The sequence below is a fragment of the Calliphora vicina genome, chromosome 2, assembly GCF_958450345.1.
Source record: "Calliphora vicina chromosome 2, idCalVici1.1, whole genome shotgun sequence".
Taxonomy (NCBI): domain Eukaryota; kingdom Metazoa; phylum Arthropoda; class Insecta; order Diptera; family Calliphoridae; genus Calliphora; species Calliphora vicina.
The window spans coordinates 16,386,926-16,531,104 of record NC_088781.1 but is presented as its reverse complement, the minus strand read 5'-3'; the positions used below and the strand labels follow the sequence as shown (position 1 = coordinate 16,531,104).

The window sequence follows — 144,179 nt, the reverse complement described above, 5'->3', positions numbered from 1 at the left end:
AACCACTAAATTAACCGAAACATGCATATTTTGCACAAACGAAAAATATATTTTTTTATTTTTTTTGACATTAAATTTTTGGGTGTTGAAATTAAAACTGAAAAAAACACATTTGCAAAATTTAGTATTGAAAATTAATACAAAATTCAAATGAGTTTAATTATTGCAGAAATTATTGAATAAAAAGATAAAAAACCTATTAATAAAACCTTTCTAGGTCAAATATAAAATAAATAATTTGATAATTGTTCGAATTTTTAAATTTAATTGTAATAAAATTTTGTTATAATTTTTAAGGTCGCTTTTTTACAACTATGTGTGTTTGAGGAGTGTGGTGAAAGTGGTTTGATCACCAATACATATAAACAATACCTTACCAATACATTCATATAGTTAGGTTTTTTTTTGACAACCGACTTAGGTTTTTTTGACAGCGTTTCACTTCTTGTTATTATTCTTTGGCCCTAACTATGAAAGTCGACTTTATTTTAAAATAGAACTTTTGTTTTTATTTGAAAAAAACTTTTTTTTCCAAAATTTACATTCAAATAATTGAAAATATTTTTCAATGAATGTAAATAAAAAGAAGAAATTTCAAAAAATTATAAAAACAAATTGTACATAAAAGTTCAAAACAAAACGCTTTTTTTTGAAATAATAAAACAACAATTTTAAATTATATTTGAAATTTGTTCTATGGTACGAAATTTAAATTTTTAGAAACTGTGATTATTTATCACTATAATTCATACCAAATAAATAATAAAACTGGATAAACAGATTCCAAAAACAGTTTTTTAAAACAAAGGATGTATGGAAGTTTTTTTCGTGTCTTCTGTAAATTTTTCATAAAGGGACACTAAGCTCAAGATTTTTTAAGCTCTTCTTTATAAATTTAAATTTATTTCACTTTAAAGTTGGTGAAATTTTTAATTTTATTAGGAGTTTTAATAAAATATGCCTTAATTAATATTAATCATACGTACCCCATTGCAAGTAAGAGATAAATGATAAAAAACATAGTAATTTTATTGCGATTGAGTTAAAATTTTATATTTTGATAGAAGAGAGGGTTACAATTTAACCAGCTGGACTTAAACATATTTAGATCAAGCTCAGAATAAACTGGAATAACAAAAATTACACCACCTAATTTAGCTTAATGTACTTGAAATTTTAAAGACATTCAGAAGCATTAATCAATATTTAATTATCGTTCCCAAAAATTAAACAAATTGTGAGTTAAAATATCAAATTGGACGCATGAACATAAAAAAAAACTTTTTGTCCTTTGAACCAAGTTATTTTAAAATGAAGTAAATTTTATTTTTTAGATGAAAAAACATGTATTTTGGTGCTACCCTAGTATATGTAACTAATGTAGGAGATTTTTTGTTGGTGTTGAAAGAATATTGTAAATTCCTTATTTAATTTTTTTAATTTTTCGAAGAGAATATGGGATCCTCAGTTATCTGTAGAAAAATCTATGATAAATGCATTTTGTGTTCTAACTTAAAAGTCTATAGTTTGAGAAGATTCAGATTTAAAAGGCCTATTCATTTTGCTTTAATAATGACGGTATAAATGGAAAAACTAAAAATGATTTTATTTTGCTAAAGCGTACATAGACTAAAGTAAACTTGAATTTTAGCAGTTGTATTGCAAGAAGTTTTCATCTAAACACAATGAGTAAATTATCTTCGAGTATGAAGAAATAATGCAAGTACGAGTATGTACTTTTATGTTCATTTTGCACTCATTCTAGATACACTAAGGCTGTAGTAACATTGCATAACATTATAAGTCGACGTAGCTAATTTAATTTCAAAAAAAGAACCTTCCAATCGAAATTATATTGTTACGAATTAACATTAGCTATTTGAATTTAACGGCCATGTCCATCATTAGAAGTTTCTACTTATCAACAATGTGGATAGCATGGAGTATCAGTATTGTTTGTAAGTATGTTTATACTAAATGTTTAAGCTGCTAACATTGAAAGCTCTAGAATTCGAGTATTCTAGTTTTGTCCGTTAAGAACAATCGATGCTACTTGAATGAAGATGGCAGTGTGCCTGCAATTTGTGACTACTAAACTGCTTTTATTTGCAATCAAAAGCATCCGGTTTATTTAAAAGAAATAAGCCACCGTTTTTAAAAGGTAAAAACGTAACAATATTTTAAAACAAAAGTTGTAAAGACTTTTCAAATACTTGAATTATAATTCGCATTAATTTAAACAAATACTTAATCTCTTACTTTTTTTACAATTAACAGCGCTAATTGTAAACATATTTTAATATTTGATTAATGTCCCGAAATTATGACTTTAGACTTATGCTATTTTAATATGTTGCCACACAGAAATATGTGTGTAAATGATAGTAAGTGAGTGAGTAAGTGCTTAGTCCATTTTAAAGCATATGGGTGTCATTGGTTTTCATTTACTTTGAAAGAATCGTATAGTTTTTTTCTTTTTTTAACCAACGGTTGTTGCTGAGGCTGAATGCTGCAGGATGCATGAGAGAGGGACGGATAGAGGGAAGGTGTGAGGAATAAAATCAATGTAAAAATGTGGATTTAGCAGTTGCAATTTTTGTTTACAAACTTATGTTTTAAGTACATAGAGCTAGTTCTCTTACATAATACCATTAGATGCTTAACTTTGCTTTTAACTAGTAATACATACAGGCATTGTACTTCAAACTAAGTTTTGAAAATACAGTGCAACATAAAAGTAAACATACAGTAAAGAATCAAAATAATTTATAGTTTATAAGATTAATATTGCATTTACTTATTGCTTTCATTCAGTATGCAGTTTAAATGGATTTTACTTGAATTTTTAGAGGTTCTGCCGTTTCTTTAGTAAAATTTTGTATTATAGTGTACATTAGTACTAAAAAGTATGCTGAGCAGTACACAAAGTTCAATTATAATTGGTACTGCATGCTTTATAACCGCAAAACGATTTCACAAAGTTTAACAATGCAGAAAATGCTAAATAATTTAATGAGTGTTAGAAATGGAACAAATGATGTCATTAATAGGCTTGCTTTTAAATTGGGATCAAAATAAATGAACTTGTTATATTTTTCTGAGAAAATGGCTCAAGTTTTAGTCAAGAGTTTTCCAATGTTGACAGTGTGTGGAGATCACATTGTTTGGGGGGTGGCTATGTCAAATATATTTGAGGGATTCAAACGGTCTGCTATTATGTCGTATTGTCATAATGTCGTAAAATATTTTTTTAGTTTAAACAAATTCTCGTTGTGCTGCAAACAAAAAAAGGGTTATTTTATGACAAACCAATAAACATAGTTCAAAAAGTCTTATTAGTTTATAACTTTTTTGTTTGAAACCCAACAAAAATTTGTTTAAACTAAAAAAATATTTTATGACATTATGACAATACGACCTAATTGTATTTTATTCAGTTATGGATTCCAAATGTTCATGACAAGTTACGTGATTGAGCAGTAAGTGCAAATGTGACCCTATGCGGCACAGGGTATTAACCCATCTTGTACCACTACCCGAAATCGTTTACATTTCTTTACATATTTTGGTATGCTGGTTCCTATTAACCTCCTGATATATCATCGGATCGGAATAGTAAACTAAGGATATAAAGCTAAATGATTCAAATCGAAGGTTTAAAACCAATTTTATTTGCATTTAAAGATAGTGTTGCGGACAGATGAAGTAATGCTAATGTCATCATCATCATCACCTTTATCCTTATCATATTTTGTGATTATATTATGTCAAAATTATCGTACAACGCCAATTCACACAATATACACCAGTTGGCAATGAATCCACAAAAACTTGCTGGTTATTGGGGATTTAGGTATACGGCATCAATAGCTTGTATAGCTTTGAAAAGAACATTGATTATACTAGCTACAGATCAATGTAAGTCTGAATGTTTTAACTTGAAATTAACGATATGGCCGTGGACGAAATGTGGCTCCAGCAAAACGATTTGAGGGTATGGTAACCTGCACTGGTCAAAAAGTTCATGTGATTCGACACCGCTACATGTTTTTGTTCTGGGTTTTGAGATGTCGCTGGTCTTTTCCTTAATTTACCAATGATCTCAAAGGCAACATAACTCAGAACATATCTCAAATTCAATATAATAGGCAGAGCCAATGATAATTTTACCTTTCGAATCCTTAATATAATGTGTCTAAGATTTATGTGGTTTCCTGCCATGAAGACTGAATGCCAAAGTGGTCTGAACATCGACATCCACAGCTACTTAATCAGCAAAGTCCAGGACAATTATGATAACAGCAGCCTGCTAATCTAGTCCTACATATGGTCTCTAACTTCAAAAACCCACAGCCGATATAAGTAAAAGTGTGTAGTTTCACGATACACACATAATTGACCTCGAACGAGATCCATGCTCAACAAGCATTATGTCACGAATACCACCACTCCAATATATTTCCTAAGCAATGAGCCAAATGTATTGTGCTATTAAGACCCCTTTCACACTAGGTCTTCCTTTTAGGAAAATGTATCTGCTGGGTATTTTACACCTATTTATTGAAGTTACGGGCATTAATCAAGACTTTCAAATAAACATAATTAATGAAATGTATGCGTAGGCGAAATATTATTATTTTTTCATTCCACACACATTTAAAATTGGAAGCCAAATGCCTGCGTTAAGATTTCTTAAATCAGAGAAGTCACTATATATTCTATATTGTTATCAATTCGTGGAAATCTTACTTATGCAGTTCATACTGCCAACTTGTTTAAACGTTTCTATAAATAAAAGTATAAATAATCAATTTATGCCACAATTAATATTAATCATACGCACTGTTACTCGATTTTGAGGTAATTGGTAATAAATGTGGAAATTTAACAGCAATTGATTTAAATTTATTTGAAATTTTAATTTGAAATTTGGGGTGAGTAGGAGTTAAAATACTATTCTATAGTCTAAATAAATATTTGGTCCAAAAGGCTAATCAGGGAATGACTAATTTCACTGCTGATTGCTTGGATGACATTAACCCTCTAACCCGCAAACTTTAAAAAGCTAAAAAAAATTTCCAATAAATTTTTTTATTGGAAAAAATAAACTCAGAACAGCCATCCGAATCTAATTTGCAAATTAAGTTTAGGAACCAGGTGTAAAAATGTAAAGAGTGCCTAGGGGCAAAACAAAACTTAAAACTTGCTGTTGAACACGCCACTCAAATAACCCAACAAATAAGATACAATAGACTCTATTCTGCAGACATTGAACAGTTATTAGCTGAAAAAAGAAGAGTTCGTCGAGAGTGGCAACTCTATAGATCCCCTCAACTTAAAACGGAACTTAGAAAATGTCGCAAACGCCTCAGTATGCTTCTTCACAAACGCAAAACTGAATCGATTAATAAATATCTGGAGAACTTAGATGCCACCCAGTACTCAAACTACTCTCTATGGCGAGCTACAAAAAAATTAAAAAGACCTGTTACGAGCAGACCTCCTCTACGTAATTCTAGTGGAGGCTGGGCGAGAAACGATACTGAAAAAGGAAATCTGTTTGTTAGTCATCTGAAGAATGTATTTTCCCCAAACGAGTCAAACGACATAATAGAGTTACCACCTACTTTACCCCATATTACTGCAGCTGAACCACTTCGTTTTGAGATTTCAGAGATTGTCAAGATTGTAACAAGATGCTCCTCGAGCTACCCCAAATTGCATTAAGAATAATCCTATTTATTTTTAATGCTATATTACGCCTTGAATATTATCCACCAGAATGGAAGATTTCTTTACCTAAGCCGGGAAAAGATCACAGTAAAGTAGAATCATATAGACCCATTAGCCTATTGTCAAATATATCAAAGCTATTCGAAAAACTGTTAATGCACAAGTTAAAGCCGATAGTGAATCATTTTGATTGTATTCCAACTCATCAATTCGGATTTCGAGAAAAACATAACACCATAGAACAAACTCACAGGTTGATAGAAATCATATCCAAGACATTTGAAGAAAAAAAATATTGTTCTGCACTCTCCATCGACGTTTCGCAATCCTTCGATTATAGATAAAAATAAAACAATATTTACCAGTGAACACACACAAGCTTCTAGAAAGTTATTTAAGTCATCGAAAGTTCGTTCTTAAAGAGGGAGACTTCATAAGTTCACCACAGCCTATTGAAGCAGGCGTAACCCAAGGAAGTATACTGGGTCCCTTCCTATATTTGCTATATACTTGTGATATGCCTACAAACAGTCGAACCCACATATCTACTTTTGCTGATGACACAGCTATACTAGCAATTCATGAAAACCCCCAAGAAGCATCTGTACTGTTACAAGACCATATACTTGACATAGAAAGGTGGTTAAAACAATGGAGAATAAAAGTAAACGAGCAAAAATGTATACATCTTACATTCACATTGCGTAGAGAATCGTGCCCTCCAATCCTAATAAATAATCATATAATACCTCAACAAACTGAAGTTAAATATCTAGGTCTGCATCTAGACCGACGTCTTACCTGGAAAAAGCATATAGATACGAAATTGACTCAAATGAAGTTAAAATTACTACAAATTTACTGGCTAATTGGTAAAAACTCGAGATTGAGTTTAGATTGCAAACTTTTGCTGTACAGCTCAATAATAAAACCCATATGGTGCTATGGAATTCAATTATGGGGCACGTCCTCAGCTTCTAATATTGAAAAAATTCAAAGATTCCAAAATAAAATATTACGAATGATAACAGCAGCGCCTTGGTATGTGAGAAATATTAACATTCATAAGGACCTAGGTGTCTCCCTGGTGAAAAATTAAATAAAAAACAAGCGGAGTCATATTTTAAAAAGTTAGAAGTTCACCCAAATCCACTTGCACGAACATTAATAAGAAGTAATGGACCTGCGCTAATGATAGGATTTATAAATTAAACAAAATTTTTCGTCCAACTGTGGTGGGACGTAAATAAAAAATAATATTTAGATTTAAGATTTGAACAAATTATTGATAGTTCACATTATTTTGTGAAGATACAATAAATAAAATATGAAATAAAAAAAGTAGAAAGTGTTAAAAACAATAATTATGATACGATTTTATTGAAAAACTAATTAAAAAAAATATTTCGAATAGATCGGGCGACAAAAAGTTAGAAATACTTTGATTTTAAAAAAAAATAACACCCAAATTTCCCGTGCTAAAATTATGACATCACTCACAAAACAGCTGATAGAACAAAAACTAAAAGTCAGAATGCATTTCGACCTTCGAGGGAAATGTTAACAAATCTGTAACTAAAGTCACAGTTAAATTTGAAAGAAAAATTATAATTACTTTTTGAGATAATTGGTGTTTTGTAATGCATGTCTTGAGGCACTTGCAATTTGGCAATTGTTAATAAATTTCATTTCCTAAAACGAAAACTATCAACATAAATTTTGTCTATATGAAAACTTTTCTTGCTATCGATTGCCAAGATCCGCAGTTTGATATTTGTTAGCAACCTTAAATTTTGTATTTTAATTTTTCTTTTCTCAGTTTGTTTAGAATTAGATTTTGGTAAGTTGTGGTAATCTTTCATATTTATTTTTTTAAAAATAATACTAACACACATATGTTAAATTAATTTCTTTTTTACTAAATTTTAACAACTAGATATTGCCTAATTTTCGGGTTGACCCTCGTATTTATTTAAAGTTTTTGGAAGCAATTCATATTTCTTAAAAAGTTTTTTTATAATTTCCTATTTATTTCATGTTTAAATTGCTGGTATTATGAAAGTTACAAAGATTTAAAATAATTTCTAAAATAATTAATATTAATCATACGCAACGTAATACTACTTAGAGATAAATGACGATAACTAGAGTATTTGTACAGTGATTGTTATAAAATTTATAATATAAATAGGGCAAGAGTTAGTATTTTAACAATAAAATCTGTAAATATCTGTAAAAACTGTTTAAATCAAGGTCTGTGTTAAACACAAATAGGCAAACATGACCAAACCAGATGAAAATATGGAAAAATTGACAATGTATTTATTCTTATAAAGAAACATATTAGAATCCCTGCCAGCAAAAAACGATATCACAAACATCAAACTTTTGTACTAACAAAGACACAATGATGCATTTTTAGTTACGAACTACTATTGTCATTTAGTAATCTTAAATTAATTTTCAGTTAATAAATCTAACAGCAGTTCAAACCTGTGTCATTGAATACTTAAACTTAAAAAGAGTATCTAACTTAAACTTAGTTTAAGTTAGTAGTAGTGTTTTATACTACCAAAAACTGGCCCCTAAAGTATGTATTCTAAAACCTTAAAAAATCCTAATAATACACATTTCATTAGAGCTTTTAATGCGGATTTCTAAGCACTTAGAAATTTTGTAAATCTTGCAATTTCCTTTGTTTTGGCCAACTTACAGTTTTATCGTACAGAAAGCTAGTGATAGAGAGAGAGAAAAAACAAAAAGAACTACAATTTTCATTTCTGTGGATTTTGTGATTATTTTTTTGTTTGTTTCAGTTTTTGGTAAATCTTTTTGCAACTTTTTGCTCTACAAGAAAAAAACTTTTCAATTGATAAATGCAATTTTCTTAAAACTTTTTGCTTTTTGGTTGTTTCTCTACCCCCTTATATATGAGAGCTCCTTTGGAAAGAAAAAAAGTTGGTTATTTTGGATTTTAGTTTTTGCTGTATTTTTTTTGTTTTGTTATATTGTGGCTAAAATGTTATTGTCATTATAGTTGTAAGTTGTATAATGTTGGTTTTTGCTGTTCAAATGTAAGTGGGTTTGTACGTTCCTAGTGCTGATGGCGACTTATTGATACTAACGGTTATTTAAAGAGCGGATATTAAGTACTATTTATAAAAGTTTGGCCAAAAGGAAGTTGCCAATATAATACTTTTAATGAAAAAAAATATTGTTTAAAGGATAAACAAAAGGAAAAGAAAAAATGCACTCTGAGTTTTTGCACAATATTTATTGATAAATGCAAAAGAAATTGGTTGAAAATTAGGAAGTATTGAAAAACAAAGTATAACACAATATGGGTTATTTAAAGATCAATTTTATATGATTAATCTTTAGTAATGAAAGTGAATGAAAGTAATATTGGTCATAAAACAAAACTGGAAAGTGAATATAGTTCAAACTTACAATAAGTAAAAGCAGCATATTACGCTGTGTTGTATCTTCAATTACACACATTAAACTCGTTTCAACATTGATACCCATTCACACACACTAAACGTAAATAACATAAATATACAACAACAATAAGAACTTACTCCATTACTACAAAACATTTAAATAAAAGTTATATCCAACTACAACATACTTAAATTTAATATTTCCTCTATCAAGAATTAACATTAAAAATCATATAAAATATTTCCTTAAATATCATAACTTTACCCACAAATCCATTTAATAGCAAAATGCAATTTTTAACCTTTACATATGTCATTTTTCAAATAAAAAACAACACGAAGTGAAAGAAAATGCTAATAGCAGTAATAAAACAGAGAGAGAGAAAATAAACATTGAAATAAATTTATTTGTTTTTTATGTATTTTCAAGGTAATTTTTCAAAACATTGCAATAACGATTTGTATTCAGAACAGAAAAAAAAACTAAATAAAAAACCACTAGAGAGCTAGCAATGGTCTCCTTGCATTTTAGAGTTTTCATATTGTATATTTCTCAAAAAAAAACAAAAAAAAACTATGGAATATGAAATATGAATATTTTAAACAAACCGCGAAATATGTGGCAATAAGCCATTTAGTTGAACTTCAACATAAAACAAATGTTGTTACGGGAAAATAGAAAATTTCTTTACTTTACTCGACAAGAAATACATACATATATGTAAATAAAAGTAAGTATATTTTCTTTTTTTTAGAAAAAAATAAAAAAAATTTTTATAAATGTAACTAGAATGCATTGCTATTTTGTGGAAATACATTTTGACTCATATGCGTCCTTTAAGGAAAGTGTATATGCGAGTGATGGAAAAAAAATATTGTATTTTTTCATATTTCTTTTTTAGTTTTCTCTATATGTTTAAGGGAAAATATTATAAAATATTTATGAAGTTATAAAAGGAAAATATTATGCACGTATTACACATTTCACTTGGTAAATATTAGTTCATATTGTTACACATATGAACAGACATTCATAAAATGATGTAAATATGTGGATGTAAAAAAACCCAGCAAAATTATATTTTGCTATTCCTTACCCTTCCCATGAATGGCATTCCGTTTGTAATTTCCACATTTTTCATTTGCTATCCCACAAATTATATATATTCTGGATCAATATAGACAGCTGCGTCTTTATAGTCCTGCCCATTTGTCTGTTGAAATCAGCAACTTAGGTTGCTATTGAAAATCGATCCAAAAATGGCTGAAATATAGGAAAAAAACACGACTACATCGATTTGTTATTGTAGTCGTAGATACGTCACAGCAAACACATTGTAATTCTCAAAAGGATTATAAAATAATACTTTTTCCAAAAACCAGTGGTTTAGAAACTTTTTTTTTCGGAAATAATTCGGTATCTCGGAAACTTTTTTCGAGTTGACACACAGCTGCTTAGCTTCCAAAGGGTAATGTGGGCCAGTGCGTGGCCCCTCAAAGTTGTTCACCTTGGAATATATGAAAAAACGTTAACATTTTTGAAAGGGGCAAGGTTTGTGGAGCCTCTGAAGAGTAAGTATAAGATTTTTGTAAAAGTGTTTGGTATTGGTAAAAACCTAAGGACTTGAAAATTAATATTTGGGTAAAATTAAGTAATTTTATGAATTTTTCAGACTCAAGTTACCATAAAAACTAAAGAAATTATAATATGGTGATTTTCCATGAATTAAAATATATAATTTTAATTAATGTAAAATTTTAACATTTAAAGATATCATATCAAAATTTAGAAATAATATAGATCCAAATGTCCTTAAATCAATGGCATTATAATATTTTACATTTTTTATTTTCAAATACCAAAATTCTTAAAAGGGTGAAAATGTGTTCCAAAAACTGAGTGTTTCTAGAAAAGTTCCTAGTGTGACGTTATTTACAGTGTGATAGTAAGACAATTTTGTATGTATTTAAGAAACATATAGGGTTAACCAAATATGGAGCTTCTTCGGAAATCGGTGCTTTGCTTTTTTAGAATTTTTCACTCAAAGCTAAAATTTATTTTTTTAAATTTGCCAAGTTTGTATAATTTCTCATTTCTGATCATATACAAATTTTATTTTTACAAAAGAATATTGAGACTTTTTTGGCAAAAAACGTAAAAAATACGGCCCTTTTTACATTTTCCAACTTTGGATGCGTGTAATTTTTTATAGGGGCGAGATAACTGTTAGGAAGTTGTTTTATTTTAATGGGTGATTCAAGTAGAGATACTTTTTTCAATAGCCTTTTTTTGACAGATCACATGAGAGTCGTGTCATGCTGTCATGTTATTTTTGTTTAGTATTGTTTGGCATTTCATAATGGAAAGATTTACGCCTGAAGAACGTTTACAAATCGTTCAAGTTTATTATGAAAATTTACGTTCTGTGAGGAATGTGTTTCATACACTTCGTGTATGTAACAAACAAGATTGCCGCATTTGGGACGAAGAGCAACCTGAAGAGATTCAAGAACTGCCAATTCATCCAGATAAAACAACGGTTTGGTGTGGTTTGTGGGCCGGTGGAATCACCGTCAGTGACGACCGTTATCGTGCCATGATAACCGACTATTTGATGCCTGAAATTGAAGCTCGTGATCTCGGCGACATTTGGTTTCAGCAAGATCGTGTGATATCACACCGTTAGACTTTTTCCTGTGGGGATATGTAAAGTATAATGTTTATGCGGACAAACCTGCTTCAATTCAGGCCTTGGAAGCTGATCAATTGCAAATTAACTACGATACACATCAGCTCCAGCCATGCGAAATTTCTACAATAGTTCCCGTGATACCGAGTTATTTAAAAAAAAAACGTTTCTAAACCACTGTGCATTGTTAGCTATTACATTTTCCCATCCTTCTGGCAAAATATGGATTCCGAGCCAAAAGAACTGCTCATCTTTTGAGGTCAAGCATGAATCCAGCCAATTTCGGATATTCTGTTCCAAAGTAAAGCGTATCTCAGAGAGAGCTTCGACCGATAGTTGCAACATGTGGCCGAGAGTAGTCATGATGGAATATTACTTTTTCACGTCTGGCTTCTGGACGTTTTTCGGCAAATGATCGCGCCGCGTCAGTTGCGTTCAGTACATTTTCCCTGTGATGGTCTGTCCAGATTTCAGCAGCTCATAATAGATATGACCCTTTTGCTTACACCAAATACAGAAAATTACCTTAGCTCCATGGATATTTGGTTTTGGTGTCGATTCGGCTGGTTCGCCAGGCTTCACATACGATCTCTTACGCTTCGGATTATTGTAATGGATGCATTTTCATCGCAAGTAATGATGCGGTGCATCGTTTCGGACATTAAAAATCTTCTTTTAATGTCTCTCTGCTTTAATTCGTATGGAACCCAATTTCCTTGACTTTGCATGAATCCTGCTGCTCACGTTTTGAATTGCTGTTTGAGTAGCTCCCAATGATTTTGCAAGCTCTTGTTGTATTTTACAATAATCCTCGATTCTTCAAATTTTTTGGCTTTTCTGGGCGATCTTTGTCTTCCGTGTCAAAATCGCCACTTCTGAACCGAAAAAACCATCTCGGGCACGTTGAAACTGATGGAACACATTACATTTGGTGAGCAATCGTGCTCAGCGGCACTTTTTATACCCTACACCACCATAGTGGGGAGGGTATAATGCGTTTGTGCAGATGTTTGTAACGTCCAAAAATATTAGTCTTTTGAGCAATCGTGCTCAGCGGCACTTTTTATACCGTACACCACCATAGTGGGGAGGGTATAATGCGTTTGTGCAGATGTTTGTAACGCTCAAAAATATTAGTCTAACAGTCTAACTTAGAATCACTATCTGAGTCGATTAAACGATGTCCGTCCGTCCGTCTGGTCGGCTGGCTGGCTGTCCATGTAAACCTTGTGCGCAGATTACAGGTCGCAATTTTGAAGATATTTCGATGAAATTTGGCTCAAGAACCAAGCCTATTGAAACTGGCTGAAATCGGTCCATTATTTCACCTAGCCCCCATACAAATGTCCTTCCAAAATTGGACTTTATCGGTCATAAATGTTTTATTTATATATGTATCTCCACAAATTCCTCTCCAAATATGTTTTATATACACAAAATTCATGTCACCAAATTTTGTTACGATCGGTCCATAATTAGTCATAGCTCCCATATAGACACGCTTCCGAAAATCACTTTTACGTGCATAAATCGCTTAAAAATGTTGGTATACACACAAAATTCAACATAGTTAACTTTAATTTAGTCATAAATCACACGAACTAATTTCATGGTGATCGGTCCATAATTGGTCATAGCCCCCATATAAGGCCCACTTCCGAAACTCACTCAAAAATATAAATTATTGAAATTTTTAAAACAAAAATGTTTTTGCTCTTTTACTTAGTGTAGGGTATTATATGGTCGGACTTGACCGATCATTCTTTCTTACTTGTTTAAATTAAGGAAGTAAAGCAAAAATTCCCTCATATGACGCTTTGGTGATACAAAATTCAAAATTTTTGATGCAAAAAAAAACTTTGTTTCCACTATAATGTTTTATCCTTCCAAATGACATAAAACCTATTAAAAACCGCGTTATATTGTAATTCATTCTTTCTCTGCTGCAATATAACAAGTAATTGCCTACTGGCGCTGAGGCACTAATATTTTATTTTTGTATAATTTTGTATTTGAATTATATTTTTAATAAAAACAATAAAAAAAATTGATTATGATTTTTAATTATTATTTCAAAATTGGGCTAAATCTTTGTTGCTTATAGGTAAATTACTGATCATGTTCGGCCCCTGGTGGTTATTTTTCTCAATTGTGCACTGCTTTAGACACATCTTTTCAGCACTTTCAAACAATAATTTATATTCGCTCCTTTGGAAGTTTATTTTTGCTGGGTTGTAAAGTTCTAAGCTCAATTTTCTATGTACATGTTCGAAGTAATCGCATAAGTTTGATCTAAAACCTTACAGAGTTTTCAATCTTTAAAAGATTTTAAATTAAATTTTATCAAACTTTAATGTTTCATAAAACAATTTTTTTTTAAATAAACTTTCCATTTGTCTCTTAACAAATTTATTTTATCTCAATATCTTCAAGGTTTCAAAAAATTATTTTCATCTCGTTTAAACACATTATGAATTAACTTTTTATGTGTAAAACTCTATTAAATATTTTTTTATTATTAATAACTCTCCTAGTAAATATAGTAAATAAGTACAGGGTAGTAAGTGTGTGGTTTTGTGCATAAAATATGATATAATATTTAGTTATGTTTTCATTCATGCTGTAGGTATGACTGAGATGTTTGTACTCACTCACTCATATTAAATACGCTCAATTTACTTTAATGCAGTTTTATACGTTTCATTTTTTTTTTATTTGTTTATACATTTTGCTGCTTTTTGGTGTATAAATATTTTCTGTTCTGTTTGAAAAATACTTTATCATGACATGGGTGTTGTTTATGCATAATGTGGAAATGTATATTATATACAGTTAAGTATTAATAAAATTGATTAGTTTTATTTATATAAAGACGATTGCCAAAATTGACCCTTCATCCACTTAGAAAAATATAAGATAAAAATTGTGCATAGGCACTTTTCTGACATGGTTGTGGTAATTATGAATATGTTTGTGACATGGTGAATAATTATATAATAATAAATTGCTCTCAGATTATGGTTATCATAATTTTAGAGAAATATATTATGATGTAATACTTCATAATGGACATGATTACTACAAACATATAACCAATGGTTATTAACCATGTTAGTGATTAGTCGTGTGAATGATAACTTTAACATATTATGGTTGCCGCAATTATAGAATATAAGTAAAGATTAAATTATCTTTGCTACTAATATTTCCTAAACTTTTTTAATAATATTTAAGCTTTATATCATTTATATCACAATTTGGTCTTTGTTTTTTTTTTGCATAAATTTGTTTGCTATATTATTTGTTAAACTGTTTTGTATTATTTTATGCTTGGTTGCAACATTTGAGTGATGGTTGTTAACTTTGTTAAGCGTAACATGACCGTCACTCAAAATAGAAAGAGAAAAGCAGCAACAAAAATAAAAAAAATTAAACAACGAGGAGAAAAGCTCAAGCGCCAACTGATAGTGATACTACACTGTTTCTATTCAGGCAGTTCATTCTCTACTATTTATATTTACATTACTCGTGTATTTCTAACATTTCACGGACAAAGGGCCGTTGTCTATTTTATACGATTCGGTTTTGATGATATTTGTTTTACTTCTCTCTAGCTTAGATCACTACGGCTGACTTCGACGTTCAGTTCAGTCTTCTGAATGTCTGCGCAGCTTGTAACCAATGTAGCATCATTTGTGGTTCAAGATATCAATATACAAAGAAGACATCAGAGAATATTAAGAGTAATTGGTACGTTAGAAATTGTAGCAACCGTAGAAATCTCAATGTTCCTACAATACGCGAGGAGATCAAAAACTCTAATTCGAACTACAAGAAAAACTTACTGGAACATCCAAATCTCCTTTCAAGGGAATTGCTGTTTGTTGAGTGCAACAGACGCCTTAGAAGAATGGAAACCTTAGACTTAGCCAGATTATTATTGATGAATTCTTTTGTTGGATATTGCAGTGCCAATAACAATTTTATATATAACTTCGCCACCCCAATTAGAAGAAAGAAATAGTACTATTAAGTCTCCCGCTCACTCGGGTCCATATAATCTTTATTTCATGTTTCTAAATTCATTGGTGAAGAAATTACTAAAAGTACCATTCGAATAAATAAATAGTACCAAAAAGTCTACCCCTAGAATTCTCACTCACTTAAGACCATATATGCTTAATTTCATGTTTCTAAGTCCATTGTAATAGAAAATTCAAAAAGTACCATTAGAAGAATGAAAAAGTACCTAAAGTTTAGTTCTCACATTTTGGTACCTAAATATAATCCCTTATTTCTAACACTAACTTCACTCAGATACATATCAGCTAACTTTAATGTCGATAAGTGAAATAATTTAAAATATTAAAAAGGTACCATTAGGAGAAAAGTACCAATTTCCCTTTTCCTCCTTGAACACCCCACAAGTTTGAAATTTAAAAATATTCCATTTTGCAAAAGTTGTTTATGCTACAGACATGTCTCAATCGATTAAAATCTGTGTTAATGTGCCCAACAATAAATATGTTTTAAAAAAAGTACCAAACTGTTTACCCGGATTTGGCCTAAAATACACCATGGCACTCGAGTTCCAAATAACAACCTGTTAGTTAATTTTTGTATGAATCCAGGAACCAATGTTAAAAAAATTCAGCTTAATAATTTGCAATAAAATGTATTTTCCCGATTTTATCCCCTTTTTGGTACCTTTTTTATCCCCATTACGGTGGTAAAATATTATTAAAATAATTTTCTGTATCGTGGTGGGAGCTCATAGTAAAATATTCGAATATCTATGTCAAATTATAGAAAAACATATTTTATGAAAAAGTACCAAAAATAAACACAATTTTTATCCCTTAAGGGTTCGAATTTTCAAAAAGTAGCAAACTTATGTTTTTTATTTTTTGATAAGTAAAGAATACGATTTAAATCTTGTTTCTATGTTTATTGGTTTAAAAGATACATAGGGTGCCAAAAAAGTACCAAAATACAGTTTTTACCCGTTTTCTCCCCTAAAAGGTTCGAATTTCGAAAAAGTACGAAACACCTCTCAGCTTATTTTTTAAATGGAGTAATATGCAATTTCAAGTTTTTTTGTATCTTTATTAGTTTTGAAGATATAAGATTACCGGATTTACCCGTTTTACCCTTTTTTACCCCCTAAACGTTCGAATTTCCAAAAATCCCTTCTTAATGAATCGTTTTGGGGAGGGAGGAAACCACGGTTAAAATTTCATGATTTTAGCTTCAGTCGTTTGGGCTGTGGGATGATGAATCAGTCAGTCAGTCAGTAAAGTTACTCTTTTATATATATATATATATATATATGGGGGATTTCATGTCAAGTGAACCAACTTTTGAAATCGATGTCTTCCGATCGGGATGAAATTTGCACCAAGGTTAGCTCTATTGGATAGTAACTCAGACACAATTTTTCAACAACATCGGTCGAGAACTCTCTGAGTTATAGGGGGTAAAATTTTGACAATTTGGTCAAACAGGGGTTTTTTCTTATCCATGTAACTTATTACCTATTGTTCTTAGCAAAATGTGTTCCAAATAGTATAGATAGCTATTTCTTCGATCTTTCGAAAAAAAATATTTAAAAAAAAAAATAAAAAATTTTTAATATTTTTTTTCCGAAATCAAAAACTTTTTTGACTTTTTTTTAAAATACGCTATTTTTTTTTATTTTTTTTTTTTTTCTTAAAATAAAGTTTAGATATTTTCCTTGAACACCTACTTGGTCGCTTAGTGGGATGCGAGTGGGATATCTATCAAAATAAATATTTTGTAACTCAAAACATAAAATTTTTGACTTTTTTTGCAAAATCAAAAACTTTGTTGACTTTTTTTTTTCAAAATGGACCCTTTTTTAATCTTTTTTTTTTAGGTCAAACAAAAGCTTAGATATTATCCTTGAAGACCCTTTTGGTCGCTTAGTGGGATGCGAGTGGGATATCTATCAAAATAAATATTTTTTAACTCAAGACTTACAATTTTTGACTTTTTTTTTTGCAAATACGATTTTTTTTCCAAATGGGCCCTTTTTTTAAAATTTTTTTTGTAGTCAAAAGAAAGCTTAGGTCCATTCCTTTAAGATATTTTTAGTCCCTTAGTGGGATGCGAGTAGGATATCTATCAAAATAAATATTTTGTAACGCAAGACATACAATTTTTTAATTTTTTTTTGCAAAATCAAAATTTTTTTCCAATATGAGCCCTTTTTTAATTTTTTTTTTTTGCTCAAAAGAAAGCCTAGGTCCATTCCTTTAAGATATTTTTAGTCCCTTAGTGGGATGCGAGTGGGATATCTATCAAAATAAATATTTTGTAACGCAAGACATACAATTTTTTAATTTTTTTTTGCAAAATCGAAATTTTTTTCCAATATGGGACTTTTTTTTAAAAATTTTTTTTGCTCAAAAGAAAGCTTAGGTCTTTTCCTTTAAGACCTATTTTGTCACTTAGGAAGATGTGAGTAGGATATCTATTAAAATAAAAATGTTGTAACTCAAGACATTCAATTATTGACTTTTTTTTTGCAAATTCGAATTTTTTTTCAAAATGGGCCCTTTTTTAAAAATTTTTTTTTAGTCAAAAGAAAGCTTAGGTCCATTCCTTTAAGATATTTTAGGTCCCTTAGTGGGATACGAGTGGGATATCTATCAAAATAAATATTTTGTAACTCAAGATATACAATTTTTGATTTTTTGGCAAAATCAAAAACTTTTTTGACTTTTTTTTAAAATGGGCCCTTTTTGTAATTTTTTTTTTTGCTATAAAGAAAGCTTAGGCCTATTCCTTTAAGATGGTTTTGATCGCTTAGTGGGATGCGAGTGGGATATATATCAAAATAAATGTTTTGTAACTCAAGACATACAATTTTTGTGTTAAAACATTTATTTTGATAGATATCCCACTCGCATCCCACTAAGGGACTAAAAATATCTTAAAGGAATGGACCTAGGCTTTCTTTTGAGCAAAAAAAAAAAATTAAAAAAGGGCCCATATTGGAAAAAAATTTTGATTTTGCAAAAAAAAATTAAAAAATTGTATGTCTTGCGTTACAAAATATTTATTTTGATAGATATCCCACTCGCATCCCACTAAGGGACTAAAAATATCTTAAAGGAATGGACCTAAGCTTTCTTTTGACTACAAAAAAAATTTTAAAAAAAGGGCCCATTTGGAAAAAAAATCGTATTTGCAAAAAAAAAAGTCAAAAATTGTAAGTCTTGAGTTAAAAAATATTTATTTTGATAGATATCCCACTCGCATCCCACTAAGCGACCAAAAGGGTCTTCAAGGATAATATCTAAGCTTTTGTTTGACCTAAAAAAAAAGATTAAAAAAGGGTCCATTTTGAAAAAAAAAGACAACAAAGTTTTTGATTTTGCAAAAAAAGTCAAAAATTTTATGTTTTGAGTTACAAAATATTTATTTTGATAGATATCCCACTCGCATCCCACTAAGCGACCAAGTAGGTGTTCAAGGAAAATATCTAAACTTTATTTTAAGAAAAAAAAAAATAAAAAAAATAGCGTATTTTAAAAAAAAGTCAAAAAAGTTTTTGATTTCGGAAAAAAAATATTAAAAATTTTTTATTTTTTTTTTTAAATATTTTTTTTCGAAAGATCGAAGAAATAGCTATCTATACTATTTGGAACACATTTTGCTAAGAACAATAGGTAATAAGTTACATGGATAAGAAAAAACCCCTGTTTGACCAAATTGTCAAAATTTTACCCCCTATAACTCAGAGAGTTCTCGACCGATGTTGTTGAAAAATTGTGTCTGAGTTACTATCCAATAGAGCTAACCTTGGTGCAAATTTCATCCCGATCGGAAGACATCGATTTCAAAAGTTGGTTCACTTGACATGAAATCCCCCATATATATATAGATTTTAACATAATTTAGGTTAAGATTAAAAAAAAAAAAAATTGTAATGTCTACGAATTAGTAATAACCGTGTAGTTAGCCACTGAGAACTACTACTAGTGAATTTTCAACCCACGCGCAATGTTAATGACTGGTGAATTTAACATGGGGATGTCACTCCAGGTGACCAATTGGCACACGTCACTATTAAATTCAATAGTACTAATTCTATATGAGAAAAAATTTAAAAATACAATTATCAGAGAGCGGGTTCTAGTCAAATGCTCTAACCACAGTGCTCTTATTTGTACTGCTCTCTATTTTTTTATTAAGAATTGCATGTGAATCTTCTCTATATTTTTGCATTTCCTGCATCATCAGTGACAACGAAAACATGAACGTCTACATTCAGCATTACATCAAATTTATTTTTTTAAAATTTATTTTCAAAAACTTAAGACGAATATCTGACTATTGTTTATTACTGAACATGTTAGCGATATGTAGTGCAAATGGTAACTACCACTTTAGCAGACACTTCGAACTAGTTAGCTGTACAAGCTATTTTAAGGATTCCACTTGGCACTTTTCAAACTGCTGTACATTCACGGAATAGGGTATTCATTCGACTAATGATCGTTCGATTAATCGAATATTATTCGAACAATATAAAAATGGCTATTTTCGAATAACGAATAATTCGAAAAATTTTATGTAGAATAATCGAATAAAACGAATAATATTTAAATTTATTAAATTGCTTAAAATGTTTCATAATTTCAAATTTAAATAAGTAATAATGACTCACAAAAATTGTATTGTTTCTGAAATTCGACAAATAACTAAAGACAAAGGGACATTCGATCACTGTAGATGAGTGTTCCGATAGCTCCATCTATAAATATATAAATATTACTACAAGAAGTTACAATTCTAAAAACAAATCTTTCAAAATTTTTAAATTTAGGACTTGAACCAATGAAAATAAAAAGTACGGAATAAAATTTTTGTTATTTAGCTGGCGAAATATTAAAAGAATCGCAATTAATAATCAAAATATTAACTTAGATTAAAGTGGAGTTGAATGTGATGGAGAATGTGATTTTGAAACGATCGTCGAAAGTGATATTGAGGATGACATTTATAATGATAACCTTGAAATATATAAAGGCCATGATCTTAAAATATATCTACATAAGTGATGTTATTATCGCGTACGTAAGTGCGGTAAAATATTTAATAAATCGAATGATAAACAAAAATCTTGCAAACTAACGTTTTGTTGCATGGAAAGCATGGAGTTCGTCTTATACATGATTTTGAACATCTTTGTCTAACATGGTAAATATTTTGCGTATTTGTAAATGAGTCTATCATGCACTGCCTGACTTCAAATTAGCCACATTCACTGACAATGATATCAAACTTTGGACAGATTCCCTTTATTGTGTAATTCCCCAAGACCACTTTATTAAGCAAAGATTCGGCAACGTTGATAGACCTTGATGTATAATACAATTTGTTATAAATAATGCAGAAATAGTGAATAATTAATTTACTAAAGAATTAGTTACTCAATTTAAAAGCCGAATTAATGAACGACATACAAAAGTTCTTAATACGTTTATATTGTATTTGAATTCAGGATCATGTCCAATTAGCTAAAATTTTTTAAAGCATAGCTCCAAAACCGAAACCAAAGGGTTTGCTAGTCAATTGTTTTGTAGATTGTTCGGGAGTTAATCTGATCAGAATATTTCTGTTGAAAATTTAATGATGGACTTTGTTTTCGAATGATTTTTAACATTATCAATACTTGAATTGTTAACTTTAACTTTAACGTTACTTTTTGTTTTTCTTTAACAATAAAATACTAAAAAACCGACATCAAAACTTCACTTTACTTTTTTAAAAACATTTAAATTATTCGAATAATTCGATTAATTTTAAACGTGTGATCGAATTATTCGAACAAGTTAAAATCTCTTATTCGAATTATTCGTTTTATTCGAACAAGAGAAAAATCGAATAATTCGAATACCCTAATACCGAAGTACATCAACAAAATATAATATTGCATATCTTTGGGTGTTCTAGTGATCACATATCTCCTTAGTTTTAGCATTTTTTAGTTTTTATACCCACCACCATACCCATACATAAATTGATTGATATCAAAGTATTGCTCGAAGACCCACAAAAATATATACATTCTGGATCCATTAAAAATTCCCGTCTGTCATATGGTCATGTCATCTAATACATAGATTTAAAATAATCATACTTTGATTGAGCAGGAATCATTATACGGTTAGGATAAACCATAATACAATTGTGCTACAACCATAATATGATTATATCAGCTTTCATGTTTTTACATAACCATTAATGCTATTATGGTTGTGGTTTTATTATAATATCTGATTATTACTAAATATGTTATAGTAAAATTGTGAATGAAACTTTCTTAAAAACATTTTATTAGTTGGAAATGGTGTAACAAGACTAAATACTTGATTTTATGTATTTGTGTTGTACACATTTTAAACAAGAACATAAACGGTAGTAGATTAATATGTCAGACATATCTGACCGCATACTTCAAGGGGATATTTTAAACAACAACAGTAGCAACAGAAATAACACTAGCAACAAAAACAACAACGATATAACACTTGCATAAAATAATAGTTAATACTTCTGCGTGATGTATAAATTTTGTAGCAAAATTTTATAATAATAAATTTAACTCAATTTTGGAATTATAATAAAGTTAGAAGAAATAAAATTATGTTATATTTTATATTTTTGATTTTAAATAGAAAATTTAAAGGGTTATACAAAAAGCAAGTACTTATACGACTGCTTATAAAGAAGTCATTACTTTAAATCATTAAAACTAATTAAAAATAATGACTTAAGCAACTAAACCACAATATGCTCATGTAAACAACTAGAAAATAAGCTGTTATATAAGAGATAATAAATATGTCATTATTCAATTACTTCTAAGTAATGCAGACGACATGTAGTAGTTATTGAAATTTATCATTTGCTAATTTTAAATTTTAAAATCTCTACACATCACTCGATGGTTGTAAAACATTACTTTCCCCTACTTGAATGGTTTTATTGAAACATTAAACTGTGTCAATATGTTGAAGATTTTTCTTTATAATCATAAAATAATACTATGATTCTGTGTAAAATAAAACATCTCTTTAAAACTTTTTTAAATCCCAGTTAAAATACAAAACAAAAAAAAAGAAACAATTTATCATATTTTTTATTTGTTTTGCAAAGTCTCAAATAAACAAAATAAAAATTGTATACAAATACGTTTTCAATATTTTTTATTTTTATATTGTTTCATTTGTTGTTGTTGTTCTTTTGTATAAAAAATATACCACTCGTACTGTCATAATGCGTTAAATAAATACAATTTATCACTGACTCGAATACGAACTCAAGCACACAAACACATACTTTACTTGAATGTGTTAATGTAGTGGATATTGGGTTAAAGGAAAAGTAAATTCTAGAGAGGAATTTTACAGAATTTCGAAATTCAAAGTTCAGATGCGTGTTAAATTCATAAAGTAAAACTGTTAATAATGTTAGAACATTAAGTAAATTTTGCAATTTTTTCTCATATTAAATATAATTTAAATAGATTTAAATTTTGTATAGCATAGAAAATCGTCCTTGAACAATGGATATCTCAAAAGAGATATCTTCCATTTTCTAAAGATTTTCCTTAATTATTATCTCTCGTGAGGGGTTCTCGAGATAATTGAAATTAAGGGGTAAAATTTATTTACGTATTTCTACATTTTTCATTTGCCACCAAATATATATGTATATTTTGGATCTGTTGAAATTATCTTTCCGAAGCACCCAAATAACTTTCATACATGACTGATACATAAATATATCGTTCATTTGCTGCAACAACGTCATAATTAAAAAAAAGTAGTTTCGAGAAAAACGGCTTTTATGACATGATATTTTTTATGACATTTAAATATTTCTTAAATAAATTTTCAAGAAATCGTACGATTTCAGAAATAAAACTTGATTTAAATAATAGATGTTAATATCTTTCTAATCTGTATTTAACCCAAATTTGTACTGTCAAATGTACGAAAAAATATGAATTTTAATTTCAATGTTTACAACCAAAAAATACTCTTATACTTAAAATAATTTACTTTTTAAAAAACTGATAAAACTATATGAAAGATTATAGAAGGGCGCATATTTTGTATTACTCAGTATAAAATACACGGATTTTAAGTTATGACGTTGTTGCAGCAAATGAGCGATATAAGGCCCCTTTCACACTAGGCAATTTAGATGCGCAAGTCTCTTGCTCAACAACAAAACATCATGCAAAATTTCCTTCTCCTCAACCCGACATTACCTCTGGTATCTACAAACACAAGAGACTTGCGCAACTAAATTGCCTAGTGTGAAAGGGGTCTAAGCTATAGTCCTACTTAGGTTTCTATTTAAAATCGAGGAAATTGGCCTACAAATGTCTGAGATATAAGCAGAAAACCGCGTTTACCACGATTTTTCACCAGTTTTTTTTTTCGACAAATATATTTTTTAATATTAATCTCAAAGTAAACCTTGGTGGAGGGTATGTAAGATTCGGCACAGCCGAATATAACACTCCAAGTGGGAGTATATCACCCAATATGAAAAACTAGAAATATAAAATCTAAAAAAATAAGGTAAATAATATTGTTTCCATAAAGAAAATTCATTTATGTTTTAAGTTACAAATTCGCTTGAGTGAAATGACAGTTAAACCAAAGGATATTTTAATTTTTTATAGAAAATATAATTAAAAATCTATATAGACAATCAAACTAATACGATATTTTGATGGTATCAATTTAGATGGAGTATCTTTTTGTTTTTAATAACTTAAATGTCATTTTGAAGGTAACATATCTGTCATTTATTCTCACTTAGTTACACAGTGCAACACGAAAAAATATATCCATATACGGACACCACTACGTGATAAAACACCAAAAATTTGGAGCCTCGGTGTTAATTTTGCAAAAAAGAATTTTTTACCTTTAAAATTCAAGGGAACAATCAACTACCAAAATGTACCTAAGATCGCAATAAATAACTTTTCAGAACATATGACCTTAATAGAAATGATTCTTAACACTATTAAGGTAGGTCAATATAAATTAGTAAAAAAAACTAAAGGAACATTATAAACTAAAGCATACTTTTAGGCAGCTTTAAAAGAATTTATTTATTTATTTAATGTTTTTTGTGATTTTTATAAATTTTTGTTCTTTATATCAAGGGCTATAACTTTGTCTCAGAGAGTAAATCAAAGTTCCTGTTTGCAAGATATAAGCCTGAGAATATGTCACGTACTGGTGTCCGTATATGTTTATATTTCCATGACTTAAAAAATTACACACAGTTTTATTGAACAATGTGTGCAATTTCAAACCATTTGTGAGCAGCAGGATTTATTCAAAAGCAGGGATATTGGGTGACATATGAATTGAAGCCGAGAGACCTTGATAGGCGATTTTGCATGTCCAAAATGAAAGAAATAATTTTTTTTTAAAAATTTTGTTCAACAAAATTCTGAATTTGTTGATCATCACATTAAAATTTATTGAGATTATAATAGGGAAGAAAAATATGAAAATATTATGTTAATACCTCTTACAGTTTTTCCGTACCTGCGATTTAACTTTTACGATTTTCAATAAAAACTAATTTTTTGTCCATATTTTGGCGAATGAGACCAATTTCCTTCTGTTATGAATTTTAAGATACAGAACTTTATAGTTCAGATAATTCTAAATATATTCTGATAGTTTTACTAAAAACGGACAACTTGAACCCTTAAATGATGAAAGTCAAAAGTAAAATTTTGCAATATTTAGAATTTCTAAATGAAAGATTTCGAAATATTATATATTTTTGGGCCGATTTTAATGAAATCTGTTAATTGTTCAAGTTCTTCATTATTAGTAGCCATTTAAAACGCAACATCCCTTTAAGAGTTTCTGCTGTTTTCAGAATTAATTTCTTCATTGAGCCAATATTTTAGTAGATTCCATCACATCAGATTACAATAAAATAAAATATTTATTTAACTACCAAAAATTTGTTACCAAAACAGGAATATCTACATATATATGAACTACAACATGGATAGCTTCCAATTCATTCATTTATTTTACTCACTGGTAAGTTGAGCTGTACTTGTATGAATGTAAAAATGCTTTTGTTGAATCCTGAAAATCTGGCCGAAAGATACTCTGTGTGTGTTTGGGCATATGATGGGATACTTTATGAGGCCATCACATAAAATATGAAGCAATAAAGTGTTGAGAATACAAATTATGGTAAATGGAGTACATTCATTTTTTTTTATAGACAAATATACTTAACAGCCATTCAAACAAAATATATATTTTTATTTAAAAAAATGAAAATGAAAATCCACAGCGGTAACACACACATACACGTAATGTAGCCACCAAAGTGAAAGCAAAGAACTGAATGCATGATGAAACATGTTTGCTATGCAGAGAATTTATTTGTTTAACACATACAGCCATTCAAAGGAAACGGTAAAAAAGATTTGAGTGGTATGCAAAAGGAACCTTTTCCTTTCTTGTGGTCGTCCTGAAGCGAAAGCGAAAGAAGAAAAAACAACAGAAAATCTATTTTCAAACAATGCCATAGGCAACCAACGCGTACAAAAACCATAAAGAACCAAAAATGAAGAAAAAACAAAACCCAAAACACGAATATCACGAATGTAACAGTATTGGGTCAGTCAGCCACTTACTTTGAAAATCCCTGCATCACCCAAAACCTGCTCAATTGAAAAAGGCATCAAAATTGTATGTTTCATTGTTTGTTTTAACTTGAAACAAATATTGCTTAGAAGATTTTTTAATGCATTCATCTTGAGCAGTAAGAAAGTTAGAAAGAGAAACGTAAATTTCAGCAATTTACACCCAAAACACTTGCAGGCATTTATTTATATTTATTTGTTTGAATTTATGTCTTTATTTTTGATTTATATTTATTGTATTATGAATTCCAAAAAAATGTAAATAAAAAAAAACAAGAAAATATTTTTATTTTTGAACATACAATAGAAGCCCGAAAACATAATTTACATAATAATTTATACAAGGGGAAAACATACAGTCACAGAAAAGAAGCTAAAATAGAAAAAACTGACAAAAAAGATGACAAAAAAAGCTTCCTATATAAAAAGCTTTATCTAGCAAAAGTCTCCATATGCAGAATTTTAGCAGTTTTTGGTCTCCGTTATCTAGAAACCAAATATAGAAAAGTTGAGCAAAATAGAATAAAGTTTAAAGGTTGCACATTTTACAATATTTTACAAAAAAAATATGAAAAGTAAATATTAAAAAAATGTTTAAATATAAAAATTTCCTTACATCGAATACCCACTTTAAATTTATACCAAAAATAAATCAAAAATTACATGAACAAATCCCAAATTTTACATTTTAAACATTCTTTTTAAAGAAATTTATAAAAATTACTGCAATTTTTTTCGTTTCAAATATGTTCTAAATGGGGATAAAAAATACAAATTTTAGATTTTAGGGTTAGCGTAGGGACTAATTTGAAATTGAAATATTTCGAGGAAATTTTGGTTTTGAACGAAAATTTTTTAAAATTTTTTACAAAAAAACATTTCTTATATTTAATTTCTCATATTTAATTTCAGATTGCTTCTTTGGATTGCTAATTTATGATTTTCTAATTTTAAATTTCTAGGACATTGTTAACAGTTTTATATCTAGGGTCAAAATAGTTCAAGGAAGTAAAGTTATACCCGATAGAAAACAATCATGTTCGACAAAGCATCGGGACTTACCTGTTCCAAATTTGTTAAAACTTTGAATATAGGTTTCAGGTCATACAAAATTTGAAGTTGTTCAAAAATTTTAAATTCGCTTTGATTTTTCTATTATCGAGCTTCAAATTTTATACAAGAATGGTGTGAAATCGCTCAATTTATTTATTCGACTAATGATCGTTCGATTAATTGAATAATTTCTTACGAATAGTTATTCGAACAGTATGAAAATGGCCATTTTCGAATAACGAATAATTCGAACAATTTTATGTAGAATAAACGAATAAAACGAATAAATGTTCATATATATATATATAATATATATATTTAAATTAAATTGCTTAAAATTGTTCATAATTCCAAATTTAAATAAGAAATAATGACTCACAAAAATTGTATTGTTTCTGAAATTCTACAAATAACTAAAGACAAAGTAAAAATATTTTTCTTAAGTTTAATCAAAATCGGCCCAAAAATATATAAATTCGCTATTTTTCCATGAGAAATTCCAAATATTGAAAAATTTGACCTTTGACCTTCTCAATTTAAGGGTTGGCGTTTTCCGATTTTAGTAAAAGTTTCAGACTATATTTAGAATTTTAGGGACTATAATATTCTGAAAAGCTTTTACTTAAAGTTTATAACAGTAAGGAAATTCGGCACATTCGCACCTGCGAAAATCGCAAAATTTAAATCGCAGGTACGGAAAATTTGTAGAGGTATTGACATAATTGTTTCATATTTTTATTCTCTATTATGTTCTCAATAAATCCCAACGTGAAGATTAAAAATTTCTGAAATTTGTTTAACAAAATTTTTAAAAATTTAAAAATGGAGTTTTGAAACTGCCGTTAAAAAATATTTTTTTTTGGTCATACTTGCGAATAGGTTAACGGTATCGTACGAAGGCAAAAACTCATATACAAGTAAATATGGATATATTTTAAGTAAAAATAAGCTTTTATTTTAATATTTCTTAAAATATGTTAATTTTGTTCCTACATTTCTTGTTCTATTGGACTGAGAAACGTAATGGCCAGGCGATTTTTTAATAACTTTAACATTTTTAACTAATTTTTGTGTTTTATATATTATTAGAACGAAAATTATGTACACATTTCGATTCTTTTAAATTAAATTGCAAAAGTAATTATTTAATTATTTAAGTGCACCATAGAGCTAAATCGCAAGTCGGCACGGGTTGCAATCATGATAGAAAGACAAAATTTCATATTTAACTATAGTTTTATATATATATAAAAATAGAGGGTATGCGTTCCAAAATTCCAAAAAAAAAAAAAAAAATTGGGACACTCCTTCTATAAATATATAAATATTACTGCAAGAAGTTACAATTCTAAAAACAAATCTTTGTCTGCTTTTACACACAGCAAGTTTACTTGAAGCAAGTCTCTTCGATTCCCTTTTAAACTTGCTCGACTGTTTACACACAGCAAGTCTGTGTTCAATTTTGTATGTCAAAACCTAATAGACGCCATAGTGAAAATGAGAAAACAAAAGAGAATTGAAGAGACTTGCCAGTACAAGCAAGTGTGTACCCCTCTTCTTTCTTCTTGCCTGTCTCTCCTATAAACTCTAGACTTGCGCAAGAAAACTTGCCCTGTGTAAAAGCAGACTTTCAAAATTTTTCACTTAGGACTTAGGACCAATGAAATCAAAAGATAAGGATTAAGATATTTGTTATTTAGCTGGCGAAATATTAGAAGAATCGCAATTAATAATCAAAATATTAACCTAGATTAAAGTGGAGTTGTATCTGATGGAGAATGTGATTTTGAAACGGTCGTCGAAAGTGATATTGAGGATGACATTTATAATGATAACGTTGAAATAGACAAAGGCCATGATGTTAATATATATTTAAGTGATGTTATTAACCGCGTACGTAAGTGTTGCAAAATATTTAATAAATTGAATGATAAACACAAATATTGCAAACTGACGTTTTGCTGTATGAAAAGCATGGTGTTCATCTTATACATGATTTTTAAAATCGTTGAACATCTTTGTCTAACATGCTAATACATTTTTGCGTATTTATAAATGAGTCAATCGTGCACTGTCTGACTTCAAATTAGCCACGTTCACTGACAATGATATCAAACTTTGGACAGATTCCCTTTATTGTGTAATTCCCCAAGACCACTTTATTAAGCAAAGATTCGGTAACGTTGATAGAGCTTGATGTATAATACAATTTGTTAAAGAATTAGTTACTCTATTTAAAACCCGAATTAATGAACGACATAAAAAAAGTTCTGAATACGTTTATATTGTACCTGAATTCAGGATCATGTCCAACTAGATCAAATTTTTTAAAGCATAGCTCCAAAACGGAACCAACGGGTTTTCTAGGCAATTGTGTTGTAGATTGTTCGGGAGTTAATCTGATCAGAATATTTCTGTTGAAAATTTAATGATGGACTTTGTTTTCGAATATTTTTTAACATTATCAATACTTGAATTGTTAACTTTAACGTTATTTTTTTGTTTTTCTTTAACAATAAAATATTAAAAAACCTACATCAAAACTTCATTCTTTAATTTTTTAAACATAATTTAAATTATTCGAATAATTCGATTAATTTTAAACATGTGATCGAATTATTCGAACAAGTTAAAATCTCTTATTCGAATTATTCGTTTTATTCGAATACCCTAGAGTAGAAATTCGGGATTTCTTAAAATTTTTAGCTTTTATTTTGAAACACTTGGGCACTAGGGATATAACTTTTGACTTTTTTGCAAATGTGCAAATTGGCAGAGCATATTTGAATAGAACATTAAAATATATGAAAAACCACGGTTTTATTTTTTCGCGGTTGTTAAAAAAGTTCACGCACCAAATAAAGTTTTTCATTCAATTTTTTCAATTATTTTGAAAAACAATATAAATAACGAGTCAAACCAATATCGGATACTCTGTTTCAAAGTGAAGCGTATCCTGGAGAGAGTTCTGCATGGATAGAAACAAATAATAATCGAATGAAGCACGGTTTGAACTATATGGTGGGTGAGACAAAACTTCCCGTGACTTGTTCCATTTTATTTTAGACTTGTAAATGTTGTAAGAAAAGCGCTTGAGGAAAACAAAATATTGTTCTGCTCTCTTCATCGACATTTCTCAAGCGTTTCATAAAGTATGGCATGATTAAAGACTTGATTTTCGGGTTATCCTTTATCAAATGACCCTTATAATACACATTAATATATTAGAATAAAAAAATTGAAATTTTCTTTGGAGAATTGAACGTAGCTTCTTAGAGATGTCATATGTTCTAAAGCTTTCCTATACAAAACTTAAACAAAAAGCTTTTCTCTAAAAATCTCAAGCTAGCTATAGCTTTTCTTTAGAAATCATATCTTATGTGCTGTTTTTCTATAGCGAACGAGTACTTTGAGTGGAAATTTAACATGTGTTTTGTTATTGTAACAAAAACAAAATACATGTAAAACGTCCACTCATAGCACTCGTTCGCTATAGAAAACAGCTCATTAATTTCGTTGAGTGTCCTTTTATGTACTAAATGCAAATAAACCTACAACATACACTTACTAAAACAACTTAGAGTTAGAAGCTTTAATACATTAATAGAATTGTAATAAAATCTTCTTACAAAGTATTCAAATTTCACTTTTTTTTGTATTAAAAATATATACAATTTTGCTATGGAAATCATTGTTGTAGTTGTTGTGAGACAAGATGACCTGACAAAAATTTATTCAAAATTGTATTCATTTAAAAAAAAAAAAACCTAAATTTTCAAACTTATAGGACTTACATACCAACACAGATCCATTTACATAGATATTGTTCAACCACTTTGTTTATTTTAGATTTGTTGTTGTTGAGGGTTTTTGTCCAATTCTAATGAAATCGAATTTTATGTTTTATCATGTAACAAAAACATTTATTTATTTATTTTTATGTCCCCTTACTCTTAACCATCAAATCGTATCAAGTTTTTTTATTTTTGTTGAATTTTATTTAACGAGTATTGTATTCGAGTGGTTATAGCCATTTTCAATAGGTGTGTATTTTTGTTGTTGCTATTTGAAAACTAAAATTTGTTTTGTTATGGGGGAAGAGGAGGCGGGGAAAACCATTTATTACCGGTGTAAAACATGTTAAGAATTTGAAATTTTTGTATTTAAATGAGAATTGTTCTCGTGTTAAAAGTATTTTAAGGGAATGCTGAAAATGTTTCTATTTTAAATACAGATAGAGATGTTTTAATATAATTTTTTGAAGTAATAATAAATGCAATTATTTTATACAATACAAAAGGAAAAATTATATGCCTTAGTGTTCTATTAGTATTAAATTGATTTATGCCAAAATATATGTACCTTTCATAAAATATTATCATTTCACATGAAAAATAAAGTGTATTAAAAAAAACCATTAATGATTTAATAATGGATTTTTTTAATATTTTCTATTTTTGCTTAAATAAATTTAATAATTTAGCTGTTGCAATTTTTAGTATTCTACTCTTTAACAATTTTTGAAGTTTATTTAATTAGTAGTGATCTTTAATTAATGTTAAAAAATAATATGTAATTGGCATTTGTCTACCTCATTTAATTTTGTATATCCTTACATTTTCATAGATACAAACAAATTAACGGATACATCAATGTGATGGACACACCAACATAAATACATAAACAAACACATAGATATTTCTCATGTGTTATTATCACAGAACAACTTAAGTTCATTTAAGTTTATTTACTCCTTAGTTATAACATTATCTAATCAGAGTTTCGAAATTTAATTTCTAGCAAAACTAATTATTTCGAAGATTAGCTCAAGCTTTCTATACATCATCTAAGCTCTCAACTGAAGTGTGATCAGTAAGTTATTGGGTGACTCTTAGTTTGCACCAAATGCTGCATACACCACCATAGCACAGTGGGGGAAATGAAAAATAAAGTGGAAATAAATCTTTAACTTCTAAACCGATAGTCCGATTTTAATAAAATTTCCCAGGGCTATAGAAAAGGTGTAGCTCAGTTTAATTGAATTTGGATTTAAAATACTAAAGCTGAGTTTCCGCAAACACCGTAATCGGCGCCGATAACGAAAACTGAAACTGAAAAACGTTGGTGTTTGTCACCTTCTCGTTTCTGAATTGTTTTCGTTTTCAGTTGGGTGCGTTGCGGCATAAAACAGAAACGAAATTATTTTTTAATTTTTTTTTTTAAAAAATTATTTTTTTAATTTATTTTAATTTTCTTCAAATTTGAAATAAAAAAATAATTAAAATAATATCGTTCCTACAGCACCGAAAACAACCTACTTGAAGTTGTTTTCGTTCCGGCCCCAAATGATAGGTTTTTCGTCACTGATCGGTGCCGTTTCGTTCCCAATTTTCGTTGCCGATTTCGTTTTTAGCGGAAACGAAGCTTAAGGTGAGGCGGAGCCTCAAGGCCCCCAAGAGGGATATCTTTTTTAAAAAATTATGCCAAATGTTTGTTCTCCATCCTCCATATATGTATTCGTAGAATCTACAAGAAGAAAATATTTGAAAATTATAATTTCAGGTCTGGATTTTAGCTAATAGCGGATCCAAATCTCCCCCAATTTTTTTCAAGTATATATTATATTTTTAGTTTTTCCGCGAATTTTTATTCGAAAAAGGTATTTACGTTAATCTTTTGTTATACAGAAAATAAAAACAACAATAAATAATTTTTTTATATTTTATTGAAAGGAAAGTACTATAGAAGAAAATTAATTTCAAAATTTGTATTACTGAGAGGGGCAAGCCTTCCGAATTAGACCAATTTTTTATGTAAATTTAAAATTTATGTCAAATTTTCTCTAATCGCATAGCTGTTTTCAAACAATTGAAACCTCTTTTGTATGACCCAATAAGTTAAATACCTTGCAAAGGGAATTTATAGCCTTAGGCTAGGTACCGTCAACAGAGTTAAAATTGGAAAACTACCATTTTTGGGGATTTCGGGTTTATCAAAAACAGTTCATTAATTTCTTTTTCACTTTTGAATTTTGATCAAAAATTTCGATATAGGATTAAAATTTCATAAACCAAACTTTTATTGCTTTTTAAAAATTAAAATTTTCTAACAAAAATCAGCTAGATTTTTTATTCCCATATTTTTGAAAAAAGTATTCTATCAATTTTTTAATTCTTAAAAATTTTATTTAAAATCTGGCTATCCGTTTAGAAGTTACAGATTTATTGCCATTTTTTCAGCAAAAGGGTTTTATCTATTAAGAGCTTCTGAATTCTGACCAGACCATTGCGTTCGCGCAACTTATTAGTAGCGAGTATTGGCTCAAAAATGCCCAGAATATGCGGCCAGATATGTAACAGTAATATTCCATCATGACAACGTTCTGACACATGTTTCAATACCTGTTTAAAAGTATTTAGAATGAAGTGGTTTTGCTCCATCCGCTTTGTAGTCCAGACCATGCACCATTTGACTACTATTTGTTTCGATTGATGCAAAACGCTCTCTCTGGGATACGCGTTGGAAAATTATCCGATTTTGTCTTGAATCCATATGTTGCTAGAAAGATGGAAAAAGTTTATAGCTAGCAATGGCCAATACTTTGAATAAATTTATATTGTTAAAATGTTTCAAAATAAAAGCCAAAGATTTGAAAAAATACCGCATTTTAGGTCATACATCAAATTTTTTTTAATTACATTGTAACATGTAGAGAATTTTTAATTGGAACAGAATATCGACCCTATATTTCAGAAAAGGTATGAATGGATTTTTGGAGATTTTTTAAAAAAATGTGAAAACTCAAGGTGGCGTGTAATTTTGACAATTAAGCGTAAAGAGCATTATTAACAACTATGGAGACCCTCACTGGAATTTTCCAGCAAAAATTTTCGTAGAATACTTTAATTCTTAGATGTCCTTTTTGGGGTCAAATTAACTACTAAAGAGAGGGACTAGATGGTTATGATCTTCCAAAAAAGTGATACCCATAAAATTCCATGATAATACGAATTCTCTCAGAAAATATCTTACAATTTTTTTCATTTAGTTAAATGCACCCTTCGATCAAAAAATTAAAACTTTGACCCACTGTAAGATCAGCTGGACTAAAGTTTATTCTACAAAAATATCTACTCAACATGCCCATTTAGAATTTTAGGGTGGCTATTATGTTCTAAAAATGCAATGTTATTAGACATCATGTATGTATGTTAAGCAATAAGTAAGAAAACCAGTATTAAATATTTTACATTTTCGAAAGGTTTCAAAAACCAAATGAAAACGAATTGCAAAACTTCTTTGTGAAATTTTAGATCTCCAACGAACATGCCAAGGTATAATATCTATAATATTTTTGTTAATATACTTGTTTAAGATAATGAGGAATGTCTAATACAACTCAAATCGAAAAGAGGATCAGATCAATAATATATAAACATTGTCCCTCATAGTATACATTTTGAAAGTATTCATAGATGTAGAGTAAAGGAAAATATATTTAATTAAATAGCTTTTTTCGACTTAAGTTGCTTTAATGTACTGCCACAGATAGCAGATACATAGATACATATTTATATGGCTCACACGTGGTATTATTTTTCATTTGGAATTGTAAAACAATGTCATTAATACATATCAAACAGTAGCAACAATAACAGCAACAACAAAATACATAAATTTCATATTGATAGCAATCAATAACGATAAAATTTAATTAACAACAACGGAATAATAATAATTTATCAAAGTAGCAAACATACAAAAACACATATACACACACACACACAAACACCTACACAGATACATACATCTATACAACAAACAAACAGACAACATTAAATGAAATTACATTACAATACTACAGCAACAACATTATTATTAAACAAAAGCAAAAAATAAAAAATAGAGAAAAAAATAAAATACAGCTAAAGCAACAGCCAATGCAAACAAACTCAAACATCCCCTTTCTCAAAAATTCTACACAAATACCTTTAAACATACCAGTCATAGAGAATAGACATAGAGTGGAAACTCTACTGTCGAAGACCTAACTCAGTTTTCAGAAACCTAAGTGCTGATAATGTATTAGTACTTAGAAAAAACTATGTACAAACAAAAACAACACAACACGTATGTGTGATTATTTTAAATAAATTTGTTGTTTGAGTTTTTTTCTAGTTTCCGCTTTATGTTTCTCTATGATTCTAGCATAGAGAAGTATTTGTGTGTGTCTGTGAGAGTATAAACAAAATTTTATTTATATAAATGTTGGCATAGAATTGATAATGACTAAATAAATGAGTTGTTTGGGGGAGTAAAAGGAATGAATTATAAACATTCTCTAGTATCCAGGACTATTACGGTAGTTAAAATTTATGTTTAAAAATAACTAACCAATTACAGCAGCAACATCGAGAATAACAAATAGTAATTTTCACACTTTCTGGTGTAAAAATGTAAGTTGAAATATTAAACTTTCAGCAATATACATACATAAATGTATAGTAGTTATAAATTTCTTTTAGAAAACTGTTTGTGACTAAGCAATTTTTTTAATTGATATAAAAATGAAACAAATTTTAAAATTACAGTTTGATGTAAATATGTAGAAATATTGTATTGACAAAATTAAGTAGTTTTTTCTTGAAAATACTTTTTTTTGCTTTCCTTAAAAGCTGCATAATTGTACAGTGATACAAAAGTGAACGAAAATACATAATATGCAGGGGTTCTCATATATCAATTATGTTTTTTTGTTATCCATAGAGTACGGAAATACTTATAGTTTTTCTCGATCAGTTCTCCCCAACTAAAGAAAATACTGCCAGTACATAAAATATTTTGTACATAAAAGGAATGAACTGCTACTGTATTTTTAATTTGAAAAAATCAAGAAGGCTTTTTGAAAACTATTAGAATTTTCATTGTTATGCTAGGTATAGATGTACAAGTAGGAAATAAGTAAAATTAAAATTTCTTGCGTCATACTATAAAATTTAATTTTTCAACAAGTTATTCATATACACTGGTGCATATTCCTATAAACGCACTTAATTTGTTTCTGTATTTTTGTTATATCTTTGTTGTTCTCATCCAAAAGCAAAATTTAACTTTTTTAATGAGAGACAACTTAACGGTACTTTTTGAAAGTAAACAAGTTTTTTTCTTATTCTTGTTGTTTGCCTTAATTATGCGATCAAATGTTCTTGGTGCTTTTTTAAGTGGAAGATTCGTATAAACGCAGACGTGAAATTTGTTTTTAAAAAAGTTACCAAAAATAAAATATTATCAATTTTAGTTTTTTTTTTTCAACCAAAGGCACGTTTCTAATGGTAACATCTCAATTTACTGCAACCTTTTCTATTTGAATCAATAAATTTCATCACTTTTAAAGATGCCCAAGGGAACTTTTTTGTCCGATCAAGAAAAGATTCAAATTAAATTTTTTTCACGAACAAGGATGTTCCAATAGAGAAATTGGACGTAAAATCGATTGTTCGGTGGTGTGTTGCGAAATTTCTTGAAGAAATGTCAAAATTATGGAGTTCGCAAACCTACAAAGGGAAATACAAAACTAACAAGAAGACAACTTAATCTAATAAAACAAGTAGCAAGCCGCAACAAATTGAATTCCACACAAATAAAGAATAAATTGAATCTTCCAGTGACTTCCAAACACGTTGCACACATTTTACGAAACGATGAAAACATAAAATGGAAAAAGTCGAAATGGAAACCAATGCTAAAAAAGCATCATAAAGAAACCCGTCTAAAATTCGCCAGAAAATATATGAAATGGACAGATGAGTGGAAAAAAGTAATTTTCTCTGACGAAAAAAAATTTAATTTAAAACTCATGCTATTGGCACGATTTGAGATCAAACGATGTTCGGATGTCAAAACGTAGTTTCGGTGGTTGCAGTGTTATGATTTGGGCAGCGTTTTCGGCAGTTGGCAAGTCGAAAATATGTTTTGTTCCGACAAAAAAGAATAGTGCAATTTATAACGAATTGTTGGAAGATGCTCTTTTCTCATTTATGGATGAAGATTGCATATTCCAACAAGATAATGCTGCAATCCATGTTTCTAAGCAATCGAAATCTTGATCTAATGAACATAGCATTCCTCTATTGGACTGGCCGGCTTGTAGTTCGAACTTAAACCCAATGGAGAACTTGTGGGGATACATGGCCCGTAAAGTTTATGCAAATAAGGCCTAGAATGAAAGCATAATGACTGTGACAGAGCTGAAGCTAAGAATTAAACAAGTTTGGGAGGAAATTGATTACGATCTGCTTAAAAATTAGTGGAATCAATGCCAGACCATATTTTTGAAACAATCGATAACAAAGGATCATCCACATTATTAATAATGCTACAGTGGCCCATAAATTAAAGTGCGTTTATAGGAAAATACCTTTAAAAATGGCTGATAATCTCGAAAGTTAAGTAAATTTTTTTTGTAAACAATATTTTAAGTGAAGTCTTAACTAATTTGTTTAATATTTTTTAGTAACGTCTATCACAAAATCGTACTTCAACTCCTAGGGTACTTCTACACGTTCAATATATATTCCGATATTTGGATCAATAAATATCGCGAAACTGGATCGCGTTCAATATATATTGAATTAGTATCGTCTATATCCAGCATTATGTTTGGGTTCATGAAAAATAATTGAAATGAAAAAAATGAAGAAAAGTATAAAGAACGCTGTTGGTAGACAATGAACGAAACCAGTAAGAGAGCTATATTCGGCTATTCGAAATTTATATACTAGCCTTCATCTTCACAATTTTGAAAAAACAAAACTTTCAAAATTGTTTTTCAAATTTTTTTTTAAAAAAAAATTTGTTTAAATTTTTAATTTATTTTAAAAAAGTTTTTCCAAATTTTTTAAAATTTTTTTTAATTTTATTTTAAAAATATTTATGAAAAAATTTTTTTTTGGTGAAAAAAAATGTATACAAGGCTACTATATAGCCTTGTATATATCGTTGCAATGGACTTTGAAATATCTATCATTGAATATCCATATTGTCTATATTAATACTTATTAATCCAAATGTGGATCAAAAATAGGCCAAAAATCGAGGTTATCCCGGTTTTTCCTTATATCTCAGCCATTTGTGGCCCATTTTCGTCGATTTTAAATAGCAACCATGCCAAAAGAATGACCAATATATTGATATTTTAATCATGTATGTAAGTTATTTGGGAGCTATGGAAAGTTGATTTCAACATACAGACTGACATGGCTATTTCGACTTCGTTATCAATAACGATCCATAATGTATATACCTTATTGGGTCGCAAATGAAACCACTCATTGTGAAGGGTATAATAAACAACGATTCACAATATGCAACCAACATCAATGCAATCAAAAAATATTTTGATATTTTAGAAACCTTGAAAACACACAATGCAACCTACAATGAAACATGCCATGTTGCATAAACATGTTGCAAAGTATGTAGCTACCATTCGAATTTTCATTATTATGTTTGTGTTCCTGAAAAACAATTGAAACAAAGTCCTATTTCGGGAGGAAAAGAAAGGAATACATGTCTGGTACATTGCAAATATTCATATCGTTTCAAATGAATATTCAAGCCGGTTCATCATTTGCGAGTAACGGAGGGTTAATTAATTACATGGTAAATAAGTTTTGTTTAGATTTGTGTGCTGGTGGTGTATACGTAATATTTTTCAACTTTAATTAGTTCAATAGGTAATATTACTCATACGTACTGTCAGTCGTAGTTCATTGTTATGAACATTTGTAGTATAAATAAATACATAAACTGCTTTATGTTATTCGTAGCAGTTTTTGTGCTTTATTTGTAAAGAATGTGGCTATAAAAAACACATTTTGCAAAGAAAGAGAAATTGTTTTGGTTAAATTTAAAAAAAAAACTAAAAAAGATTTTTTGGTTTTCAAATGTATTTAGTTTGTAATTAAAGGATCTGATGAAATCAGTTATATGTACTAGAAAAAACTAACGATTTGTATTTCATAATTAGTTAAGAATTAAAAAGAAAACTAAGTACTTTATATTTGAAAATATGATAAGGAAGTCTTTACATTCTGTTACGTTCCGAATCAGCTGTTTCTCTTTTGAACGTGAAAAACGTGTACATATAAATTGTTAGTTTTTCTGTGCTATTCCGGAACAAAAATTGTGTACGTTATTGTAAGTGACAACGGCTTTTCAAATAAAGAAAAAGAATTTTGTGAAGTTTAACCCGCCAGTTGTGATACAAATTTTACTTTACATGGTGACCCCGGTCTAACGCTCTAACAATTAACTTTTTTTTTTAAATTTATGCAAAGATATTTAATCAATATAAGTTTTTCCTTCATTTTTAAAATTCATAAAATTTTTTAAAAATAATAACAGAGAATAAAATTATTGGATTTTTTTAACACACCCGTCTCATAACTATAAAACAAATTTTAAAGTTAATTTTTGTTAAAGTCGACCCTAACTATGAAAGATCTTTTAAAGTTAATTTTTGTTAAAGTCGACTTTATTTTAAAATAGAACTTTTGTTTTTATTTTAAAAAAGCTTTAAAACTTTTTCCAACATATACATACATTCAAATAATTGAAAATATTTTTCAATGAATGTAAATAATAAAAAGAAATTTAAATAAAATTAAAAAAACAAAATGTACATAAAAGTTTAAAACAAAAATCTTTTTTTTAAATAATAAAACAACATTTTAAATTATATTTCAAATTTGTTTTATGGTACGAAATTTAAAGTAATAGTCAACTTTATTGACTTAAAATCGACTTTAAGGCTTTTGTGGTTAGGCTGAAAATGTACATAAAAGTTCAAAACAAAAAGCTAATTTTAGAATAATAAAACAAAATTTTAAATTATATTTGAGATTTATTTTAAGGTATGAATTTTAAAATAATAGTAAACTTTATGGACTTAAAATCAACTTTAAGGCTTTTGTGGTTAGGCTGTATTAATTTAAGTTTTATCGACTCGTGATATCCGAATTTCCGTATTTAACGATTCTATGTTTTACTGCTCTTTCTGTAATTCTTGATAAAAAATATCACCTGTATTTACTTCTATAGGTATTCAAATTTAAATGTCAGTACCTGTTGCTATCTTTAATCAAAAACTTTAATTTGAGCTATTTTCTTTAACAAAACAGAAAAAACAAATCTGCCATATCTCACAAATCATTTAGAAATGCGATTATGTATTTAACACAAATTCTATAGACTATTACCAGTATAACTAATATTTTAAACTTATTGTTTTTTTTCCTTCTTTTTGCCAATAATAGTTTCTGGACGATTTGCTAAAGTTCTATTTAAGAAAGTACAACAACAAAAAAATAAATAAATACCAAGAATAACAAAAAAATAAGTAATAAATTACTTGCAATAAATCTACAGTCTATAATCTCTATAGCAATTTTCTTGCATTTGACACGCTAAAGAGAAAAAAAACAGAAAACTAAGAAACATGACTTACAAAGTAGGGGAAGGTGTCCTTAGGATTAAGTCAATGGCAAGAAAACATGATTTATTTCAAAACTTCTTTAATACTTGCTTGATTTATAGGATATTTAATATAAACCTAGCTTTACTTCCCTGATGCTGCTGCAATATACTTGTTTGAAGAAGTCTTAAAAAGACTAATACTAATAACACGCAATATTTTCAGATGAAGATGAAGAAAGTTTTCTAATATACAAAATAAATATACCAATACACACCTGGGATTATAACTTTAAACACAATATTTTCACCTAAGTATAAACATACAAACACATTGCAGGCAAATGTTTCGAAGGGATCAAACAAAAAAAAAATAAGAATTTGAAAGAAAATTTTGCCATTAAGACAGACAGACTTATTGGTATAATGAAATATACTTTTTTGAAACATTAACAAAAAACATAAATGAAGGAAAAGGTAAAAAATTTAAGACAAATTACTTAAGTCAAAACAAAAATACTAAGCAGCAGCATGAAAATATTAAGAAAATATATTGTTGGGTTAGTGTGCAAATGAGCTAAGTCCTCTTTTTTATGAAAATTTACATTTTAGTAAATTAAATAAGAGAAATAAGTAATAAAACTGCATTGAAAGATTTTTGTGTTTCCTAAAAAAATTTGTAAAAAGGGAATTAGCTTATTTCCATACTAAGCTAACGATATAGATACTACAAACTAAAAAAAGGTGGTAAACAGTTAAAGGCAAAAGTTATGAATCTACATTATTGTTCGTAGACTATTTACAGCCATGAATACTTTCAACAGCCACTGTTTATCCTTTAAACAAATTAAAAAATTAAAAGGTAAAAAAATTATGATTGATAGTTGCAACTTCTTAAGCAGAAAAACTCTGCCTACCAAATAAACTCTAAGACAACCCATGTAGAATAAAAACCTTTTTTTTATTCAAACAACCAAAAAAATGCACAACAAAAAAGTAAAAAATAAAAAAAAGGTGTACATAAATGTAAATTACAGTTTAATGGATGACTTTTCAACCGCAATTGATTAATACCTTTTTGTAAAGGATAATAAGTAATCATCGTCATCATCATCCGCATCCACAACCCACATTATCATCATTATAAATGATTAAAATACAATACAAGCCAACAATGCTACAAGTATCCATCATGACATTTTGGCTTTTTAACTCATCATTTATCATTAACAACTCAACGCCATTAATTTGAGATGACATTATCATTACCACCTCATCGCATCGCAAAACATCCTTACTCTTTACTTTTATTTTCAATTTCAATTTCTCGCAGCTCTCAGCCACACGACCACCCACCTTTACCGCCCTCAACCGTGACATCCTCATCAAAAACCAGCGACAGGAAACACCAATATCAACAGCAACAACTACAACAACATTATTGTTGTCAAGCAACATTCAAAAAAACAATAGCAACCAAATGGCAAAGGCAGGAACTGTAGCAAAAACAGCAGTCAGTAAGAAAGAACATCTCTCAAATTGTAACTGAAAATATTCTTATTTAATTACAAACCTTAACTTTCAAGTGCAACCATGCGTATTTATTCATTATTATTTTTTATTTGAATGTTGTTACAACCTGCTCTTCCTTTTTTCACTCCTCTGCATCTTTTACCCGCCTCTTCATTGTCACTTTTGTTTTAACCAAACAACAAAAATTCTTGTTAATTTTATGAACAACCTGTAGACGGATTTATTTTCATGTTATTTGATACAAATTTTATTTTTATCGCTGAGTTAAAATCAATCGAATTCTCGAGAAATTGTGTAGCAAAACGTGTGATATATATAAAATAATTTTGAATAATATTATTTTCGAATAGTAATTTATATAAAAATAGTTTTAAATTGTAGTAAATCTATCTATATATATAAAAATGAAATGGTCCATGTATATAATGTCATCACGTGAGAACGGCTGGAGCGATTTGGCTGATTTTTTTCTATTTGATTCGAAATTTTCAGGAGATGGTTTGTAAAGAAAAAAAAATAAAAAAATCCGGCTAAATCCGGCTTTTTTGATTCCAGTCAACTGTAATAAAAAAAGCCCCCTAAAGTATGTAGTACAAATTTAGATATTTTATTTGCATATAAATAAATATGTGGATTTTGATACATCTTACTCTATATATCTTCTATATATATAAAAATGTAATGGTCCATGTATGTAATGGCATCCCGTGAGAACGGCTGGAGCGATTTGGCTAATTTTTATTCGATTCTAAATTTTCAGCAGATGGTTTGTAAAGAAATTCGGCGTAAAACTCGGAATTTTTTTCAGTCCAGTCAACTGTAATAAAATATGCAGTACAAATTTATATATTTTATTTACAAATAAATAAGAACAGGCAGGTGTATGTGGGTGGGACAAACTTGAAGAACTAACATTAGTAAATGGCACCGGGCGAAGACGGGGTGGTCAACTAGTATATAATACTTATTACGGACATAGTTTATCTTTCAGTGCGTAGGTACTTTATTTGTAATTAGCGGGCAATGCAATAAATATATTTTTCTGTACTTCGTAGACACATTTTAGTTAGATATTTATGTGTTTCACACAATTCTATGAAATTTGTCATCGATTTTTAGTGCATATTTTGTTCTTTACAGCCTATTTCTGCATATTTAGCTTTTTATAGCTTATTTTACTCATAACTGCATATTTGTGTTGCATAATTTCTATTTTGAAATTGATTTTTATTCTTAATAGAATTTTATTGTTTATATTGTAATTTTTTTTCCATATTTGACCATTTTTCCATTTTGTTATATTTTAATATTATTAGAATGATAGAAGCATCGTATTTTAAGTCTCTCTTAAATTATCCAATGGTTAATTAGATTTTAATACTTTTAAAATTTGTAAATAACTGAGTTGTAAATTAATCATTCATTAAGTTGTGAATCATTCATACAAAAAAAAAAAATAATTGAATGAAATTTGAGTCAATTCAAATGAATTTGGTAAACATGAATTGCAATTCGTTTCCAATTCAAATGAATTTGTAGAATTCGTTTCTAATTCAAATGAATTTGTCAAAGTGAATTGCAATTCATTTCCAATTCATTTGAATTGATTTTGAATTAATGCAAATGAATTAGAAAAAAGAATTAGCAATTCATTTACAATTCATTTGAATTGATTTTGTAAGTAAATCTACAGTAAGCTTTACTGTCGTTTTGTTATTCAACTATTTTTTTATGTAAAAGACAGCAAGCAATACATACATTGTTATTTTTCCTGTTTTTTGATTATTTGTGGAAGATAATTTTATTTTTTTTTGAAATAAATATAACATAAATATTAGCAAAAAGTTTGTCGTTTTGTGGTCGTGGATAACAAAATTTCAAAAATTATTAATTGCTTCTTGAATATTAAATGTGTTTTGTCGTTCAGCGTATTTCAAAATTAAAATCAGTTTTTCTTGAAGAAACAAACTCTACACATCATGTTTACTTTGATCAGGCGGGGATCCAGGACAAGGCTTTTAAATTTTTGTACTGAATATTATAATTTTGGTAAGAGAAATTTTTCATTCCCCCTAGAGATCTGCTCTTGAATTTGACTTGAACTAATTTTTGATTTCATTCGTTTGAATTCCTAATTCTTTTTTCTAATTCATTTGAATTAATTCAAAACAAAAATCCAAATTTAATCCTATCTTAACCAACTTTTATTTATGAGTTCAGAATTTTAATTACGTTTTATTAATTCTTTAATAAAACTTTGAATTTCACGTAAAAACAAGTAAGATAATCTTATATACCCCTCACCAAATTATACTTCAAAATATAAATATTTTTAAGTAAACTAAATTTTTTTTTTTAATTTTTTAAAAATAAATTTTTTTAATTTTTTTTTTTAAATTTAAAAAAAAATTTAGTTTTTTAATTTTTTTTGGGTGAAAAAAAATTCGGGTTAAAAAATATTTTTTCCGATTTTGACCCATTGTATGTCCAACTTACTATGGTCTTATATACGTCGTTGCAAAGGTCTTTGAAATATCTCTCATTAGATATCCATATTGTCTATATTAATGATCCAGATATAGGCCAAAAATCGAGGTTGTTCCAGTTTCTGGAAGGTTTGTGTGACAGAATTATTGAAGATTTGGATCCCGAAGATATCTGGGGTCTTTAGAAAATTGATTTCAACAGACAGACAGATGGACAGACAGACAGACGGACATGGCTTAATCGGCTCCTCTATCTATAAGGATCCAGAATGTATGTACTTTCTAGGGTCTAAAATTATATTGTGGAAATTACAAACGGAATGACAAACTGTGAGAAGTCTCTCAGCCCATGAAAAGAATTATGGTGTTAAATCACACTACTATTTTACTATTTTACTATTTTACTATTTTACTATTTTACTATTTTACTATTTTACTATTTTACTATTTTACTATTTTACTATTTTACTATTTTACTATTTTACTATTTTACTATTTTACTATTTTACTATTTTACTATTTTACTATTTTACTATTTTACTATTTTACTATTTTACTATTTTACTATTTTACTATTTTACTATTTTACTATTTTACTATTTTACTATTTTACTATTTTACTATGTTTAAGATGCTGTTATATAAATAAATTTTTAGTGGCAAAATATTTGAATTTTAAAAATTGGGTTACAGTGGAAGTAAATAAGTAACATTCAGTCCTGCCACAGAATTCCATTCCGATCGAAAGTGGAATTAATTAACTCCTTATTTTGCTTCTTCAGAAAGTAAAACGATATTTTTTCGGAATGAAACCCTTTCAGTTTTGAAAGTGGAATTGATATTTCTTTGTCAATTTCTGAACCAAAAGCTTCCCTTTCGTGTTCCAAAAATGTGGACGCCATGTTAAATTGACAAGTTCCTTTCAGTTAAAGTCTTATCGATCCCTATAACCTATGTAACAGTCAGTAAGCAATTTACAAATTAATACTTAGTAAAACAAATTTAGTTTTGATTTATAGAACCTTCAGATAAATGTATAGTTAAAGTTTCATTCAACAGATATAAAAAACAAATCTGCAACCTAGCAAAAACATAATTACTGTTCACTACATATACATTGGCTTTATTTTTTATTATTTGTATACAGTTATGTCATAAGTACTTACCACAAAAGCTTACAAGGTGGAAGCTGTCATTACCACGTTCGCTTACTAATAGGGACCTAAATAATCTATTACAATTTGTTTTCAACAAATTATTATTATTCATTTATTTTCTAAGGGACTTAAGTGAAGAAAAAATATTTTAAATCAATTTGAATTAAGTAAATTTTAATTAACAAAACTGTATTTATTCAAAGGTTTAACACATCTTATTATGATCTATTTCTAAATTTCGTAAACTACTTCTACGTAATGTAGATGGTATGAAGTAGTCATTGAAAATTAAGTTGTTCAGTTTTGTTCAAGTTTTTGCTGAGAAGCTATTGTATGCATTAAAAATACCTCTCCCACTTCCCATCACAATGTTTGATTTCTTCTTAGAAGAAACCAAAAACGAATAAATATGATTTTCAAGCATAAAAAACTACTTCCTTATATGCATAAGTAATTGTAAATTTCCACTTTTATTGGTTTATCTTTTCTGCATGCCATTGTAATCATAATTACTAAAAAAAACCCAACTAAAGTCGATGGAAGATCTACTGGTACGAGTGTAAGGAAAACAGAATCAAATGAATAAAATTGACTACACAAGAGGAAAATGATGAAGATGTTGGGGCCCGTTGTTATGTCCTCTCTTAACTTTATGTAAAAGCAAATAAAGTTAACATTTTAACTTAATAATACAGCACTTAAGTGGCTACAAATCTACAATATTATGTGGCATATTTTTTATGTTGCTTTTTCTCATACTTAAACTGAAAAAAAACACTTGCACACATACTACATGCAAACTGCAAAGCCATACTGTTTGTCGGCAAACACTATCTCATCTGAAATTATAAAAGGAAGGAATGAACAAAACTTAAAAAAAATAAGATGAACTATACATAGGAGAAGTTCAAAGTTAAGGCGAACTGTATAGCACGCTTTTAGAAGACAAATAAGAATCACATTTTGGAAGTTGTGTCTAAAAACTTCTAAATAATTCTAAAAGTTCCAAATTCTACAACAATATTGAATTACAAAATTTTAGTATCGATTACATGTTATTTTTCACTAATACCGAACCGCAACTCTACTTCTTTTTCACTTCTTTGGAAGTTATTTTTCCACAAAGTAATTTCAATTAATGTCATCATATGTTACAATCAAATTTTGATTTAAATTACCCAAATACCACTAAAACTATGTTTGTTTAACACAAACCTTTTTAAATAATTTTTCGAATATCACTACTTATTTGCATTAATGTAGGGTGCTGAAAAAAAAACCAAATAAAATTACTCTTACAAATAACAACTAACAACAAAACGGTAATAAAGCATAAAGTTTATACTGTTTTTTAGAAGGGGCCAACATTAAAATATGTTAAAGCAAGATATTAAACGAATGTGAAAATGTGAGGCAATAATAAGTATTTGTAGATACAACAAACAAACCAAATGATACTGACAACAATAAACAACAAAAAGCAAATGTTCCTGCAACAAAAAATTATATTATTTGTAGTATTTTCTTTTTTTTAACAACTTTAAAGTTTTATTTGATAAAATAAACTCATTGTACAAAAGACAGAAATAAAGAAATAAGAAATAAAGCAAGCTTAATGTAATTTTCAGTTTGTATTTCAGTTTGTTTGCATGTGGGTGTAGAAGATATACTGTAAGAAAAGATTTTATTAATATAAAGTAATCCAGATTAAACCTATCCGATTTCCTAGCTCTAGGGCATATTAGTGCAAAATTTGTCCAGGGCTCTAGTGACTCTATTTTAGACCTCCCATTCAAAGACTGAAAATAAATGGCTAATTTTACGATCAGAATTGAGAACGAGTTCTTTAAAATATTTTTTTGTTTGGAATTTCATCTAAAATGCGTAGTATTTTTTTTGAAAAATTTCTAATGTCTTTTTGTCATTTGACCTTAAAAGTGTAATTTTTAAATTTATAGATTAGATTATGAAAATGTAAAAAAAGTAAAATAGTAAATTGGAAAATAGTAAAATAGTGTTGGGTGTATGACTTAAAAATGTGGGATTTACAATGGATGGCGTATCTTTTGAATATGATTTTTGTTTTTGAAGGGTACATCTCTGTCGTTTATTCTCACTTTGTTATTTTTATACCCTACACCACCATAGTGGGCAGGGTATAATGCGTTTGTGCAGATGTTTGTAACGCCCAAAAATATTAGTCTAACGCCCACCTTAAAGTATACCGATCGACTTATAACCACTTTCTGAGTCGATTAAACGATGTCCGTCCGTCTGGCTGACTGGTTGTCTGTCCATGTAAAACTTGTGCGCAAAGTACAGGTCGCAATTTTGAAGTTATTTCGATCAAATTTGGTGTATATAATTTTTTCGGTCTAAGGACCAAGCCTATGAAAATTGACTGAAATCGGTCCATTATTTCACCTAGCCCCCATACAAATGTCCTCCCGAAATTGAACTTTATCGGTCATAAATGTTTAATTTATGTATGTATCTAAACAAATTTCTCTCCAAATAAGATTTATACATACGAAATTCATGTCACCAAATTTTGTTAGGATCGGTCCATAATTAGTCATAGCTCCCATATAGACCCGCTTCCAAAAATCACTTTAACGTACATAAATCTTTTCAAAATGTTGGCAAACACACAAAATTCAACATAAATAACTTTCATATAGACATAAATCACACGACTTAATTTCATGGCGATCGTTCCATAATTGGTCATAGCTCCCATTTAAGACCCACTTCCGAAAATCACTCACGAATATAAATTATTGATATTTTAAAAGAAAAATGTTTTTGCTCTTTTACTTAGTGTAGGGTATTATATGGTCGGGCTTGACCGACCATACTTCCTTACTTGTTTTTTTTTTAATTTTTACCTAAAAATATTTAAAATTTGTATTTTCGATGGCCACATGTAATGCTGAATATGGCGGTTGGTATTTTGGGACTCACTGATGATACAAAAATGTACTCAGTGGCTAACTTATTCGACGTAGCTGAACTAATTCAATGAACTGCAGGGAGAATAGTGAGGTAATGAAAAATATTATAATAAAAAACTACAGACGATCACTATGTGAAAACTGAGTATGCAGGAGACAAAACAGTAGCCTTACCCCCTGTCTATACCTGATAAATTTTTATCATGATAAACGTCAAAATCGTTGTCATGATAAAAAATTATCCAGTATAGTCTCCATTTATTAATATTATTGCTTCGTTATGACTAGTGCTTTTGCACAGACAACTTTGTCTTGGCAACAAACGTCATTAATTGTTATGATAATTATTTGTCTGGTATTGTCAGGGGGTTAAACCGAAACCGATCGGTTATCAATTTGTTCGGGTTTTCGGAAACTATAGTTAAAACAGAGCTGTAATTGCCCTCCTACTCAACATTTTTCCCAGTGCACTTAGCTTTGGGTGAAAAGAGATCATGGAGAAGAAAATTATTTGTTTAATATGTGTTAGTGTGTCATTTTACTCGTACTTGTACATACATATACATTGTCATTTTAAGCTTTAGATGCTGCTAATGTTTGTGTTGTTATTATTGTTATTTTTTTCGTTGGTTATTCATTTTTTATGTATGTTTTATATTGTTTCAAAAAGATATAGAATTTTTAAACAAATAAAAGAAAGAATGAAAAAAAACGAACGCCAAAAACAAGATGGAGAAAAGTTAAATCTAACACTCTCAACCACAACTCAATTATAAAAGTTTAACAAAGATTTATTTATGTACAACGACAAAGATGAAACCAGCTAAACAATGGCCATAAGGAACTTTTTTCTTCTTATCCTGCTGCTGCTACTCAGAAACGACCTTACAACAATAATAAACAAATATTTTTGTTATTGTAGTTATGGTTGTTGCTGTTATTTTTTTCACAGTTTAACAAAAGATGTGTTAAGAGAAATCGTATGTTTTGTTTATTGTAATAAAATGAAATAAAAAATAATAATAAAACAAAGTAAAATAAAGTGTACTTGTATAAATAAACAAAGTTTTTGCTTGTTGTTTTTTTTATTATTCATTATTACATTTATAAGATTATTTAGGACATACTATACACAGAGATTCATGGTTTATGTGTTTATGTATGTATAAATATGTGTGTGAGTGAGTTCTTGCCCATGTCCTTGTAAATGTTACAAGTTTGAGGTTTAATTTTAACGTTAACACGAAAATTAAGGCACTTTAGGTGACAAAAGATCTAAAAGACAGACACATGTTTCTTGTTACTATGTACCCAAGATGTTGGCTTATGTTTGGGGCGTTGGAGGGTGATTGGTCTTGAACAATAACTAAGAAAACATTGTTTTATCTGTGTTTGATATGAAAAAGCATTAAGGATGTTATAATTTACCTATAAAACAAACTAATCTCTGTTTTATTACCTGACCAGTGTAAATATTACCCAGTAAGTTACACGTGTATGGAAAATTCATCATGTTTAATGTAATGGTTTTCTCTTGTTAACGAGGGTGAATGTCCTTTTACTTTAAAAAAATATTGTCTTTTACTTTAAAAAAAGTTTTTTTAAAAGAAGACTTAAAAATTCGGTATTTTTTAAAATTTTTAGATTTTATTTTGAAACATTTGTACAATTTGTACAATAGCTATGACTTTTTCCCATCTTTCTGGTAACATATGGATCCGAGCCAAAAGAACTGCTCAACTTTTGAGGCCAAGAACGAATAAAGCTAATATCGTGTAATCTGTTCCAAAGTAAAGCGTATCTTAGAGGGAGCATTCTGCATCGATTGAAACAATTATAAGTCGGTCAGTACACGGATGGACTATAAAGCAGGTGAAGCTAAACTTTCCAACCACTTCATTCTAAATACTTTTTAACAGTAGCTCTTAATAGACCCTTTTGCTTCCTCCAATACAGATAATTACCTTAGCGCCATTGATATTTGGCTTTGATGTCGATTCGGCTGGCTGGCCGTGCTTCACTTCGTATGGTACTCAATTTCCCTACTTTTGGATGAATCTTGCTGCTCGAAAACGTTTTGAAATTGCTGATTGAGTAGATTCCAATGATTTTGCAAGCTCTTGTTGAGTTTTACAACAATCTTCATGAAGTTATGCCTCCAATTCTTGATCTTCAAACTTGTTTGGCTGGCATGGGCGGTCTTTTGAAAGCAATCGGTGTGCATTAGGGTATTCATTCGACTAATGATCGTTCGAGTAATCGAATAATTTCTTACGAATAATTATTCGAACAATTTAAAAATGGCCATTTTCGAATAACGAATAATTCGAACAATTTTATGTAGAATAATCGAATAAAACGAATAAATGCTCATATATATTTAAATTTATTAAATTGCTTAAAATTTTTCATAATTTCAAATTTAAATATGTAATAATGACTCACAAGAATTGTATTGTTTATGAAATTCGACAAATAACTAAAGACAAAGGGACTTTCGATCACTGGAGATGAGTGTTCCGATAGCTCCTTCTATAAATATATAAATATTATTGCAAGAAGTTACAATTCTAAAAAAAGTCTTTCAAAAGGTTTAATTTAGAACTTGAACCAATGAAAATAAAAGGTACGGAATAAAATATTTGTTATTTAGCTGGCGAAATATTATAAGAATAGCAACTAATAATCAAAATATGTGATTTTGAAACGGTCGTCGAAAGTGTTATTGAGGATAACATTTATAATGATTACATTGAAATAGATGAATGCCATGATCTTAAAATATATGTAATTAAGTGATGTTATTAACCGCGTACGTAAGTGTTGCAAAATATTTAATAAATCGAATGATAAACACTAGTTTTGCAAACTAACGTTTTGTTGCATGAAAAGCATGGAGTTCGTCTTATATATGATTTTGAACATCGTTGAACATCTTTGTCTAACAGGGTAATCAACTTTTTGCGTATTTGTAAATACGTCAATCATGCACTGCCTGACTTCAAATTAGCCACCTTCACTGACAATGATATCAAACTTTGGACAGATTCCCTTTATTGTGTAATTCCCCAAGACCACTTTATTAAGCAAAGATTCGGAAACGTTGATAGAGCTTGATGTAGAATACAATTTGTTATAAATAATTTAGAAAAAGTGAATTAGTTACTCAATTTAAAAAACGAATTAATGAACGACATAAAAAACTTCCTAGTGCGTTTATATTGTATTTGAATTCAGGATCATGTCCAAATAGCTCCAAAACGGAAACTAATGGGTTTGCTTGTCAATTGTTTTGTAGATTGTTCGGGAGTTAATCTGATCAGAATATTTCTATTGAAAATTTAATGATGGACTTTTTTTCGAATGTTTTTTAACATTATCAATACTTGAATTGTTAACTTTAACGTTATTTTTTGTTATTCTTTAACAATAAAATATTAAAAAACCGTCACCAAAACTTCATTCTTTACTTTTGAAAAAAAATTTAATTATTCGAATAATTCGATTAATTTTAAACGTGTGATCGAATTATTCGAACAAGTTAAAATCTCTTATTCGAATTATTCATTTTATTCGAACAAGAGAAAAATCGAATAATTCGAATACCCTAGTGTGCATAAAATTTTTATTGTAGCAAATGTGTTACAATAATTTAGAAGTTATTTATAAATGGTCGTTCATTAAAAGTTTCCTATATTTTAATTTAAATAAAACCAATTGTTTTATTCGCTTGAAAAGCCATTATGTTTGGAATATAACATCGTTCAAATTTACGTCGTGGTTCGCTGGGTGGCTCCCATCCGAAATGTAAATTTTTCGACGACTAGTGCATAAATCAGTCTGAATTTGACCGATGGCGTGGGTTATGCTGGTTTTAAGGGCCACTGTAGTTTGTGGCTTATTCGCATAGACATGCGACTTAAGAAAACCTCAAAAGAAAAATTCGAACAGGGTCAAATCGCACAATCTTATTGGCTAGTTCACACCACCTCCACGTGAGTTGGCCATGCGTCCAAATCGCTCAAGCAGAACTTCCAATTGTTGAAAACACATATCATTTGTCTCATTCAATTCAGCTCAAAAGAAGTTGGTAATCTTCGATCTATAGCGCTCGCCGTTGATGGTGGTGGCAAAGCCAACATTGTTCTCTACGAAATCATGGTTACTCTTGGATCTCATATGGATTGGTATCGTCCAAAATTTTAAAATTTTGTTTGTTGAGCTACCCATTCATCCAGAAATTTTGATAAAATAATTTTATCATTTGCACGTGTTACTGGATGCTATATTCGTCCATGGTGATATTGCAAATTTAGCAGTCAATTCGACACAAGTAGCTTCAACATTATGTCCGCTATCAACAGTTAATGTTCGGAATTTCCTGTTGGAAGATCCTAATTACAAAGATATGCCTAAAAATATATTTTAAGTATTTTTTGAATATTTTTAGAAATATAAGGAAATTTTTACTAAATGTTTGTTATCTCGAAATACCCTCATGGTTTCACTCCGAATAACAACGCATATAATATATTATAATTGAGGAAGATCTTTAGAAAATGGAAGATATCTTTTATGAGATATCCTTTGTTTAAAGACAATTTTGTGGTTTAATATTCTGTTTTCGAAAGAAAGGAATTTTTAGAAAACATTGTTATGAAATTGTACTTGAATTCAAATATAACGATTTAAAGTTGCATAATGCTTTCAAACAGCAGTGCCTCTCAAACTGTAACATATCTGTGGGCATTATTAACATTGAATAAAAGCTTTGAGTTGATCATTGATCGTAGGTATGACAACTTGTATATTCGAACTCTAATATACGAGCTTTGACAGTTAAAGAACATTGTAGAAAGTTTACCAGAGATGGCGTGTGTGTTCGAAAGAATATACGAGCTTTGACAGTTAAAGAACAATCTAGAGTGCAGATGGCAGTGTTATAAATAGATAAGCAGTTGAAAAGTTATTTGCAATTGAAATGGAACGATTTTGCAACATTCTTATATAAAATTTTAACTCGATTTTTTTTTGTATAAATAAAGTTATGAGATGGGTGAAAGAGGGAGTAGTATTTGTGGACGTTTGACTTGAATTGATAAATATTATATTTAGCCGGAAAAATGTTGGATTCCACATACGTATGGTTCGACCAAAAAATAATTTTAATAAGTCGTGCGGTCGATACATAAATTTATAGCAAATGGATGCGATCTGCGTGATAGTAGAGTGTTTTAGGTATAAGACTACACAGAGAAAATAGATTCGTAGTAGCAACCAAATTTGTTGCCAATCGAAAGTCAGTTAATAAAGAAGAATTTCGCTTGAAGCTACCTAACTTTAAAATTCGTAAAATTCGGTGACTTAGGTAGAATCATTCGATTGGCAAAAAATTAGGTTGCTATCACGAATCTGTTTTCTCTGTATACTTATGTCTGCAGAACAACAGCAGTGGCAATATTTGTAAAATAAGGATAAGTATTCCACATTCCAACTATGTTCTAAAGTATCAATGAACTGGCTAACGGTTTCATTCTCTGTTAGATCCAATGCCCTTCTTTGAATCGGTCCAGCAGCTGTAGACTTGACCTTGCAGCTCCTTCCTATATGTAGGAATATATAATATTTTTGGACGAATAAAGCTGGTGTATATGTAGGTCGGAAGGGGTTTCCTTCGAAACATCAAATATATGTATGACGATTTCAAGGGATGTCACACTGTATTCTCGTACCTAGAATCAAAAGGTTATCTGAAACTCCAACAGTTTCTTTAGCCATATGAAAACATGATAGACAATATTGAGTTTTGAGTGCTTTGAAATTAATTCGGTTGAATTCACCCCATCTGGAGATTATTGTAGGGTCATGATATATCGAGACATACATATTCATTCTTAAGAGCTTAATCTCAGAAAGAGTTGATCTATGATCAAATGAATATGAGTGACAGATAGTACTATCATCCGCGAAAGAGTAAATTGGATTTTAAGGATGGTTAGTAAATCATTCATGAAAACTAAAAAAGGGAAGGAGAAAGAACAGAACCCTGGGGCACTTCAGAGTTCCATAAGAAATTCTTGGAACAAACAAATTTGGAACGGTTAGGGTGCGATGCCTTGTGTAAAATTTGTGTTCCCTATTATAATATTTTGATAAACACTAGGGAATATGGGAATAAACTAGAATTTGACTGCTCAATTAAATGCATAAAAAAGTTTATCAAATCCTGGAATTGGTTTAAATATATTGATCTTTTAAATTTTTTTACTTTATTGCCTTTAAATACCGAAATATTTACTTCTACATCCTTTTCTACCGCTATTAATTAAACAAATACGAAACCCCCCTGATCCATCAACACTCGTAAAATGATATTTGTTTAAATTAAATGTTGATACATATCTACTCCAGCCTTTGTATATAATGTATACTTACTTATATTGTATTACAACGAAACAAATTTTCTTAAATTATATTTATCTAAGAACATCCTCCAAGTCAAGCCCCTAACAACAAAAAAAAACTTTACAAATAAAGGCATGAGAAATAAGCAAAACAGAACTCAAACAAACAACAGTCACCACTTTTTTTCTCATCTTTTCATCACTCATTCAATTTTGGATTTTTCTCATGCCATTGTCACAGCTTGTTTGAGTTGTTTTGCGATTAAATTGTAATTAAATTATTTACGTTATATCGCGTTTTCTAACACACACACACAATCAAACAAACAAACAAATATTTATATAAATAAAATAAACTCTATAAAAGTTACAAATATTCAAAGCAGCAGGCTGTTTGACAGTTAGGCGGCAGTGACGACACCAATTTAACATCCTCAACAACAAAATTTGAAAATTTTTTGTCTAAAATTTATCAACAAAAAGTTAAGCAAATGTTGTTGTTAGTACAAGAGAAGAGAGAAGAGTTATGAAGAGAGAGATGGAGTGTTTAACTTTGTAAACATTTTTGTACGAGTGTATTTCGTTTCTTTAACATCCTTTTATTTTTGATGCTGCTGCTGTTTTTCCTCCTTTTCATTTGCTACTTCCTCCTTCAAATATTATTCGACAATTTTTGCATATTTGTTATTGCTGTTTTAGTTCATGTTGCCGTTGTTGTTGATATTTGTTTGCTGTATGCTTGTTTGACTATGAAATTGCAAGGGGGAAAGGCTGGTAAAAAAAGAAGAACAAATAATCGAAATAAAACAAGTTAAGATGTTATAAGTCGGTGGGGATGGCCTTGAAATTGAGCTACATATGTATATTGAATGATGTCAGTGATCTCATTGGTTCTAACACCCTATTTGCATCTAAAGAGTAATTTACTTAAATGAAAAACATTCCTAATGTAATTAAACCTTGGGTTGCTATAAAATCAAAAAAAAAAATACAATTGATAATTACACTGTCCAACAGCACTTTTGAAACAGAATAGCGACCCTATAATTCTGAAAGGGAATGATGAGTAGATCATTTTTGTAGAATAAACTAATTTTTTTTACAGTGGGTCAAATTTTTCATTTTTTGGTCGAAGGGAGCATGATACTAAATAAAAAAACTGTTGTAAGTTAATGTCTAAGAGAATTCTTATTGTCAGAGTTATAAGGTGGAATTTTATGGGGATCATTTTCGTGGAAGATCTTAACCCTCTAGCACCTTTCTTTAGGGGCCAATTTGACCTCCTTTGCGAGAAAATCAAAAAAAGTCCTTTCAAAGAGGACATTTCAGGATTCAAATGGATTCACGCTATCTTGGGTCTCACATTTTATAAAAAATCTCCAAAAATCCATTTATTATCCGAATGAACTGAAATTTTAAATATAAAAAGTTCCGAAGAAGATATACAAAAAACATGCGTATATATGTAAGATATCTCTTGATTCAAGAGATATTTAGGATTATTTATTTATTTTTTAATTCTACTCCATCTTTTTTTGTTTTTTTAAAAAATATTTTTTTAAAATTTTATAAAATCAAAACAACTTGTTAACAGTTATCTCGTACCTATAAAATGTTACATGTATTAAAAGTTGGAAAATGTAAAACGGCAGTATTTTTTTAAATTTTCCCAAAAAAGTACCAATATTTGTTCTTTTGTAGAAAAAAATTTTCTTCGGGACAGACCAGCCAGTTTATTCTACAAAAATGATCTACTCAACATGCGCTTTCAGAATTATAGGGTCGCTATTCTGTTCAAATCAAAAAGACTCAATTTGTTGGACAGTGTTTTTATGGGGGAATTTGCGCAGAATACTTTGTAAGAAAGTACCAATGTGGAAGCTGAACCACAGAAACGAGTTACTATGAAATTTTGAAGGGAAGAGAGTCCACTCGGTATTAGTCACTAGAAATAAATTAAAAAGTTTTGTTCTACATATAAATTTGAAAAAAATAAAATGTTTTCTTTAAGATTACAGCTATAGAAAATCCGTTACAAAGTACTTATCAAACAATTTGTGTATAAAATAGTCAAGTGACAAGAGACATGAGTGAAACAAATCTGTAAAAATATTAAACATGAATTTAATTTGCTTTTCCCCTGATCTAAAATGATTTTATTTGTTTCTTATTTTTTGTATCCAACTTGGCAAATACTGCACAAGTGGCATATGAGAATATTTATACAAATACAAACATATTTACTTATAAAGTACTTTCAGTTCTTTTGGGGTGTTGCAAGTAAAACGAAAAGTCGTTTTTATTTTGCCAACTTGTTATTAAAATTACTTTTTTTTTTAAATTGTGTTTTGTATCGTGTCGTTATGAAATGACATAAAGAAATAGAGTGACACTTGAAAACAACTTAATTTGTATTTAAAAGATTTGCTCATAAGTGGATTTGTGTATTTATTTTGTTGAGATTCGTAGGAATGAAGAAATTATTAAAAGCAATAGGAGAGAGAATGCTATTTGCGGGAAACAAATAAATATTTATGGTAAAGATTTTTGAGGAAAGTTTTAAGGATATTGAGGAATACTATTACAATGAAAAGTAAGTAATATATAAAATAAATCGTCCTTAAATTTCCAATTTGAAACCTAATTTTACTATATGATCTTGATTTCGATCAAAAAACTTAAATTTAATGGTTTAGAAGACACAAAACCCCAATTTTAAATCGTTTTCTCCACTTAAACTTTATAATTTCCAAAGAGTACCAATTTATAATTTCCAAAGAGTACCAAGCTTCCGTCAGCTCCTATTTTGATTACATGAAGATATATTTTAAATGTTATATCACTCTTCATTAGTTTAGATAAGAATACAGTTTTATAATTTTTCTCTGCAAAATATTTATCACCTTCCCATTGTAATTATTTAGCGAGAGGAATTAATACAGTCCCAATTTCATGTCTTAAATTCTTAAAATAGTTTTATTTTCCTTTCTTAATATGAAACACCAAAGAAATCACCCTTCATTTATTTCAAATTCTAAATTAGAAATAAATTCGAATTAAAAATAAAATAAGACTGTAATTAGAAACATAAATAAAACTATTTGACCTTAAATGTGAAAATCAAATAGAGACACACTTGTATTGCTTTTGGACAAAAAAAAAACAACTTCCAGTTTAAAAGTACGCACAGGATGGTAATTTATTGTACTTGCGTTGCGTTTCCTTGAACAAAGACAATGAGGATGAAGTTAACCAGTGAACAATTTGAAAACTTAATTATATTAAAATAACAACGATTCATTAAAAGTTTGAATATTAATAGAATAAGGATTCATTAACAGTTTGAATATTGAAAGAAGAACGATTCAGGAACTGTTTGAATATTGAAATAACAACGGTTCAGTAACAGTTTGAATATGGAAAAAATAACTATTCAGGATCACTTTGAATATTAAAAGAACAATGATTAAGGAACAGTTTGAATACTAAAAGAACCACGATTGAGGAACAGTTTGAATATTAAAAGAACAACGATTTAGGAATAGTTTGAATATTGAAAGAACAACAATTTAGGAGCAGTTTAAATACTAAAAGAACAACGATTCAGGAGCAGTTTGAATAATAAAAGAACCAAGATTCAGGAGCAGTTTGAATATTAAAAGAACCACGATTGAGGAACAGTTTGAATACTAAAAGAACAACGATTCAGGAGCAGTTTGAATAATAAAAGAACCAAGATTCAGGAACAGTTTGAATATTAAAAGATACACGATTGAGGAACAGTTTGAATACTAAAAGAACAACGATTCAGGAACAGTTTGAATATTAATAGAACCACGATTGAGGAACAGTTTGAATATTAAAAGAACAACGATTCATGAGCAGTTTGAATATTAAAAGAACCACGATTGAGGAACAGTTTGAATATTAAAAGAACAACGACTCAGGAATAGTTTGAATATTAAAAGAACAACGATTCAGGAAGAGTTTGAATATTAAAAGACCAACGATTCAGGAGCAGTTTGAATATTAAAAGAACCACGATTGAGGAACAGTTTGAATATAACAAGAAGAATGATTCAGGAACTGTTCGAATATTAAAAGAACAACGATTCAGGAACAGTATGAATAATAAAAGAATCACGATTCGGGACAAGTTTGACTATGAAAATAACCATTATTAAGTACAATATTTACGATTTATGACAAGTTTGACTATTTAAAGATCTACGATTTGGGACAACTTTACTATTTAAAGCACCACGTTCCAGAACAAGTTCTACTATTAAAATAATCACGATTTAGGATAAGTTTACTTCTGAATGATCTACTATGTAGGAGATATTTAGCTATTAAAATATCCATGCTTTACGATAAGTTTGACTATTAATCGAACCACGATTTTGGGACTAAATTTATCATAAAAAGTTTCACGATTCTATGACAAAATTTACGGTTGTATGACAAGTTTGACTATTAAAAGAATCACTAATCTAGGATACAATTTAGTATTGCAAAACACGATTCTAAGATCAAATGGGTTTTAAAAGTATAAAGATGATAACATCAAAGATTTTCCACAATCTAGACAAAGAAAACCTTAAAAGTTTGCTGGGTTGAGATTCATATTATTAAAGGAAAATAAAACTAAACCAATAAATATCACAACTATATAACAACACAATGGAAGTTGCTATAAAATAATGATAATACGATAACTATGCCACCAACACCATGCCACCATCAGCAGACTACAAAAAAAAAAATCCAAAGGAACTTCAACCAAACTTAACAATGCGGAGAGCAATGCAAAATGCAATCCAATCCACAATGCATTTCTACATAATAAAAGTATGCATTCTATTTAAGAAGAACAAATTTATTAGAATTTATTGTATGCGAAAGCAAAGTAAAAGAACACTCAAGTTTAACAACACGGCTACACACTGTGAGTGCCTTCCCAGCGTATGAATATTGCAATAATAGCAACAATGCAAGAGCAACAGAAAAAAAGCGATTAACTTGAATTTGTAATTTGCAAGTAGTTTGTTCATTTACGACTGCACGAGAATATGTACATGCAAAAAGTGTGTATGTAACTAAAAATAGAGTTCCAAGAAAAGGGTTATTTTTCTCCATATAAAATGTTGCTTGTAAAGAAATAAATGTTTCATTGTCTGCTGAATACTGTACATTGAGCAAGCAGTTAGTGACTGCAGCACTAGCAAAATGTCAGTGGTATTGTAGTATTTTGCTTACTATTACTACTTTAACTACAACTTTTTCTTCCATTTACGGGTGCAACAACTAGTGCTCCACTGTTATACAATTATAAAATTGCAATTTATCATTTGTAATTTGTAGCATTTGTTCGTTAAACAAAGAGCAACCAAGTACTTTGGAAATATGTAGTGAAATAGGAACTAAATATAGATAAACAGATTTTAGTGGTAACCGAAACCAAATAATAGTTACTTGCAGTCTACAGCCCAATACAAAACAATACTTGCAAGAAGAATGAGCGACGTTATCTACGGCACTTAACTTTTCTTAATTATATTCTTTAGTCTATTTTGATTGTAGGGGAGGGTGATTAATATGAATTACAGGAACTAGTAAGGTTAGAAGGAGAAATTGACTATAAAAAAATATAATTCTTGGACAAAATTAACCACGATTCTAGGACAAAATTTTCAATAGCAATAAGGTAGTCATAGTTGATTACAAAAAGATCCACATTTCTAGGACAAAACTGACTATAAAAAGAACCACGATTCTGGGATAAAATTTACTATAAAATGAACAACGATTCTGGGATGAAATTTACTATAAAAAGGACAACGATTCTAGGATAAAATTTACTATAAAAAGAACCACGATTCTGGAATAAAATTTACTATAAAAAGAACCACCATTCTGGGATACAATTTATTATAAAAAGAATCACGATTCTGGGATAAAATTTACTATAAAGTGGACCACGATTCTGGGATAAAATTAACCACGATTCTGGAATAAAATTTGCTATAAAAAGAACCACGATTCTTTGATAAAATTAACCACGATTTTGGATAAAATTAACCACGATTCTGGAATAAAATTTGCTATAAAAAGAACCACGATTCTTTGATAAAATTAACCACGATTTTGGATAAAATTAACCACGATTCTGGAATAAAATTTGCTATAAAAAGAATCACGATTCTTTGATAAAATTAACCACGATTTTGGATAAAATTAACCACGATTCTGGGATAAATTTTTCTATAAAAAGAACCACGATTCTGGATAAAATTAACCACGATTCTGGGATAAATTTTTCTATAAAAAGAACCACGATTCTGGATAAAATTAGCCACGATTCTGGGATAAATTTTTCTATAAAAAGAACCACGATTCTGGGATAAAATTTACTATAAAAGAACCACAATTCTGGGATAAATTTTTCTATAAAAAGAATCACGATTCTGGATAAAATTAACCACAATTCTGGAATAAAATTTACTATAAAAAGAACCACGATTCTGGGATAAAATTTACTATAAAAAGAACCACGATTCTGGAATAAAATTTACTATAAAAAGAACCACGATTCTGGGATAAAATTTACTATAAAAAGAACCACGATTCTGGAATAAAATTTACTATAAAAAGAACCACGATTCTGGGATAAAATTTACTATAAAAAGAACCACGATTCTGGAATAAAATTTACTATAAAAAGAACCACGATTCTGGGATAAAATTTACTATAAAAAGAACCACGATTCTGGAATAAAATTTACTATAAAAAGAACCACGATTCTGGGATAAAATTTACTATAAAAAGAACCACGATTCTGGAATAAAATTTACTATAAAAAGAACCACGATTCTGGGATAAAATTTACTATAAAAAGAACCACGATTCTGGAATAAAATTTACTATAAAAAGAACCACGATTATGGGATAAAACTTACTACGAATCTGGGATAAAATTTATTATAAAAAGAATCATGATTCTGGGATAAAATTTACTACGAATATGCGATAAAATTTACTATAAAAAAAATCACGATTCTGGGATAAAATTTACTATGAGTCTGCTATAAAATTTACTATAAAAGGAACCACGATTCTGGGATAAAATTTACTACGAATCTGGGATACAATTTACTATAAAAAGAATCAGGATTCTGGGATAAAATATACTATAAAATGAACCACGATTCTGGGATAAAATTTACTACGATACTTTTTCTATAAAAAGAACCACGATTCGGGGATAAAATTCACTACGAATTTGGGATAAAATTTGCTATAAAAATAACCACGATTCTGGGATAAAATTTACTATAAAAAGATTCTAGGACAAAATTTACTATAAAAAGAACCACGATTTAGAACAAAATTGACTATAAAATTAATCTCGATTCTAGGACAGGATTGACTATAATTGACTATAAAAAGAATCACGATTCTATGACAATTCTATTACAAAATTGACTATAAAAAGAACTTCGATTGTAGGAGAAAATTTACTATCAAAATAACCACGATTCTAGGACAAAATTTACTATAAAATGAACCACGATTCTAGGACAATTCTATTACAAATTGACTATAAAAAGAACATCGATTGTAGGACAAAATTGATTATAAAAAGAACATCGATTCTATGACAATTCTCGCACAAAATTTACTATAAATAGGACAAAATTGATTATAAAAAAATTTGCGATTCTATGACAAAATTGACTATAAAAAATTTAAATTTTTTAGAATAATTTACTTCTAAAATAACCACTACTTAACTTTTTAACAATTTCAAATTTAAATATAACAATAATAAGTACATTATATTGTAAATAACAATTACAAACACATATGTAAGCAATTTTAAAATAATTTCAATTTATTTTGCAGATGTTAACAGTATTGAATTCCAAATAAATGCCCGGACTAAAACTAAAATTCTAATTTATACCAAGAACTAAAACAATAAAAGTTAAATTGTTTAAGCTTAAACTATCAGCATCAGTATGATAATGATGACAATAGTGTGGTGGTGATGACTACAACGATGATGATGGTGATGATGATGATGATGTATGGTAAAACCACCACAATTTGCGGTTTTTGGGTAAATATCTCTATGTAAATGTGTTTATATATGTCTTAAAATATATACATATATGTATGCATATAAATACAAGTAGAGATAAATATATTGGTTCTAGATGAATGTACGAAGAATACCAGAATGTATGTATGTATGTTTGCATTTGAGTATGTTTAAGCATATAAAGTCCTAACATTAATTTTGTATCTTGAAAGTGTTTGGGCAAATGTTCATTCAAGTAGATACAACAAAATGTTATTTTACTCCTTCTAGATTTTATAGCCATTAGCACAAGTTGTTGTGAGACGAAAAGTTAAGACTACATTACATTAGTATTTAGTAGAGCGAGTAGTCGCAGTATCCCAAGTAGTTGTAGTTTCTGCTCTAGTCTACTATACCACATTATGGCATATACCACACCCCGTATCATGTTACCCACAGAGTGTCCATAATAATTGTTTGTGTGAATGTGTGTTATTCAAAGCTAAAATTCAATTAGTATCTCTGAAACACAATTAATTGTTTTGAGTTCATATTACTCTACCAGCATCATCTTCCCTACGGCCCTCCCTAAAAATTATGCTATGCTATGATGTGAGATGTGTAGTCGTAGTATTGTAGATTAAGTGCGTGTAACTGTGTTAAGTTGTTACAAGGAGCGATGATGATTTTAATAAGTAAATTGTTTGCTTTTTTCGGTTTGGTTATGTCAATTTGTGATATTACTAGGTGATATAACTTTATTTCAGCATGAGTTTATATATCGTACAATAGTAATAAGGGATGCTTAAATGAACCATGATTGTAAAGAAAATTTAGAATAAAAATAATACTAAGATTGCAGAGAAGATTGTAGATAATAAATGTAAACGAATCTTCAGTATAAAAGTTTACACGATCGTAGCGAAAAGTTGTATGAGAGGAACCACGATCGTAGCGACAATTTTATATAAAAGGAACCACGATCATGAACGAACATTTTGTATAAAAGGGACCACGATCGTAGCGAACATTTTTTTTCAAAAGGAAAAAATTTTATATAAAAGGAACCACGATTTTGGCGAAATTTTTTTTTATAAATCGAACTACGTCAAAGACGGAAATTTTGTATGAAAAGAACCACGATTGTAGCAAAAACTTTATATAAAAGTAACCACGAAATTTTTTATGAAAGGAACCACGATCGTATCGAAATTTTTATTATAAATCGAACGGCGTCGAAAACGGAAATTTTGTATGAAAGGAACTATGATCGTAGCGAAATTTTTTTTATAAATCGAACCACGTCGAAGTCGGAAATTTTGTATGAAAGGAACCACGATCGTTGCGATAATTTTGTATGAAAGGAACCACGATCGTTGCGATAATTTTATATAAAAGGAACCACGATTGTAGATGAAAATTTTGTATAAAAGGAACCACGATCAATTTTGTATAGAAGGAACCATGATCGTAGACGAAAGGAACCACGATCGTATCGAAAATTCTGTATAAAAGAACTACGATTTTAACGAAAAGTTTGTATAAAAAACATGATCTTACCGACAATTTTTTATTAAAGGAACCACGATTGTAGATGAAAGGAAATACGATCGTAGACGAAAATTTTGTATGAAAGCAACCACGATCGTAGCGAAAATATTGTGTTAAAGGAACCAAGATCGTATACGAAAATTTTGTATAAAAGGAAACACGATCATAGACGAAAATTTTGTATAAAAAGAACCACAATCATAGCCGTAAATTTTGTTCAAAAGGAAGCAAGATTGCAGACGAACATTTTTTTATAAAAGAAAACACGATCGTAGACCAACATTGTCTATAAAAGGAATCACGATTGTTGGTTACAAATTCTGTAAAAAAGGAACTATGATTGCAGACAAGCATTTAGTATTAAAGGAATCAAGATTGCAGGTTACAAATTGTGTAAAAAAGGAACTACGATTGCAGATGAACATTTATTATAGAAGGAACCACGATTGTAGAAGAAACTTTTGTTTAATAGATTCATGATTGTAAATATTTGTTTAAAAACTACCTTGAGTTTAGATAAAACTAATAATTTATCAACAAGTTCATTTATCATTAAACTTTAACTATTGAAGAAAAAAAAAACTGTCACAATTTAACCTTTGATTAACTAAACCTGTACCTCCCATTGCCTTCAAAGTTTAAATACTTTATTTGAAATATTTTAATATGTAGTAGTGGTAAATACATAAACTCAAACGTACGCATACAATTGTAAGGTTGATGTTAAAAACTTTTATAATAAATTATTGCAATAATTAGCATGCCATTATTAACTGCTACACAATTACAAATGACTACAATTCCCAATGCAAATAATTATACTCATGCTAAAATAAAATTGGAGAAACAAAATGAATTAAAAAAAATAAAACTGAAACGAGTAAAACTCACCAACTACAAAATAATGCGGGAAACTCCTCATAAAAGGCAACTTTAAATAATTCACTCCACCGCCACTCACACCCCCACAATTGCGCTGCTCATTTGACTTCAGTGAATTTAAAATAAATAAAATTACAACAAATAAAATATATCGTTGATGTTGTATTTATTTGTGAATAGTTATTTTTCGAATGAAAATAAATGAAATTACAGCTGTCAAGCTGTTAATTATGGTAGTACAGTGAAAAATAAGCAATTATTCTCGCCTTGGCTTGGTTGCTTTTTTTTTTGTTATATATTTTTGCTGCTGTTGTTTGAGATGTAAATTATGGTTGGTTTAGCAGCACAAGCAAGCTATATGTTTTTGTATGCCTGGCGGATGCTGTTTTATACTGCTGCTGCTGACTATAGCAGTTGAAAGTCGATGTTGTTGAATTCTTGTGAAGTAGGTGTGTTGCGGAGGTGGCATTCAAAAAACATTTTAATTTTTGTTTAAAGTGTTAAAATAATAAAATTAATAATAGTTGGTTGTTATTTTTTTTCTCCCCTTATTCTTTGAATTCTCATTATTTGAGTATAATGATGTGATATGGGTCACAAAGGAATGAATTAAAGACAATTTATATGTGTCATTTTTACTATTAAATACATTTCATGCATTATTTAATGTATAATTTGTATTTTGGTAAGCGCGGTCGCAAAAGAAGAACCACATTTATAAAGGGAATTTTTGTATAAAAAAACAAGATTGTAAAAGAAATTCATTTATAACAGAACCACATTTATAGAGGGAATTTTTGTATTAAAAGAACTACGATTAAGGAGAGAATTTTGCTGAAGAAGTTTTTGTATAAAAAGAACCATGATCAAATAGAGAATTTATTAGATGATTTTTTTTGTATAAAAGGAACCACGATTAAAGAGAGCATTTTTGTATAAAAGGAACCACGATTAAAAAGAGAATTTTGCAGAAGAAGGTTTTGCATAAAAAGTACCATGATCAAAGAGAGAATTTTGCAGATGACGTTTTTTTGTATAAAAGGAACCACGATTAAATAGAGAATTTTTGTATAAAAGAAACCACGATTAAAAAAGGGTATTTTTTTGTAAAAAAGGAACCACGATTAAAGAGAGAATTTTTGTATAAAAGGAACCATGATGAAAGAGAGAATTTTTGTATAATAGGAAACACGATTTAAAAGAGAATTTTTGTATAAAAGAAACCACAATTAAAAAGAGAATTTTTGCATAAAAGGAACCACGACTAAAAAGAAAATTATTGTGTAAAAGGATGCACGATTATGAGAGAATTTTTGTATAAAAGGAACCAAGATTGAAGAGAGAATTTTTGTATAAAGGGAAGCACGATTAAAGAGAGTATTTTTATATAAAAGGATGCACGATTAAAGAGAGAATTTTTGTATAAAAGGAAGCACGATTAAAGAGAGAACTTTTGTATAAAAGGAACCACGATCAAAGAGAGAATTTTTGTATAAAAGAAACCTCATTTAAAGAGAGTATTTTGCAGAACAAATTTATGCATAAAACCACTTTAAAAGAAGGCTTTTTTGTATAAGGCGAACCACGAAGTTCTTATATGTACTATAACATATACATATGTATGTAGTTACATATTCCTCTAACAGAAAACATCATTTTGACCTACTGCTATCACAAAATTGTTAGATTAAATAAAACTGTTTTCATATTACTTTGTTACAACATTAAAAATCTAATTGTGCTTAAACCTAAATGTTTTGTAATTTCATAATAATTACAAGAAAATTATAATAATTTAAATGTTAAATGTGACATTTCTTGCCTGCTTTAAGGAAATTGTTAAATAAAATTATAAAATTTCTTTGTGAATAAAGTAAAACCAAAAACAAAGAGAATTCTATTTAAGCAAATTCTCAAATAAACTCATACCTCTTTCTTTATTCTTATTATTTAAATAAAATTAATGATGCTCTTGGCTTGTTTTTGCACTTGTATTAAATAAGAGTTGTAGACCACAGCGACAACAACAAAACATCATGAACTAAAATGGACAATAACACAACAAAAGGTAAATACCGTTGAAAAAAAAAGAAATGGCGAAAGGAAGTCAGCGAAAATATAGGAAATACCACTAACACAAGCAGCCATTAACAGTTTGTGTGTGTGAGTGTGTTAGTAAAAGAAACAGTAATAACATTATAATAATTAAAGGTACCTTAAAGGGTCATTATGCAAAATGTCAACAACATCATTTTGTTGTTATTTTTAGTTTTTTTCCATTTTCTCAGTTACCAGCGCGAATGAATGACCATGTTATGCATATAACATACCATCATCAAAGCATCTAGAGGAGAAAAATACTTAAGCTGGGTCAGTAGAATTCCTTTTAACGTTTCGGTGTTTAAAGGTTAACATTTACGTTTATATAAAGTTACAACAAGTATGTAAAATTAAAAAAAATCAGGTTAAAACAATATTGAGTTAAGTAGATGTTAAAGGTGTGGACGAATACCAGAAACACTTTAATGATACTCTATCGAGAATATTTTAAAATTTAAGCGAAACACTTCAGTACCAAAAATTGAACCACGACTAATGAAGATATTTTTGTTTAAAAAGAATCACCATTCAACAGAAAGAACCACGATTACAGAAGAAATTTTTGTCTAATAAGAACCATGATCAATAAATATATTTTTAAAAAGAATCACGGGTAAAGAAGAAATTCATGTCTGAAAAGAACCACAATTAAAGAAGAAATTACTGTTAAGAAAAAACATGATTAAAGAGAGATTTTTTGTATAAAAGGAACCACGAATAAAAAGAGAATTTTTGTATAAAAGGAACCACTATTAAAGAGAGAATTTTTGTATAAAAGGCACCACGATTAAAGATAGTTTTTGTATAAAGGGACCACTATTAAAGGATCCTCGATTAAAGAAAGATTTTTTGTATGAAATGATCCGCGATTAAAAAGAATTTTTTTTTTATAAAAGAGCAATGATTAAAGAAAGATTTTTTGTAAAAAAATAACCACGATTAACGAGAGAATTTTAGTATAAATGAAACCACGATTATAGAGAGATTTTGTGTATAAAAGGACTCAGGATTAAAGAGAAAATTTTCGTATAAAAGGAACCAATATTAAAGAGAGATTTTTTGGAACCACGATTAAAGAGAGACATTTTTTATAAAAGGAACCCCGATTAAATAGTATAAAAGGAATCACTATTAAAGAGAGATTTTTTTCTAAAATTAACCATGCTTAAACAATATAATTGAACCACGATTAAAGAGAGAATTTTTGTACAAAAGAAATCCGAGTTAAGATGAAATTTTTGTACAAAAAGAAATATTCTAAAGAATTTATATACAAATGGAATCACGTTAAAAGACATAATTTCTGCATAAAAATAACCACGTTAAAGAAGAATTTTTGTATAAAAAAAAACAAAGTTTAAAGGGAGATATGAAACACGTTTAAAAGAGAACCATCGCTAAGGCCAGCCAAAAAAGTTTAAAGATCAAGAATTGGAAGCATTGCACCATGAAGATGGTTGTCGGACTCAACAAGTGCTTGCAAGATCATTAGGCAGCAATTTAAAATATTTGCGAGAAGCAGGATTCATCCAAAAGCAGGGATATTGGGTATCATACGAATTGAAAAACGACTTAGCATGTCCGAAATATATCTTGAATTTTTGCACCGAATCATTACTTGCTATATAAAATGTATACATTACAATAACTCGAGATCGTTTGTGTAGCCCAGCCTACCAGTCGAATCCGGACCAAAGCTGAATATCCATGGCGCTAAGTAAATGCTATGTATGTGGTGGGACCAAAAGGGTCTTATCTATTATAAGCTGCTGAAAGACCATCACAAGGAACTTCTACCGAACGCAAATGCTTCGTTTAAAGCGAGCTAAAAAATACCTAATTTTCAAGTCATATACCCACAAATTTCAATATCTTTACCTAACTCCTTTATTGCTTTTGCTCCAAGTTTGCAAAATAAATTTGCGGTGGTACAATTTTAACGTTAATTGTGTTTCCAATTTATACGAAAAGGAAGTATCAAACTGAATAATTGGTTCTAATTGACCACAATTTATTTAATTATTCTCTCTTACATGACACTCGTACAATTAAGTAGGGCAAAAACAAAAATAACAAAAAATATTTTAAACCATAGGGAAATACAATATTTTAGCTACAAACTCATATACATATAAATACTTATAAATAGTAAACCATTTATAAACATTAATAAACATATTTTTGTATGTACGACACAAAAAAAAACAAGCTTACAAATGGTTATTTAAAACACTTTATTATATTTAGTCTGAGTATTTCATTTTTTTGTTTCGCTGCTCAGTAGGAAAAAAACCCAACAACTATCAAAGAAATAACAACAACAAAAATCTGTATCTGTAGCTCTTTTAATATTAAATTACTAGCTGTTAAATGGAAAATATGGTGAAAACGAAACCAGGCTACAACCGCTGTTGTGACTGTTGACACTTGGTGTTTTTGATTTAAGAGGAGCAGCAGCAGCAGCAAAAAAAAGGACGAATGAAATGCCAACCATTCATTCATTCATTCTTATTTGAACTCAGCTTTTTTTTCACTCATCTTCCGTGTTTTTGTAAAAGTGTGTTGTTTTTTGGTGAAATTTAAACCAGGCTGTTAGGTTGATTACTGTCTGTTATCTTTCCCTTTTTTGTGTGTGTTTTTTTTGGCTGTCTTTATGACAGGAAAATGAGTTTTCTATGTTGTCCAGAAGAGGTTGGTTTTTTTTCGGTTCCGGCAAAGTGGTTCAAGTAGAGTTTTTATTAAAGAAACTTGTAAAGTTTTGGTTAAAATTGTATTAAAGTGTTTAAGTAACGATTGTAGCTAAAATTATAACTATTTTGGGTATAGAAAATCTCATCTATAAAGCTGGACAATCAAGTGTGTTCCCATAAAATGATGGTCTACATATGGAACCTCAATTTTTCTAAAAAAGAATGGAACAATCAAAATTTTTTGTCTCTGTAACTTATGAATATTATAGCAAAATTTCATATAAAAACTTAGTGTTATAATCATTATGTATATATAGAGCTTCGTATTAATTAATTAAATTTGAGTTTATGCGTAATTAAAAAATGTCAGCCTTTCATTCCATAAATCCATTCCCAATATCTAATTCTTTAGCTTCATTTAAATTTAATTAATTTTGCAGATAATTTATTCAAACAGAATTTATTCAAACTTTGTTGATTCAAAACTACTACAAATTGAGTTAAAATGTTGTTTCTTCGTTCAGTTTTATTTAGCTTTTAATCATTTACAAAACAAGTACTATTGCTGTGTTTTCTTTCAAGGCCAAAATCCATTCTATACTTGAAAATACCAAATGGTGTACCATCAAAAGTAGGGGCATTTGTTCTACTAGAAGTTTCTGGAATAATTCGCACCGGTACATCTTGGCATTGAAGATTAGTCAACTTTATTTCTAGATCATGCAGTTTTCCATATGTCTTTTTAAATGTTCATTCGAAAAACCCCAAATAAATAATAATAACACAGTGCAACAGTGAAAAAAACACACGATCATGACTATATAGGTTCGACTCTACTACCAAAGGGTAGTAAAACCCTATACTCAGTTTGTCCATTTTGGTGACCGTTTTTTTTTTATGGGCCCCCAAAGTTTCTGAAAATCAGTTGGGCCTCTAAAAAAGGTGTCATCAGTTTTTTGTTAACAGCTAATTCAGACTTTGTGATATGACTTAACTTTATATGGCAATAATAAAGCTAAGATTCCGCCAAATAAATTTTGTTACAATTTTTTTTCATAAAATAGCTTTTTCGTGCACTTTTGTTTAAAAAATATAGGAAGAAAAAATTTTTTTTTTACTTTTTTTAGAATAACTTCCAGGGTCTCCTAATTTTTCACTAACAATATTTAGCAAAGTTGTAACTACGGTAAAATTGAACAACTCTTGAGAACATATCAATGCATTCTGAACGTGTCTAGTCACTCTAAATAGCACATAAAGATCACTTTGTACCTTAACCATTTTCGTTTTTACTATTTTTTTCGCTAAAACAAAGATTTTTTGTTAAAATAGTATGATCAAGTCCACACTTCTATGTTGTGCTGTATTATTTACTCGGCTTAGGTGTTCGGAATGGGGATCAGTGAGTGGACCTTCAATGTCACACATTTAAAAAAAAAAATCGCCAAAAAGCCATTTATGATCCGAATGAGCTGAAATTTAAAATGTAGATAGTCCTTGAGAAGGTCTACAAAAATATGCTTTTATCTGCAGGTATCTCTTTTAGTTCAAGAGATATTTAAGTTTAATTTTTTTTAAATTTTGCTCGATCTTTTTTTTGTATTTTATATATGATGGGCCTACGAAAGGTCGAAATTTGTTTTTTATATACGACGTATATTCGCGATAAAATTCTAAAGAAAATTAAATAAACCTGATAACAATTATTTCGTACTTAACAAGTTACACGCATCCAAAGTTGAAGCTTCTTTTTATATATTTCAACTTTGTATGCGTGTGTTTTTTAAGTTTTTTCCCAAAAAAGTCCCCATATTTTTTCTTTTATAAAAAACTAATTTTCTTCGTGGCTATATACATTTTTTTATGATCTGGAAAGAGAACTTAATGCAAAAACGTATAAAGTAAAATTTTACTAACTTAAGCGGACATTGTACCCCCCAGCCCTATACAAACTTGGCCAATTTTGAAACAAAATTTTAGGTTTGAGTAAAAAATTCTAAAAACGCAAAGCACCGATCCTCAAAAGCTCGTCATATTTGTATAGCCCTATATATTGTTTATATATATGCAAAATGTTTTTACTATCCTTCTGTAAATAACGTCAAAGTGGGCTATTTTCTTAAAAAAACTCAGTTTTTGGAACACATTTTCCCCGTTTTAGGAATTTCGATGTTTGAAAACAAAGAATGGCAACATTAGTGATGCCATTGACTTAAGAACATTTAGATCTATATTACTTCCAAATTTTATTGTGATGTCTGTAACTATTAAAATTTTACATTAATTCGAAGTTTTTATTTTTCTTGATGGAAAATCACCATTTTATAATATAGTTAGATTTTAAGGTAAAATACGTCCGAAAAAACCCAACATTTATTCATTTCACTAAAATGTCAATCTCCAAGTCATAATGTTTCCACCGATATCAAAAACTTATATAAAAAGATTATATTTACTCTTCAGAAGCTCCACAAACCTTGCAGACTTTCAAAAATGTTGATGTTTTTTCATATCTTGCATCAAGCCGGTCTTGCGTGATCAAGATTGGATAAAGTGATGCGCCCGGATCATACCGATAATGATTTGCCCATTCTTCGTTATTCCAGCACAATAGAGAAGTATAACCTCGAACATACATTTTTAACAAAAAAATGTTCGTTTTAGAGTCAAAAAATAGTAAAAAATTAAAATTTTTAAGCTACAAAGTGATTTTTGACAGCTATTTAGAATGCCTAGATATGTTCGGATTGCATTGATATGTTCACAAGAGTTATTCAGATTTACCGTAGATACAAATTTGCAAAATATTGTTATTGAAAAATTAGGAGTCCCTGGAAGTTATTCTAAAAAAAGTAAAAAAAAATTTTTTTCTTCCTATATTTTTTCAACAAAAGTGCACGAAAAAGCTATTTTTTGGAAACAAATTTCAACAAAATTTATTTGGCGGACTCTTAGCTATATTATTACCATATAAAGTTAAGCCGTATCACAAGGTCTGAATTAGCTGTTAACCAAAAACTGATGACACCTTTTTTAGAGACCCCACTGATTTTCAGAAACTTTGGGGGCCCATAAAAAAAAAAGGGTCACCAAAATGGACAAACTGAGTATAGGGTTTTACTACCCTTTGGTAGTAGAGTTGAACCTATACTGTCATGATCTTGTGTTTTTCCAAAAGTCTTCATTTGTTGCATAGTGTAATCGGTCTCTTATTGCCGAAAAACTGTAAAAAAAACCAATCACATTTTTTTAAAAAAAACGAGTTCTAACTTGTTTTCTTTCTTTATAGTTTCGTCAGATTTTAATTCCGGGGAATCCCGACTAAAAATACCAGGAATCGGGTAGTGAAAAATTGGCAAAATTCCCGTGAAATTTGTATCGGGAATTCCCGGGATAAAAACCCTAGTGGCCATTCAATAAATCACTTTTTAACCATTGAAATTGATGGTTCAGAGTTCCCATAGTATTTATCAAGTGAGTGATGGTTTTTTTTCACAAAAACTAATACTTAATGAGCAGACGAAATTCACTTTATTTTCAATTTCTCATCAGGTCAGGGGGTAAAAACTAAATGACTCAGCTTGTTTAAATTTTGACAGATGTCAACTGATTGCAGGAGCAATGTTGCCCTTTCAGTTAACAGTTGCGAAATTAAAAAATTCGGGGACGTCGTAGGAAGCGATTGGGAAAACGCATTTTAAATTGGGAAGTTACTGAAATTATCGACTATTTCCTTTCAAATGCTTCGTGCGCTAGTTTAGGCGACTACTGTTCTTTTGAATCAACATATTCCTATTTAGTATAGTTCTTGGGTTATTTGGTACTTCATCGAGCACATCTTCTTGCCTTTCGATTTATGATTGTCTTCTGTCCTGGCTTTCATGTATTTTGGCATTAGGAACTGTATTGAATAAATCATTGTGAATTGGTGCAAATAATGTTTTAGAATTTCATATAATTCGGCGGTTTGGTGGTGTTTTTGTGTTGAGAGTAGCCGCATAGTTAACCAGACATTTAGTTTTTAGAAATGTTGTACCTCATTCGTGAAGTATTCTTCATATGAGAAATTCCGAAAATTCTTCTCATAATGTAGCCATTAGCCATTACAAGGGTTTAAGAGTAATTGCAATTTATATAGTTTTACTTGTTGGTGCAACAATTTTTATATATTTACGTCCTTTATCTGCTACGATATTGTGAAGAATCGTGCTTATATCAAATGAGGACAATAGTAATCCCTGCCTGACATCAGATTCCGGAAGAAATGGTTTTGGAAAACGGTTGTAGAGAACCCTACATTGAAAGCAATAATTTTGGGTTCTTATGAGTCGGATTAGCTTAGGTGCAATGGAGGACTCTGTCATTAAGAGATTTCTTGGTTTGGAATGCAATATGCTGCCAAATGCTTAAATATATTCTCTATAATACGATTTAAATAGTGATTGTTTTTTCGTTTTTAAGTATACACCGGCTTAGAATTTTAGAAGAAATTTGAAAATGTATATAAAGTGATTTCCACTAGATTCTTAGTACTAGCATTACATGGCAACCCTATTCAAGTCCTCTCAAAAACCGGCTGTGTGACATAACAACTAATTAGGTTACCATGCTACAATATGTTTCCTTGTGAAACCTCGTTTTATTTCTTCTTTTTTTTGCAAAAACTCAAAATTCCTTAAAGCTTTTGCTTAAACAAAAATCTGTTTTTAAATATTTTCCTTTTTGGTATTTCCTGGCGATACTTTTCTTGCCACAACAAAAAAAAAAAATAAGACAAAAATTTATAAATGAATGAAAGAAGTTGCCATTTTATTCAATTTATTTAACTCCAAAAACTGAATTTATATATTTTTTAACTTAATTTTCTAGCAACCGCAATTAGTTTTAAAAAACAATCCGACTCAAAAAACAAAAAAACGTACAAGACAAAGAGACAAAGTCAATTACATTAGTTGTGCTGGCTTGGCTGGTGTACAATAAAATTTATAAGGACTCTAACAACAGCAACAACTACAACTAGCTGGGTAAAAGTACTGAAAGCTGCAAAAAAATAGAAATGAAATTTCAGTTTCACTTCTATTAAGTTTCCACAAAATGTACAATTATGCATTTTAAAAGATTTCGAATGTCTCGTCTTGAGATTCCATTTTCATTAAAATTGAGTAGAGTTTTCTTTCTTTGTTTTAACCAAAACAAAAACAAAAAAGTTTATATTTTGTTGGTGTTGTTGTTGTTCCTTCATCTTATCCTTAGTTTTGCTAGTTCGAGTAATTTTAGACTTTTTTTTTCCGTTTCGACTTTAATTGTGTTTTCAGTGCAGTGTTCTTGGCACTAAGGCAACAGACGAAGAGCGAGAGAGACGGAGAGAAAGAGTAATGGTTAGAAAGTCGTTGTTAAAGATTTGTTTTGTTGAGGTTTACTTAACAAGAAAACTTTATTTAAATCAAAAAAGTAGTGCCAGCAAGACAGATGAATGAATACGAGTATAAATAATTAGAAAAATCCAGAAATTAATTTAATAGATTTAAAGTTAAAACGATTGAATGCAATGAGGAAATGTCTAAAAGCAATTATAAATTGCTATTTAAAAAGGGATTTTTAAAAAAAAGGAAACTTTTATGCAATAATATTGTAAAAGTTTCCATATTTGAATAACGTAAAAAAATGTCATAAAGTCCTTTTAATTTAAAAGATATTTTTCATGATTTCTATATGAAAAAGTGGTTGGCACTTATAGCCACCAGAGACCGGACTCAATCGACTATTCAGATGTACACATCAGGAATGAGAGAGAAACTCGTCAACATCACCAGAAGGAAAACAAATTGAAGATTGTGCTTCAATGTACTAAAAGGGACTTAAAACTATCACAATTAGTTAAATATGCCCTTTTTGACAGCAGTGTTTAACGCTTTTTTTGAAAAACGCACTAGATTGGCGCATTACATTTTAATGCCTTTTAATATAATTTTGGTTAAATTGCTAAGTTTTATCTTACAATTCTACCAACTATTATGGTAAAGTGGTCGACGTCATAGTGGATGAAAAGGGGACCGTCATTGAATTTGAGCTTAATTCACTAAAAACTTAATTCGGAATTACACAATTTCGACCATTCATTCTATAAGTCCATTCCCAACTAACTAACTAACTAACCATTCGTCGTTGAATTAGTTCATATTGGAGTTACAGGCAAATCCCGGTATAACGAACGATATGTTGTCAGGCCTATTCGTTAAATTGAAAAATTCGAAATATCGAGATGTTTTTTTTTTAATTTTGGACAACTTTTTCTGTATTGGAATTTAACTAAACGTATGGCATTTTGATCGCTAGGTTGCTGTGTGACATTAGGAGGAATGAATATCGTCCAAATCGAGGAATGGCTTGGTGCATTATCCATGATTAATAAAGCCTTCATTGTAAGGGATTTTGTTTCTGAAAATGATTCAACCTGTTGAAAATAAAACTGAGGGATAAACATTTAAAAAAAAAAAATTTTGAAGATTCGACTTAATTTGTGTAAAGATAATTTACAGGAAACACAATTTTAGTTTTATTTTCTTCAAAATGTTGAGAACTTTGTTATTCCATATTTCGTTCATTCATTTAAATTTTTTACTTTTTCTTTCAATGAAATTCTTCTAAGGTTTTCCATATTTAATTCACATGAACACTTGCACAATTATTGCCTGTTTCACAATATTGAATGAAAGATTTCGTTCGTATTATAAGCGAATAGAAATAGAAAAAATTACAGCACCTATTTTTAAAGAGAGTTACCATTGAAAACGGTACTGTAACGACTTCTTTTCTTACTTTACATTCTTTATACTTTTGTTTTTTATATATTCTGTTCGTTATATTGAGCGTACAATATTCGAAAAGTTCGCTATATAAGGTTATCAATGTTAAAAATTTGGTTGTTTGTTTGATTTTGTTTGTTTTTTCTCACCATTCGTTATATCGAACATACAATTTTTGAAACGTTCGTTATAAAAGGTAGTCAATGTTACGAATTTGACCGTGCATTAAATCGGATATTCGTTAAAGTGAGATTCGTTATACCGGGATTTGCCTGTAATTCAAAACTGAACTAAATTCACCAAAATCTTAAATCGGAATTCGAAATGTCAGCCATTCATTCCATAAATCCATTCCCAACATCTAATTCGTTAGCTTCATTCAACGGCTTTTATTCAAATAGAAGTCATTCGTCGTTGAATTAATTCAAAACTAGATATTGGGATGGATTTATGGAATGAATGGCTGACATTTTTAATTCCGATTTAATTGATTAAATTTTTGTTAATTCAAATACACTAATACCCCGCACAGTGGATTATATATGGTGAATAATTGAAATTGAAATTAACCATAAAACAAGTTGTACCGTAAAGTTAAGCTGTCAAGCAATAATTATTTGCAGAAATTATAATTATTATGTCAACAGAAGTATTCGAAAATGGCGACAGAACACACTACTTTCGACTTTGAAGATTTAATGAGTTAAAATTAAATACCATATTCAAATTATTTTTTTTGGATTGTTATACCTTGTTGGAAAGGGTATCTTGTCCAGATTCTATCTTTGTAATGAGTTTTGCATATATTGTCAGCACATTTGAAATTTATTAATTTAAAATATATAATGTTTTTTGGCTTACCTACACAACTTAGACTAGGATTTTAATTATTGGCGCCATTTGCCGCCAATCTAGTTTTAAAATGGAATTAACGTTTAACTTATTATCTAAAAGATATATGAAAATTAGCTGCCTTTTTGTGCCTATAAACAAATGGCATGCAAAAATGTAGAGCAAATCAGAAATTTAAAAAAAAAATTATCAACTTTTTTTGATTTTAATTGCTTTTCATTGCTTATTTTGCTATGATAGCTTAGAAAAATTTATAACTATGTATAAAGTAAAGTTAGTTCTTAACAAAACAGTGTTTTAATTTTTTTAATAGGATTTTTTCATTAACACCTTTTGTAGCATTTTCTCCCTCAACGCATGTGAATAAAAAAAAAACAAAAAACCAAGTATAAAAAAATTTGTTTGTACAATTTTTAATATACAAGGTAAATTTTTACGAAAAAGTTTAATAACTTCTGCAAATATAAACCGACTTTAACAAGTAAAATCTAATTTTTGTCTATATAAAATTATCTTTAAAACACTGTGCAAAAAAAATAGGTTTTTATAGAAAAAAATAACTATTGTTGAATTTGAAAAATTACGAAAAAAAGGAAAAAAATGTGAAACTTTTTATAAAAACTTACATAATTTCATGAAATATGCAGAAAATTATGAAAGACTAATTTGATGCCTCTCCATAATTGTTTAAAATTTTAAAATCGGTCTAAAAATATGTGAATTAGAGGTAATATAGTACTATTACTTTTATATAAAAACTCAAAAAAAAATCAAAAAATTTATTTTTAACCCCTCATAACTTTTTTTTAATAATTCGATTTTTATGATTAAAAATCCACATTTAAAGCTTAAAGTCCCACCTATTCAACAAAAAAAATCTCATTCATTCAAAAGTTACAGATTTTTGATCCGAAAGTGACCAAAATTTTCCACTGAGACCTTTTTTGCGTCGCTTTGTTATACGTTGGTTTCGAAGTTGCGTATTTTTTAAATTTCTGTGATTTCGAAGTTGCGTTGATTTTTTTCCAGTTTGCGTAGCATGGGTTCGAAGTTGCGTCGTTAGTGCTTCGACTTGCATCGTTTTTGTTTCAATTTGCGTCGCTTGGCTTCGAAGTTGCGTCATTAGTACTTCGATTTGCGTCGTTAACATGAAAATTTTTGTATTGAAAAATCAATTTTATTTAGCAAAAATTATGAATGTATGGAAAATCGTGCCTGGTTTTGCGTCGTTTCGGTTTCTCCAGGCCCAATTAGCGACGCAAGCTGTGGTAATAGTGTATTATTATTTTAATTAATTCTTCTAATTGTAATGAATTCTCAAATATAATATGATTTGAAGTAAATAGGAATTAAGCCTATGAATTATTTTATTAACGGTGTTTAAGAGATGTATTTTATTTTGATTTCGAAAATGGAATTAAGAATTAATTCTTTCGAACATTAGGTTTATCTAAATAATTTAAGTCTTTAATTATTTTAAAATTTCAAACTGAGTTATTTATTTTGAAAATCTACAAAATCTGTGAAAAATTACAAAATTGCTTCCTACAATCTTTTTACATTTTCGCTGCAATTGTTTTTTTTTTTTGAATAATCTGTGTCTTGTCTTTAAAAAACAAAATTTATATGTACATTTTACATTTGTTTAACCTCCAGCTTTTAAATGGCAACTTTAAATAAAATACGTAAAAAATTATTTTAAAAATATGTACATTGTATGAATGTATGTATGTCTGTATGTGCTGCACAAAAAAGCATACAAATTGCAAAAAAAGACAAAAAATAAAAAAAAAAAATTGTATGATAAATGACAGTTTTTGTACTCACCCTTCAATGCAGTATGTTTGTTTATTAAATATTTACATTTTTATGTGAATGCTGCAGCTTAAATAAAATGACAAGCTATGAAAATGACCGCGAGCTGACAGCAACACTGAAAGGACAAAAATTAAAAAAACGAAAATACAAATACATACAGAGAATTTAACAGAAAAAAAAATATAAACAAGAAATATGACATTTATCGCATTAAAAGAATTAATACTTCACTTTTGTATAATTAAGAAGAGTAAAAAAGTTGTCAAGAGTCATGGTCGATTATTATAGATCACTAATGGATGATAAAACAAATGATCTTCTTAAACATACAGTTCAAATGTATGTAATAATATAAAAAGATGAGCTTTGTAGCCCACCAGTTCTACATTGACTACTAAAAAATTGTCACTGTCTCCACGTATTTTCTGGAACATACTCACGCGTTTGTTGACATTTTTTATGATCATTTCAAATATCGCTCATTTGCTTCAACATCGTAATAATTTAAAAAAATATTTTTCGGGAGAAGCACTTTAAGTTTTTAAACCGGTGGTCAATTCCGACCAAAAATCCTTAACTTCTTTATTTCTTCATAAAAATTTTTGAAATTTGGTTTTTGTATTAAGAATAACATAACCGATCGATCGATAAATATTTCGATGTTCAAATACAGTTTTCGGTCAAAAAAGCATGGACGTTCTAAAAGGAAAAAAAAAAAAAATTGCATGTAAGTGGCTAAAATTTTGTCCAAAAATAAAGAATAAAATATATGACCAAAAAAAATAATTGGTCATTCAAATTTTGGATTACATACAGGGTTTGGCCAAACAATCATGGACATTTTAAAAGTATCGAAAAAATTAGTTTATTCATGTAAATGCCTGAAATTTAGTCCAAAAATGAAGAATAGCATAAGTGATTGAAAAAAAGGGTCGTACAAATTTCGGAATACATATACAGGGTTTGGCCAAACAATCATGGACGTTTTGAAATTATCGGAAAAATTAGGTTATTCATGTAAACGCTTGAAATTTTGTGTACATTTAAGAACAACATACTTGATTAATCGCAAAAAATATTATAAAATGCTTACAGGGGTTGGCCAAATAAACATTGACGTTATAAAAGTATCAAAAAAAGTATGTAATTTTTGTAAGTGGCTGAAATTAGGTTTATAATTAAAAATAACATAAATGATCCATTGTAAAAATTTCGACATACTACATGCACTACATACTAGCATAGACGTAAATACAACTCTCAAACTTTTTGCAATTGACCAAAAAAATTCAAATAAAAAAGTGTAAATTGAAGGCACTGAAATCGTTCTGGTTATTGGAATGGCTGCTGAAATTTATAGTACTTGCTCTTGATACTTTGTAGTATTATCTTTTAATTTGTTCTGGCCTTTCAAACTTTTTTCAATTTAGTTTCTGTAGATTTAAAACTTGTTCCTAATCACTTCACTTTTATATAAAAAGAACATACAAAAACTCTGTAATAACCACGTGGAATGGTTAACTGCTAACATGTGCAAATTTGCAAAAAAAAAAACTTTAAAGAAAAAAGCACAGGCTACTTCGATTCAAATGTAAAAATAAAATCACATTTTTCTGGTATTAAAATGACAAGAAAATACCTTTGACTTTACAGCACTATAAATTTACTATCAAAGTTTTATAATAATTAAAAAACAAAAAAAATAAACATTTTTGGTCGGAATTTACTACCGTAAAGTGGTTTTGTCAATAAGAATTTGTTGAACATGAATTCTTCATATCAGATCATTTCGGACAGTGACAGAGTATATGTTGAGAAGTCTCCTCTTCATCATAATTTGTAAAGCTTCTTTAGAAGTTATTGCATATTCTTAACCTTTGAACATGAACAACTAGAGGTCGGTGTCCAGTAATGATCGCTAATTCTTATTACAAAAGTAACGGGAAAATATGTCGCATACTAAAGGTTGTAATAAAAAAACTCATGCAACTATTCCACCATTAAGCTACAAAATGATGCTACAATTCGCAAGGAAAAAAGTTGTAGAAATTTCGTTAATTTTCACACTTAAAAGGCGTATTTAAGACTGTCGCGTTTAGGATCTTGGAAATGCCCATATGTAGTTTCAAAAGAATATACAGATTACCATCATATCATAAGAAATACATCTCAAAATCGACTACCATATCTATAAGGGTGTCCCAAAATTCATGCGAGATTTAAAATTTTCTTCCAATATTTTTTTTTAATTATAATTGTTTTACTGCAGACACTTTATGCTCATTAAAAATTGATCATTACACTAGAGAACAACATGTTTTCATTCTTGAACAATATATTAAAAATAATGAAAGTTTTGACGACCACTGTTCGCACAAAATCATTCTAAGCGACAAAGGACATTTTGACCTTGATGTTGTTCAGAAAATCCACAAATGTATCTCCAACGTGTCCATGTTTGGTGACGAATTTGGTTCCTGTTACTGATCCTCGATATCGCGAAATGATAAACGAGTTCTTTTTCAGACATTTCGAACGTCTAGTGAGAATGGTGGTTTTAACAATGTTTCCTTGCAAGTATAAGGCTCAAACTTTTGTTTTTCTTCAGCATATTTTTTCTTCATATCGCATCATTTTCTGCCTGGTTGTTTTTACCAATTTCTACTGCCTTTTACTGTGTTTCCTCAGTTGCTTTATGGAAATATTATTTATGCTTTAGTGAATCTCTATTAATTTTCCCATATCGTAGCTTTTCTTGTCCTTTAGGCACACGTTTTATCCGTCTGAATATGAATGTCGAAACAAGCGATAGTGAACGTGACACACTTTGAAACTCAAATGTTTAGTGCGATTATTATATGCAGTAACTCCATTTTTAATTAAGCCACAAAATTTGAATTAAAATTTCCAGCCACCTGATTAGAACGATTGCGTAGTACTGATAGCAAACGGTGATTTAGAACGTGGCATAAGAACATGAACAAAATCAAATGAAACACATTACCGTTAATCTACACAGAGAAAACAGATTCGTGATAGCAACCGAATTTGTTGCCAATCGAATGATTCGGTTGCACACATAGAATTTTTCAGTTCTAACAACAGAAAGTCAGTTGATAAGGAAGAATTTCAGTTGAGGCAACCAAACTTTAGTTACCCCTTACAAAATATTTTTTTATATAATAATATTTTTTTTTATATAAATATGTAAAATACAGTCACTGAGATTCGATTGGCTACAAATTCGGTTGCTATCACGAATCTGATTTCTCTGTGTAGCTGTGTTCGGGTTCTTTTCATTTGTTTATATTAATTTATTGTTGACAGAAAGAGTACCTTTCTGTGGAAATGCCAATATTCTATTTAGTTCCTCCACACTGCCCAAAATAGAGCAATAGTGTCTACTCTTGCACATGTCTAAGCTGTGCTAGCATCGAAAGTTCTTTCGTAAAGAAAAACTTTTAGTTGATACTTCTATTTTGACAATCATTTGCCAAATTAGATTCATGTCATTCGGTAGCAAAGCTGAAATTGTAATGGATGCGAATTTATATTTTAGTTTTGTTAATAGCAAATATCACTATTAACCATCTTCCTCTGTAGGGCATTAATATTTTGGTTAAATAAATAAATACATATATTAAATTGTAGCCAAACAACCAAGGTTAAATCTTAAAAAAATCATACAAAAATATTGTATACAAAAAAAAAAAAATGAATTAAAAGGAAAACGAAATTCCAGGGGAAATAAAATAAATTTTTATTTAATTTAACATTTTAACAGAATTTTAAAGTTAAATGCATTTCTGCACATTATTGTCGCACAAAAGCAAAAAGGTAATTAAATGGTTTAACTTTTTTTTCCACTCAGTCTTTCCTCATTTAAACATTTGCGTTAGTGATAGTGTGGCAACAAAATAAATATGTGTGTAATAGGATGGTCCTTGTTAAACACTTTTTCGATTTTCAAAAATTTAAATTTTCAATCAAATGTTTTGAAGATAACCAGCAGTTAAGCAATTAGTCAATGTATTCCTTGTAGTAATTATCACTAATGTCTGATCACATGACTAACTCTAATTGATATATTTTGGGTCATTTGACACATATGTGCAATTTGTGGTTTCAGATGGAAATCAATTGGCTACTTCATACATCCTAAGTAATCTAGCGTGATGTCAATTATCACTTATGTGTCTCTAAGTAATTTAGAGTGTAGTCACTTTAAACTTTTATTTGGTACTGTTATTTTACCCACCAGAAAAAATCAATTGAAGCTTTGAAAATATGAGAGCCTTCTCTTCAAGTTATTCTTTGTTTTATTTGAAGTTTCGAGTTGTGGATCAAAGTAGCAATATTTACCAAAATATTTAAAAATTGATGTTGAAAAAAATATATTAAAAATAGTTATTGGCTTTTAGATAATGGAGAATCGTTTTAGACCTTGTGATCATTGGAAATCCAAAAAAGTGTAAAATAAGGACCATCCTAGTGTGTTTGCTGTGGTGAAATTATTATACGACAACCAACTCTCATACAGCAAAATGAGTGAGTGCATTTTGCAATAGGATGCCTACCAAATGTCTGTCAATATAATTTTGGGTTTTTTGGTCGGGCTGTTTTGTTTGTTGTTTTCGTTGTTGTCACATTTTCTTCTTGCCTTTTGTATTCTATTATTTAGTATTAAAATTCATGAAAATGCACAATAAATTGAAATTCTCATTGTGCAATTTTGTGGCCTCAACTAAAATAAATATTTATTTAGTGCCAAATGTAATTGTTAACGTTAGAAGGCAATAGCAAAGGCAAGCTGATGATAAATGTATGACCCGAACAGGGAAAATTAGTGGGGCGAGTTAAAATGGGAGAGAAATTGCCTTAAATAATTGACACAAATTAGAATGAAATTAAGCTAAAACTTTATATTTAAAATAAGTTAATATTGTTTTATCATTAACGATAATACAAAAATACAGCCGCTAGCTAGCAAGTTCTTTGATAACTACATCTGGGAGACGCTACTGCCTCATCTCGAACACCTTCCCCCTGGTATTTAAGTTCCCAAAACTAAAGAACATAGTTTTCGAAAACATACATAACAACATAATTCATTACAACCTTACAGCGGTGAGCGGCAAGAAGTTTGCAACCAGCAACAATTGTTATTTTTCCATTGCCAAAGTAAATGCAGCCACAAATAACAAACAGCAAAATACAGCCGGCAGTGAAAAAGAGCAATTTCAACAATGAAAATAAAACTGACAAGAAAAAACCCACAGAAAACAGGCAGCAGAACAACAAAAATTGTCATCAAGCAACATGGTTAAAATGTTTTCGTGTAACAAGTTAGTTTTGTTTAGCAATGTTAAACTTTAGCTACAGTAAACCCTCCATAGTAAGGACTTAAATAAATAGTTAAGTTATATTACAAATCTATATGAAATAAAATGGTCTACAACTAGTTTTGCCTGTACTCCCTGGAATCTAGCTAAAATTCCCTACACACCCAATAAGTGCATGTCTAAATAGTGTTTGCCTGACTGCCACAAAGCAAAAGACGAAGAAAAGCAACACAAATACTTACTATACAAAACTTGAAGGAATTGCCTGACAAGCAAAAAAGTAGAAAAAAAAGTTTACGTTTCTTTAATTTTTTTTGTTGTTGGTTGGTTGGTTCTGTTGTAAGATATTGTAGTAATGTTATGGAAAGCAATTTACTTAACAATGAACAACATGAGCAACATCTTCTACTCACACAAATATGAGCCAATGTTTTGTGCTAGTATTTTAGAATAGACTATTTATCTAAATAGTCTAAGAGCCAGTTTTTGACTTCGTATTTAAATATGAATTATATTTAAGTTCTATTTAAATACGAAAATGAGTTTCTCAGTGCTTTTTTAAATGATACTTAAATGGCCAACGTTGGCCATTTAAATTCTATTTAAGTTTCATAAACTACCATATGTTTTTAAAAAAAGCGTCTTGCAAAAACTACAATTCCGATGCGGGGCAATTGGAGCTTCTTTTGTGCATTTTCCTACCAATAATTTTATTGTTTAATAAACTTTTATTTCTTATTGGGCAAAATGTATCAATTTTTGTTTTGGTTGAACAGCTGTTTTAAGCAAAACTATCGATAAATTTTTGATATTTAGTAGTGCTACCATACTTTTATCTTATTTAAATAAGACAAATTATGTAGCACTGAAAAACTCAAACTGTATTTAAATACAACTTAATTTTAAGTTAAAATTAACTAAATACGTATTTAAATAACAAGTCAAAAACTGGGCATAAGACTTTATCTTGACTGTGTAGTGGGAAATAAGGAACATGGTGGTTTAGAATATCAGTTTGTATTAAATATAAGAATTTTAGCGCGTTTTTTTTGTAGTTAAAGTGTTGCAGTGCAAAATGTATTAGATAGGTAGGAAAGAAGAACGGAAATGAAAATACAAACAAAAATACCACACAATGAGTTAAAGACTCATGTAGGGAAAAACATGAGTAGAAGGTTTCCTACAGCTATATTAAAGAAATTGCAATTAATTTTGACTGATAAAATTTAATTAAATTTAATATTTTTTGTAAGAAAATTGATGCCATATTGAAGGCATATTTACATGAGAATACTCGATTCCCAAATCGTACACGATTTCCATCCGTCTGTCCATCCGGCTGGCTTTTGATAAAATTTGGTGTGTTCGTTTTTTCAGCCCAAAGACGAAGCCTTTTCAGATTATTTAATATCGGTTCATTATTTCTCCTGTCCTCCCGATCTCCGACTTTATCGGTCATAAATGTCTGATTGACATATGTATCCACTATGGTATTCGAATTATTCGATTTTTCTCTTGTTCGAATAATTCGAATAAGTGATTTTAACTTGTTCGAATAATTCGATCACACGTTTAAAATTAATCGAATTATTCCAGTAATTTAATTTTATTTTAAAAAGTAAAGAATGAAGTTTCAATGTCGGTTTTTTAATATTTTATTGTTAAAGAAAAACAAAAAATAACGTTAAAGTTAACAATTCAAGTATTGATAATGTTAAAAAACATTCGAAAACAAAGTCCGTCATTAAATTTTCAACAGAAATATTCTGATCAGATTAACCCCCGAACAATCTACAAAACAAATGACTAGCAAACCCTACAGTTTCCGTTTTGGAGCTATGATTTATACAATATAAACGTATTAAGAACTTTTTTATGTCGTTCATTAATTCGGGTTTTAAATTGAGTAACTAATTCTTTAGTGAATTAATTATTCACTATTTCTAAATTATTTAACATATTGTATTATATATCAAGCTATATCACACAATAAATGCAATCTGTCCAAAGTTTGATATCATTGTCAGTGAACGTGGCTAATTTGAAGTCAGGCAGTGCATGTCTGACGCATTTACAAATACGCAAAAAGTTTATTACCATGTTAGACAAAGATGTTCAACGATGTTCAAAATCATGTATATGACAAAGCGTTAGTTTGCAATATTTGTGTTTATCATTCGATTTATTAAATATTTTGCAACACTTACGTACGCGGTTAATAACATCATTTATATACATATATTTTAAGATCATGGCCTTCATCTATTTTAATATAATCATTATAAATGTCATCCTCAATATCACTTTCGACGACCGTTTTAAAATCACATTCTCCATCAAATTCAACTCCACTTTAATCTAAGTTAATATATCGCCAAGCTAAATAACAAATATTTTAGTCCGTATCTTTTATTTTCATTGGTTCAGGTCCTAAGTTAAAAATTTTTAAAGATTTGTTTTTAGAATTGTAACTTCTAGTAGTAATATTTATATATTTATAGAAGGAGCTATCGGAACATTCATCTACAGTTATCGAAAGTCCCTTTGTTTTAGTTATTTGTCGAATTTCAGAAACGATACAATTTTTGTAAGTCATTATTAATTATTTAATTTTGAAATTATGAAAAATTTTAAGCAATTTAATAAATTTAAATATATATGAACTAAATGTTCTTTTTATTCGATTATTCTACATAAAATTATTTGAATTATTCGTTATTCGAAAATGGTCATTTTTAAATTGTTCGAATAATTATTCGATTAATCGAACGATCATTAGTCGAATGAATACCCTAGTATCCACTAGGGTATTCGAATTATTCGATTTTTCTCGTGTTCGAATAAAACGAATAATTCGAATAAGAGATTTTAACTTGTTCGAATAATTCGATCACACGTTTAAAATTAATCGAATTATTCGAATAATTTAAATTTTTTTAAAAAAGTAAAGAATGATGTTTTGATGTTGGTTTTTTAATATTTTATTGTTAAAGAAAAACAAAAAATAACGTTAAAGTTAAAAATTCAAGTATTGATAATGTTAAAAAACATTCGAAAACAAAGTCCATCATTAAATTTTCAACAGAAATATTCTGATCAGATTAACTCCCGAACAATCTACAAAACAATTGACTAGCAAACCCTTTAGTTTCCGTTTTGGAGCTATGCTTTAAAAAATTTGAGCTAGTTGGACATGATCCAGAATTCAAATACAATATAAACGTATTACGAACTTTTTTATGTCGTTCATTAATTCAGGGTTTAAATTGAGTAACTAATTCTTTAGTAAATTAATTATTCACTATTTCTAAATTATTTATAACAAATTGTATTATACATCAAGCTCTATCAACGTTGCCGAATCTTTGCTTAATAAAGTGGTCTTGGGGAATTACACAATAAAGGGAATCTGTCCAAAGTTTGATATTATTGTCAGTGAACGTGGCTAATTTGAATTCAGTCAAAGAGGTTCAAAATCATATATATGACGAACTCTTGCAACAAAACGTTAGTTTGCAATATTTGTGTTTATCATTCGATTTATTAAATATTTTGCAACACTTTCGTACGCTGTTAATAACATCACTTATATACATATATTTTAAGATCATGGCCTTCATCTATTTCAATGTAATCATTATAAATGTCATCCTCAATATCACTTTCGACGACCGTTTCAAAATCACATTCTCCATCACATTCAACTCCACTTTAATCTAAGTTAATATTTTGATTATTAATTGCGATTCTTCTAATATTTCGCCAGCTAAATAACAAATATTTTATTCCGTACCATTTATTTTCATTGGTTCAAGTCCTAAGTTAAAAATTTTGAAAGATTTGTTTTTAGAATTGTAACTTCTTGCAGTAATATTTATATATTTATAGAAGGAGCTATCGGAACATTCATCTTCAGTGATCAAAAGTCCCTTTGTCTTTAGTTATTTGTCGAATTTCAGAAACAATACAATTTTTGTGAGTCATTATTACTTATTTAAATTTTAAATTATGAAAAATTTTAAGCAATTTAATAAATTTAAATATATGTGAACATTTATTCGTTTTATTCGATTATTCTACATAAAATTGTTAGGATTATTCGTTATTCGAAAATGGCAACTTTTAAATTGTTCGAATAATTATTCGTAAGAAATTATTCGATTAATCGAACGATCATTAGTCGAATGAATACCCTAGTATCCACACATATCACTGATCAGTGATGAAGACCTAGAGTCTTGGATCATAATTTTGAAAGAACACTCTCAGACGACTTTCATACTTCTTTAAGATTGTTTCTTTGGAATGATAAATTACAATTTTGTAATTTTACATTTTTAGCATATTGTTAATTTGAAAATACAATATTCAATAGGAAACGAATGTGAAATATATTTTCAAACCGCAATCATTTTGACAATTTCTTTTGTTATTTTTCTATTTTCATAATTTTGAAATCAGCTGATTCATATCTGTATTATTTGTGCTATTTATGTTGAGACTTTTGTCTGTGTAGAGAATTTTTTAAAAAAAATTTTTTATTATTATTTTATTTTATTTTATTCTTTTTAGAGCTCCTTGAATTTATATTCGAATTTTTGAACATATTTTAAAAAGCTTATTTTCTGATACTATATTAAAAATACTTTAAAATTCATGAACGGTTTAATTTTTTTTTTTAAATTTTGAAATTGGAAAAATTAAGAAATTGGTCTCAAATACAACTGAAATTATTTCGGTTAACTGTTCGAATAATTCAAAATTGCCGATTTTCAAATAACGAATAACCGAATAGTTTGTGTCGGTTAACCGATTTTTCGAAATTTCTTTTTTTTTTGCACTTTAACATATTTTTTTTAATTGATTTTGTTCATGTTTTAAGGTCCCGTTCTTGCACCTAAATTATTGTTTGTTATCAGTATTCCGCAATTATTCTACAATAAGTATAACGCACCAAATAACAAATACGATTTGTCGATTGGCAACAAATTCGGTTGCTATCACGAATCAGTTTTCTCTGTGTATTCAATTACAATTAAGAACAAACTATATTCAAGATATTTTTAATTTGTTTTATCGATAAACCTCAAACCACAAAATTACATCCGTATCGTAACATAAAACCAAGAAATGACGTTTGTGTCAAAATTCTTGAAATTTAAACAAAAAGGGTTGAATGTTAAGTTTTCTTCATTTGTGTATTTCTTTAAATTTGCTTTAAATTTGTTCCTGTACATTTATCTCTATTCTGGAGTAACAAGTGCTTGCACACATTTTGTAGTATAACTCGGTGCTAATAATTTATTTATATTCCTATTCTCATAAATTTATACTTTGTCTTCGAAAGAAATGCATATAATTGAAAGTTTCCTGCTGTCTGTATGTGACTAGGTATTTCAATTGTTGCTGATATTGCAGTTTAATACTTTAAACGCCTGAATGTTTATTGTGCATTAGATGGTCGTAATTTAATGCCAACTTTATGATTTAGTTTATGAAAGAAAAAATACAAATATGTATGTGTAGAATAGCAAACTAAAGGTGCCAGAAGAGTTTATGATTTTAAAAGTTTAGGTAATTCAGAACAAATTTGTTGGGGTAAAAAGTTGCAAAAAAAAAATATAAAATTTTATAAATAAAAACAAAACAAAAATAATACCCTACATGAGAAAATGTGCATAAAAATTGTTCTTTTAAAATTTCAATAATTTATTTCGGTGAGTTGTTTTCAGAATATGGTAGATATGGGCAATTATGGTCAAGTGATTTATGTCTATGTGTAACATATTTCTGTTGAATTCTATGTGAATATCAATATTGTTAAGAGTTTTATGCTCGTTAACGTGATCTTCGGAATGAGACCTATGACTGGTTATGGACCAATCATCATAAAATTAGGTGACTTATTTGGAGCTGTTTAGATAACTAGATTAATTAAACATTTATGCCCGATAAAGTCCTATTTCGGGAGGACATTCTGAGTCGATCTTTATACTTTAAGGTGGGTGCTAGACTGATATTTTTGGCTTTTTTCAAACTAAAAAGTTTCGTTTGACCTTTTGCAGAAACACATAAAATATTCTTAAACGCATGTTTCTTTATTATATTTCTACCTTTAACTGTAATTAATTTTAAATAATTTTTCTTTCTGTTTACAAAAGTAGATACAAGTATAAACCAATTTCACAATAATCAAATTGTTCTCTGGCAAAAAATAAAAAAAAGAAACGCCAAGTAAAGTTAATATTCTTTTGATGTCAATATTACATTACCAAACACACGCTTACACTCAAACTTACGCATTTATACTGAAACCTATAAACACAAATGCACACATATTCATATACATGAACACAGTAGGGTGGCCCTCATATTGTTCATTTTAGATTTATGATGCTCCCAAGGTCTTAAATTGTTCTCCGTCATCTAAAAATTAAATGCAGAAAATTTGGACAAAATCGAATAATTTCTAGAGAACAATTTTTACTCTAGATATAAATGGGTTGTGCACCTACCTAAGTACAAAAATGGTCAAATTTTTCAATTCTACGGAGAGATTTTTTTTTAATTTTTAAGTAAATTATAAATTTTGTTAGACGTTTCACCACATATTTAATGATAACACAAAAAGGATTAGTCACATATTATTAAATTAAACTTAGAAACATTAAATTTACATAACTTTTAATTTATTTATATATTGCGTTTCAATCGTCTCAGTAGATTCGGAGTTATAATAACAAATTGAAGCAAAAACAAGTAAGAAAGTATGGTTGGTCAAGCCCGACACTAAGAAAAAGAGCAAAACCATTTTTCTTTTAAAATTTCAATAATTTATATTTTTGAGTGATTTTCGGAAGTGGGCCTTATATGGGGGCTATGACCAATTATGGACCGATCACCATGAAATTAGGTCGTGTGATTTGTGCCTATATGAAAGTTTACTATGTTGAATTTTGTGAGTATACCAACATTTTTAAGCGATTTTTGAACGTTAAAGTGATTTTCGGAAGCAAATCTATATGGGAGCTATGACTAATTACGGACCGATCGTAACAAAATTTGGTGACTTGAATTTTGTATATATAAAACTTATTTAGAGCGCAATTTGTGGAGATACATATATAAATTAAACATTTATGAACGATAAAGTCCAATTTCGGAAGGAAATTTGTATGGCAGCTAGGTGAAATAATGGACCGATTTCAGCCAGTTTCAAAATGCTTGGTCCTTGGGCCGAAAAAAATAATATGTACCAAATTTGATCGAAATATCTTTAAAATTGCGACCTGTACTCTGCGCCCAAGGTTTACACGGACAGCCAGCCAGACGGACGGACGGACATCGTTTAATCGACTCAGAAAGTGATTCTAAGTCGAACGGTATACTTTAAGGTGGGTGTTAGACTAATATTTTTGGGCGTTACAAACATCTGCACAAACGCATTATATCCTCCCCACTATGGTGGTATAGGTATAGTATAGTATTTGCAGAAAATTTCTGCCAGACAGGCCAACGGACGGACGGACGGACATATCCACATCGTCTAGACTCCTTTGAGGATCCAGGATATATATAATTTTTAATTCAACGACTAATATTTCGATATGTTATAAATGGAGCGACAAAATCAATTTTGATGGTGGGTATAAAAACTAGTTTTAATTTAAATTTTTTCTGTTACATTTAACTTTTTTAAAATATTGCTAATTTGAGCCAAAATTTAAAACTTCAAAGAAAATATAGTTTGCACATTAAAAGTTATGCGATTTTGTTCCAATTTTTAGCAGTTAATTCTTAAATGACAGACACAAATTTCAGAACTTGGTAACATTTAAAATCGAAATCAGTACAAAATAAGGGCCACCCTTATATAAACATTCTCATATAACCGAAACAAACAAGTGGCATAAAACTAAAGTAATGTAAAATGAGTTACTTTTCAAACTCACTGTTTGTTTGTTTATTTGCCATATACACACACACACATAGACTCACACACATTTCAACATATACACACACGTACACATTCATAAGATATTTTTTTTGATATTCTGCTGGTGTTGATAAACTTGATGTTTATTCGTGAGTCTGTTGTTTTTTTGCTTCTTTAACGAAAAGTTTTTATTTTTCAGTTTTTAACACCAGCAATGGAACAAACTGGCAAAAAAATACCAAAAAAACGTTAAAAATAAGGCCAAATACATACATACACTTACGCATACACGTACAGGCACATATACACACAATTTTATGTTTTAGTATGTGTGTGTGTGTGTAAGTATGAGCTTGTAAGTACAAATGAAATGTAATTCCACTTGCAAACTTTATTGTCAATGATGAAAGCGGAAAGTACGTGGACACACATAAAAAAATACTAGTGGGTACAATGACGACTACGATCATCAGCACGATAATGACGATGATGAGATGCGTAGTTAAAACATGATTCAAAAGAAGTTGAAGCCGTCTGGTATATATCCAGTATCATTATACCCAGTCATTATTTGACTATAAAATGCATTAGATGTTATGAATCTAGTTTTTATAATACCTTAGTATCTGCAGATATTTTTGTCCTGAAAACTGAAAATATATTTTTTCTAACTCTTAGCTACTTTTTCATCTTATTAGTGGTTATTGCTTACATATTTATATCATGATTGTACACATCTTATGATGGGCTTTCTAACAAATCTCGATCTAATGTCGCGTTTTTGTACCTAAAAATTTAGTGGCCTTATATAAAATAGTGACTGCATATAATAATCACACTGAACAATTTATTTTGGATTTAAAAGTGTGTTGTCGCGTTTGCTATCATAGACACACATACGATAATATTATCTATTTTCAAAAACAAATGTTTGTATTATTTAAACATTCTTGTTTAAGTTAATTACACGTGTACCGGATGAAGTAGGAAACAACTATGCAGATTTTGGAAACAATTTATAGAATTTCAGTAAAGTAAAACTAATATTTCGATAAAGCATCTTGGTAAACGCTGAACTTTGGGTGAAATTAAAAATAAGTGAAAAAATATTGTATCTCAATGGATATTTCGATTTCAATAAAATTTTCCATGGCTATAGAGGAGGTGTAGCTGTGTTTAAGTTGTGAATTTGAACTTTGAATATCAATAGTGAGATAGAATCTCACAATTCCCAAAAAACTTTTCAAAAATCCCAAAATGGAATTTTTTATAAATATAATTTTAGAGTACTTAGAACCGCATAATCAACATTAGGTGTGAGATCGAAAAAGCCTTAACACACGTTTTTCCTTAAAACTTATTACTATTTATTTCTTTTGAAAAGTATGTCAGTTATTATGTTTAACGTCAATCATGTTCATTTGTTGCTAATCTGATTAAAATGGGTGACGAGAATAAAATGAGTACTAAAATGATTAAATATTTACAACAAAAACCAATTTGGTCCTACAAAAAGTTGGCCAAACAATCAAAATTGCCGTCAATCTAATTCCAATGCTATTAAAGAGTATCGGGGAAATTTGTCCGTTTATAGAAAACCTGGTTCAGGTAGATATTTCTAAAGCCAATAAATAGAAAGAATTTTCAAAAGAGCTCCCAACTAGAGATGCTAATCGGGACTGATTTTTGATAATGCCGGGGTTCTGGATTTGATGAAGAATCCTGAAATTCCGACCGGGGTTTTCGGGAAATCTAAAATCCCGAAAATTATAAGAAAGAAACGTACATAATTATGTCTTTACTATTGAATTAAGCAATTTAGCAATTAAATTTTATTAGACATAAAATACTATAGCCGAAACTCATTCTACAGAAAATTCTAAGAAATTTTCCCCAAGAAACCATAAGTCTAAAATCAAATCCTATCTTGTGCAATTCGTCTTTTATCCAATGATATTTCAGTATTTATTTTTTCAAATAGTTTTTTTAGGATAAAAGACGAAATGCGCAAGATAGGATTTGATTTTAGACCTATGGTTTCTGAGGAAACTTTCTTAGAATTTTCCGTAGATTGCGTTTCTGCTATACGATTTTTTACTTTTTGATCGTCCATACAAATTGACCCAGCCTAATTTACATACTGGTAAAAACAGTACCTTATCTTTTAACCTTTTAGCAATCGAAATATTTTCATTTTGTTCGAGATCCTCATCTGAGATAAAATCTATTTCATTTGAAGAGAACTTAAATTGAGTTTTGTTAAACAACTTTAAAAAAAGGTGAAGAATTGAGTTTCTAGAGCCCCACTCAAGGAAAACCAAAAATACCGTTTTCCTTTATTAACTATATTTTAGCAGGAGTTGAGCTTAACAACTTTGCTGAACATCACTTTGTGATATTCGGACATGTAGAATCTCAAAATGTATGAAAAAGGGTACACAAAAATGACAATTTCCACTATTTATTTATGAAAAACGGGATTTGGAAAATCCCGAAAACCTCGGGATTTAAAATTAAAAAATCCCGGGCTTCGGGATTTAGGAAATTCCCAAAAACCCGGGATTTTTGGGAACGGAATTCCCCGTTTGGCATTTCTACTCCCAACACATCCGGTAGGAAAGCAGTATGGTTAGATCAATACTCGGTATATTTGATACGAAAAGTTAAAGCCAATGTAGGTTTAAAAACATACAAGGCTCAAAAAGGAACTCTGCTAAAAATGTAGAGGCTAAAGACAGAGCACGTAAATTTATGTGAAATTTAATAAAAAAAATATACCTGCTGCATAATGGATGACAAAACGTATGTTCTGGAAAATTTTTCGCAGTTCCGGGTCAATATTTTTATGTTGCTGATGCTCGAGGGAATGTTGTAGAAAAGTTTAGGACCCAAAAGCAGAATATTTTGCCAAAAAAGTTCTTGGTTGCGGAAAAAAGCCAAACATTTGTTATAAAGGGCTTTATAAATACCGATATTTACATCAACGAATTTTTGCAAAAAATTATGCTTCCATTGATAAGACTTCTTAATTTGTCCACTTATTTTTGGACTGATTTGGCATCCTATCTCTATGGTAAGCAAGGTCTTGAGTGGTACAAGAACAATAATGTGGTATTTGTACTAAGATAGGCAAATCCTGCAAACTACCTGGAGCTGAGGCCAGTTGAGAGATATTGGGCTCTTGTTAAAGAAAAATTTTTAAAAAATGTGTTCAAAAGAGTGGTCAATTTTAAACGGAGAAAGCACTATAAAAACCTTAATGGAAGTGTTTCCGGAAATGATTCATAAATTCAGCACTACTGATTAGAACTATAAAAGTTATATTTTTTGTAAGTTGTAATAATAATTTCAATCAAATTAACCGAGAGTATTTGTGGAAAATGTCAGCCAGCTAGCTCCTTTCGTTTGAGCCATATCGTATTTAACAAAGTCAGACAGACGGACGGATGTATGTAGCTAGACCATCTTGGAATCTTATGAGTACCCAGGGTATATCGCTCATTTGCTGCAAGAACGTCATAACTCATAATCTGTATTTTTTAAACTTAGTAATACAAAATATGCGCCGTTGTATAGTATTTCATATAGTTTTATCAGTTTTCAAAAAAGTTATGCAAACATCAACATTAAAATTCATGCTTTCTCGTTTATTTGAGATGTAAAAATTTTGGTTTAATGCAGATTAGAAAGATGTTAACATCTACTTTTTAAATCAGGTTTTATTTCTGAAATCGCATGATTTGTTGAAAATTTATTTAAGAAACAGTAAAATATTATAAAACATTCTAAGCCGTTTTTCTCGAAACAACATTATTTGAATTATGACGTTGTTACAGCAAATGAGCGATATATTCTTTTTGGTTCTACAACCAAGAAGTATATATCGATATGTTACAAACGGAATGACAAAATCAATATATCCCCCATTTTGTTCATGGGCCACCTTAGCGTACAGTCTTCCCCATAACGCTGACGAAGGGTATATTGGATTCGGCCCACAACCTTAGAAGTTAAAAGAAATTACAATTCTCTATATTTGAAGTTATTTGTATAATTTTATTTGTTGTAGTTACTATTTTAACCTTTTGTATATTTGGCAATCAGATTTGTTATGTCAATTGCTTTTGATATTTGTCACAAAAGCTTTAACCAACTGATATCAATCCCTGGTTCCTACTTCTAAAGAGTTTTATAAAACAAAACAAAAAAAGCATGGAAAATATTTTTGGTAGATGGTTGAACGTATGCACGTTTTTTGTTCCATGTTATTTGAGTATCAAACAGATTCAACACATGCCACACATACATGAAATGAAATGCATACATGCTTACACGTATCTGTGTGTATTAGTGTATGTTTAAATGTGTTTGTGTCAGTGTGTTGTATGTAGTACATAAAAATGCAATCAAAAGTATACACTTGAAAAAGTTAAAAAATGTACAACTGGACTTTTTCAGCTGTGTGAGTATGTGAGTTTTTGCAGCCACCAACAAAAAAAAGGAAAAGGTAGTATATTTATTTTAGTGGATCATTGGTAACTTAAAACTGGAATATCTATTAAGCCAAATGGGAAAATTTAAAGGATTTTAAAGAGAAAATGGGTAAACTTCATTACATCCACAAACAAATATTTGCGTTGTTTACCCTCGTGTGTTGTTTTCCACACATATATTATGTAAAGTATTTAGCAATAGGAATTTGAATTTGAATTTTTATTTTTTTATATTTTGTTATCTGCTACATCAAACATTATTATCATCAACACATTTTATACAATCACTTCGGTTGTGAGGAGGCTTACATAAACACCTTTTTTTAAAGAGTCAGCACATTTGATGAAAAAGTTCAGTTCCTAGTGCAAGATACATAGAAATATCATGTGTGTGGAAAATCACACATCAGTGTAAGCAACGTTACTTTTTAAATATCTAGTTATCAAGACCAATTTTTATCAATTAATGGATTTTCTATGCAAAATTGATGGGGCAGGAAATTGAAAATTTATAAAGAATATTTATTTTGTGTGGTTTTCTACACAAGGGTGAGATGAGGGTGAAATATGTAAAAACTTTTTGACTTATAAGTATTTATAAGTCTAGATTTATTTCGTCCTTTATAATCACTTTATAAAAAATATATCTAATGATTTCCATGAGGTGCATCAACTTCGTTGCAAAGGAATATTTCCTTTATAATGTTGGTTTTTTTCTTCTTTGATGTTTTAAGCTTTTGACCTCCAATGAAACAGTTTCGTTTTGCTCTCTTTTAAGTTGTTTTTGTTGTTGTCGAGTTTGTTTTATATATTTTTTTCTGTACCTCCTTTGGCTTTAATGTCCTTTCGTATGTGACACTCGTTTGAGTAAACAAGGTTTAAGTTAAAAATAAAAAAAAGACACTTCTGTGTGTGTATGATTATTTTATATGTATTTCTTGTTTAATTCGACTTTTGCAAGAAACAGCATTTTCAAAACGAGAGTATGATTTAATAATCAACAAAAAGAAACATTTCTTTTAAATTGGAAAATATTTTGGATAAAGTGAGAAAGTAAATCAAATTCGTGGCACATGCATACATGAGTAACTTAATAATAAAAATAAATGCAATGTTTTTATTATAAGGGTGGCTCTTATTTTTATTTTTCCAAAATCTATATCTATTTTCTGTCATGTAGAAACCAAACTTGATCGAAATCGTTAATAGGTTGCACATTATGTGTAAAGTATCGAGTTTTGGGTCAAAGTAGCAATATATATGGGGGATTTCATGTCAAGTGAATCAACTTTTGAAATCGATTTCTTCGGATTGGACACAATTTTTTAATAATATCGGACTAGATTTGACATTTTGGCCAAACAGGAGTTTTTTCTCATCCATGTAACTTATGACCTATTGTTTTTGGCATAATGTGTTCCAGATAGTTTAGATAACTATTTCTTCAAACTTTCGAAAAAATTTTAAAAAAAAAAAAAAAAAAAAAATTTGGAAATTTTGTTTCCAAATTAAAATTTTTTTTTTACTTTTTTTCAAAATGTGCCCTTTTTAGTTTTTTTGTTCAAAAGAAAGCTTAGGAAAAATTGTGTGAAAATTACTATACAATGGGACTAACCTTGGTGTAAATTTCATCTCGATTAAAAGACATCGATTTCAAAAGTTTGGTCATTTGACATAAAATCCCCATATATAAACAAATTTAATTATGTCATAGATGCTTAAATACCTCAATATAATAAGCCATTAAAATTTGATACCAAAAAAAATTCATTCTTATCTCAAATTTTGAATTTTTAAACTTTCAGTTAAATAATAAAATTGACTTCGATTCAAATAAACACACAATGAGTATTAAAAATTTTGTTTTGAGTCACAAATGTTAAAATTATTTCTTAAAAATACATAAAATACAAATTTGATTTTTAGACGACGGAGTACAATTAAACCTTGGTAGCATTGAAAATCCAAAAAAATATGGCCCACCCTATTGTATTAACTGTAGATTGGGTGTAAAACTAAAAGTAACATACAAGTTACCAAAATTTATATATTTTCTAGGAAATTTTAATAAAACCATTGCACAAAACCAAATTATACCAGAAAACTCTTCTCAAACGGCATGAGAAACGTGTTTCTTATTTGCAACTCTTCAGGAGCAGTGATTGTCATAAAGAAAACATGGAATATCGATTGTAATACTTACTCTGTTATAGCATGAGCAGCTATAGATTGTGTTTATTTGATAACTTTTATGAACCTTATTGACATTCGATTAGGTTTGGCCCCTGGTGACTATGAGTGCCGACTACTGTTGTAGAGTATATAGTTGTACTGCCAGTAAATATGTAATCTTTTTCAAGTTTTTAAGAAAGCCATGAAAATGTGATCATCTTTTGAGGCCATGAACGAATCAAGCCAATTCTCTGCTCTGAAGTATAGAGTATCTCAGTGAGAACGATCTGCATGGATCGAAACAATTAGTAGTCGGACGAAACAAGATCTGCAAAATAAGGCGTGTGAGTCGAAACTTCCCAACATCCTTTTTCTAAAAAGTTTTTTAATAGGTTTTGCAACATGTGGCCGGCGTTGTCATTATGGAATATTACGTTTTTATGTCTGGCCGAATATACTGGGCGTTTTGCGGTAAATGCTCGCTTCAAACGTTATGTACAGGTTCCCTGTGATCTTCTGGCCAGATTTCAGAAGCTAAAATCTTGCCATGGTTGCCACAAACATATATTTGTTTACTGTATCCATATATATGGTTAATACAATCATGTGAATCATAAATTAACCATAATATGGTTACCACAATCATGTAAATAGTTACTGTGACTATAATATTATTAAAAATCTTGTAACACTATTTAAATGGTTACAGTAACCATGCCCAATTATATCTTTGTCTCTGCGTATACGATTCGTTGGTATATCATTTTACAATTGGATCAGTAGTTTAGAAGATTCTTATTTATTACCACTTTTTTCGATTGACCTCACTGTGCGGAGATATATTAGTTTGTAATTTCTACAATATTCATTTGCGACATTATAAAGTATTTTGGATCCGTACTTTCAATAATATTTCCCAAAAATTAGATGGGCCACAGCCATAAGCAAAAAAATTTAACAAGCTGAAAAACTATTTCATTTCGTTTGGAAAAAAATTCTTCCACTCATGTACAGAAACAATAAAGTAATCCTAAAATAAACTTTTGACAAAAAAATCTACTAACATTATAGGTCAATTTTAAATCCCTCTTAATAATGACCAGCTTACTGTAACCCACCAATGACAACTTTCCTATTAACAACATAAAATAACTTACATTTAAACATTAATAATTTACTCTAGTTGATCACTGAAATATGTTAAACCCACATTACGATGAGATATCTTACAAAAAAGCAGAAAATTACCAATTTAGTTTTTTTCACATTTGTACAACGTTTTTTCTTCTTTTCTTCTATTTGCCTTTTTCATAAGAGCGTAAAAAGTTGAAAAAATTGACTTTTCCTAGATGAAGACATCACCTTTAAAAGCTCATATTTCTTATAATCTCTGAAGCATAAAATACCCATACATTCAAACGTACACATAAACCTACATATACACATGGACAAACGCTCATTCACATTCATTCGTACATTGGTAAGTAATACAATTTATAAATTTCAACTCATAATTTACCGCTATCATACTTACTCACATACATACAGACACAGACCCACTGACACGCACACATATGCACTCATACATGTGATTTCTTTAGTAGGAATATTGCAGAAATACACACTCATCACTTACATACACTAGTAATTTACAGTGTCAGACAAATGTGAGGAAATGTTTTAATTGATTAAGGGAAATAAATTAATTTAGCATGGCTAACGAGAAAGATTTAATTCTTGGTTACGTTCAGCAGGGAATATTTTGCGAGTAAAGTAAATAAGTATTTGTACTGATCTGGTTATAAAGAAGTGGCCACTTAAAATCCGTACGCACTGTAGTAATCATAACAACGGCCGCTGTTATCAAAATGGAAAAAGATTTACATATGTTTTTAACAACAAATATACCGTTATTCTATAATGAATTGCAAGTCATTATGTTTAGTTTTAAAAAGTGTAGACACAATGGAAAAGAAGATAGAGAAAAAATTGTGCACAAATATCTAGAAAATCCGACTTTGTCGGGTTATAAGATAGCCAAAATCTGATTTTTGGCAGATATCAGATCAAAAATTTTACGTCTCTGCAGCTCGAGGTTGTGTGGACTTTAAATATGAATACGTAAAATTGAACAAAAATATTAATTTTGCAGGCAATTCGGAGTTGCGGTTTGTAGAGTCAAGCTTTTCAGACATGTTTTTAAAGAATTTTCAGAATTATATATAAAAAGAGAGTTTGGAAAAGCGATTGCTGTCATTTATACGACATTACACATCTGATGCAAAGTTTTAGCGAAGTTGTCATTACTCAATGACAAGTTGTCATTACTCAAATGCAACTATGAAGTGGTATAATGAGCATAATATTGATGTTAGACCAAAACACATCAATTAGACAAATTGCCCAAATCTTCGTCCAATCGAGATATATTGGACAATTGTTCAATGTAAATTGAAAAAGAGTGCAGGTACAGTATATAACCAGATTTTGATGAGAACAAAGTTTAATACATATGCTGGAATAACGGTAGAAGTGGGAAGAAAAGTTGTGCAGCTATTAATGGGAGGCATAAGAAGAAAAGACAGAAAATTTATTCGCAATAAAGACACATAAACATACAGTTATATTTTTTTGAAAGCTTAATAAATTACCTTTAATTTCATGTATAAAATGTTAACATATGTTGTTTCATTTAAAAGTTATGCTCGCTTTAATCCGTACGGATTTTAAGTGGCCACTTCTTTACTCTCTGGCAAGAACTGCTAGTTCTCTCATATGGATGCCAATCAGTTAAAGTAGCGTATGGTCAAATATGGGAAAATGTTAAAAGTAAAACAAAACAATTAAGAAAGTATAGTCGGTCATATGATACCCTACACCGAGAAGATGATTATAAACAGTTCTCTTTTAAATTTTATATGGGATAAATCGGCATAAAATTAGGTAGCATGAATATATGAAACTTATTTGTATTGAATTTTATCTGAATACCAACATTTTTAAGAGATTTATGCTTGTTAAAGTAATTTTTGAAAGTGGGCCTTATAGTGTTTTCACACCTAAAGTTAAAACCTGGTTTTAACGTTAAAACCTTAATTAGCCAATTTTGCGTTCACACTATAAGTTTTCATACAACAGCTGTTTTTGATTGTTTTTTTTTCCCACATTTCAATAAAAACATTTTCATTATTTTCTGTACAAAAGCATCATTTTCTTTTGTGTTTTTTTTATTGTTGCTCTTGAATTTATTATTTAATTTTTTATTTTTTACACTTTGTCAACGGCTTCCTTCGTTTTTATATTTGTTTTGTTTACTTTTATCAGCTGTTTTCAACATTTTAATGTTGGTACCTCTGAATTTATTTCATAAAACCCACTTAAAACCAATTCAAAAAAGGTTTTAAGATTGTTTTATCATAACAATTTTGTATGGTAAAACCAGGCTTTAATAATGGTTTTAACGATAAAACCAACTTTTGCATTAAAACCCCTCAGTGTGAAAACACTATTACGTGGAAGATATGACTAATTATACACCGATCGTTATAAAATTTGGAGAAATGCCTTATTTATGTCAAGTTAACCAATTTTTGAAATCGATGTCTTCCAATCGGGATGAAATTTGCACAAATTGGATAGTAATTCAGACACAATTTTTCAACATGATCGGTGGAGAACTCTCTGAGTTAGAGGGGGTCACAATTTGACATTTTGTCCAAGCAGATGTTTTTTCTTATCCATGTAACTTATTACCTATTGTTCTTAGCAAAATGTGTCCCAAATAGCTTAGATAGCTCTTTCTTCAATCTTTCGAAAAAAATATTTAAAAAACCTAAGCTTTCTTAAGAACAAAAAAAAATTAAAAAAGGGCCCATTAAAAAAAAAAATCAAAAATTAAATTTTATTTCAATACCAACATTTTTAAGAGATTTGTGCTAGTTAACGTGATTTTCGGAAGTTGGCCTTATGTGGGAGCTAGAGTAATTATTGAGCGATCATCACAAAATTTGGTGGTGTGAGTTCGGCTTATATAAAAATTATTTTTGCTAAATGTGATTTTGGATATTAATTGACTCATATCCTGATCCTGAGCATATTGGTATACTTTATTGTGGGTGTTGGGACAATATTTTTGCACTTATAAATATGTAAAAATTTTGAAAATAAATTTTGATTTATGATGGATGAGGAATCTATATTTTTTCCATTTTTGCTTTTCAACTTTCAGCATAAATTCGAGTTTTCTGCAATTCAAATAGTTAATTGCTACTTTGACGAAGTGGGTCGCCATGAAATATGACCAAAAGATTATTTTTTGGTTAGTGTTGAATTTTTAAGTTTTAGAATATAATAAACTTTTGCAGATATCTACAATCCAATTTAGTGAGACGAAATCGTATTATCATATCATGATGATGAGCACAAGTGAGTGATTGATGAGATTAATTTTTAAAGAATTAAAAATCCAATCCAAAAATTTATATATTGCTCAACGTGTCAAAAAAACGCGTTGTATTTGAATTTGATTTTCGAAAAATACATGCGGGTACTCAAACCACCAGATAAGACAATTTTGACTATACTTCTTCAACCATGAAGCTGGCCAAGCACTGACTGTCAATTTCGATGCTAAACTAAATTCCACTAACAAGTTGTATTCACTTGGATAGAGCTTTCTCTATTCTTAGATTTCGTTAAATTTCAGTTGAGATACGTTTGGTATGAAACCGAATTGTTAATTTTCTATGAGATTTTTTCATCATATTCTTATATTATATTATCAGAGTAGTTAAATTGTTTAGATTCTTGATTTTATTTCGTTAGTCACCCAATTAGCAGTTTACGGTTTAAAAACTTTTTTTTTTTAAATAATTCGTTAGCTTGTTAATAACTGAAGATATATTAATTTTGGTGACAGTCCTCAAGTCCCCATTCCAACTACGAATCCATGTAAATACAATAAAAACCTCTTAGCAGTGACTATGTGAAATTTCATTAAGATATAGCCAATCGTTCACGAGCGAAATAGGAGACAGTTTGACTTCTAATGGAAACTAGGAGGAGTCTACAAGCTATAATTTATTGATTCATTCCTAATCGTTAATCATCAATTTTTAAAGGTGGAAAATTTCCTTTTCTTCAGTTTGTGTAACAATTGATTGATTAAATCATTTTGATTTCAAACTCCACTGTACGCACTATAAGCGCCTCAGTCACTATAAACTCTATAAGGTATTGTGGATATTTTGTGCAATAAAATAAAGAAAACATCCTAGGAGAACTGAGTGACTGAGGTAGAAAACTGAACAAAAAAAAAAATATGAAAATGAAAACAAGAGGGGGACAGAGAAAATAATGGCGTTAAATAAAAGTTAAATCTCATTTTTCATGGCATACCGTACATGTGGCACCAATTATGTCGACATTTATGAGTCGTGTTGGATCAAGTGCTCGTTTATCACTGTCATTGTTCGTGTAAAAGTAAAACAACAACAAAGAGAACAACAGAGAAAAAAGTAGCTACAACAACAACAATATCAACGGTAGCAAACGCAGTAAAGGTTTTGAATGCTGCGTGTGGCTTTGAGACTGCCATAAACTATACAGCACAGACCAAAACAGCAGCAGCAGCAACTACAACACCGACTATAAAACTATTTGTATTGTACATGCAGAGTGTTAAAATGTAAAAAAAAATATAAATATTATTACACACCAACGACAATTATTTGTTGTAGTTTATATGCAAGTGCGTATGTGTATAACAGCAGCAGCAGGAGGACAATGTTCATGTGTCCCTCTCTCACTTTCTCTACATACTCGTATGATGACTTTTGTAAACTTTTCTGGTTTCTGTTGTTTATCCTTAACTGTCCCTACACAGAAGGGTGGCCCTTATTTTGCACATTTGGGATTTTCGATGCACCAAGGTCTAAAATTGTTTCTCGTCACCTTAAATGCTGACAATTTGAGCAAAATCAGTTAACGTTAAGAGTTTGCTCATTTTATTTGAAGTTTCGTGTTTTCTGTAAAAGTAAAATTAAACAAGTAAGAGGCTATATTCGGCTGTGCCGAATTATACTTCAAAATACAAATTTTAAATATTTTTAAGTAAACTAAATTTATTTTTGTTCCAAAGTTGTTTTTTTCATTTTTTGAAAAAAAAAAGTTTCGAATTGTTATTTTAAATTTTTTTTTATCGAGCCCTTAGCGCCAAATTATCGTAAGCGACATTTTCAAAATTTTTTTATTGCAAAAAATAAAATTTTATGGACCGGCTGATGTTTTAGCGTTCTTAGAATATCAAATTTGTTAATAACTTCAAAATTATAGGGAGTAAGATTTTATCGTAAGTCAATGTTTACATTTTACAGCAAACGAATTTTATAGTAAGCGACACACAGTGGTATAGAAAAAAAGAGGGAAATAAATCTGTAACTTCTAAATGGTTAAATTGGTTTGAATGAAATTTCACATGCGCAAAGAAGAAGTGTTGTCGAGTTTAAGTTTTGAACGTGTCCACCAGGGGCGCGACTAAGGGTCCTCACAGTAGGACACCTTGGGTATGTTACATTTTAAAACGACCCTATTTCTTCGTTTGTGTTTCGATTTCAAAAAAATTACACATATAAAATCTCATCGAGCGCTACAAAAGACCTAGTCGTAGCTATCAATTATATCTTAAGCTTAGGAGATATTCGCATCTGAAAATTATATTTTCAGTATTTTACCCACCCTACTCCAGTTTTTTGATAGCAGCGTATCCAAATATTTCCCGATTTTCTCAAGATTTCCTCTGTTGGACTAACAATACATGTATTTTTCAAATAGAAAAAGAATTGTTTAAAAATAATGACAAAGTCCAAAGTTATATGCATTTGAATTTAAAAAATTTTTAAAATGACGATTTTTCGCTAATTTTTTGCCAAAAAAGAACTTTTTTTCTTTTTAAGTTATCGCAAAAAATTTCTAAGAGGATCTATAAGGAATTTATACTTTCTGGAAGCTAAGTTTCGATAAAATATTTTAATGAAAAAAAAATTTAAAAATTGTTGTTACCGAGGGGACCAAGTCCATTCAAAAAAAAATAATTTTTTATGTAAAATCAAACTTTAGGGCAAAAATTCTCAAATCGCATATTCGATATCAAAATATATAGTAACCGATTTTAGGTGGCCCAATATGTTTCTAATTATTTTGTAAAGGGTTCCGATAACCCCGACTCTGGTTTTTTGGAATTTTTCAACACTTTTTTGGGAATTGCGTGATTGCTGATAATAAATTTTAAAATTCGTTTTTATTTTTCCATTTTAAATAGAAAAATCTACAGAACTGTGAAATTTTATTAAAAACTATTCGTAAATAAAAATTTAATTGTCATATTTTTCAATAAAGTATTCCATGAATTTTTAATTGTCAAAAGTTATAAATATTTTTCAAAAATAGACAAATAGCTTGATCGAAATTATATTATATCGCATCATAAAATTTTTAATTCTATGTATAAATTTCAAAATAATCAAAAAAACTTTCTCCTGTAAAATTTGTGTTTTGTCGCTTATGATAATTTGGCGCTAAGGGACCGATATATGTTCCTGATATAGGTCAAAAATCGAGGTAGTCCTAGTTTTTTCCTCATATTATTTTAAACAGAAAACTTCTCGAAAGCATGTCTGACAGAATTATTGAAGATTTGGATCCCGAAGATATCTGGGGTCTTCAGAAAATTGATTTCAACAGACAGACAGACGGTCATGGCTTAATCGACTCCGCTATCTATAAGGATCCAGAATATATATACTTTATAGGGTCGGAAAATTATATTGTGGAAATTACAAACGGAATGACAAACTTATATGTATATACCCTTCTCACGAAGGTGAAGGATATTAAAAAAAGTATTAGAAATTTAGCAAAATCTTAACGTTAACCTATTTTGCTGAAAATATCAGCATTTAATGTTTATATGACGAAGAACAGCATCGAAAATCGCAGAATAGCAAATCAAGGGCCATCCTAATTCATTCATACCGACTACCGTGCAGGGTCGGTCTATAGCATTTTGCTTATGTATGAGTATAATTGTATAAAATTCAGTGTCTGGTTTTCTCGGTGGAACAATTTGTTGTGATTGTATAAATGTTTTTGTAACTATGTTTGTATGTGTTTATACCTATACAAGGATATTGCATTGTGTTTAATAACTTTGTGTGTGTTTGAGAGTTTGAGTCCACATATTGTTGAATATGACTAATTTATAAATATTATTAATAACTTATGCCCATATACACACATACATTTATGTACATGTTTGTACATGAATGGACATTTACCACTTGACCAGTTCTAGCCACAGCCAACATTGAGTACAACAAGTATAAACTACAACAAAAAAACAACAAGTGGCCTGTATTTGGTAACAAAAGTGCAATATTAATGCAATAATTCTGTTGAAGTTATCGCTATTTTAAACAAAGAGCAATGTTATGGTATTATTGGGTGAAAAAAACATTAAATGAAATTTTAAATAATAGATTGGAGATATGAAGTTAAACTATGAGCAAACCATATATGCCTCGTAAGCGTATTAAAATATTGTACGTTTGAATATAATCTCACAATATAATAGACGATTATATAGTTGCACAGAAATATATATACATTTTTGTCCAAAAAAGTCTATCAACTGGTATTTTATTTAATGAAATCAAATCCATTTTTACTTATATAAAATTATTTAAACAGTTCCTAATTACACTATGACCCAGATCTATGTCGTTATTGAAGACCGAATAAATGCTACGCAAACCGAAAAATGTTGTTTACATATTTGCACTGCTTTCTTATTATTGGAGGCCAGAAAGAAAATATTTGATAAAACATTTTGTAGTTTTTAAGACAAATAAATATGGATGTATTTTATCTTCTATTTATTCCAACTTTTAATTATTCATATAAAAAGATAAAACGGAGTGAAAACTAACAGGATAAAATGAATATTTCCTTCTTTATATGGTCATTTCCCTTATGGCGTAACGTGACAATTGTACGACAAAATGTTAATAAAAAAAATGAAAAAGTCAAATTTGCAAACAGTTTTTTTTTTAATTAATTAATTTATTTATTAATTAATAATTTAATTAATTACCACAATTGACTCAAAGGAGTTGCAGATATTAGCAAAAATATACGATTGCGAGACGTTACCAAAAACAGAAGAGCGCACAGTGGATAATATAATGTGTATGCATCTGATTTTTGCAAATGTTTGAAATTAACCATAAAACAAGTTCTATAGTAAAGCTAAGGTGACAATCAATAATTATTTGCAGTAATTATAGTTATTATGTCAACAGAAGTATTCGAAAATGGTGACAGAACACTCTACTTTTAAATTTAAAGATTTGGGGAGTTAAAATTATACCATATTCAAGGGCGTATTTTTAATATTTATAATTATTTGTTTTAGTATTCTTTTACCATGTTGGAAAGGGTGTCTTGTCGAGATTCTATTTTTGTTGTGAGTTTTTGTATATTGTTAGCAGATTTGAAATTTATTCATTAAAAATATATAATGTTTTTTGGCTTACCTACGCAACTTTGACTATGATTTTAACTATTGGCGCCGCTTGCCGCCGATTTAGTTTCAACATTGAACTAAAGTTTAGCCTATTATCTAAAAGATTTATCAAAATTAGCTGCCTTTTTGTGCCTATAAACAAATGGCATGCAAAAATGTTGAGCAACTCAGAAATTTAAGAAAAAAATGTATCAACATTTTTTGATTTTAGTTGCTTTTTATTGCTTATTTTGCTATGATAGCTTATACAAATGTTTAGCTATGTATAAAGTAAATTTAGTTCTTAACAAAACAGTGTTTTAACTTTTTTAACCGGGTGAAAATTGTAAAAGTTATTCCACTTTTCATTAACACATTTTATAGTATTTCCTCCCTCAGCGCATATGAATAAAAAAAGTATAAAACAAATTGTTTGTACAATTTTTAATTTACAAGGTTAATTTTTTCGAAAAAGTTTAATAACTTTTGCAAATATAAACTGATTTTAGCAAGTAATGTCTAATTTTTGTTTTTATCGATGCCTCTCCATAATTGTTTAAAATTTTGAAATCGGTCTAAAAATATGTGAGTTAGAGGGACTATAGTACTATTACTTTTAAACAAAAGCTCAACAAAAATCAAAAATGTTTTTTAGCCATTCATAACCTTTTTTCTAATAATTCGATTTTTATGATTAAAAATACATATTAAAGCCTAAAGTCCCACCTAGTCAACAAAAAAAAATAATCTTACAAAAATCCTCAAAAATGTTGAGCAACTCAAAAATTTTTTAAAAAAAAATTTATCAACTTTTTTGATTTTAGTTACTTTTCATTGCTTATTTTCATATGAAAGTTTATAAAAATGTATAACAATATGAAAAGGAAATTTAATTCTGAACTAAACAATGTTGTAATTTTTCAATTTGGATGAAAATTGTAAAAGTTATTAAATTTTTCATTAACACCTTTTATCGTATTGGTAAGTCCATCATCATATAAATGGTTGTCACAGACATATACTTGTTTACTGTAACCATATATTTGGTTGATACAATCATGTGAATCGTAAATTAACTGTATTAAAAAACTTGTAACAATATTGAAATGGTTACAGTAAACATGTAAAACTATATTTATACCCTACACCACCATATTGGGGAGGGTATTATGCGTTTGTGCAGATGTTTGTAACGACCAAAAATATTAGTCTAACACCCACCTTAAAGTATACCGATCGACTTATAATCACTTTCTGAGTCGATTAAACGATGTCAGTTCGTCCGTCTGGCTGGCTAGCTGTCTGTCCATGTAAACCTTGTGCGCAAAGTACAGGTCGCAATTTTGAAAATATTTTGATACATGCCCAATGACCAAGCCTATTGAAACTGGCTGAAATCCGTCAATTATTTCACCTAGCGCCCATACGAATGTCCTCCCGAAAATGGACTTTATCAGTCATAAATCTTTAATTTATATATGTATCTACACAAATTTCGGTTCATAATTAGTCATAGCTCCCATATAGCTCCCATAAAATATGAGTGATCTTATATTGAGCTTATTTTTCTAATTTTTAGATTATTTCAGGTTTTATGAACTATTTACGATTTTTATCACACATTTTTCTTTTATTGGAATTGCCAATTTAAGATTACTTGTGTAAGAAACCTCCGGTTACTCCGGGTTTGAAGCTGGGGTAGCGCTCAGTCTAATCCTGGGTCCTAAACATAAAACTTAAAACACTTTTTTTTTCTTAATTATATTTATTGAGCCACAAATGCTTCTTTATTGAGAATAATTTGCTGTTGCTCCGTGAACTCCCGGGTGACACGTACCAATGCCCTATCACTCCTCTCCACTAGTTCCTGCTCTCAAAATATTCTAGAATGTAATTCTAGAATCTACACTCGTCCCTCATTTTTCCTAGTGTTACTTCCAAGAAAAATATCTACCACTCTTGCCCTGAGCCAGTGCCCTAATCTCCTCCCTCCACGGATGTAAATCTGTTTTGGGTAAGGTAGGATGTAATCCGCCTTGTTTTGCTGATTGTAAACCAGCGCCCTGTTCTCACTTACAAGGGATCGGTGTTACCAAATCCAAATTTACTCCCTAGCACTGCTCTGTAACTTGTTTATTCTTTATCTTACCGGCTTGACACATCTTACCCGTTCACTTGTACAACACAAAAGAGATATCGATTGCTCAATTACATTAGTTTAAATACATGTTATTGTTTTCTACAACTATTGTAGCTTTGTAGCTAATGCAGTAAAAAAGGTTTGAACCGGTAGCGGTTGTAACAAAATTCATCTAAGTTGTTTGATCCTCTGTGTGTGTTACTCTGTTTGTTTGTGATGCGGACTGCCTGTGTGTGTTGGTATATATTGTGTTTGTTGTATTTCTTGGCTACTTCCCTGTCGGACTTTTATGAGCTGACTCAAAATCAAGTTGACTTATTGCTAACTCATTTACAACTAACTTCTGAAGTAACTCAATATTGATGCAGAGATGAGCTATTTGTTTTTTAAAACATCTGACTTCTCGATAAGTATTCAACTAACTTTTGACTCCCTCAAAGCTGATGCAGAAATCAACAAACATTAAAGAGAGTAGCGAGATTAAATAGCAACATAACTGCAAAATTGTGCATAGATGAGCTATTTTATTATAACAACTGACTTCATCTCGATAAGTATTAAGCTAACTTTTGACTCACTCAAAGCTGATGCAGAAATAAACAAGCATTAAAGAGAGTAAAAAGCAAATAAGAAAAAATATGTTCTATATTTTTTTTCTTCATGATCATGACAGTTAAAACTGTATATATTTGTTTTGTTTATATTTTTAATCAGTTTGTCTAGAAATTTGAGGAGGACCACATACGCAAACGGTTTAAAAATGTCGCTTTTTATTAATTTCAGCACATTTCTAATTACTTTGTCTGGTTTCTTATACATTATCTCGAACTGCATCTATTAAATTATACGATAAGTAGAAAATTAACGTAGTCACTCGAAAGTAATATATAAAAAGAAGTGTACACTTTGATGTTAACACTAACTGCGGAAACGGGTTGACCGATTTCAACCAAAATTTCTGGGTACTTAGATTTTTCTATATATTCAGCAAAAAAATGAAAACCAACCAAATTAATATTAAAATATAAAATAAAACAATGATAAAAAAAAATTCAGCTAACCACAAGCTAGCTCATTGTGAGTTAGCTTGTGGTTAGCTGAAACTTATGTAGAATGACTTATTTAAATTAACTATAAGTTAACTTGTAAAACCTAATCATTAATTAGTCAGTTCATAGCTAACTTATAGTGCCCTCATACTTTATGTGCCACAAGCTAACTCATAATGAGTTAGCTTGTGGTTAGCTAAAACTTATGCATAGTGAGTGAGTACTGACTCGCTGTGATGACACTACATGGAAAAACTGAATAGGGATTTACAAGGGAAATGAGCTAGTTTTTTAGTCACCTGCGACTCATTTCTGATTGACCATTAGTTAGTTTTAAGTTAACTCAAAGTCCGAATTCCTTCTTTGTCTTGTGTCCTCTTTAATATGGCTGAATATCTTCTCTCTCTCTTGACTACCCTCTCTTGACTCCTCTATGTGACTCCTCTCTGTTGACTTCTCTCTGTTGACTTCTCCCTCTGTTGACTCCTCTCTGCTGACACCCTCTGCTGTTGATATACTTCTGTAGACACTCTGTTGTTTATTTTCGCAGTCAGTATTGTACCCACCACCTGCCCCTGACTGTCCTCCGGTACTCTGAAAGTAAATTAAACCCAAATATTGGCGGATGTAATCCGCCCCACTATGATGGATATCATCCATCATCTGCCCAATAAAACAATAATAGTTTCTTTATTTGGCTTATTCCTAAGTTTTGTACAAATTAATTTATGTGGGTCTAAATTCCAAGAATTTAGGTCCTCACACTTGAGATATTAATATAAATGGAATTTTGTCATTCTCATAAAGTCTAAAATTAAAGTATTAGTCATAATATTCCATAAAATTTGTGAAACTTATCTGTAGAAATGTTAATACTATAAATTATTTACAACTAACAAAATTTGCATAATTCAAGCCATTTGCCTAAATAATTTTTTTGCAGATAATTTACACAAAACTTGAAGTTATGATTTCATATACATACTCTCCTATTACTTATTGTTGTTATTATTAACTTGGAATACAAAATATTTATTATCTCACACATTCTCGTTCACTCTGTTGTATTCAACTAAATATAATTTCCAAAGTTAGCTAATTACTAGTTGGTCATTGTGTTAACTCGGCTGTTTCAGTTGCTTGGCATTTTACGAGTAGAGTAGAGTTGGCTGAGTAAGATTATTAACTAAGTAACTAACAATAGGTAATTACGATAACTTTCATAATTATGTACATAATACTTGTATTGTATCATTCTTGTGATTATACTTATTTGTTTTTTGTTTGTTTTTCTTATTGCTTTCTGCTGATACTACAGCTACTGCTACTACTTACATTGTTTTGAAATTATGAAAAAAGTTTTCATATTTTCCTTGTTGTAGTCTTTATTATAGCTGTTTTTTGCGTTTTACTTTTTGAGTTAATGAAGTGATAGCTAAATTTGCTGATAAGTGGACCAAGAATGAAAGAAAAAATATTTTTATATTTTTTCTTTCATTTTTTCTTTCATTCATGGCTATAGAGTGAACAAAATTATTAACTAGAGCATCGTAAAAAGCACAAGTGTGCAATACAATAGATAATGGAATTAAGTAAGAGAAAAGTCAAATTGCAAATCCGGATGTTGGGCACATAAAATGAATATTTTAAAATTGCAAAATTTAAATTTAGTAAAAGGATTAAGAATTTGCCACTGATAGTTTTAGAGTTTTAAATTGTTTGTGTCAGCATTAATTTTTTATGAATTACTCAATAAAAATTTAATCGATAACTAAGAAAATTGGTGTAAATTTAGGAAAATATGCTTTATAATCACTCATGTATTTCACCAACAACGTTTTTTTTATAAAATATTTAGTAACTTATAAAAGGAATCCCTGGATTCATTAAAGCGAAATATCTCATCACTGATGTCAACTATATGAAGTATCTGATGGCGTATACTTAATATTTGAGAATTTTCTAACAATAATAATACTCATACGTACCCTTACCCATGACACATTGCAGTTATTTACATGACTCTAGAAAAACACAACTTTAAATCTTAAACCAATAATCAAATGTTAAGTTATAATGCCAAGAAAATGATAAACATTTGTTGCTAATTAGTTAAGAAAATATTTGTTTACACAATTAAATAAGAGCATTTTCCTAAGAAAAATTTTATAAGATGTTTTTTTTTTTGTAAAAGGATTTTCAACGCTAATAAGGATTTACATGTTGATTGTAATAAAAATGTGTTTCTATCCCTATAAAAGGCATCACATTACATTTTACTCATAGTATGTGCAAATGATAGTAAGACTATATATAGATATATTCTTAAGAATGCTGCATAAATTCTGAAATATAAACAAACATATGAAACTTTCAACTTATGGTATGTAAAACAGGTAAAATTAGTTGTTTACCAGCAAACAACAAGAAAATATAAAGATATACATGCTAGAGAATATTTACTTTCCACCAGTAGCTAACTAGTTGTGTATGTTTGTATGTAAGTAAAGTATAATTTTTGCAAAACCCATACAAGTTTTAGTTTTTATAGCTTGTATTACTCATATGAAAATGTTGAGAAGTTGTTATTGTTGTTGTTGCTGCTGTTGCCAGAAACCCTGGTTACCATTAATCTAAAACCTAAAATATGTAAAGTGTTGAAAATTTCTGCAGTTTACACTTTTAAAGGATAGTGTATGTATGCATGTATATTAGGTTGGCACCGTTTGTATGGAGGAAAAATAAGGTGTCAAAGTTCCCATCTAGAATTAAAGTTTATTTTAATTGTGGCGACCTTTTCTTAAAATGTTAGTTCTGGGTGGTGTATTGGGTGAACAAGACAAAAGGATAATTTAGTTCTTTTTGAAGGTTTTATGAATTTTTAGAAATTTTCTCCAAAATTATTTATAAAATATCATGTGTATGTTCTTTAAGAGGCGTTTTCCAAGCTGTATCGTAAATTTTGGTGTAAATTCAAAAATATTCGAACTTTTGTAATTTTTGAAAAAATTTAATGTTTTTTTTTTTAAATTTTGACTTGGAATTGAGAAGTTGTCAGCCGTACGTTTTTATTTGAGAACGACGTTGAATCATTAGAACCCAAAGGGGGTAGTAGATCGTTCGTTAAAACACTGATATTTGTGCTAGTGACAAATTTCTGACCAGCAATTTTATCTTACTAGGTGCTGTTAGCTGTTAACAACAGGGCCATTAAAAGTAGCAGATAGCTATTGGATCAGTACTCAGGAAACTTTGACTACTATTGGCTAGGAGCTTTTGAAGCCAGAGATCATATATCGGATTGGATTACCAAACCGGATGCTGCTGCTGCAGAGACAAAATATAGTTGGGCATGGTTACTGTAACCATTTCAATATTGTTACAAGTTTTTTTAACTATATTATAGTTACAGTAATAGTGTTTATAAAAAACCGACTTTTTCAAAAACCGGTTTGTCGGTTAACCGAAAATTGGCCTTTTTTAGAAAACCGGTTTTTCGGTTAACCGACATCGAAAAAACCGGTTAAACCGGTTAACCGACATATATGTGTAAAAAACATAAAATGTCCAATAAAGTATATACAGCTTTAAAAGTTGTAGTTTTTAGTAGTCAGGAATGGTTAATATTAAATAACTATAAATATACAAAAGTGCTAAGTCCATTTTATTTAGTAAAAATTTCAAAATTATTATCTCAGTCAAATGGTATTGAGTATATATATATTACTAAATATATATATTTGATAATTTTAAAATTTATTATCACCTCGACTTTCTGATATGAAACAGAAAATGTTACAAGTCCCAAAAAGGACCTATAAAATGCAAACGCACTTCTTCTTAGCTGTGATTATTTATGATTATAAATCATACTTTGTACATTAATCTAACGAAATGAATAATAAAATATAATTTTAAGAACAAAACACTCTAATGAAGTCAAATTTAATGATTGGTAAAATCATCACTAAATTTATAATGAATCGTTATTATGATTTAGTTTAACTTCTAGAATTATGCGGAATTTAATTTTTAATAGTTTCATTATATGAAATTTATTCTGAAAAAGTTTTTAAGTAAACTCATCGTCCTCTACTATTTAGAATCAATGTAATTCTTAAAAATATTAATCTAAAGAGGACTGTATTGTAAATCAGCAGTTTAGGTTTAGGTTATATATGGTTGCCACAAACATATATATGTTTACTGTAATCATATATATGGTTGATACAATCATGTGAATCATAAATTAGCCATATTATTGTTACCACAATCATGTAAATAGTTACTGTGACTATAATATTGTTAAAAATCTTGTAACACTATATAATTGGTTACAGTAACCATGGCCAATTATATTTTTTCTCTGCGTGTTCCTACGATGGCAGGGATTAGAGAGCCCGAGCTCTCGAAAATCACACGGTGATAGACGCATTGTTTGTATCCAGTGATAAGAGCACCATATGTTGGGCCGCCACAATAATGTTAGACACACTGTCTGAACTGGCTGATATGAACACCAACGATAAGTGATTTCAACAAGACGGCCATATTGCCATATGGGATATTCTGAACAAGAAATTTCTGGGCATGTTCATCTCATGTGGAGGTGATATGAACTGGCTACTGATATCTTGCGATTTGGCTTTTTATTGTGGGGTGTTCTTAAGTGGCAGGTCTATGCAAATAAGCCACAAACTACAGCGGCCCTCAAAGCCACATTTCCAGTGTCATCGTTCAAATTCAGCCTAATTTATGCACCAGTGTGATGGGAAGCGGACATTTGTAAAAGGTTATATTTACAGGGCAACGATAGGCCTTTTAAATTAATAAGGAATGTCGATGATATTAGACACACATATGGATACCGAAATAAAAGAATTGCTCATCTTTTGAGGCCAAAAATGAATCAAGCCAATATTGGATACTCTGTTCCAAAGTGAAGCGTATCCCAAATAGAGCATTCTGAAGCTATCGAAAGAAATAGTAGTAATAAGGTAGATGAGGCAAAACTTCCCAAACACTAATATTTATAAAATTATTCTAAATAATTTTTAACAAGGTATTGCAACATGTGGTCGAGCGTTGTCATGATTGAATAGTACAGTTCCATGTCTGGCTGCATATTCTGCGCGTTTTTCAGTCAATGTTCGCTTCAAACAAATCTGCTGCTATCGGTGCAGGTTCCCTGTGATGGTTTGGAAAGATTTCAGCAGTTAAAAATAGACCCTTTTGCTCCCACCAAATAAAGATAATTATTTTGGCGCCATTGATATTTCGCTTTGCTGTCGATTTGTCTGGTTGGTCGGATGTCACAGGCGATCTCCCACTCTTCCGGTTATTGTAATGGATACATTTCTCATCGCAAACATTCAAAATCGTCTTTCAATTTGTATGATACCCAATTTCCCTGATTTTGGATGAATCCTGCTGCACGAAAATGTTTTGAAATTGCTGCTTAAGTAGCCCACAATGATGTTGTATGCTCCTGGTGAGTTTTACAACAATCTTCATGGAGTAGTGCCTTCAATACTTGGTCTTCAAACTTTTTGGCTGGCATAAACCGTTTGCTTATTCATACTAACGTTTTATCCAGATGCTATCTGACCACATTAGAAAATAATGTAATTTTTGATCCTTGAATCCAGCTCACCAAAGATTGATTCTAGGACACAAATTTTGAGAAAAAATTTCTTAGAATAAATTGCACTTTTATTTGAGTTGGGAACATCCGCAACATTTTTTTTGTTTCCACCCTAATGTATATGTGTTTAGGGAAAATATGTGTGTGTGTGTGTATTTTATTTAAGTAATAAGAGGTTTCCTGTGTTACCCAATATTATTAGATTGTGCTAGTGTAAACTGCTGTGTGTTTATGAGTGTATATTTTCCTAGTATCTAGCAGTGTGCATTTTGTACTTCATGGTTTTTGGTTGCTAACTTGGAGCATTTCATCGCCAAAGTTAAGTATACATTTTAGTTGTACAAATATCGCAGAAAGTTTAACAAAAACAAAGATTAGGAATACACTAGAGCAAAACTAAGGGTTTTAATAGTGAAAGTGTGTTCAAAATAAATTTCAAAAGGCAAAGAAATTTTTAAAAATCTTTAAACAATTGTCAAACTTAACTATTCTACTTTTTTTTTCTTAACAAATCTTTGGCAACCAATTTAATAATGTAGCTGAGAGACACCAAAATTTCTCTCAATGTAAAATTTACGCTGTGTTTACATTTATGTGCTGGCTTGTCTTTAAGAAACAGCGAATTGCAAAAGCGCAAGTTAAACCAAAATTACCACAAAATAATAAAAGTCTTAAATTATATTCGCACTTGTAATGAATTAAGCTGTTTATATTTAAGTATTTTATATTTAGTTTACATGCATAATATTAGTTTTAACAACTATTTACGAAATAAAAGTTAAACAGCAAGTCTCGGATAAATCAAAATATAGCCATAACAGAAAATATAGACATTAATTAAATGTAATTATTAAAAACAAAAACCAAAGTGGCTTTATTGTTTCTCTAAATATTAATAAATATTTGTTAGTATTTGAACTAATATTGGAATTGCTTCTACTTCAAACGAGATAAATTTTACTTGTAGTTTAAAATGTCCAATGTCCTGATGATTGCTTTAAAGCTTATGCAGTAGTAAAAGAATATGTTCATCGTCTGCATTGTTTGATAAAAGTAGATCAATGACTGATACAATGCAGGGTATACTCTAGCGAAAAATGGAAGCGAATTAAAAAAAAAATAATATTTCCACTTTTGAATTACTAAAACTTAAAGATGAGAAAATTAGGAACCTATGATTTGGATTCACAGGTTTTTTCATATGGTTTACAGATGTGTCACTAATTATTTCATTTCGAAAGCCAAACGAAATACAAGCCATTTGTAACGAATAATTCGAATAAGAGATTTTAATTTGTTCGAATAATTCGATCACACGTTTAAAATTAATCAGATTATTCGAATAATTAAAATTTTTTAAAGAAATAAAGAATGAAGTTTTGATGTCGGTTTTTTAATATTTTATTGTTAAAAAAAGCAAAAAATAACGTTGAAGTTAACAATTCAAGTATTGACAATGTTAAAAACATTCGAAAATAAAGTCCTTCATTAAATTTTCAACAGAAATATTCTGATCAGATTAACTCCCGAAAAATCTACAAAACAATTGACTAGCAACCCCATTAGTTTCCGTTTTGGAGCTATGCTTTAAAAAATATGAACTAGTTGGATATGATCCTGAATTCAGATACAATATAAACGTATTAAGAACTTTATTATGTCGTTTATTAATTCAGGTTTAAAATTGAGTAACTAATTCTTTAGTAAATTAATTATTCACTATTTCTAAATTATTTGTAAGAAATTATATTATACATCAAGATCTATCAACGTTGCCGAATCTTTGCTTACAAAAGTGGTCTTGGGGAATTACACAATAAAGAGAATCTGTCCAAAGTTTGATATCATTGTCAGTGAACGTGGCTAATTTGAAGTCAGGCTGTGCATGATTGACGCTTTTACAAATACGCAACAAGTTGAGTTTTAGACAACATCTGTCGGAGATTAGGGCTATGATACAAAACATGAATGATTCCCTTAATCGGGACCTTGTGACAATCTCAGAATGGGGTTGCTTTCAACGCTCGCAAAACACATACTCCCATGTAGGTGTCGCACAGTGGTCCAAATGCTAAATCTAGCCGGAAAAAAGTCTTTTGAAAAGCCGTATCAACATGAAACTTTATCTGTTTATATATTTCATCAATATAAACATACTGAGAAAAAAAAAATTTTTTTTGGGCTTGAATGTGTGTGATTGTATGTGCATTTTTTCTTTGTCGGTTTGTTTGAAGCCAATAGGCGGCGAAACGGCTGGACCGATTTTCCTGAAATTTTCACACCGTCTTTCCGTATATATGGAATGAGTTAAGGGCTACCTTTTATTAAAATATTTGAAGTGGGCGAAATGCCACGCCAACCTTAAAAATAAAAATACAACTCCTTGCTTATAATGGACATGTTAAACTCTAAATGAAATAAAAATAGTTTAGGCAAAAAAGCTACATATACAGTGGTGGCCACCAATTTAAGACAAATACTTGAATTTTTTTCATCAACTGAATTTTAAGTGCGATAGAGCCAAAATAAAAGGACCTCTAAGGGTATGAAATTTATTATTAATGTTTCTAGTTTCTCAAAAATGTTTGGAAAAATCGGTAAAACATATATGGACAAAGATATGTGGAAATACGTTGACCCACCTCAGCGAACATCCGCTGTTAATAACATGATATGACCGAAAATAATGGAACTAAAAACACGAAATTTGGTCCGAATATTTTATAATAATAAAAATATAATGATATAAATGTGAGAAAATATGTTTATTTAAAAAAAAATTTTTTTGGTCAAGTTGTAGATGTCGGTGTTCATGGTGAATATGTATGAATTGACACAGTCGAATAAAACACACTTGTGTGCTAAAACAGTCCTCATGCATACATATTTGTGGAAATATTTGAAAAAATAATTGACAATCACGTGGAATTTAGAAAACAATTTTTGTCTTAAATTCGTGGCCACCACTGTATATAGATGACGACAACATAAAAACTAAAACTTAACTCCGATAAATTACCATTTGAAATTCTAATAGAATATGGACATTGAACAAAAATTGCACATTTAAAACACACATTTACATAAGTGCAATTATTTTCTAAACAAAACATATTTTATGAAAAATTTAAACAGTTTCTTTTACTCTTTCTTTTGTTATATTAATTACACCAACAAATTTCTTTCTAATTGTTCTTATTATTTTTTGCCGACACATTCACTTGCACTATTAAATGTCACTTGATATATTAATTTTTTAGCAAAGAAACAATTACTTATATTTAAAGTAATATATCAATGCTTGTGTAGCTATTTCAAGAAAAAACAAGTAAGAGACCTATATTCGTCTGTGCCGAATCTTATATACCCTTCACCATATTATAGTTTAAAATAAATTTTTTTAAATATTTTTAGGTAAACAAAATTAAATTTTTTTTTTAATTGTTTTTAAAAATTTTTTTTTTCGAAGTTGTTTTTTAATTTTTTTTAAAAAAAGTTGTTTTCAAATTTTTTTTTTGGAAAAAAAATTTATGATAAAAAAACTTTTTTGATGAAAAAAAAAATTCGGGTCAAAAAATATTTTTCCCGATTTTGACCCATTGTAGGTCCAACTTACTATAGCCTTATCTACATCGTTGCAATGGACTTTGAAATATCTATCATTAGATATCCATATTGTCTATATTAATGACTTAGTAATCTATATATAGATCAAAAATAGGTCAAAAATCGAGGTTGTTCCGGTTTTTTGCTCATATCTCCGTTATTTATGGATTGATTTTGCTGATTTCAGCAAACTTCTCGAAAGTATGTCTGACAGAATTGTTGAAGATTTGGATCCCGAAGATATCTGGGGTCTTCAGAAAATTGATTTCAAATAACAGACGGACATACAGACAGACGGATATGGCTTAATCGACTCCGCTATCTATAAGGACACTTGTCAACATATTACCATACAAAAAATTTGATTTAGAAATATTTATAAAAATGACTTTATTCCGGCTTTATTGAGATTTTGGACCACAGTGTGTCGGTGCTTCCCGACCGCGTACCGGAGAGGGCGAAGGTGATTAGTGGTGACAGTAGGTTCTCCAACTCTATTGATTAAACATTTTTAATAAGTATGACAACAGTAACATCAAAGCAACTAAAGGCTCCAGGTGAAAATAGAACATTCTAGTTTTGTCCGCTAGACAATTCATGAAACAACTACAAGATGACACTGAATATATGAATTATATCACCGTGTTAAAGTAATTAGTTATATTTTATCTAAAGCGATATTTTTGTTGGGAACATTTTCTGGGATATTGTTTGTTAGGATAATGTTTTTCAATGTCAAGGGTACACATTTGTTTTGATTTATTATAAACAATTGATATGAACTACAGGGCTACCAACAGGAAATCTAATAGTATCAAAGTTATTATAATATTATCATAAGTGACATAATTTGGTGGCAGCAAATCACTTCTGAATATTATTAATATAACATAAATTAATTAATTTGAAACACTTGCACACAATAAGCTCTACAGGTGGGATTTCTAAACTTTCTTTGGCCTTTCAACTTCTAATGGAGGGATGGACTGAGAATTAAGGCAACAAAGAGAAATAATAAATACAATTTATAAATATTTTTTTAATTCTTCAGCAAGATAGCAGCTAAAAAAGAAACTAATAAAGTACATATTTAGAAAGCTTTGTTGATTTTCTCCTAAATCTTGTAGGAAAATAATTGTTTCTAGTTAGGACCATTTCATATATTTTAAAAATTTCTCTCCAACCCTCGTTTTAACAACAAAATAATGTTGGTCATAAATAGCATACAGCAACAGCAACAACAACAAGTACTCTTATTATCATTGTAGGGCTTAATTTGTTAGTCTTATGGCTCTTTGTTTCTTTGTGATACGGTTCATTGAATTATAAACGGCTCATTTCATTTCTTTATGTTGTTCAAACTCAGACTCAGAGCGAGGGATAGAGAGAGAGAGAGCTTCGTGTACCCTTACAACAAAACAAGCAATGCACGTGTATGATGAAGATGATGTTGTACGTGTGCCGGAGGCCTCTTGTTGTTCATCATTTGTCCTCCCTTCTAACATTTGTTTATACATCCGGTGTTGGCGGGAGGTTTAAAGGAGTGCAGTTTTCACGCAAATAAAATTAGAATGATATTTTAAAACTAGATACAATATTATAATAAATAATAGAAAGTTTAAGGTAAGACTGAGCGGCCCACGCACACACCCTTTTCTTTAGTTGGATTTTCCAAAAAAATTAATGCCTACTGAACTATATTTACTAAAACTCTCCCTTTATAATTTGGTAGATATAGAAAACTTTTATGGTGGTTTCCCATATGAACTTTTTTTTTCTCTTAAACGAGAACTCAGGGGATGACCCCTACTCATGGAAAGCATTGTGTTGGAACTAGAAAAATATGTTATGGGAGGGAGGAAGGAAGGAGTAGTGTTTGTGGACATTCGATTTGACTTTCCACAGTACGGCAAAATATATGTTCTTGATGAAAAACGTGTAATGCGTAAAAATATGCGGGTATCAAGAACAAGTTCCCTAATTTCATCAGAACACATTCCATTGTGGTACCGATAGAACAGTGAAAAGCTGACCACATTGCGTCGCTCAGTGGCATAATAATAGTAGCATATTTGAAGTCGTTGGACAATTTCCCCATGATTTTTTGATATTTTGTTACCCTAGGTTAGGTTAGGTTCCATGGGCAGCTGCTCCTCAAAGCAGCTCACTTGGGTCCATTCAAAACTGATCCCATTGTGATACCCATGGGGTAGACAGCAGGGTATTTACAATACTTCCGTTGACTCCTAATTAAACCAACCAGATTCCCGGATGAAGGAGTAGATTCGTCTGAGATTCATCCTTGATAGCTCCTCCAAGCATGATAGGAATGGAAGTCCGAGGATGCGTTCCCTCATGTTTGTCAGAGCCGGGCATTGGCAGAAAAGGTGATACACCGTATCTTCCTCTTCTTCATTATGGCAGCTTCTACAATAATCATTGTACCGTAGGCCCATTCTTCTAGCATGTGTCCCGATTAAACAGTGTCCTGTAATAAAGGAGACAATTAGCCTTATTTGCTCACGACGGTAATCTATAAGTAGATTCGTCCTGCAGGCATCATATACGGGCCAAATCGACCTCGCTGTAGCACAGGAAGATTCATTAGTCCACCTGTTTTGTACAGTCTCATATAGTTTCCGCTGAACAGCCAACTTGCATTTGGCAAGGGAAATATCAGAAAAGGGATCGATCGCCTCATCACTCATCATCGCACCCCTTTTGGCCAAATCATCTGCTATACAATTACCCTGATTTCCATCGTGTCCAGGGACCCATATAAGCATTATCCTAGAATGCCTCGCTATCTCATTTGGGGATACCCGGCATTCCTCGGTTAACCTAGATGTCGTAAAGACACCCGATATTCCGTTAACGGCAGCCTTGCTGTCAGTAAATATACATATATCACCAGATATTCGATAATACCTCAGCCAGTTGGATGCACGTTTAATGGCAGTAATTTCCGCCTGAAGAGCAGTACAGAAGTTAGGTAGCCTAAAGTAGGATTTTATCCCAAAGTTTTCAATATAGAAACCTCCACCTACCCTATTTCCCCTATTAGAGCCATCAGTGTATATCCGTATGACATCAGCAGGGGGAAGAGTCCACGCTGCCATAAATCCCTATTCGGGATCATGATATGGAAATGCCTATCGAAAAAAGGTTTTGCGATGCAGTAATCGACATTACCATGTATGTGCCCATAGTAGTTCAGTATTTTGTTATCCTAATGTCACCAATAATCACCTTTGCCCTCTCCTGTACGCAGTCGAGAAGCTCCAAAATATACTTTGAAGCACCGGTCCATTCATGGGAGTTGTATTTCATTTGGGATGTAAGTGGTGTAAATAGTGAGGAGATCGGATGGTGTGAAAACCGAGGAACATGAATGCTTCTTCGACTCTTTAAAAATATGTTTAGATCAGCGGACACCACATTGTATTCTCATGCCCAGCACACCAAGAGCGTCCAATACCCATAAATGCTGATGAAGCAACATAGTCTGCCGTTCGTTTTTGTATCAAAATGTACCACTGAATCTTGCGAGCATTGAAAGCGACCCTATTCGCATGATACCATTCAGAGATTGTTAGAAAGCCCAGATCAAGGGAATCATTCATGGTTGTTCTCATCCCCAATCTCGGACAGCCTTGTTGTATAACTGAATGAATATGGATGGCAAATGTTGCTGTCATCTGCAAAAGAATAGATAGGATTCGTAGTTTGACTTAGAAGATCGTTTAGAAAAATAAGAATTAGAGTAGGAGAAAGTTTGTGGTCTTGCGATACCCCTGAATTTATCATGAACTCATTTGATGAGATCCCATCTATAACAACTCATATAGTGAGATCTCTGAGAATGCTCGATATAAATCGTGAAACTTATTATGAGTTGTCAACTTTCATTATTTGTATCAGTTTTTTCTTTTAAATATGTTGGCAATTCAACATTATAAAAAAAAATTTAAAATCCTTTTGTGACCAAGAACGAATCAAGCCATTTACTCTGTTCTGAAGTGAAGCGTATACCAGAGAGTGCCTTGTATATCGATCTAAACAAATAGTTGTAGGAAGAGGCCAGGTCACTCAGCTTCAATCCATTTGGTACCCAATTTGGATAAATACTGCTGCTTGCAAACTTTTTGAAACTACTGAAATTGCTCCCAATGACTTCTTGAGTTTGAAAACAATCTTCATGGAGTAATGCCTCCAATGCTTGGTCTTTAAATTTTTTTGGCTGGCCTGGGCGATCTTTGTCTTCCGTATCAAAATCGCCATTTCTGAACCGCACAAACCATAATAAATATTTTAACATAAGCTGATAGTTCCGAGAGATTTTAATTTCACTTAAGCAAAAGCTGTAAGCCAACAACATTTTTTTGAGAAACATGTTTAATGCGAACAGTTTTAACATGCCTAAATATCGACATATAGAACTACAAAAAGGCGTACTGGTCAAATTCTCCTCATATATTCAAAGTTTTTCTCAGAAATGTTCTATAGTTGGTGTCGTACTTATGATTTCCTCATATTTCATTCCCCAACACTTAATTTCTTTTAAATACCTCCTTTATATATAACATTTTAACATTAAAATAACAACTTTAGTTCAGTTTCTTAAAACAATTAATTCCTTTAATATCAGCCTAGGGGACATATATTGACTTTCAAAGTTACCACTTTTTTCTTTCTCCTCCATTACCTCTTACACTCACTTACATTTGGCAACGGTGCGGATGTGTCGTTTTCAACGTTCAACAATCATTTTTCAATAAACAAACAATTTAAAGGCTGTAGTTTGTCTAAGTAAAATACATATATATGTATGTATATCTTTTTTTACTTTTATAAAATAAAAAATAAAACGCCAACAAATTCTTAGAAAAATCTGAACAAGTTTTCTTGCCAAAGCAGAGCAGCAGCGGCAAGCAACATGAACAAGTTTAAGTTTATGGCTTGTTGAGCTTTTTATTCTATGAGTATAAGGGTTGTGATATCTCTTCTTAAACAACAACAACAATAACAGCAACAAAATCCTGTGCACATACTTAAGTTCTTCTCTTCTATAACTATGTACTATGTGTTTGTGTGTAAAAGTATTTGCTAAATTGTTTGCTTGTTTGTAAAACAGGACTATAAGATGAGGTTTCCTGTTTGTTTTTTTGTTGCTATAGCTTTTATTTACGGATATTTAAAGTGTGTCATCTTTATTTTAAGAACTTTTTTCTTGTTGTTGCTGCCAGCCAACCTTGTTTATGATGAGAGGCAAAAAAAGTTTTCTTTCCGTTTTATTTTTATTTTTTTAAATTTCTATTTTATTTCTTTGTTATTCAATGTTTAACTTGTCGATTAGAGAGATTTTTATACACAACTTCATGCATTGTTAATGTGGCTGGCATGTTGTTGGTTGGGTCTATAGATTTGTTTATTGTTAACAAATATTTATTGGTTGTGTTGCTTTGAGTACGAGGTTGACCTTGTTAAACATGAATCCGTTTAATATACATAAATTATTTTTTAAGTCTGTGATTATCTCAATGAAAGTAGGAGAAAATACTTTTGAGACAATTAACCCTTTAGCTAGCTGAATTGTTAGGGAATGCAAAACTTTTAGTTAATTCAAATTAATTGATTTAAGTGATTAAAAAGAAAAAAGTAAAAGTTTGTCATAAAATACGAAAATTTTGTTCAACTAGAGCTTTAATTATCGAGAAGAAACCAAAAAAAAGAGTTTTTGAACCATTACTCTTCTGAAGTCGACAATACTGGGTATACATGTTTTCCATGGCCATACACAATTTACGAATCATTAACCAGCAACTTAGTTGAATATCTACTAATTTTATGTTTCTCAGAGGATTTAGAAACTGAGGCCTTTCGAATGGTACACAGAGAAAACAGATTCGCGGTAGCATTCGAATTTGTTGCCAATCGAATGATTCTTCCTCAGAAGGGGTAATAAAAGTTTGGTTGATTCAACCGAAATTCTTTACCAACTGACTATCTATTGATAGAGCCGAAAAATTTTATGTGAGCAACCGAATCATTCGATTGGCGGCAAATTTGGTTGCTACTACTAAGCTGGTTTCTCTGTGTATATATACTTTTTAAACAGCATTGACAAATCTGTGTTTATTATTCAAACATTTTTCAAAATAAAGATTCTTGTCGCACTCGACAAATCCTACTTAGAGAAAACTGATTCGTAGTATCAACCGAATTTATTGGCAATTTGTTTTCTCTAAGTACGAGAAAACTAGAATCACTTCTCAGGTAATTCTACTTCATTCTATTTTGTATCACTGTGTAATTGATTGGTTTTTGATTGAGAATATTCTCCAGGTCTTGCATTGAGCTTGTTTTATAGAGTTTGTATTTTTAAGTAACCATCTCAAGTAATGTCAATTCATACAAACTTTATAGCAATTTCTATAATTAAAAGTAATTTTCCTACCACAACATTATACCAACATAATATGAAATATTGGCATACTTTCGTCACATGTACAATAGAAACTGTTCCTGCTAAAATAATTGTAAAAAAATTCCCACATAAATACATGCATCCAAATTAGCATGATAATTTCAACCGAAAAGTAAATAAACTCACAAAAGTTTATTTTTCAGGAATTAAAATGAAAAAATAAAATAGAGAACAGAAAACTACGTAGGTATGAGGAAAACTTTCTTCCTCAGCTTAATTAATGAGAAACTTTTATTTCAATTTGAGCGATTTTACACCCATCTTATATAAAATTTAAACTTTGAAAATCGATCAAAGACAAATCAAAGTGAACTTTGAATTTTTGAACCACTTAAGATTTTGTATGACCATCACATATCTGTATACCAAGTTAGACTAGACGATAGTGTGCTTGACTATCAATCTGGGGGTTGAGGGTTCGATTCCCGCCAGAGACTCTGGGTGTATCTGCAGACAAGCAAAATGATTCGCAGTTTGTGTTTGTTTTGAAAAAAAAAACAAATTTCGAACATGTAAAGTCCAGTTTTTGTGTCTTCCATTCTGTGAAATTTGTTTCATTTTTTATGATTTTCAGCTACAAAAGTTGAAAATGTGCGCGAAATTGAAGCCATTTGTCGAAGCAGTTGAAATGCTTCAATGTTAATGCATATTTAATTGTACAATTTATTGTGCAATATCAACAAATTTATGTAAAAACAATTAAGAAAGTATGTTCTGGCTTGACCTACACTAAGTAAAAGAGCAAAAACATTTTTCTTTTAAAATTTCAATAATGTATATTTTTGAGTGATTTTCGGAAGTGGGCCTTATACTGCTTATACGGCAGCTATGACCAATTATGGACCGATCACCAAGAAATTATGTCGTGTGATTTATGTCTATATGAAAGTTAATTTTTAAGCGATTTATGCACGTTAAAGTGATTTTCGGATGCGGGTCTATATGGGAGCTATGACTAATTATGGACGGATCGTGACAAAATTTGTTGACATGAAAAATGTTAATATAAAACTTATTTGTAGCGGAATTTGTGGAGATACATATATAAATTAAACATTTATGACCGATAAAGTGCAATTTCGGAAGGACATTTGTATGGGAGCTAGGTGAAATAATGGACCGATCAGCCAGTTTCATTAGGCTTGGTCCTTGGGCCGAGGAAATAATTTGTACAAAATTTAATCGAAATATCTTCAAAATTGCGACCTGTACTCTGCGCACAAGGTCTACATGGACAGCCAGCCAGACGGACGGACGGACGTACATCGTTTAATCGACTCAGAAAGTGATTCTAAGTCGATCGGTATACTATATACAAATTTAAACATTTCTAACCCTTTGTCGGCCGACGGTACTATAAGTACCATAACAATAATAAGCTTACAAAATGAAAACAAATTATATTTTGACCCTTTTTGCCCAAAATTACTTTGAAGTACACTATCATCTTTGGAATAACATATTTTGTTTGCGTATTTGCTAACTCACTTACCCAGAATAACGGTGAATTATTTCATGTTCTCATTGTGGTGTTTATGTATGTTGCAATGACAAAAAAATTCTGTGTCGTAAAATACCAATTTAAACAAAAAACTATAAAAAAAACTTTATTGAGTTATGCTGACCCAACAGTATCAGGTCCCTTTCGAATCTTTGCAGCTCCATTTCGGTTCCTTGTAGGTCCCCCATAAAGTTAAAATTTTATAAATAACTTCATGAAGTCCTTATTTTCAATATTTCATAAAAAAAAAATTTTTCAACGATTTAAAGCATTGGTCTCCAGCACTACGCCCGCGGGCACCGTCTATTGTTGTGAGAGTTTGGTTAACAATGATTTAAAGCCTTGGTCAACAAGGGGTTAATTCATTATTTAACCGATTTGAAATTTTTAAAGGACATTAAAAAAGTACGAACGAGGTATTTCCAAGTATATATACTTTCACTATTCTATTAATACAAATATGTATAGATTTTTACTTTTGCCTATATCTCAGAAATTTGAGGGTGTATTGGAACTTTTAAACCCGGTTTTGTAATACAGCTAAACCTGTAATACATACAACCTGCACTAGGTCATTCGCCAAGTTATTGCAAAAAAACCTTTTTTGTCGCGCCATGTAATATTTATTAAAATATTCATTTCAATTATGAATTTATTTTTTCAGTGTATATTTTAATTTAATTACCTAGAAAAGAAAAATTTTTTTGCTCTTTTACTTAGTGTAGGGGTATTATTTGGTCGGGCTTGACCGACCATACTTTCTTACTTGTTTTTATCTATATCTGGATTACTAAGTCATGAATATATATAATATGGATATATACATAGTAATTTGGACCTACAATGGGTCAAAATTGGAACAAATATTTTTAAGCTGAATTATTTTTCACCCAAAAAAATTTTGTCTTACAATTTTTTTCATTAAAAAATTAAAAAAAAAAAAAATTATTATCTAAAAATATTTAATATTTTTAATATTTATAATTTTATAAAATTATAATTTAATATTTTATTTTAAAGTATAATTTAGTGAAGATAAGATTCGAAACATACTTGTTTGACATAAATTTGTTGATATTTCATAATAAATTACGTAATGATTTTGTTAAAATATTTCTGTATAACAGCCCTATTATGAGCAAGATGAATCAACAAATCTGAAACATAAAAAATATCATGAAATATACAATAACTAAAACTTTTCTAATTTTGTAGCTGAAAATTATAAAAAAATACAAAATTTTCTAATCCAAAATTTCAAAAATTTTTGAACATTATTCAAGCCAAAAAATAAATAATTTGAAATAAATCATACTATTTATGAAATTATTTATAAATGTTATGAATTAAATCAAAGAAATCAAATCATGTTATTTATGTTGAAACATTTTACTGTGTATATGAATTATGAACGAATATTTGGGGGATTCAAACGGTCTGCTATGAAGTTATATTATCACAATGTTCTAATATACATATTATTAGAGTTTAAACAAATTGTTGTTGTGCTTCAAACAACATTTGTGCGTAGGTTATATAGAAAACTATTAGATAATTATTTTTCTTATACACCAACCATTTAAAAAATCAATGTTGATTTTTTTCAAAAATTCATACATAATAGAATGACTTTTAGATACAAAAACATTTTAACATTTAAATTAATAAAATTGTTATTGTGTCGACAAAACAAATATATTTTGTGACAAAACAAACATCCATACTTAAATATTTATTTATAAAAGTAAAACAAAATACAAAAAATACTCTTCTACATAAAAACATGTGTACAAATCTTTACATTCTAAAAAAGAATAGTAAAAAAATTGACAAATCTCTGTTACATTTTCATCATCATTATGCTTGGGAAACATCATCATTATTAATAATATTTGCATACAAACTTTAGAGTTGCCTTTTTTGTAAATTGTTTTAAAAAATATTTTTTATTCTTTATTTCCTGGAATATTTCTTTTTGTTTTTTTATGTAAATATTTAATTTTTTTTTACCTTTCTTCTCCGAGCACCTATATAAACGGATGAATGACTAAGTGGAAAGGAAGGATAAATGGTTGTGTACAAATGGTTGAGTGGGTGTTGGATTCTTTTTCATAAATGTTTAGATTTCTCAAAGTCAACATTAGATTTGTGCGTAAATATAAAAAAAATGTATATATACATTTTATTTATACTTTCAACAGATACATTTACTTGTTTAATATCTATCTGCTTTCACCTACACATGGACGTACGTACTTTAATGTATTTTAATAAGTTGTATTATTTTATTTTATATTTATGTAGCTCTCAGTTTGTTTTGCCTTTAGGTGTAACAGGGAAAAGGTACACAATTTGATAGAAAAATATTTTTCTTGCATTTTAACATTTTTCTTAGCTTTCTGTCTTTGTTTATTCTTTTTCTTATAAATATTAAATGAAATTTTAAAGTTGTTTTGAAATGTTCGGGTAAATAAAACTGGGAAATATTTTTGATGCAGACCAATGACGTCTAAACTAAGTTTTTAGCAGGAGATAAATGTTAAAAATTATGGAAGAAATTATGCAGATACTGAAAAAACCTAATCACGATAATTGGAAATTTCTGTATGTTTTTATTAAAATAAAACCAGTAAGTGTGCTTCTATTCGGCTGTGACGAATTTTATATACCCCTCATCAAAGTATACTTTATGATAATTAAAAACCTGTGCCGAATCTTATATAAAATTTTAAATATTTTTAGGTAAACAAAATAATTTTTTTTCCAAAGTTTGAATTGTTTTTAAAATTAAATTTTTTTTTTTTATTTTTTAAATTTTTTTTTAATATTTAGAAAAAAAAATCGGGTTAAAAAACATTTTTTCCGATTTTGACCCATGGTAGGTCTAACTTATGGTCTTATATACGTCGTTGCAAATTTCTTTCAAATATCTATAATTAGATATACATATTGTCTATATTAATGACTTAATAATCCAGATACAGTGGTGGCCAGGTAATTAAGACAAACATTTTTGGCTAAATTCAATGAGATTCTCAATTAGTTTCCATTATATTTCCACAAATATGTGTGTATGAGGACTGTTTTAACACACAAGTGTGTTTTATTCAACTGTGTCTATTCATACATATTCACCACGAACAGATAAGATTTTTCTACAACTTGACCAACAATTTTTTTTTAAATAAACATATTTCTAATTATTTCATTATATTTTTATTATTATAAAATATTCGGACCAAATTTCGTATTTTTAGTTCCATTAGTTTCGGTCATATCATGTTATTAACAGCGGATGTTCGCTGAGGTGGGTCAACGTATTTCCACATATCACATCCATATATGTTGTACCGATTTTTCCAAATTCCAAATAAATTTCATACCCTTAGGTCCTTTTGTTTTGGCTCTATCGCACTAAAAATTCAGTTCAAGTATTTGTCTTAAATAGCTGGCCACCACTGTATATGTAGGTCAAAAATAATTCAAAAATCGAGGTTGTCCTGTTTTTTTCCTTATATCTCAGCCATTTGTAAACTGATTTTCTCGATTAATACCCTTTCACAAAGGTGAAGGGTATAAAAAGGTTGTGATAAAAATTTTGGTAAAACAAAATATTGTTGACAAAAAAATAGTTAAAAAAATGATCGTGAAAAAAAATTTATGTTGGATAAAAATTTAGTTAGTCGCTATTTTTTTTCATATATTTGATAAGTGATAACCTACATATGTAAGATAACCTACTTTTGAAAATATGTCAGATATTATCTTTTCTAAATCATTTATTTTCAACTGTTTTTCGGACAAAATGGTCACCAAAAAAAAGTAAGTGAAAAAATAAAAACCTTTCAAACAAATCCAATATGGACTTTAAAAAAAATAGCAAAAGATCTGAAGATTCCTCGTCACACTGTTCCAAAAGCCATTAAACAGTATAAGGAAGACTTGAACATATATAGCAAACCTGGATCAGCAAGAAAAAAGGTCTAATAGATATTGATAAGGCAAAAGAATTCGACCAACTCTTTCGAAGAGCACCGAACTATTCTATTAGAAAAGCAGCTCGTAATGTTAAATGCTCTGATTCTTTTGTGATCAGAGCCAAGTCGTATAAAGTTCAGAAACTTTCTGATTTCAATGCGGTAAACTATTTGAAGCAAAAGAACGAGAGAAAAAAATTGTGTACCACGGTATGCAAATTCACCCAACTGTCCAGAACTTCGGCCTGTGGAAGAGTATTGGGTTCTTACAAAAAAAAGAATTAAAGAACGCAGGAAAGATATCCCAGGACATATCGGATTTGTGCAACCTCGCCCAATAATGTAACGGAAGTAACTATAAAATCGTTAATGGGAGGATTTTAAGAAAACGTGGATAAATTTATAAATACCGAGTAATATGACAATATTTTAATGTTAATAAATTTGTACAATATTTGAATAAACTAACGTATGTATTTTTGAGAATTTTTATATTGAACGGGTTGTTTTGTTTAACGTAATACAAGTATATGTTTTTTCTGGCTCAGTGATATTATCTTTTCTTACATTCCCTACTACAATTGGTTGTTTTTTTTTGCCGACTCGAATTTTAATTTCAGTTGTGTTTTCGTAATATTAATTTCTATTTCTCAATTTTGAACTATTTTTTATTCTCAATATTAATTTGTTATTCTGAATTTTCTTAATAAAATTTTCTGTGTACCATGTTTTAAGTAACTAGGAACTGGTAAGGTTCGTTGCTTTATCTAACATTTTTATTTCGTTCCTGTATATTCAAGTATATGAAATCAAAATTGTGAAATTTTAGGGATGAAAAAGGCTATCAAGGTGGAGGAGTTCTTAATTTAGAAGATTTGGCTATTTTGGACAATATTTTTATTTTATGAAGATTATTAAACAATGTCTATATATTTACTTGCAATTTTTAAAAATACACCAATTAACCCTCACCATGATATTTATGAAATTTTACTTAGAAAATTACACTTGTTGCCTAATCCCTGCTCACGGCCCCTGAAGGTTGCTTGGTAAATTAAAAAAATCTTTTATTATTTTGCAATTCTCATCATGTTTGCATTCCATTCTTTATGACCTTTTGTAATGCACATACTTAAGTAGGAATATGAATTGATATAAAGGGAAGTGTAGTTGTAGTTTTTGTTGCCAACAAAAGGCTTAATAAAGTATTTATTTCTACTATTTCTGTTCTCTATTTATGTGCATGTGAGTGGTATTACGTGTTGAATATTATAAAAAGTATTTCCTTGTTTAATTTATGCTATTGTTAGCATAATTAGTTAGAGAGATGCTATAATTTCAAAATAAAAACGATAATTTTTGCATTCTTTACATAAAGCTGATACACCTAGAGTAAAAATATAGTTGTACATGTTTACTCTAAACATTTCAATATTTTTACAATTTTTTTAACAATATTATAGTCACCGTAATTATTTATATGATTGTGATAACTACAATATGGTCAAGTTTAGATTCACATGATTGTCGCAATCATATATATGATTGTAGTAAATAAATATATGTTTTATGGCAATCATGTTCATGATTATATTATCATAATATGTTTTTCCCAGATTATGATATACAAAGCCGAGAACAACATAATATGGTACATCCTTCATTATAAAAATGGTTATCACAAACATGTACTTTTTAAAATATATGATTGCTACAATCATGTGAATCCTAACTTTATTATATTATGATTACCGCAATCATATACATAATTACGGTGACAATAATATTGTTTAAAAACTTTTGAAAACGATGAAATGGTTAAAGAAAACTTGTACAAGTATGTTTATCTCTGCGTGTAGATAATGTTGTGGATTAGAAGACGTGACTGGGAATGTGTTGTACAGCAAATAATTTAACAATTGTATTTCAATTGGCTACGATGAGAAGTGAAAGTAGATTGGGAAATACTTTGTATACTTATTGTATTACAAAAATCTATTAATATTTAATTATCAAATGGTATATTAATCTATAATGCATTGAGATCAGAGTTTAAGAGTATGTTACTGTAAAAGCAATTCTTCAACATTATTAGAATCATATTATTTGAACTGCCATTACTTAATATGACAAATCCTTCATACATATTTGAGACAAACTATGCACATATTTTCAGCTTTTTTTATTACAAAATACAATAGAAATAAAGCAAAAAAATTCACATAATAAACTAAACTACAGACAAACATGTACATATACAAGTATTTATTTATATTGAATCAATAAAATAAATGAAATTTTACAATTTATAAAAAAATGTTTTATATATTGTATTTTTTCCTTCTCTACTTCTGTTTGAATTACAAGCACTTTGCTGTGGATTGGTGACATCTTTGTTATAGTATGTATCCCAAGGATACTGCAGCAGCTACAACAGTAGCAATTTGTTAAGAGCTGCAACAAAAAAAATTGTTTTATAGATTTCAATATTTTATGCTTCTTATCGCTGCAAATGCAATACAAATTTGTAAAATAAATTCAGAAAATTTATAAAACAACAAATAATCGATAATAAAACTGTAAGAGAATTATGAATTGCAAAAATGGCAGACGAAGGGCAAGAGCAGCTTAAACCCCTGCTACTTGCAGCAAGCTTGATAAAGAATAACAATATTGTGACTATGTTATTTTCTATATAAAAAACAACTAAAGGAATAGAGACACAAATATTTTATAAGCTTAATAAATTTAAAGTAAAGTAAAATAAACACAACAGGAGACTTGTGAATAAAAATGTTCAAATACCTTATATCAATAAGGGAAACGGATGTGACACAGACATATTTTTAAAAGATTTCAAAAACGTAATAAACCGGAATGGAGACTAAATATTATTATATACAAGCTGATTTAAAGAAATTTAAAAAGAATTACGGATAAGAGAACGTGAGTATCAAGCACTTAATTATTTATTTTATAAGAATAGTTATGTTGAATTAAGTTTCCAAATCATTAGATTAACTGCAAAATTATTATTAAGAGTATTATTTTTATTTATTTTCATTTTAGTTGAACTAAAATGATACAGTTGATATATAAATCATATTTCGTATTAAGTCATTTTACTTATATATTTCAAATTGGTTTCCTGTGTTAAATAAACACTTTATTGCAGTAGTTTGTGTTAAAAAACAGTTTACCTACAATTTATTTTGTTAATCGAACACACGGATTTCTATAGAAAAATTATCGTAGCTGAGTTTTCCATAGAAAATACATGGGCATTTTTTTTATAGAAGACTGACTGATCGTTTTCTATCAGTCACGAAATTATGTCCATAGTAAATTGCGGTCAGTCGTGGAAATCTGTCTATCGGGGATTTCTATCGATGTGAAATTCTGTCCATTGTGGATTTTAGTCAGTCAAGGAAATCGATTGGTTTCAGATTTCTATAGGTCGTATAATTTGATTATTAATGGAATTTCTTTCATTTGAATGCCTACAAGTCAGATAATTCTAATCAGTTGTGGAATGATGACCATTGGAGATTTCTATCAGATTCTAATTTAGAAGACAACGTTTTCTGTAAGAATCTGAACGCTGACAAATATTTCTATAGGAAACTGATAACAAACAAATATATCTATGTATAAGAAATTGATTGCAGACATAAATTTCTATAGAAAACTAATCGCAGACAAATTTTTCTATAGAAAACTAATCGCAAGTAAAGATTTTTATGGAACATTAATAGCTGCTTAATATGGAACACTATTTGTTGACTAAGTTTATAGTAGCAATGATCGCTGATTATAATTTCAGTAGAAAACTGATTGTCAAAAAAAAATTTTCTACAGAAAATTTATTGAGAGAAATATTTACAAGACAGAAAGCTGATTTCAGACTATGTTTTCTGTAGAAAGCTGACCGCAGACAATGTTTGCTATAGAAAACTTATCTCTGACAAAGTTTTCTACAGAAAATTTATTTTTAATTCAGATGCTGTTTAAGTTTTCTACAGAAAATTTATCACTGTTTAAGTTTTCTATAGAAAAGTGATCGCTATTTAAGTTTGAATTTCCCACCTCTCAAACTGAAGGTCAAACTGAAGGTCAAACTCAACGTCAAACTCAACGTCAAAGTCAAGGTCAAACTCAAGGTCAAACTCAAGGTCAAAGTCAAGGTCAAACTGAACGTCAAACTCAAGGCCAAACTCAAGGTCAAACTGAAGGTCAAACTCAACGTCAAACTCAACGCCAAAGTCAAGGTCAAACTCAAGGTCAAACTCAAGGCCAAACTCAAGGTCAAAGTCAAGGTCAAACTCAAGGTCAAACTCAAGGCCAAACTCAAGGTCAAACTGAAGGTCAAACTCAAGGTCAAACTCAAGGCCAAACTGAAAGTCAAACTCGAGGTCAAAGTCAAGGTCAAACTGAAGGTCAAACTCAAGGCCAAACTCAAGGTCAAACTGAAGGTCAAACTCAACATCAAAGTCAAGGTCAAACTCAAGGTCAAACTCAACATCAAAGTCAAGGTCAAACTCAAGGTCAAACTCAAGGTCAAACTCAAGGTCAAACTCAAGGTCAAACTGAAGCTCAAACTCAAGGTCAAACTCAAGGCCAAACTCAAGGTCAAACTGAAGGTCAAACTCAAGGCCAAACTCAAGGTCAAACTGAAGGTCAAACTCAAGGTCAAACTCAAGGCCAAACTCAAGGTCAAACTGAAGGTCAAAGTCAAGGTCAAACTGAAGGTCAAACTCAAGGTCAAACTGAAGGTCAAACTCAACGTAGAAGTCAAGGTCAAACTCAAGGTCAAACTGAAGGTCAAACTCAAGGTCAGATGCAAGGTCAAACTCAAGGTCAAACTCAAGGCCAAACTCAAGGTCAAACTGAAGGTCAAACTCAACGTGAAAGTCAAGGTCAAACTCAAGGTCAAACTCAAGGGCAAACTCAAGGTCAAACTTAAGGTCAAACTCAAGGTCAAACAGAAGGTCAAACTCAAGGTCAAAGTCAAGGTCAAAGTCAAGGTCAAACTGAAGGTCAAACTCAAGGTCAAACTCAAGGTCAAGTCAAATGATTTGAGGAACTCTTTGGAACCGTACTCTTTGGAAAAACAGTGGCTGGTGAATCGGCGCCAAAGAACGCCAACGTTTGTTCAGTTTTTTCAGATGCTTCAAAAGTGTAAACAATCTATGGCGAATATTGTGCCAACTTATTTGGTACATTTAATGATGATTTCTTTTTGACTAGGACAATGCAATAGTGCAAACGTGTGCAGTTTCCATGGCAAAATCCATAAACTGGGCTACGAATTGCTCCTTCACCCTCGCTATTCTTTGGATTTAGCCCCGAGTGACTATAAATGGATCGGCGAAAGTAGATTTCACTCCAACGATGAAATTATCTCACTAACAAATACTTATTTTGATGACCTCGACAAATCTTATTTTTTGGAAAAAGTGACTAGGGCTCGAAGGATACAATGTTGAAAAATAAAATGATTTTTTATCCAAAAACTTGTGTTTCATTCAAAATGTGTCAGATTTATTCACATTTATATACATAAACCTGTTGTTGCAATACCCTTTTATATAATTCTTACAATCTTTTTTTGTTGCACATACCTCTAGTTAGTGCGATTATTTTCCTTGTTGTCTCTGCCGTTGTTGCACGATAATACTGTTACCTCATCTACAGCGCTCACTTTTCCCAGTTGAGGGTTTGGCTGTGAGTATTTGAATTTTTTTTTATTTTTTTTTGATGAGTTGCCATGATGACAATGATGATTTGAACGACGACAAGAACATCGACAATGCGTTGTCGCAACGTAGATACTTGTACATAGGATAGGTACGAAACTGTTATTGATAAAAATGATGGCATGGCGTCAATGACGATTACGTTGATGTTGCCAGTGTCATTATCGCAGTTGCAGATGACGATGATGTTGCTGTTGTTGTAGTTGAAGTTGATACAAGTATAATGTTAAGTAATTTGGTTAGTTTTAGTCATAGTAGATGTAAATAGTGCTTGCTGCATTGCAGTGTCATTGTATGCCAAACGACTTGAAAATTAATATCAATATTTTTCATTTCAGTTTCCGTTTAATATAGATATGTATGTATTTATATCATATTAGGTATAGAGAGTTTTAGAGTTTCTGGGTAAGAAGATTAGAAGATTATTTGATGATTTGGAAATTAATATTGTACATTCTTTAAAAACTCAAAAATATTGAAAACATTTAATGATTGAAATTTACTTATTTAAGTTAATCTATTTGCTGTGCTTTTAATTTCTATGCAGTTCTATTTAATATGCCATTGTTTTTATTATTTACATGAAACTTTTTCAATTGTAATGTTCTTTTTATTAAAATGTTTTAAACTCTTAGGATCGTTCGTTCATTTACTCACAACATTTATAATTTTTGAAGTTAAATACAATATTTTTCTATGGCAACTATGAAAGGCAGTGCATTTTTATGATATTTAATTGTGCGGTCTTAATTGATTTTAAAGAATAAATTTAACATTAATGAGCAGTAATAATAACCATAATAATAATGGTATGAAAGTGCTTTAAAGTAATAAAAAAAATATTTCCATAATATTTAATTATTTTATTGTAGATAAGTTGATTGTTATTTTAATGGTTTTGCACGCACACAAATAAATAAAATAAAAACTGATACCTACAGAATCCAAGTAGCGAAAAAAAAAATTGAATAATATTTTTTTTTTATATAAAAAACATGGTCAGTTTAAATAAAATTCACATTATAGTGTCGATATGGATTGTATTTAATAAGCGTATGCAGTAAGCTGAACAGTGGCATTTATATGGGAATATTAATGTATTTTAAGCTATTTTGTATTTCATTTCAAGTGTTTACTGTAACTCTCTAGATAAATATGAGACGAGGCAAAAATAAAACATGAAGTAATGTATTAATAATTTGATAATGGATAATGTTGTATTTATTTATTTGTTTGTTTATTAAAATGTTGATTTATGTATTTAATTTTAAATATTTTTACATATTTATTTTTTCAACTCCACGAGGCTATTAAATTAACCCTAAAATGTAAATAAATATGGGTGTATGACTTATGAGCGATTCTTGTTTTTTATAACTTATATGCCAATTTAAAGGATACGTATATGTTATTTTTTCTCATTTAGTTATTGGACAATACAGTGTAAACAAAAAAAATTTTTTTTTGCTTTCAAAATGTTGAATTTTGTACCAATAATGCGTCAGATGTGCTAAGTTTTGCTTAACTTCTAGAATTGGTGCTTTTAACACTGAAGACAAAGATCACAAAGGCCAGCCAAGAAACTTAAGACCAAGTATTGGAGGCACTACTCCATGAAGATCGTTGTAAAGCCCAACAAGTGCTTGCAAAATCATTAGGACCTACTCAAGCAGCAATTTGAAAATTACGTTAACCCGAAGCATAATAGAGATCGCTGTGAATCCCCATCGTTGTGAATCCCGTCCAACCAAACGATACGACACCAAAGTCAAACATCCATGTTGCTAAGATAATTCTCTGTAATTATTGGGAGCAAAACTGTCCTATTTATTATGACCTGCTAAAATCTGATCACAGGGAACCTGTGCCGAACGCAACTAATTCGTTTGAAGCGAGCATTGGCCGAAAAACGCCAATAATATGGCCAGACATGAAACCGTAATACTTATTCCGTCATGAAATTTGAAAATTGGTACATTTGGTACATATATTTTCTGAAACAAAAGAAGAACGTATGCTAAGTTTTATTAAAATCGGCCATGCCCACCGCCCACGAAACCCAGGCATAGATAAGATTTTTATTGATATTTCGTTTATTATTCGACAAAAAATGTTAAGTTTTCATCCTGTGCCGAAAACTACCGAAAACAATTTTTTTTAATCGAAACAAGACACTCCCACCTTTCATTTTATTAAAAAAACAGCATGTGGGAAAGTGGGGCTAAATTTTTTTCTCCATGCAAAATCAAAAATAAAATTTGAGCATATCTTCTTAACTGTTTATGGTATCCCCATAATTTTTTTTTATTGATGTAGAAATGTTATATTTTTCAAATAGGTTAAAGGTAAATGGTATTATTAGGAAATTGCGTGGAAATATAAAGACAGGGGCTTTACTTAAATTTTTTAAAAATAAATTAAAATTTTTCTTAAAACTATAAGTGTCTTTAAACATTTCTCTACAAAACAGCATCATTTGATTTTTGAAATTAAGTGTTTGAAAAATTGACTTTTTGACAACAAAAATTGGCTGCATTCGTTCTTGGCCTCAAAAGATGATCAGTTATTTTGGCTCGAAATCAATATGTTGCCAGAAAGTTGGTAAAAGGTCATAGCTACCAATGGCCTCTACTTTGAATAAATTTATATTGTACAAATAAAAACAATAAATATTTTTTGTAAATTCTTGTTTTTCTAAATCGTTGTTTTAGTTTTGAAACTTTCCCATCTACCTACCCATAATTTTCCATCGATTTGTTTTGGATTTTAATACAATTTCATAATCTCAATATTTCATCCCCGATAAAAATTAAATAATACAGTGATTATTCATTACTTATACTTATATGAGCACTCTCAAGGTGAAGATCTCGACATTCACACGTCTTTGAAGATAAAAGCTATAGAGAAATTTTAAAATTTTTAATTTTTGTTTTCATTTTGCGATATTATTTTAATATTTAGCACAAAATATAGTGCAAAAGTTTTCAATATGTTAGCAAATTGAACAAATTTTCGACTGCATCTAGAAAAAGTAAAAAAATCGTTTTTTTTAGAACCTTCAGTGTACGCGACATATTTTCCTGTCACATGTGTAATAAGGATTAGTCTAAATAATATCAGCAACAGTTCTGTATTTATTATATATCACTTAATTTTAACACTTCATTTACGTAGAGGTAATTTTTTATAGAGGTAAATATTATCAACAATTTAGTGGATCTCTTTAACCCAGATATGCCGACTGTACTACATTTAGTACATATAGTTCTTGTTTACAGGATACGTCACATTTATCAAAACACCATTTTTTTTTGTTCACATACTTAGTACTCATCAATACCGCATGGGCGATTGCGTTATCGCATTATTTTTTGCTACTATTTTTGACTTAAAAAAATACTTTTTTTAATACATTTTTAAAAAACTATAATTGCAATGTTTTTTATTTCTCATTTGCTTCCAAAATAATAGAAAAGTACTTTTAAATTTATCAAGCTATCGGTTAAATTTGTCCTATGAACACATTGTTACTTCCCATGTTAATTCTACAGCTAAGATAGCGAACGTGACGCACTTTGATAATCAAAATAAAATGTTTAGTGTGATTATTATAATTAAAGCCATTAAAATTAGATTTGAAGAAAAATATTCAGCCATAGATTAGAACAATTGCAGAGTACTGATAACAAGCGATAATTTAGGTACAAGAACGCGACATTAAAACTTGCGTAATGCAGATAGAATATTAATCAGGAAGTATGCAAACTTTAAAACATTTAAAAAAATCAATGGAAATCTACAATACTAAAAAGTAAATCATGTATGCCGATAATAACTTTCATAAACTATAGGTAATTGTTAAGCTCAACTAAATCTATATTACTTGCACCATTAAATGGTTAATACAAAATTTATTGTCGATTTTGTTTTTTTTTTATTTCAATAGACAATTTACGTTCATAATATTATGAAAATACTCGTATTACTCTGTGGTTTATTGTGCGTTGATCTCTGTTAATATGGCGATGCATCAATATAGATTTCTGTAAATGTCATACCGCA

The 144,179-nt window shown here is 29.6% G+C and overlaps 1 protein-coding gene across 1 annotated transcript; it reads left to right on the top strand.

Annotated features, from left to right (window-relative positions):
* The first annotated feature begins 41,600 nt into the window (after positions 1-41,600).
* LOC135949922 (repetin-like) lies at positions 41,601-139,321 on the top strand. The gene is made up of 4 exons (XM_065499383.1): positions 41,601-41,612; positions 42,469-42,652; positions 138,459-138,938; positions 139,011-139,321. The coding sequence occupies exons 1-4, from the start codon at positions 41,601-41,603 to the stop codon at positions 139,319-139,321; spliced, it is 987 nt and encodes a 328-aa protein (XP_065355455.1).
* Positions 139,322-144,179: the final 4,858 nt, after the last annotated feature.

What these genes read in the sequence shown, in the direction of transcription:
- LOC135949922 (XM_065499383.1), top strand. An exon ending in TGTAGCAAAAACAGCAGTCA is followed by an intron (nt 42,653 to 138,458) that starts GTAAGAAAGAAC and finishes CTCAAACTGAAG; the next exon opens with GTCAAACTGAAGGTCAAACT. An exon ending in AACTCAAGGTCAAACTCAAG is followed by an intron (nt 138,939 to 139,010) that starts GTCAAACTGAAG and finishes GTCAAACTCAAG; the next exon opens with GCCAAACTCAAGGTCAAACT.